At 42.4% G+C, this 144,179-nt stretch overlaps 2 protein-coding genes across 3 annotated transcripts; both read left to right on the top strand.

Annotated features, from left to right (window-relative positions):
* Positions 1-841: 841 nt before the first annotated feature.
* Positions 842-20,748, top strand: ZFAND4 (zinc finger AN1-type containing 4; the record flags this gene model as incomplete). Its single annotated transcript, XM_082002592.1, has 9 exons — positions 842-1,025; positions 8,367-8,442; positions 8,535-8,602; positions 9,142-9,328; positions 13,729-13,876; positions 14,675-15,856; positions 16,480-16,534; positions 18,399-18,516; positions 20,613-20,748. The coding sequence occupies 9 exons, from the start codon at positions 842-844 to the stop codon at positions 20,746-20,748; spliced, it is 2,154 nt and encodes a 717-aa protein (XP_081858718.1).
* A 39,917-nt stretch (positions 20,749-60,665) lies between these two features.
* On the top strand, positions 60,666-135,401 carry MARCHF8 (membrane associated ring-CH-type finger 8; the record flags this gene model as incomplete). 2 transcript variants are annotated; one of them, XM_082002058.1, is made up of 7 exons in its annotated part: positions 60,666-60,761; positions 113,367-113,417; positions 124,479-124,558; positions 124,860-125,705; positions 127,662-127,842; positions 131,662-131,809; positions 134,275-135,401. In XM_082002058.1, 7 exons carry the CDS (start codon positions 60,666-60,668, stop codon positions 134,577-134,579), a joined length of 1,707 nt encoding a protein of 568 aa, XP_081858184.1. In that variant the 3' UTR covers positions 134,580-135,401. The 2 variants fall into 2 exon arrangements, with proteins under 2 accessions (XP_081858184.1, XP_081858185.1); XM_082002059.1 differs by lacking the exon at positions 124,860-125,705.
* Positions 135,402-144,179: the final 8,778 nt, after the last annotated feature.

The following is a 144,179-nucleotide window of genomic DNA, read 5'->3' as shown; positions in this document are numbered from 1 at the left end:
GGGCCCACGGGGGTGCTGCTCCCTCAGGGGCCCTGCGTCGGGAGCGCCGACCGGGGTGGGGAGAGAGGGGCACTGCTGTAACCCCTTCCTTCACCCGGCGCCGCTGGCGCGCGGTGCGTCCCTGGCTGGAAGGGGGGAGGCTTTCCCCGAGAGTGGGCTGGGGGCACGGCCGGCGAGGCCCCGCGTCCTACCCGGGGTGCGAGGCCGCCCCGAGGCGCGGTGGCGGCGGGGGGGTGGGCAGCTGCTCTCGCTCCTTTGTTTGCGGACGCTCCGCTCTGCTGGCCTGGGTCCGGCCTGCCGCCCCGGGGCGGGGGCTGGGCCGGGCCGGCGGGAGCGCGGTGCTGCCGGGGCAAAGCTGCCGCCGCCTCCCCTGCCTGCCCCGAGCCTGGACGAGTCCGTGTTCTTGCGTCTTTCTGGAATTCTTCTCCGGCTGAGGGCTCTGCCCTTGTCAGGAGCCTTGGGGCGTTAATATAGCAGATCGGGTTGTCATGTCGTTCGTGAAAACAAGAACAAGAAGGTAGGTGGTAGGACCTGGAATGTTGACTGAAGCTAGAGTCCTGAAACTACAATGTTACTAATATCGTTTGTGGTTATCTATTGCGCGACCTAGATACTATTTTACTGCTTCTTAAAGCTGTTTTATTGTTAATCAAGAATAAATTCAAACTGTCTTTAACAGCTATGTTCAAATGCCGTTAGAATGGTGCTTGTTTGCTTTACAGGTGAAAAACCCCAAACATGAACAGCAATGCCCCACACCTGTCCTCAAAGCTGACTTGGCTGGAAGTGGAATATAGTCTCCTGACAGATCTTCTTACAAAGAAGTTGTAAATCCTTTGTAATGGCCAACAAGAAAGAGCCTCCTTTTTTCAATGAAGATAATATGGGACCATTTCACTACAAGCTTCCTTTTTATGAAACTATGGAGCTCTTCATTGAGACGCTCACAGGAACATGCTTTGAACTGCGAGTTTCCCCATTTGAAACAGTTATTTCTGTGAAAGCTAAAATTCAAAGACTGGAAGGTACTATTCTCTCTTATTTCAGCATAATCTTTATTGCTTTAGAGGAAGTCTTGTTTTACAAATTATAATTGCTAAAACCAAACCAGTTAATTCAAATTACTTGTTCAGTAATATGTATAAGCAAGATGCTTGGTTTATGGCTTAGGTTTAATAGGAATTGGGTTGGTTTTCTGTTCTTTCCTTTTCCGATCAGTTTGTGGCTTAGCCTTCACCGGAATTGGTATTTTTACTCTTTTTTTCATATCATTATTAAAATAAATCTTGGAAAGCCTATGGTAAATCATTTTGATATTGTATGGGATGTAGTATTTTTGTTGTTGAAAGGCTTCTCTGACATGAGTTATTTGTTAACTAGCAGGTTATAAACTTGAGTCTTGCAGTATGTCTATACTGCAACTGTCTGAGCATACTTTAAACTAGGTGGTATGGCTGTTGTTTCTCATTAGTCAGTTTATGGTTTGTTTATGATACTGCAGTCACAAGAGTAACTGCAGTGCAGGCAGACCCCAAAAGCAGCGTGAAATTACTGATTTAAATTTTGTTTAGGTGAGTGATCTTTTGTTGGTAGAGGTCTGTCTGAGCAATGCTTTGTCTTAGAGGTGAACTTGGCATGTCGTGCAAAGTGAAAGCCTCCCTTAAATTATGAGGCCAGTCCTGGTGCTAATGCAAGAAAAGATGTAGGTTAGTCGTCTCTTACCCCTTTCCCTCTACGATGAGAATGATCCTGCGTGAAAGAATGCGATGTGAAATATATATGTATACATACTTTAGCTACTTTGCAGTATTGCATCTTCTTTCTCACTTTAGAGGAGTTAAAGAACTGTGTAGCTGCATAAGCTGAGAGTACTGGAGCTGCTGACTGTAAAAGGGATCCTCTCATTCCTCAGTATTCCTGTATGTGTTTTTCATGCTTCTGTGTGTGTGGAACCAACCCTCTGGGAGATGTAATATGATGCTTTAGACTTAAATCTAAGATAGTCTCCTCCTCTTATGGAAATCTGCGCTAATGGGTGGAAAAAAAGTAGCTGACACAATTCTTAAAACACAGAAGCACTGCAACAATAGGGGTGACTTTTTGCTAGTGAGGTCGCATAGTAGAAGCTCCACCATGCAGATAACTGGAGTTTACATCAGTGTAGCTACATTAGTGCAGCTATGTGGACATGCTTTTGTTTCCTGTGGACAGGACCGTAATTAATCACGAGTCAGAGAATGTGTTGAGATGCTCCTGGAGGCTAGAGGTGAAACAAGAAAAGGAAAGCGTTTTTCTTCTCTATGACTGAATATAGGTGTAGGGGAGAGAGAAACAGCTACGTGATAGAATGCTAACTAAGAGTGAATTAAAAGGGAGCATAGACTATAGAGTACAGGAGAAGGCAGGCTATCTGGACAGTATAGGTGGAGTGAGCTTTAAAGGATGCATGAAGAAACCAGTGGGAGATGTGAGGAAGAAGAATTTGGATTTCTTGTAGTCCAAAACAGAAGAATGTGAATAGACATATTGAATTATACCTACAGCTTATTATTGTAGGCTGGGTCTTACGATAGGCCTAGCTTAAAAAAGTATTATAACTTCTTATTAGAAGAACAGCTCAGTAATAAAAGTTATGATACATTGCTTATTCAAAATTTTGCCCGAATGTTGCAGCTCGTAGGATGATAAGGTAACTAATGGCTTAGGTGCCTGCTGTGTAGACTTAATTATTAATAAATAAATTTCATTAGAACATGAAAGATAAGAGTTCACTGGTGCTTATCATTGATTTGTAAGAAGTCAGTTGAAATACCTTGATACTCCAGAACAGAGTTAAAATATCTGTAATGTCCTGATTAATATGATTTATGGGAGACAGAGTGAAAACAGATTGATCGGCTATGTGTGAAGGGGACAGGCACACAATGACAAATTAATTTCATGTTGCATTTGGGGTTGCTGTTGCATGTAGAAAGGTAATTAACAACTTGTCAGTGACAAAGTTCCTATTACAGTGTACAAGTTCAAGCAATAAATCACCCAAGTGGAGTGAAAAACTACAGTAATTTTGCTGTTGTGATTTAGCATGGGAAGCAGAAAGCTTACATCTGTTCCTGTTTCTGCTGTGGTTTTTCACTTTTTGTATTGTATTGTATTGTTCATGGGGTGTGAACCTCTCACTTAAGCTGCACTTCTGGCTGGCGAACGCCTCCTACACTGCTGGGAGACTATATAGGGTGCCTAGTCTGCGTATTGTTTCAGTGGACTCATTTCGGTGTTGAGGATGATGGTATGCAAGCATACAAAAAGGCAAGTTTTGGGAAAATGATCTGAGACCTGAGATTTCAAAGAACAAAATCTAGATTCATAGCAGAAGTTAACATTTGAACAAATGTTAACCAATGCTTCTAATTGTAAGAAGCTAGTAATAAAACTAAATCAAGATGAACTGATCGACATCAGCAACTGGAATATCAATAGCTGTAGACTGTCTGGACTGTAATAAGAAAGGATAATATGGATGGCATGTTAGGAATTTTGTATACTTCTGATACTGTTTGTCATTCATGGTGCCTGTTTAATGATGTGATGTAGAAAGGGTTTGTTTAGACAGCTGTAGTAGACATTGATACCCAAGTAAGAAAGAGCTCCAGATCTCGAGCTTTCTGTTTCCACTTGGTTTTAGTTAGTAAAGAATATGGGTAAAAATTTATTAATGGTTTGTAATGCATCTGAAATTTCAGTGCAAGTCTACTTGTAAATTGAAGTTAAAGCAGATCTGATGTGTGTTTGGATCAGATCCTGGCATTTGTCCTCAAATATGTTCCACGTGAAGTAAGCACTTGTTATGCAAAAATTAAGATTTGTTATAATGTTGACTTTGGAGCCACCCAGGGTAAATTGCTCTTAGTCTGAGATTCACTGAATGAACTTCTTAAAATGGTACACTGGAGAAGAAATAGCTCCTTTTGTCTCTACTGGTGGCATAAAAGCTAGAATATCCACAGCCAGCAGCATAGCATAGTCTTGCCAGCAGCGCTACCTACTCCATTGATTTTACTTGTTGTTGATTATTTGTCTTTGAAAGCAGGATCATGCATTGATGGACATGGGTAGGATGGTAGCTGAGTTTCAAGGTGATACGAAAGACTGAGCTTTAACATTTGAATGGTAGTTAAAAAATATCAGGATTTCATTGAAAGAGGAAATAGCTGCTGCTTTTTTTTGACTGAGAAGATCTCTTCTTGCTTCCTCCATTGCACAAGTATTTGTAGCTGCTGGGATGGACAAAGTTTAGTATTCTTCATTTGGAAACACCAATTATTATATTGAATTTTATAGAAGGAACATTCATATAGTGTATAAACATGTTTGTTCAGTAAGATAGCATTGAGTCTCAAGGGAGGAGATGGGGTTTGGGATTTGATGGTGGTATTATTATTATTAACTTGAGGGAATTAATTTGCGTTCTACAGTATAGAGTGTTAAGGCCTTCATTTTCATAGCTAGCTTTAAAATAAGAAAAACCAACTCAGTCATGTTTTTTTTCAGTGACTGCAACTGAATTTTACGATCTCTGTGTGTGGAAACGTCTACCTTTTTAGATGAAAATTTAGGTGTTCTTTTGTTTGTGTATTATTGTAAAGGGGAAAAACAGAACTAGCTTTCAGAGTACATCTTAATTTGTAATGCTTGTGTTCAGCAGGGAATGACAGATGCAACAATTTTGTTGTATGTGTGTGTACTCTCATTTCATCATGAGAGTTGTTATTTTTCCGTGGTCTTTTTGCTGTTGTTATTTTGCTGCTTATGTACAGCAGCTTCACCTTAAGTGAAAGAAACTGGGAATATCAAGCAGACTTCTTCTGGATATTGTATTTCTTTCAATATTCTGTGAATTCAGAAAGTGTCATAATGATGTTTTTTACTACTTGGGTTAGAGAAAATAGCTATGCTTCTGTCAGGACTGGAGTAAGTAGATTGCACAAGTGTAAAGAGTTTTTAACAGAACCAATCTTGCTTTTCTTCTGTCTACTACTTTATGTCGCCTGTTTGCTTTGTCATTTGCCTCTTTTACTGTGTTGATAGAGACTAGGAAGTTCATGCAGCTTTTTTTAAGCTTATGCCTTGTCTAAGCTGGGAAAACATTCCTGCAAATGCAAGCCTGTCCCCAGATCAGATGGTTAGAGCAGCATCTGGAAGGTGTAAATAAGGTCACCTTTGTCAGGTAATTTTGTGGGCTTGTAGTCAGTTACTGGTGACTTGGTTGTTGTTGCAGTCTCCTCTTTGTTAGTCCCTAGGATAACGAGTAGGTCAGTACTGACCAGCATTTACACTAACGTAGCTTACTATCATGCAGATGAAAGCTGGGGGGGGTTGACAGTTATGAAAATGGCCCTGCTGCTGTAAGTTGTGCACCTTTGCACCTCTTCCCTAGCCTAGCTAGTTTGTGGGGGAAAGTAAGACTGTCAGCCCAGCCTCTCTGTAAGCAGGAACAAAAAGTAAATGTTTAAGAAACCATCCAGCAATTTCAACACTGGATGAAAAATAAGTACGCTGTTTGAACTTTGACTCTGAAATGTTTGTGGTGGCTTTAAACATGGTAACCTCCTACCCACAACATAAAGTCAAATTTGTTCTGAAATCTACAGGGGAGTGTTTCTGTGTCACAGAAACCACATCAGTCTCTCTGGTGAGCCTACTTGGCATGCTAGAAAGAAGAGTAACCGAGTAAAGGTTAAGGGTGTATCTGATATGCCAATTCAGAGACAGGATAGAGTACCTACTTGTCTCCTCTCCTCCCCCCATTTCAGTAGGTCAGATTGTCAGTACATCTGCAGCCATTTCAGTAGGCAATCTGCAGACTCTCTGGTCCTCTTAAAGCCTCACCTGGCTAGCCCTCTTCCATTTGAGTGTTGAGATGTAGCTTACTGCCCTGCTTTCTTCTTTTCTCAGTAGCAATTTAGATACCCACCCACTTCCTAAGCAGCACGTGACTGTATCTTGCAGTTCTCATTATTGTTGTCAATTTTACATGCTGATCTCACGTGCAAATGTCTCCTCAAGAAAGCCTTACTATAATCCAGAAAAGGAACAGCTGATGCATGTTTTCCTGCACCTGAACCTATAAAACACATACCATTTCCTCCATGTGTAAATACAGGATTCTTAGAAAGCAACATAAAAGGGAATTAGTAATACAGACTTATCTGTTTCCTGTTACAGCAGAGTATAGTTTTTTCATCTGTTTCATCAAAAATACATTGTCATTGTTAAATGAACAAAAACATGTTTCATTGCAGTACTGCCAGTTGCAAGCCAGCCTTTTTAACATATACTCTCTCAGTTTATCAAAATAATTGAAAATTGCTTTTTGGAGGTTGCCGAAACCATAACAAATGCAGGCAGTAATGACTGTAATTAGAAGACTGCAAAACAACACAGAAAAGAACTTTACTGTGGACTTTCTAGCTGTTGCCAGCTTGTTCTTGTTTGCCTGCATGCAGACTTGAAACATAACCAATAACAGCTATTAAATAGCTGGCAGTGTAGTAGCAATTATGTTAGTCTACTATATGAATATATTCCCCTCATAAATGTCTTGTGGACTTCAGAGGATACAAGATTCACGTTAAATGCCATCCAGGTGAAGTAAAGTTGTGTTGGTCGTTCACAAAAGAGAAGATCTGGATGTGAGTTGTGGTAAGAAAAGGAAATTGTCATCTTCTCTAAAACTTAAATAGATTAATTAACAGCCATTAGGTTTTTTCCAATGACTGTTCATCCAAAGCGCGCTTCCTTTTCTGCATTTAGCACGTCTCCTACTTGCCTGTTGAATCTGCTTGGTCTTTCACCAGAATGTGGTCCCCTTTGGTTCCTTGCTAGGGATGGGTGTTGGTAGCTTTGTGCCCTTCCTCCAGCTAGGAAGGGGCTACTTAACTGGCATTTTGCCACAGCTTGGTAAACACTTTTGCAAGCCTTGGGAAGCTGAGATGTTTTTGGAAGCCACCGGGAAGACTCTGATCTTTGTGTTCCCCTCTTGCATGATGTATTTTGGGAAATCTTACTGTGTAGCGTTGTTACTTGCATCTCCTTTTATGTATCTGAGCATGCAATGAACAGAAGTATAAGATAAGGTTACTTTAATGTAACTTTTTGGAAAATATATTTATGGCATTTGCTGCTTAATCTGAAGAGTAGTGATTAGATCTTTTTGACAAAGTAGTTCTTGGCCTCTGTAGATTTTCATTTTAATTATAATTTGTCAGGAATGCCAGTGATATCTTAATTACCTGGATTTCACTAGACATATTGAACAACAGTACTTCTTTTTGGTGTTGAAGGGAAGATTTTTTTTTTCCAAAGGCCAAACAAGACAGCTATTCGTCATCTTATTAGCCTTAATTTTTTTTTTTTTTTTTTTTTGGTGATCTGAGATGTCTCATCCTTTCATAACTGTCCTGGTTTGTACTCTATCCAAAATTTGCAAAGTGGCAGTGTTCTAGTAAAAATGTGTGAAGATCTCAGGTTGTATCAGCTTATGCTGATTATCTTTAATGCATATTACATCTGTATCTACATGAATTGACTGTGCAGGCAAAAAGAAACAAAGTTAATCATTGTGTTGAGAATAGATTTTTAGTAAGGAACAAGTATGCTTACTTTCTTTTAACAAAAGCTATTTAGCCAAATCTGTCCCAGAACTTGAGTTGAAAATGAGTATTACTGGATGTAGGTACTAAAATGTTCTGCTGGACTAAAAGAACACCCACAACAAAAGTGCTTGCAGTATGAAGTTTGACTAACTGCTATGGTACTATATTGTACACGTGAACTTCCAGGTTCCAAACCAAGCAGTGATTAAAAACATATATACAACTGTCACCACTGTAATAGAGCTGCCACCAGTTACCTTAATGCAACCTTGTCTTTACTGCGAGTAATAAAGAATATCAGTCTGTGATAAAATTATTCAGCAGTTTTGTAGTTAGAAGTTTTATCCTGTTTTTTCTGTCAGTAGACATAAAACTCTGAGGTACAGATAACAGGAAAAAACCTCTTTCATCTGATGACTGGAAAAGGACAAGTATTCAATAAGTCTGAACCAGTTGATAACTTCTGCAGACCCTTTGTTGAACTCTGAGTGTGATCACAAGCCTGCTGAAAACTTTATATTTGGGAGATTGGATTTCATGACTTGAAGGTTTCTCAAGTGCCTGTCCTTGTCTTGCTTCCTTTCTTCTTTTCCCTGTGACCCTCTTTCACCTGTCCTCCATTACCCCCCATTCTTCAAAAAGCAAAACTCCCCAGAAGCCCTCCCACCAAGCTCCAATTTTAATACTTTTTGTTTGTTTGTTTTTGTTTAGGTATTCCTGTCTCTCAGCAGCACTTAATTTGGAATAATACGGAGCTGAAGGATGACTATTGTTTGAATGATTACAAGTAAGGATAGAATAAAATTGCAATAATTGCTTCTAAATTATTGTTAGCATAAACAATAGAGAATGCTACAAAATATTTATTGTTACTTACAGCATTTCAGAAGGCTGCACTCTGAAGTTAGTTCTGGCTATGCGAGGTGGACCTATTAACACTAGAAGAGGTAGGTGTTTAGTCAGTTAAATAATGGTTTTCTTGCAACATCTTGTAACTGTAAACAGCTTCTCTTATCTAAGCATTTTAGATGAGCAGACTTCAGTTCCAAATTAATTGGAAAAATACTTAACAAAAATTGAGGGATTTTTTTTCCATCTTTTCTTCCTTAGGATATTAAGTGCACCATCCTTTTCCTTTCATTTACCCTTAGTTTAACAAGCATCTTTGTATGCATAGAATCATCAAGTCTTAAAAGGAGTAATTCTTCACCTGCAAGAAAAATTACATTGCAATGTCATTATACAAATAGTTTTTTAAATTTAGTTAGTAAGAATCAGGCATTGGTTCAGTCTGATGATAGTCTTGGTTACGTGGATCATCTATAGTGGAATGAAAAGGGAGAAATCCTCCTTAATTTTCACTTGGAAAACACTCGGCATATCTTCTAGGTTGGGAATTCCCATTGTAAACTGAGCTGAGCTCTCAAAGGTGATAATAATAATAATAATAATTACTTGGTTTTATTCTGTTTTTTTCTCTTTGTAGTTCCTGTGGAAGACCCTATCAGGGAAATGGCTGAGTACATGGATCCCAGTAGAGATGAGATCTGGGAGAAAGGGCCATCCAACAAACAAGTTACCTTCTTAGTGTATCGAGAAGGAGATCAGCTGAATTTCTTCCGTGTGGTAGATCGGGGAGATGGCACTTTAACGCCATTATCTGAATCTTTGAGGTAAAGTTGGTTTTAATATTTATATTAATCTTCAAAAGGGGAGTGCCATGCAATTTTCAGCTTTATTTGTTGAGTTTGTCAAAATAGTATCTGGAATATTGTAAGAATTGTGCCCTAAGGGCTACTAAAATGCTCTAACTGGGTGGCCTAGCAAGACAATAGTACTTTGTGGTCGGTGGTCATGCTGACAGTTGTCTGTCACTCTGTGTGTGTCGGTAGTGTGAGATAAAGCTGATCTCATGCTTGAGGCAATTCTCAACATTCCAGCCCTTTCTAAAAGTGTACATTTCACAGGAGGGTCAATTTGGCAGTAAAGATATGAAAATCTTTTTGTTAAGTACTTTCTTTTCCATCTTAAGCCATTTGTTTAGTTTTATAAACATTTCTCTGTTCACAGCATAAACTTTCTTTTTTGTATGGATATGACTTGACCAAATGATTAGTCAGGAAGATGATAGACTGGCAGTGGAAAATCCTGAAAGGGTTTGTCTGTGGTTTCAGAAAAACTGGGGGGGTTTTGTGGTGGTTGGTTTCTTTGTTTGTTTTAGCTTGGTTGTTTTTGTTTTGTTTTGGGGTGGGTTTTTTGTTTGTTTTTTAAATATACTGAAATAATTAACAATAGAGCTAGCCTTTGGACATAATTAGGCCTCAGATTAGCTACTGTTGAGGTACCAAGCTTGTCTCAATCACTGTCACAGAATCAAAGTATTGTTATCAGAAGAGCAAGTATGTCACTTAATCTATTTACTACAGTGTAGTAGCTTACTAGTCTTTTTCCTAAAGCTACCAAAATTGGTAATATCTATTAAAAATTATTAGATTTTGTATTTATACTGCAGCTTTTGGATAGGTATTTTATCCCCTGAAGAACTTAATATTTGTAAAACTGTAAGGAAAGGAGTCCCTATTCTGGGGACTAGCTGCATTTTCCCTGAGGCTAAGGTTTGCGCTGTTTTAAGTAACTATTCTTGTTCCTGTTTGCAAAGCGAAAGCAAGAGGTTTGTACTGGGTTTATATTCAGTTTGATTCGATGGGTTCAGAGTGATATCATTCTTAGAAACTTTTATAAGAGATCTGTACTTAAAAGCTACAGGATGAATGAAATATCAAGGTTGAATTCCCACATAGTTACACAAAGTAGAAAGAGCTGGTGTTTGATATCCAATTACTGGAGGGAAAGAAGAAAGATACAAATATTTTTAGATATGTGATCTTATATTTCAGCCCCTACACTCTTTTTCAGTAAATGGCCACATACAGTATTGTGTGTAGATTTGAAATAGGGAAAACCCAACATCATTAGTAAGAACTGAGAACCTTGCTGCTGCATTGGCCTAGATACACTTCTGGAAAGAGGAGCGGACAGATGTAATTCCTGTTCTCACTGATACCTTGCCTATTACCAAATTGCTTCCTTTTACATTTTAAATCCAAAGAACATCCAAACCAATCCAAACAGCTAGGACTGTGCATGCTATACTGTGAGTTGATGCAAGAAGTTGTCAGGAGGAGCTTGAACTTCATTTTCTCAGTGTAATGGGATCCCTCGTATCTGCCTACATGTTCAAATTCTTCTGTGTGTGGTGATTATTCCCCCCCACCCAGTTTAAAACTAGCATGGACAGTTGTCTGAAATTCTTAGTACCTCTCAGTTAGGTAATGCTGGTGTATAGATTAAATAGTAATTTACTTGAGATTGGCTAAATGTAGCAAACGAGGAATAAACCACACTTTTGGCTCTTGCAAGGCATCTTTCAAACCATACCTGAAAGGGGGGTGTTGGCCTCTTCTCCCAAGTAACTAGTGATAGGACAAGAGGAAATGGCCTCAAGTTGTGCCAGGGGAGGTTTAGATTGGATATTAGGAAAAATTTCTTCACTGAGAGGGTGGTCAGGCATTGGAACAGGCTGCCCAGGGAGGTGGTGGAGTCGCCATCTCTGGAAGTGTTCAAAAAATGTGTGGATGTGGCGCTTCAGGACATGGTTTAGGGGACATGGTGGCGCTGGATTAATGGTTAGACTTGATGATCTTGAAGGTCCTTTCCAACCTTGTGATTCTGTATAAAAAATGAAATACATTATGCTTCAGAAATGTGCTGTCACTGGGCAAATGATCCAGTTAGGTTGGAGGCCATCTGTGTTGAAAACGTGCAACTCAAGCTGTTCGTCTTCCTCTGTGCTTTCTATGAGAGAGTATTTATTAGCTTTTCTACTAAGGCAGGTAGTAATTTGGTGGGGGTGGAGGAATCTTAATTTTTTAATTTGTTGTTATGGCCCGGTCAGACTTTGTGGGAAATGGAAAAAGTAGCAAAGGGAAGAGAGAATGGAAACAAAGACTTCTTCATTTGATCTTTATAGAGAAAGTCTATGCATCACTCTGAATACTAGTGTTTTCCACACTAACAGTTAAATGCATTTATTTGTGTGGGTGTACTGGCGACTGGGCATTTTGAGGCACTTACCAGCTTTTCTCACATTGCTTATGTGTGGAGTAAAATTTAGTGACTGCAATTTAGAAATGAGACATTGGTTTGGGTTTTGTTTTATAGTTCTCCAGATCATTTTATTTTATGGTTAAGTTAATGGTTAAAACTTTACAAGGTGTGAATACATACAATAATTACTGTCTCTGGATTAAAAGAAGGTTGTTGAAATTGTAGTACAGGACTGGCAGGTGTCAAAAGTGTTTGAACAAGCTAATGATCATTTTTGGGGCACGCATTTTACAAGCAAGATCTTGGGAATGTTGACACGTGTGGAAAAAGTAAATTTGAAATTTACTCATTGAAAAAGAGGCTGAGCGTATCATCAAGAACTCCCTGTCCAACTTTTATAATTTTACAATCACATTAAAGTAAAAAATCTTTTTGTTACTGGGGTTTTTTTTTAGTGTTTTGGTTCCTATTTAGCCAGAAAATGCAAGAAAAAGGATAACAGGTTTTTTGCATTGAAAAAAAAACCAAAAACAAAACCCCAACCAAATATGTGAGACATTTCTTTCTATCTTTACCTTGAAGGAAGGGAAGTTCAAAGAATTGTTTTGAATTGATGACTTAAGTCTTTGCAGAGTTAAAATTCTGAAATTATTCTTTAGTGGTGAATCTTTACCAGGAGAGGTGTGTAATATGCACGCTGACTGTCCCCACATGGAGCTGTTCAGTTGCTGGTGAGAAATAACTGGACTATTTTGCTGACTTTTGCTTTTTATTTGCTGCCATGTTGCTCTTAAAGATCTGTCTCCCAGCTGTGCTGCCTTTGGAATTTTGCTACATTTTAGGAAATGGATTTTTGAGAGTCAGTGCAAAAACATTGGCTCTTGACTAAGGGCAGCAGAATATTTCCAAGAATCAGGTAAGATGCCAGCTCTGTTAAGTGGAAAAAAAAAAAAAAAATTTTTTTTGGTACTGACTTTCTCATGACCTTTAGTTCTTCCTTGGTCTCTTTTGGAAAGTAGAAACTGTAGTTAAATCTACTAAGACATTTGTATGAACACAATGGAATTACCCGATTGTCATAATTTCTAGATGCTGACAGCCTAATGGAAGAATTAAAACATTCTTTAAAATGTACTATATGCAGTGTTGAAAATGCATCAGTTTGTAATGAATTGGATATTCCTAATGGTTCTTTCATTTCACTGTCAAATGTTGGATGTATGCTAGTGATTAATGCTTCATGAGAAAAACAAGTCAGATACTGACTTTAAAACATTGAGTTTTTGCATTCTATTAGAATACAGAATGGAAAAAGGCAATGTAATGCTATAAATTTCCAATGACTACTGAGTTAAAATATTTTGACTTGGATCTAGCAATTTTAATCTGTTTGTTTTTTTCCAAATGTGAGACTCTTTGGAAAGAGAAACTGATCTCCTTTAATTTTTGTTTGTTTTTGTTGTTTTTTTGTTTTTGAAAAGGAGAAATAGAATATCACATCCACATGGGTGACCCCTCCATTTCCATTTATGGTGAGAACACCCCTCATGATGGATAGAAATTTGGACTTTCCTTCCATGCCAGTGTCTGGTTAATTGGACAGCTTGTTGTCTGAGTCACACAGTTAACAGCTTTGGCCATACCTTCAGGAGACATTTGTGGAACTGGATAACCCCTCTGTGGGGAAAATATATAGTGAGTGTGAACCAACTGTATATGGTATAACAACTTCCCAGAAGCGTGGCTATGTTACGATTTCAGCAGCATCACTTTGCGTGAGCATCTAATAAGGAATGCTTATGTGCTAAAATAAATGTATTTGAAATATCTTTGCATACAGTTTTACATAATGCTTTGTCAACAGATCAGCTACGGATATGACTTTCTAGTTGTGAGAATACTCTACATTGAAAACATAATGAATTACTTTATTAGAGGGTGAATGTAGACTTTCTTTTATTTTCAGTGGTGGTTCAGTTTATAACTTATATGCTGATGATGAAGATGAGACAGAGGCATCACCCTCTGGACAACAGATTATTGAGAATTCAATTACTATGAATAAAATGAAACTACTCAAGGCAAAGATGGAGAACATGAATCTGAGTAAAAAGGTGAAGTTGTGATTTCAATTTTTCTATTGTAAAATGGCTTGCACTTTCCTCGTGCTGGCTTTTCTAAAAAGCAGGTAGATACTTTGCTGTCTTAGGAAGTGAATGATCAAGGGTAGATGATTTCTTATATGTTGTTTAAGTAAATGCTATTGTAGAAATGTTCTGCTGTGGGGCATTGGATTTACTTGGATGTACCTGTCCACACTTAAGAATTACTACTGGTCCTGGATTTATTTGCATGGGTGTTATTTTGGGCATGTGGAGTTTTTGTATTTTTGTTTGTTTTTTCTTCAGATGCTTTAAGTAGTGTTGGTTTGCAGTACTGCTCTGGTAAAAATCAACGTTTCTCTTAAATGAAACTTCATTAGAAATACTGTAACTGAAAAACCTATAAAGTTAAATATGAGCGTGAGTTTACCTAGAAGATAAAACATAATGTTGGTGTTCATGTCTGTGTAGGGTACCTAGACGTAAAATGAAGATGATATACTTTCTTTTATTGTTCATCTTGTTTGAGACCTTAAGCTTTTCTGGATAACTTTGATGGGATTCTGGCTTCCCTTTTCTATTCCTCTGAAAATCCTTTTCTGGTTATAATCTTTGATTTTATTATTCAGATGTTGGGATGAAGTCTTGATGGCTAGTAACAGATGAGGGAGTAGAAAAAAATAATTGGCCCTTTCTGGCCTTACACTGTCTGAATTTCTGGGCATATGATCTCAGTTAGGTCTTTGAATGCAACCATAATTCAAATACTAATTGTTGTTCTGTGTGTTTTTTGGTGGGTTTTTTTAATAGCCTAAGAAAACTGTCAAGGTGAAACCTCGTCCTCCAATGGCTCCTCGACCATCTAGTGGCTCAGTGGCTGCTGCTCGTCACCGCTTTTTAAGAGTGCTTCCCCACATCGGACAGTCCTGTCTACCTCCTCCTGGGAATTCATATCCCTCAGAGTCTTCCCAAAATGCACTTTCAGCATTGGCTACCTTGGCCACTGCTGGTAGAACAATGCCATCCACAACTAATGACTTTCTTAAGGAAGATGACACTTGGCAGAGCAACTCTTGGTCTCAGTCAGTTAGTAGCATCAGGTTACCACCGAAAATATCTCGTGTCGAACTAGAAAATGCAAAACTACCTACAAATAGTATTCTGACTCCTGTTTCGTCTCTGCCTGCAAATTCAGAAAAAGTATCTGAAAATGTGACCTCAACAAGTGAGGAGGATGCTGTTTTGTTTCCAAATCTAACAAATGTAGAACTATGTGGAACAGAAGAAAAACTTCTACCTGAAACAGATGCTTTTGCTTTGTTAACAGAAGCAAGCACCACTGAACAGTGTAGTGAGATATATGACATAGGAAAGGTGAACCCAGAACTTGAACTGTCTGATAGAGATGAAGAATCTAAGGTTGTAGAGCAGCATAGAGAACCTGTTAGCAAAGTGCTGAGCAGTGCAGCAATGGGGGCTGGTCTTCTCAGTACTCGTGAATTAAGTCCGCAGAAAAATCTGCTTTTGTCACCTCTTCGGTATTCAGCGCAAGTGGCACATCACAATTCTCTGAAACCACAAACACAACCCAAATGCTTTGAGACTGGTAACTTGAGATCTACAGCCTCCCCAAACGTGCTTCGGTCATTGGAAGTCCGTAGTATAGCAGACTCCTCTTTTTCTAGGACTACTAGATTTCGTAGCGTGAAAGTAGAGTCACTTGGCAAAAGACCTGATGTAATTTCTAAAGCAGAGGCTAGAGACATCACGGAAGTGGCTAACAAGGCATCCAAAGAACCTGTGAGTTCTGTAAATAACTTAGGATTTCTGGCTTCGCTGGCCCGAAGTGCAAACAGGGAAAGTTTACAGAGTTCCTGTGGGACAGGCAGGTTTCGGACTTCTGGTATTGCACTACCTACAAACCTTCAGCATTTTCAGGAAGAAAGCTTTAGGAAAACTGCTGCTCCAAGTGAAGCTGCTGAATATATTCTAGTGAGTACTAATGCTTCCAAAGGAACTTACGTTTTCCTGTCTTTCCTGGTACTGGCATTATGAAAACTCTACTTTCATGTGTGTGTCTGTCTTTTCAGGGAAAGCACATGGGGAGGGGAGATGTACTTAAATCCCCAATAGCCTTGAACTGTTTTCGGAATTCCTGTTGGTATCTTAGCTGCCTGTTTATCTGAACAGGTCCTAGAAGTAATTTTTCATAAATTAAAGTGGTTGTTCAGTTCACAACTAACATTATTAGTTATTGTAATGATAGAATTATGAGTGTCTGTGTTTGAAATGTCATCTGACTTCTCCTGCTGCTCACTAATTGTCATTTATTGCAAAGTTTGCCCTGTGAGTGGCACCATATGTGCCTAGCTTCAGATTGCTAATACACTCTGTTGTTTTGGTGTGTTGTGAATTATGAGGAGACTATAAAATAGTCGTTTTGAGTAGGACTTTATATTGCAGAATTTTAGTTTTTTGTACAGAAATCTTCTTGGACTCTTTGTAGGTATGTTGATTGATACAACATTGATTTCAAGTAAGTTGATACCAGACTGCCTAACTTTTCATTCAATTTCCATCTGCTAGTAATTTCCTTGTGGAAATTTTTTTTTTAGTCTGCGCATGGGCTTGGAATGAATGGAAGTATTGCAGCTGTAGGGAAAAGAGTAGGTAAGTAATGTGACTTAATAATTGCAGATGACTCTTTAATCTTTCCTGATAAATCACATATATAGAGGACAAGAATCATTTTCTTTGTAAGGCATATGTCTTTTAAAGTCATTACTATATTACACTTCTATAGCATGGTATAACTTTTAGTATTTTAAGCAATGCTTTAACATACAGATGTCATCCAGATCTTAGGCAGACATAACCGTGACTCTTTCCTAGCTTTTTTTAATACTTAATGAATCCTGCATGTCATCTATAGACATAAACATGACTTTCTGCTCTGAAGTTTCCAAAAGGTCAGTTCCCAAGTGTACTAAACTCAGAGCAAAATTTATCAGTTGTGTTGTCTTTAGGACTACAGCCTGAGCCAAAAGGATTTGGCAAAAGAAAAGTGGGGAGGAAGCAATAAGGGCATGGATGCTGAAGATTATTGATATTGTGCAGATTTTTCTCTGTTTTCTGTGATGGGTGTCATTCTTTCTACTCTAGTCTTGGTAACTGTGGAGTGCTTAATGTTTGACATCTACTGAAAATGGATGTGTTGTACCCAAATACTGATTTCTTATGTGATTAATTCTCTTGGGAGCAATGGAATTGTCTAGATTAGCACTTCTAAAACTCTTAAGATGGTGAGCTAAAGATTCTCAGTGCAATCAGCTCTTCTTCTCCACATCTTTGACTTGCAGTTTGCAGGTGTTCTTTTCTTTCTGTATGACCTTAGGAAAAGAGAGGCAGGCGTGTATTCCAGGATTTTAAGATCTAGGTATAGAGAATAAGTTAGAAGATAGATCTTCAAATAGCAGCTGCAACAGGAAAAATGGTGTAATTGCAATGATATGGGAGCAAAAGCTGCTAAAATAGTGGACTGTGCCTTCATTTCAGAACTGGGAGTACAGCTTTGAATTGGCAGTCAAATAATAAACAGGTCTGTCCATACCTACTCCATGGTAAAAGAGGTAATACCCTAATAGCCACATCTGCATGATGGGGAAGCCTGCTATCATCTGCATCATTTTGGACAGAACTATGAAGACACTCCTCTGGTGTATCTTAGACAAAAGTGTATTTTCCAAAAGGTTCCAGACATGAGAAAGGCAAAGTTGGTGTCATCATATCATGCCAGTTCTTGAGAGAGGTGGCTGATAATGATTTATTGTGTATCTGGCCAAAGGACAGATTCAGTTTGTTATCCAATGCCTCCGTTTACATGCAATTGCTGTATGGACCATAAATGTGAGAACAGGTGTATTGTTTTTTCTGTTTAAATATGGTCCTCAGCGGGGGATGACTTCAAGCTCTGTCTCTTTCACAAACTGGGCTAGCCTTATGAAACCATATAGCTAAATAGAGGCCTGTAGTCTAGTAATGTACTTTTCTTGCAGTTAGGAATACTAGCAAGTCTTTAAAATGTTGCAGCGATTATTTGGCAAACTTGAATTTTAACTGCTGAATATACTAGGTGCTAGGTACTTGAATGCCCAATTGATTCTTGGGAAAGCCATTGTGTGTAGTGCGTTCCCAATCACATGAAGATTTCATTTTGCATTTGGGAAGACCATTAGGAGATTTGTTTCTTGATTTCTTCTGTAACTTCTTGCTTATATGAACTTTTAACAGATGTTTAAAAAAAAAAAAAAAAGTCTAAATCCCGCACTGTGCTGCCCCTTCCAAAGGTGTTCATAGGCTTGAGGTGTGTTTTCTATTTGGGCTTTTGTCCTCTCTGTTTAGGCTCTGGGGTTCCCACCTGAAGTATCCTCAGAAATGCAAAATGAATCTGGGTTTCAGAAGATAACATTTAACTAGTTTGTGATCAGGAATAAGTAAGAATAAAATGTCTTTGCTGTCTTTCTACTTCTGAAAGCAGGTGAAGCAACCCATCTTCCACCTGTGAATGGCTCAATTCAAGCAAAAAAGAAAATTACAAAGCATTGCTTTCTTTGTGGCAAGAAAACTGGATTGGCAACCAGCTATGAGTGCAGGTAGGCTGAGCGTATAAGCAGCTGTTCTTTAAAATTGATAGCTGAGTTAACCAAAAGGTTTTCTATGCTGCATGGTGTTCCTTAAGCGTAGCAAATCAAAAGACAACCTTCAGAAACGTTGCAGTTCTCAGTTCAGCAAAACTCCAGGGATCAAAATTCAGGAATGCTGTACCTGTTCTGCTGTTGAGGTGTATGTTCTTCCAGGAAAATCAAGAAATGTAAGGTATCAGAATGCAAGATATTAGGAAATAAGAAAGATGATTACAAAAGGAGAACGATGACATTTTATACTAGTGTGGGGGGAACTCACTACAGATTTATGTTCTGCAAAGTTTCTCGGCAGTAATTATGTTGTTAACAACTTGAGGAAAAACTGGGTTTATTACAATTTTTCAGAAGAATCTCCCTCAACTTTGGCCCTATTACAACACATCTGCATAGTTTGTGAATTTATACAAATCTATATTTGACAACTTTTTGATTTTATGTGTTTTCTGTTTCTTGTGAGAGAGACTTCAGTCACCTTTGAGCACCTAGAGCATCTCAAAAGCAGAATGCCAGAGTACTGGTCCCCCAGATCATGACTTGCAGACAACACAATGAGACCTGGCCCTTGGTGGTGATTACGGCAAACATTAAAAAACACACTTTCTCTGTTGATTTTGGTTCTCAAAGTATTGTTTCCCACAAGATACTCTTTTCTCTGTATCATTTCCCATGAGCTAGTCGAGGTTGGGAACTGCTGTACTGGTAGGGCTACATTTAAAGCTGATCTTAGTTCATGCCAGTCAACAGCAAAATGAACAAGACTTCTGCCATTGAGGAATTGTGTTTGAGAGTTTCAGGGTGAGGAACTGCCTCCTTACTGACTCTTCAGTCTTTTATTTTTTTGAAACAGTTTTGGACACTGCACACTTTCTCTGCTGAGCAAATAGGTGCAATCTCTTCTAGAAGTAACTAAGCAGCTTGCTTAAGGTTAAAAATGAAACACAGAAAAAGGGGTGAAATTGCACATCTCCAAGAATATCACTCGTTCTAGTTTCAAAAGGAGCGACCATATGACCTTTTACTAGAATGGAACATGAACCAAATAGAGAATACAGTCATGTGAAAGAACTGGTGACTATGGGACCAAAAACGAAAGAAAAGCAAATATATTATCAGGCAAACAAAGCCTCAGGAACAGCTGCAGAGTTTATTACACATCTAGATAGATAGATAGATGGATAGGTATAATAGAGGATTATAGTCCAATAGACAGTAAGTTGGATGAGTAATGTTTAATCCATTTCAAGAGAATTCTGATTTTGAATGATGTCATTGTTTTACTGTCAGGAAGCAACTTTAACAAATAATCAGGCAACAGGACAGTAATATCAATGTCCTCTTAAAGCACTTGTTCAGATCAGATAAAACATCCAGAGTATGCTTTTCTCCTGTTAGGAGTCTTAGCTGCCTAGCTATCAAGTTTGAAGGCAAAAATCATAATCTTAGCTCATTGAAACTGTGACTGATGTAGGAAAGACGCACCCTTATCCAGTCATGTAGAAAGTCATGTTCCTTAGTGTGATGTATTTGCAGCTGACTAAGTCTGTATTTATTAATCTCAAATTACTAATTTGAGTTTATGACAGGCATAAGTTGTGCTGAACTAAACTATTTTAGTAGTCTGAATGATGTATTGGTTTTGAATTGAAATGTGTTATGTGGATTTCACTTGATGCTGTTATTTTAGTTCCATGGTTTTATCCTCTGAATTCTACCAACTGATGTTGTGTGAGGTCTTTAAAAAGAAATAAAATAAATCAAAGCCCATCATTCTTAATTTTAAGTGTGTTTGATCCTTCCTAGTTGTTCCCAGGAGTACTGATCTTGCTTAACTTCCCAGCTGAAGAGACTTTTGGGTCAAAACTGCAACATTCAGTTGACAAAAATGTCATTTTGATTACCCTGCCAGTTAATGTTATCAGTCAAGGATGGTTATCTAAGCAGTTATGTCAAATAAACAAGACATGATTAAGCCAAAGGGCTCCCAGGATGTCAGAGAGTTAAAAGCTTCTAAAAGCTTGTAACTTCTAATATTCTTAATTCTTCAGATGTGGAAACAACTTCTGTGCAACGCACCGCTATGCAGAGACTCACACCTGCACCTACGACTATAAGAGTGCAGGGCGAAGGTATTTGCAGGAGACCAATCCCGTCGTTAGTGCACCAAAGCTTCCCAAAATCTAACACAGTTGTGCTGCATGTGGCTGTTCTGCCATTGAAGAATTGCATTACATTGAGAGAAGCACTTGCTTCAACTGCATAATTTTGCCATGCTCTGTATTTATAGATTTGCCAAGTAACAAAAGCACATGAGGATGCATCCTGTTGAAGAATAATGTGAACACTACTGCAGTTAAAACTTTTCTTCTTTAGTGAATGAAAAGTTTAAAATTAGTTTTTAAAAACACTATGATTTAACTGTTACTGCACGTCTTGTGTTGTGTTTTATATTTGGAAAAGCTATCTCACTAGACAAGTCTTTAAAAGATGCACTTTACTAACTTTATTTACTGTATAACCAGACTTGAGGGGGGTGTTGTAATGAGGGTGTCCTGTATTATCTTCTGTAGTCTTGCATTTTTTGTCCATTGCGTGGTATCTTCTAAGTTATTTCACTATAAAGATCCTCCTCCCCCACTTTCTTCAAACAGCCTATTTTGAGATTTTTAAGGGGGTATTGTGTTCTGCCCCTCTGTTCCATTCAGATTGGTATTCATACACTGTGTATCCATTCTGAAAATTACATATCATGTTAATCACATTTTCTTAAAATAATACTGTTTATATGATAAGTTTGTTTTTAAATAGAAAATTCCCCCTTTGTTGCCATTAAATACAAGGAACGACTTATTTCAACTTTTTTTGTAATCCCAGATTTTTTTAAGACTTCACAACTTGGTTTGTTAAGATGTTGAATGCTGTTACTGGAAGAAATTCTAATAAATATTAAATTTTATTCTGGTTTATGCTCTTATAAATGCACAAAATAACTTTTCCTATCTTACAACATACTCCTAAATTAGAAGTTGGGCTTTGTTGAAGAGGGGGAGGGTTGGTTGGTTTCTTCGTTTTTTTTCAGAAGCACTGTTCCTACTGAAGTCGTTGGGAAAATTCCCACCAACCTCATTAGGAGTAGTGTTACCAGCACTGTGTGCTTTAAATAAACCTCCTGAAGTCTTACAGATGTACTAGCAAAGGCAAAAAATGAGTGTTACAACAAATGGCATCTTACTAACCTGCAGCCTTTCTCCCCTCCAGCTGATACTGTACAAAGGCACTTCAGTAACTGCATGAGACGCCTCCAGTGGGCGTGCAGCTACTGCAGAAGGTGATGCTGGAGGAATATACCTACTTGAAAGCCTTTTCACTTTCATTCCCTTAATGTGTCCGAAATCTTTTTATAAGCTTATGGCTGCTTGAGGTGTTCTGGTGTAAACAGATTAATAAAAAAACCCTACAACTACCATAACAAAAGATACTCATCCACATTGTATCTAGACAATTGAATGTCATGGTCCCTTTCTTGCCAGGATCCTCAGCTTCTTACTTGGTTGTGGTATTAAAATGATCTCTGCTGCATTCCAGTTGAACAGTAGCAGCTGATGAGCATGGCAATCAAAAGTTGGGACAAAAAAAAGAAAGAGGACCACTGAAAGGGAGAGAAGTAACTTGAAGAATTCTCATCCTTGGAGGAAATTCATTTCATGTAGTCCACCTGCAACTTAAACTTTCTGGAGTTTTCTGAGATTGATGACCTCAGAAAAAAAATTTCAAAATCATTCTTCTGGGCAGTGATAAGGTAAAACGGTAGTTCTGTGTGTGTGATCTCTAGGCTTATTCTTACTGGACAAAGTTGCACCTAGTACGAAGAATATGTTGTTACGGAGCAGTGCTAGGTACTGTGATCATGCCTGTAGATTTTATTTCATCTCCAGCATGGGACAATATTTGATGCCAAAGGAAAAGAATACAGAACAGGGCCAATGTACTAGTGTTTTCCCAGCAATTCTTTATTTGCGGCTCAGCAACTTTCTTAAGACAGAGGTATGGGTCTTTCTGTAGGTAAGAAGTGGAATTAAAATAAGATTGGCTGTCATCACTTAATCTGATTTTGTATAAGTGTAATTGTCAGGAAATTATTTTGCAGTGCATTAGAATGGCTGTGCTCAAATTCTAGTAAGACGACATAACTGAGATGTGTGGCGGGAAAGTCTCTTGAGTCAAATCTCGATTGTGGCTCTCCCTTTCTGCATATGCTTAATGAAGTACACAGCAATACTTTGCTGAAAATGCAGTGTAGTAATCTAATTTCCACGTGTGGTGTTTCTCGTAATTTTTATTGTACCTCATTTTGATTATACCCAAGACAGACATTTCTTGTGCAGAACTCTTCTGATTTTGTTCTCCAATACTGTATTACAGGCACTCTTATTTTCAACCAGTAGTACAGCCCTAAGAGCACTTAAATTTGTAATTAACTGGTTTAGTTGCTAATTTATGTGCTATCAGGTTTTATCAAATCCTGTGTTAGACTGTGCTATGGATTAATTACTGTTTACTGTGTAAACTTGCCTAAATGGTTTGGTTTTCTGAGTATTGGTGGACTGTGGTGCTATGCATCTGCTGCAGACAAATGTTTAGCTTTTGTGTATTTATTCATATAATTAGATTGTATCATAAAGCATTTACATGATGGAAGTTTAACAGTGACTTTGGTGTGTGCTTCTCTACCTTTCTGTCAAATATTTTTTGCATGCTGCTTTTATGCTTGAAGACCTGTGAGGCATAACCAGGCTGGTCTTGTGTTGAATAACGTCTAGGATTCATGTGTCAAATTGGTAAGCACCACAGAGGTGCCAGAAATGTTTCTGAATCTTGAACAAAGTGTTTCCTTTCTCTGACATCTCTAGAAGGTCATGGAGATAAAAATCTGTCTGCTTGCAATTCCCATGCCTGTTCAGTTTGCAGTCCCCTGGGATGTAATTGCCCTGGTGCCTTCTGCTAACAATCTTAATTGTAGACAAGACTAGAATTATTAATGCTTTATATTACAAAAAAATAAGTCTTTCTAGCTTTTTTACATATCATAAATTAGACATTTTGGTTTCAAGTACTTCCAGCTTTCATAATGGGGCACCATCTCCTGGGTGTAAATTGTGGGTTTGGAGTTGCTTGTCCCTGCAAGGAGTTGCTTCCACCTGTGGCTTTTGTGTTGGGTCATGTTTTTCCAATTTTTATGTAAATAAGGTTCATCTTGAAATGCATTTGATGCTTTCTCTAGTATCTATGTTAACCACTGAGCCACAATTGCTCACATGAGGACATTCATGTAACGAAGAAGGCCATGTGAAGTTATGGGACAGTTGCATGAGCCTGCGCTGCTTCTGATTACTGTAGTTCTTACCCTGATTTTAGTTTGGGGTGGTTTTGCAATGTTTGCAGTGGTTGGAGTGTTGGATGGAAAACAATGAAAAAAGGTGATTTCCTTTCTGTAGTTCTTGTTTAAAGATTATTGTCTAAAATTGGAAGATGTGCTCAATAGAAAGTTGAACTTAGGCTCTTTCTTGTGAAGCAGGTGTGATTAGAGCCATTGGGATATCATGGGCCGAAATTACTTAGTAATTACATAATAACTTAATTCCATGAATAAAAAATCCAATTGTAACCAGTTTCTCTCAGAACTACTAGCCTACATCTTACTAGAAAGACTCAAAGGTGGTTGTTTCAAAGCCACTAAATATGTCAAAACGAATGCACTATTTAAATAACCTGCAGAATCCAGCGTGCGTCTTGCCTTACCAATATGTGGATCTCTATCTATAGTTTAGGTTCTGCTTATTGCAGCCAGTTTTTCTCCCTGCCACACACACACATTCAGTGGCTGGAAGACATTGCATTTTCAGCTCTTTTGTGTGTCAGTCTTGGTCTCCCTCACGTTTGTCAGTGAGTCCATGAATAAACCAGTTTGGGTTTCTTGTCAATGCAACCATTTAATTTTTTGCTCTATGTTCTTTTATGGCCGTTGTGTGCATATTTCTTGGAAAGTATTTTAGCTCAAGTCATTGTTTCACTTTTCCCATTATCAGTTCTTTCTTTAGAAAAAAAGAAAAAGGAAAAAAAAAGTCTTGCATAAGCAGCAATTCCATAGCATATCTACAGAAGTTTGCATAAAAGAGGAAGACCGCTATTTCCTAACTTACTGTAAGTCTTCAGTGCAGTTTATTGGTGCTCTGGCTAATTTGGCAATGTTCAGCGTAAGAGACAGGTTTTGTCTGTTCGGCTGTATCTTACTGGAATGAGGGTTGCCTAGTAATTACATCTTTTTCAGAAATTACTGTAAGCGTCAGTCTGCAAAAGAACTGCACCTAACAGTGTGGTCTACTAGTTTGTGCCTAACTTTTTCTCTTCCGTAGGGACTTTGTGGCAGAGAACTGGAGGTTCGCTTTCTGAAGCTGCGGAGAGGCAACACCAGGGGGCAGCGGAGGCATTTAAGAAAGGGAAAAGTTTTGGTTTCGTCCAATCATGACGTTTACAAATAAAACCACAGATAAGGAAAACTGTAATTATTTCTTTATGACCCTTATTCAGCCTACTCTGAACAGATCTGAGGAGGTCAGCAATAGGGTACGTGCCTTCCCTTTTCCTAATTCCAGAGTTTTTCAAAAAACATTGAAAAGAATGGACGACTGCCTCAAAAACATGATTGTATGCTGGTTTTTATGATGTAAACTGTTAGGTAATCTTAATGTATTGCAGAATAGAGAGCCCTCCTCTATTCCTCCCCACTAACCCTGCAAGTATGAATTTCAGAGGTGTCTGCTAGCTAAGATATGTTGGATGCTATGTATGCAGTAAAAATATTACCTGTCCCTATGATTTCATACTGTAGAATGACAAGTATTGCTTTCTTACGGCTACAGGGTGAGGACATGAAAGAATAAATTCAGTGGTATGTGAGGACACCAGTAACTGTTCAACCAAACTGACCACTCCTCACTACTCATTGTTTCTGGCCTTGCAATCCAAGAAGCTTTACAGGTTGTCTTCAACAGAAATTTATTCCTAAACCATACTTTAGGGCTGTTTTCAATCCTTTTTAATCCAAACTTCAGTAGGGCTGATTACTATATATGAGAGATATATATATAGTGTGTGTATATATAGCTACATAAGGATTATGTATTCTAATCACATCTGGATGGTGAATTATTGCTGAAATTAGATGTTCTGCCCAGCACCAGATACTCAAAACAGTACCTAATCACGAAAATAGTATGATTTACATGGTATGTGATTAAGAGGGTTAATGAATTGGAAATAAAAACACTAAAGTTTTCCAAAAGGAAAAATCAGGTGGTTTGAAACACCTTCTTCTCTTTCTCTGTGGTGGTGGTGTTTAACAAATGAGTATGATTTTTTTTAAAAAAACCTTGAACAATTACGGTTTTTCTCTCCCTTCTATCTATAAACTTAATGTGTAGACAATCTCTTTATTTTACTTGAACTGATGTTGTTTGAACAGCAGACTTGGATTTATTTTGCATGAATCTAATTTGTACTTAATGTCAGGTGCTGTAACTGTTGCCCGTAATGGGCCATATTTGGAATAGCGTAGTGGTTTGCTAAAAACCTGTGCTGGCTGGTGCAAAGTTACAAAACAGAGATGTATAATGAAATATCTTTGGTTTTAAAAGTGGTCTTGAGACTGAGAGTTGAGTGACCAGATTTCTTCTTACCATTGTCTGTCTTGCCAACGATCATGGGGAAACAGGACTCTCAAAAATAGATGGGATTAGCTTGAGATCTGTCTAGTCCAGCATCTGTCTCTGAGAAGAGAGGGTAACTGACACTTCAGAAGAAGGTGCAAGAATTCTGTAACTGAGTGTGCAGGAACCTGTTTTCAACACTGCATTTTGCCTCCTATACTGATGACTGGTCTGAATGGTGAAGAACTTGCTGTCTCTGTGTACAGTATGATATTAATTTGGAGGCCCATAAATGTCTAGAACTATTTTTGAATCTTAACAAATTCACAGTCTCACTTATTTCTGTTTATGTGTAATTTGAAAAGCATTTTCTTTCACTGTCATTTTGAATTTCCTAACATTTTTTAATTGAAATTCATTTGGTCTAGTGTTATGAGAAAGGGGGAACAGTGTCTCCTGAATATTCAGTATGTTCTGTGTTTGTATCGCATCTCCTCTTACTCATCTCTTTTATGGTAGCGATTCACAGTCTTTGCTATTCCAGAGCCTTAATTATGCTTGCAGTCCTCTGAATCTCCTCTAATTTTGCAGTATACCTCTGTTTGTCTTCAGTTCCCTCATTCCCATTTTCCTGTCTCATATATTTAACTTTCAGCTGCTCAAGGCACTCTTACAATGGAAGCCTCTAAAATTGTGATTAAAATAATATCTGGTAAAATATGGCCAGCATTCTTCTGAGGGAGGTCCTGTAGAAATGCTTAGTATAATTAAAAGGTCTGTACTCTGGACAGGATATAAGCAGCACAAGTTAAGCGTATGAGGAGAAAATGTAGGCAAGCTCTGTAAGGGGAACATCTGGCTGAGTTCAGCACAATAGCTGTGCTTATGAGGATGATGATGATGTCTGGGTTTTGGTACACAGAAACAGGCTGCCTATTTTTACAACTTCACCACATCTGCATGTTGGATGCATGCAACCTACTTATTGCAGCGGGGAGAGCCAAAGCTGAAATAGTGACTGCTAAGAGGTAGGCGCAGAAAATGTCTTTCCTCCTCTGCGTATTTGGGTTTGGGGGGAGTAAGCAAAAGCTTATCTGCTCTGAGACAGATTCAAAGCTGTATCCAGTCTTGTGAGTCCTCAAAGGCACCCTCACATGACTGAGAAGAGTTGCTGAAGTCTGCTGGGGTTTGTAGTCGTATGCCTGTTCATCACGCGCCATGCCAGATTAAACCTGCTGCATGCCGCGCTGGCTGCGGTCCTTGCTGAATCCACGATGTACAAGGGTCTTACAGTGCTGTACTGGAAGAAAGGTTACAGTTTGGTTTGCAGGCAGGAATGCTTTTTTCTCCTGTCGCTTTCCAAGTGAGACTTTAATGGCTGATGCCACTCTGGTCTCAGGGATGAGTTTCAAATTATCTCATCCTAGTGATTTTCCAAGGCCAGGTTTTAGTAAAATGTGTTACCGCGATGCTAATGTACATCCTGCATCTGAGACTGAAGAAAATTTCAAGCACTTGGAAATGCACTTGTTAAGATACCTGCAAATCACCTACTTGGAGCTCTGGCAGTATTTTTATTAAAGGTGATGTAAGCTTTGAAATCTGGTGCTTTTCTGGCTAAAGCTGCATAGCAGCTTTCCATAAACAGACTTTGAACGGTGCATTCCGCTGGGTTACTGCAAGTCACCAAAAATGGGGCTCACAAAGACAAATAACCCGAGAAAGAAAAATGGTTTATTTTACAGTGACTGCCTGGATGTTGCCTGTATATATTTGATGAGTAGCCTCACTTCCGGACTTCCTTCCTTCTCCCCTGTCTCACAAAGAGAGGGTACGTGCTTCAACACTGTACGGTGCTTGTTCGGTGTGTCACATCTTTCGGGTGCCTGCCATGCAGTTCTCATACATCGTCTAATTCCTTCTTTCATTCAGTTCTAAGCTGCTGACGTTTACTGGAGCAGAATGCAGTTTTCAGAACGAGAGCATCTTTCAGTAATTCCATGTCTGAACATTCCTGGTTATAACATTGACATTCTGGGCTGGTAAAGAGAGTGGTAGTTGCTCCTTTCCTATACTTGAGGGAATCAGGAAAACGCTTAACTTTCTGTATTCCTGAAACAATCTCAGCAAACAATTTTCCTCTTTGGCAAGAAAGATACATCTAGTTTATCCTGATGTTCTAGGGGAGAGAATGGCAAAAAGTACTCCCACCTATCCGATAGGGCAGACTTAAAAACGATGCTGTATGAAGCACTTTGATAAGTTTTAAGAAATTCCAGATCTTATAGAGGTAAGTAAGGTTTTTTTGTTGTTTTGTTTTTCCTTTTCCTTTCAGAACCTGAAATCATCTTTGTATGAATGAAAAACAGGAAAGACATAAACTTTATTTGTACTTCCTTCCATGTTTCCATTTGGATTCACGTCAGTTCCCTTCACCTTCCTCTAATGCTCCTCTCTTTTCTTCTCTTACCAGCATCTATTTTATTCACCTAGCACAGGCAGAAGACAGTAGAGCAACAGTACAGGAAGGACTGAACCCTGGGCGCACCTCCGGTAAGACTAGGGACCATCAGAGAGCTGCTGGAGAAATTCCGCTGTTCTCTGCCAGTGGTGTGCATAGGAGAGAGCGAACAGACGGGGGAACACGCAGCTCAGGATATGCAGATGGAAGGAAGTAAAGAAACTGAGCTGACTTGGAGAAAAAATACCAAAGAAAAAGCCTTAGGAGCACACCCTGCTGCCTGCATGCGTGCCATGTTTGAGCATGTGAGCACATATGCAGAGGAAGGCTTGCGTGTTCCCTGCAGCCTGGTTGGGCATTGTCTGGATTTAAAGCTTCCTAGTCATCAGGCTTACATTCTGTTCTTTTAGTTGATGTTATCCAGTCTAATAGATCCTGTTTCTGTAAATTTTAAATTAATAGCCACAGATTCACACACATGCTTGTGAGACGAATGAGTGTGTATGTACTTGAGTACATGAAGGCGCACATGCCTGCCTATTCTTTGCAAGGGCTGTTTTGGGGATGTGGATTTTTGGGATTTACAGTCTCTGATCAGCCCTCACATTAGTGTGATCCTCTGCAAGATGTTTGGGGCTGCTTCCAGCCCGGAGTCTGTAATGGCTGTTCTAATTAGAGGGATATAATATTGCATGGTTTTGTACAAAAATTAGTGGTGAATCCAGTTAAATCCGGCTGGCGGCCGGTCACAAGCGGTGTTCCCCTGGGCTCGGTTCTGGGGCCGGTCTTGTTCAGTATCTTTATTGATGATCTGGATGAGGGATCGAGTGCTCCCTCAGTAAGTTTGCAGATGACGCCAAGCTGGGTGGGAGTGTTGATCTGCTGGAGGGTAGGAGGGCTCTGCAGAGGGATCTGGACAGGCTGGATCGATGGGCAGAGGTCAACTGTATGAGGTTTAATAAGGCCAAGTGCCGGCTCCTGCACTTGGGTCATAACAACCCCATGCAACGCTACAGGCTTGGGGAGGAGTGGCTGGAGAGCAGCCTGGCAGAAAGGGACCTGGGGGTGCTGGTTGACAGCCGGCTGAACATGAGCCGGCAGTGTGCCCAGGTGGCCAAGAAGGCCAACAGCGTCCTGACCTGTATCAGAAATGGTGTGGCCAGCAGGAGAAGTGATCGTGCCCCTGTACTCGGCACTGGTAAGGCCGCACCTCGAATCCTGTGTTCAGTTTTGGGCCCCTCACTACAAGAAGGACATTGAGGTGCTGGAGCCTGTCCAGAGAAGGGCAATGAAGCTGGTGAGGGGTCTGGAGCACAAGTCTTATGAGGAGCAGCTGAGGGAACTGGGGTTGTTTAGTCTGGAGAAGAGGAGGCTGAGGGGAGACCTTATCGCTCTCTACAACTACCTGAAAAGGGGCTGTGGTGAGGTGGGTGTTGGTCCCTTCTCCCAAGTAACCAGCGATAGGATGAGAGGAAATGGCCTCAAGTTGCGCCAGGGGAGGTTTAGATTGGATATTAGCAAAAATTTCTTCACCAAGAGAGTGGTCAATCATTGGAACAGGCTGCCCAGGGAGGTGGTGGAGTCACCATCGCTGGAAGCGTTCAAAAAACGTGTGGATGTGGCAATTCATGGTTTAGTGGGCATGATGGTGGTGGGTTGATGGTTGGACTTGATAGTCTTAAAGGTCTTTTTCAACCTTAATGATTCAGTGATTCTGTGAAAAAGCTGCAAGGAAGTGTTGCAGTTTCTTAAGATTGTAACATAGGAGACTGGTATAGCAATAATAGTAGCAATAATTTTAATTTATACTTGGAAACAGATTTTCCCCAGAAAATTTAAATCACTGTGGATACCTAAACCACAGTGGAATTCTAAAGTAATCCCCTAATGTATTGTGGAGTTGCTATGGAAACATGCAGGTGCTCAGACCGATATTGTAGAATAAAAAGGTCCTTTATAATTATCTGAGAAAAATGAATTATGCTTTTCCACATAATAACTACTGTATGTATTGTCATAACTAAAGACAAAAAAGAGACCACAGTTGTAAATGCATATTTTATTTTTTTACCATTTGGGATTTCTGCCCCACAAAACTTTTCACATCTTCCTGCTAAAAGGAGTAAAAATATTTCCGAAAAGCATAGTCTCAATAACTGTACGCTGGATCTGTGCTGCTTCTAGGGAGAGTCGGTGTCTCCAAGGCATGGGGTACTTCTCCTATGGTGACCTTTAACAAACTGAATTTATTGTTGATGGCAAGTATTTACAAAGGCCACATGTGTATGCTCACAGTCCAGATCCTGTGTGCAGACCCATCGGTATCTTCAGCTAAGCGTGACATGCATTTCTAGGCAAATATTCCCCAACTGTGTTTTTCCCTTAACTTGGAGCCAGAGATACCCAATTAGCAAAGCAGAGATATTCTGTTCCTGTGATTTTTTTTTTTTAAAACCTTGTATCTCCTACTGGGGTTGTGAACAGCAATGCTAGCTGGAATAATTTAAGATTTCCATTTGACTAATAGCCTTTAGCTTAAGTTAATTCTTTCTTCCCTGTTTTTTAAATTAGTTGCAAATTTGAGACAGGGGAACATTTGCAAAGGCTTAGGTTTGCATTTTCTGCTGAGGGCGATGAGGCATGCAGGGAGTGTGTTCCACAGTACTGCTCTTCAGCATTGAGGCTTTAGTCCTGTGTTCAGGAGTTTGTTGCTGAGACTTTTAGCTTGGCACGTGTTGCTTTTTAACAGCAACGTGTTAAAATACTAGACAAGTTTTCTGGGGAAACATAAAGACTGTGGAGTAATAATTGTGAAACACAGGGAAGGCTTAGATTTGCGAGGAACTTAGGCACTTTGCTCCCCTTGAGAATTAAGGGTGTTGTACTGGTGGCTTATTGTGGCTTCTTTCATTTCAGGCCTAATCATTAGTTACTCTGGTTTGCCTGGAAAATCCGCTCTCTGTGCGTCTGTATTTCTGTATAATTTCTACTTCTATTCCAGTTGTGTTTACAGGCCCCTTTCCTAGTCTGGCACACAGTACGGGCTGGTGAGCTATGCTGTACCCACAGTGGGATACAATCCTAGCCTGAAAGATAATCTAAAAAACACACAACAAAATGGACTGAGAGTATGATGGAGAAAAACAGCCTGCTCTGAGATATCCCGGTGGCCTCAAGGGAAGCCAGCAGTGCAGTTTAAGATGGAAACTGATTCTCTTTACAAGCTAGTGTTACAATACACTGCCTCTGAAGAGGACATTATTATCACATATGCACATTACCATCCCCTTTCTTATAAGGGGATATAATATAAGTACCTTCAGTCTGCATAGGATTAAATAGGAGATGTAGACACGCTCTCCTCTTCCCAGGAAGATGCACTGTGTACTCTGTGGGTGTTCCTTCCCACCTTTGCTGCAAGGGTGTGCAGGGTCCTAATGTAGTGACAGAATTTCAGACCAGCTTCTCTGTGCTCCGAAAACCTATTGTAACATGTTTTGCTGTAGGCGGTGGTTCTACTCTGCGTCAAAAGGGGTAACTTTACTCATTTTATGCTTTTCTTACTGTGAATATAATCTCCCTGGGGTCCTGTAAATTATTGATGTGAAAAGATGCAGGCTCAGGAGATTAAAAACTTTGACTAGGTTTAGTGAATTAACTTGTATGTCAAGTCAGGAGCTTTCCCTCTTTTCTGTCTGGTTTCTCTCTTAATAGTATCTGCTTTCTTGTCTGTGCTGCACTGACAGAAACAGCTCAGCGAGGCTGCCTGTCTTCCTGTTCTTTATTCCCAAGTGGGATAGACACCATGTCTGGACAGAGGAAATCTCTCCCTCGGCATTTGCTCATACAACTCTCACTTTGTTTTTTTCCCCTGTATAATTCACCTTGATAGATACATCACCTATTCCAGCATACGTCGGGAGATCTTTTTTATTACCAATTTTCCTCATCGGGAAGAAATGACTAAACTATGCTACTGGCAAAATGGACTTGTAAAATAGCTACAGAAGAGTATGGCACCCAGATACAGCTATGGGGCAAACTGATTAGCATCCTTCTAGTACTGGAACCTTCTTGTTTATGTAAACTTCTGCTAATAAATCAACACATGCAGGTGAATAACTAATACAAAACGCCTTATAAAGGTGGCTATAAGCAATCTTAAGGCCTATAGCATACGTACATTTTTAAAAAGTTCAGTGGCACTTCATATATGAAGTTATTTCAGCTATTCTAATTCTGCTGAAGAGCAACCCGTTTTCCCCTCGGACATGACAGGAGCAGCACTATCCGTGGCACGAGGAGGTCAGCGCGAGAGCAAAGCTCCGGACAGATACAGAACACTCGCTTCGCCGCCGATTTTCACCTTACGGTTCCCGTAAGTCACCCTCACGCCTGGCCCCGGCCCCCCGACTCGGGCAGGTGCCAGAAGCCCTCCCGGCTCCGCGGCGGCCGCTGCGAACACGCGTGGTGTGTTTCTGGTGGAACGTGCGGTAGCGCAGCCTCGCACCGGGCTGCGTCTCCGCGCCCGCGTGTCCTAAGCGCGGCAGGCCCGCCCGTGGAGGGAAGTTTAACCGGGAGGCGACCGGGCCGGGCCCTACCCCGCCCCGCCGGGGGAAGCCGCGTCCCCGGCGCGGTGCGGCGGCCTCGCCTCCCCGTCCTCCTCCGGGCAATGGCGGCGGGGGCGGGCCGGGGCGGGGCGGCGTGCTGACAGGCAGCCCGGCCGGCCGGGAAGCCGCGGTAAACAGGAGCCGGGCGAGAGAGCCGGGGGTGCCCCGGCCTCGCAGGAGCTTGCCAGCCCCCAGCCCGTCGACGCCACGGCCCGCCGCCCCCCGGCATGGGCAGCAGCAGCAGCCGCCGCAGCCGGAGGAGAGCCGCCGGCCCGGGCCCTGTACGGGGCACCAAGGTAAGCTCGGCCGCCGCCCTGGCCGTAGGGAGACGCCGCCGCCGCCGCTTCCTCCGCGGGGGCCGAGCGGAGTCCGCAGCCCCTCCGGCTTGGGGAGGCCGGGTCCGGCGCCACCGCCGCCGGGAGCGAGGCAGGGCCGCGGGGGTGGCCCAGGGGCGGGCTGCCTGCCGTGCCGCTCGGCCGGCGCGGGGGCCGCCTGCCCCGGGGGGCGCTGCCCTGCGGTCGCCGCTCGTCCCGCCCCGGCCGGCACCACCTCGCGCCTCCGGGTGCGGCGGCGGGACCGCCCGCCCGCAGGTGAAGCGCCTCTTGGAAGCCGGTCGGTGCTGACGGCGAGCAACAGGCAGCTGTGCGGGGGCGGTGTGTCCCGGCCCGCGGCTGTCCCCCGCGGGACCGGTCGCCGTGGCGTGGCGTAGCGGCCGGGGCAGGAGGGAGCGCGGCGCGGCCGCGGGGGTCGTCTCTGCCGGCCCGTGGGGTGGGGGGCTGCGGCGGAGCCTCCTGTCGTTGGCCGGTGCGGAGGCTCCGCTCGGAGAGCTCGGGGCTGAAGAGACGGCACCTAATGCACTGGTAAGAGGCTTTTCCCACCTCCGTCGTCTTTGTCCGCTCAGCCTTAGCTCGTCCGGGTGCGCGCTGGCGCCGGGAGCGTTAGTGCTGCTTAGCAGGAACCGGGAGCGGATCAGCGGGGTCTCCGATGTGGAGGAGGACCCGAATTGCATTCAGTTAGCCATGTGGAACGAAGGTACAGTGGAGATGAAACTGCACGCAAGATTTACTGGTCACAACGTGTTCGTAGCGAATCGTGAAGTTTCACGGCAGACTGAGAAATAGTCAGAATTCCTTCATGCTTCCTGGAGCTAGCTGGCAAGACGGAGTAATGCTCAAGTTGTTCTGAACTGTAACGCTGTAACTTTTCCTCTTTTTGGTACACTGGAAGTGCAAGTAAAGCTAGAGTTATAACGTGCCAACGTCAAATCAGTTTGTTTCAAACTGCGGTGCGAGGGGGCATGCGGCTCAGGCTCTGCGGTTGGCAAAGGACTTGTATACTTCTGAACACAGCGAATTTGTGAAATAACCCAGCAGCATAAACGCAGAAGGGGCAATTTAGGTAGAGCTTGAGTGGGGGTGGAAAGAGATCTTGGAAGGCAGATGGGGTGGAAGAGGAAAGCTGGTCTGACAATAACACTTCAGCTGAAGCAGCAGCACTCTTCAGGAACTTTTGCTGCTGAACTTAGTTCTGGAGTAGCGTCAGATGAGTTCGATGTTGATCCAGGAATAGCCCTAGTAAAAAATGTTCAGAGGAAAGAAGTTTTCTTTGAAAAATCTTCTTTATCAAACCTAAGATATTTTCTTTGAAACGTATCAGTGCTGGTGAGTTTCTGCTGATGCAGAGGTCTGCTAATTCTGCCTCTGGACCACGATTGCTGGAAACATTGAGGGCCCTGGTTCAAGGGTATGGCCCAGTGCCCAGGATAATACGTGCTGAGGGGTGTTGGATGCTGCTCAGCTGTGGCCCAAACCGTTTGGTGCCAGACACCCCCAAAGCAACCCTGTAGCTGCTCAGAGAAAGTGAGGCATTCCCCAGGATTCGATTCTGCTACGGTTGCTGAAACTGATGGACTACTGAAGTCTGAACAACTGACCCTTTGCTGGGGGCTTCATGTGATTTTGCAGTCTGGTGTGCACTTAAAAAAATTCACAATTCACTGAATATTTGTTGTTATATCGTTGGGGTTTTTTGTTGCTGCTTTGGTTTTTTAACTTTGCTTTCAGCTAGGCCTAGTCAGCAGTTTTGCTTATAGAGGTAAACCAGTTGAAGAGAGGTGATTTTTCTCTCTTGGCATGTCAGATCGGAATAAAAGCTCCAACCCTTTTCATGCCTCAGTGTATGGATATGTGGCCAGAATTGGTGGAGGTGTCCAGATGAGGCAGTTGTGATTCCAGTGCTAGAAAATTCACATGTTCCCTGGCTGCTTTTGCCTGGTCTTAAGTGTTACGAGGATAGATTAATTCAGCATGCCAGGTGAGCTTGATGTGTTTTCAGACTGAGATTTTTTTTTTTAAAAAACACTTCTGTTATGCAACTCTCCCATGTTCAAGAGTGAAAGGACTCAATCTTCCCAGCTGCTGAGGCTGTCACATGTACTTTGGGCAATGTACCAAAGTCTGTTCTCTGCCAGCCTTCTCTTTCCTTATTGTTCTTCCAAACACTGGTGTTAGTGGGGGAGGCAGATCCCTGCAGGAGTGTGGCAGCTCCCAGTGGTGATGCTGCTCAAGGAAGGAGCAGTAGGTGGTTCTTACAAGTCATGAATTGATTCTGCTGCCTAAGAAAAAGGAGTCCCCTGCTATGAGTCTTTCCGGCTGTACACCTCAGAAGCAAGTCAGCCCAAACGTGACTGACTGATAGCCGGCTTCAGAAATGAAGAAGAATAGAGTGAGCATGGCCGTTTGCCTGGAAAAATGAAAACAGGAATTAAGTGCCCTCTTCTTTTCTTTGTTTTTTATTTACTTTAGGTTTTGTTTTGCACCTGTCTTGCCCTTCCTCCTTATGTTAAAAAGATAAGGAACTCTCGATCCTGTAGAAGTGCCTAACTAATATTCTGTAAGAGGCTGTAGCTGGGCTGCTTTAGAAGATGAACAGGCTTTGAAGGAAGGAGCTTGCAGGGAGCCGGGACATCATTTTGTGTGTGACTGGGTCTGCATGTGGCAGACAAATAGTGAATAGCAGAGCTGTAGAAGACTGTAAAGAATAGAAAACTTCAAGTCTGGGAAGAGCTTTGCTTTTATATCTTTGGGGTATAAGATATTAGAAGGGAAATTTTCTTTCTCAGTTCTTTCTCTGGAGCATCTAATGCTGGCTGCTGCAGGAACGGAGTGAACCATGTAAACCACACATGTAATTCACTGTATTAGTTTCCCTAGTGAGAACTCGTGCAGGGTTTACTGTGACTTCTGTTTTGCTGACTTGTGCGTTGACTGCAAAGATCTAATGGCAGCTTGCTTTGGCATAGCAGAGCTGGCATTAAACTGTCTGGGTGGGCTTTGTTCATTGAAATTTCACCGCTCCAGGTCCTTGAAACCCTCTTTGCTAAATTAGGGCCAGTTTTACTAGTTCTGTTGTCTGGCTGTTACTGAAAACACCACTTCTCCAAAGAACTCATCATTTCCAAAAAAGATTCTTTTTCACTGCTTCACACAATATTTTTGTGGGTCTTTTATCAAGGTATCTAACCACATTCATGTGAAGCATTAAAAAAACTCAAATAACAGATTACATTGTGTTTTATTGATTTTGGGGGTAGGTAAATGGACAAGAGCCCGTGGAAGCACGGTCTTTTTGCAATTAAAAATACGCTTTAAGAGCTGTGTTATTCTTAAATGTAGCTCATTGCCAGACAGTTCACAAACAGCAAGACATATATCAACCATCAGCAGTTTCTAGTGCTTTCAGTTTCTTTCCCCGGGGAGCTGGGGGAAGGCTGGCTTTATTATGTGCCCAGCTGGTAATCGAATTTGGGCTGGTTTAGATCAAAGATGTATATAAATGAGTGTTACATTTCTCTGTCTTTTAAAATAGGTGCCTCTCTGGAGTTCACCTCTGATACCTGCAGGAAAGGGAGAGGGGAGCTTGGTAGCACGTCTTGAATTTAACCAGAGACCTGGCAGAATGTCACAGTTGATTGAACTCTACTGAAAACAGTGTTGGAAATTTTGATGCCAGATATATATCTAACAGGTGGAAAATACTGAAAGGTTCTAGAAATTGTGGCTGAGATTTTCCATAGTTTGATGAACTAGTAGATGAGCACTTTATCCCTGGAGATATATTTAAGGATCCCAGTTGTAAACCTTGCAAAATATGTGGCCAGAATCAATATAGAATATAAATATTGTGTATTTTGGGGTAGGTAAATCCTATGTATCAGGTAGGTATGCCTTGATATCTGCCCCTTAAAGTTTCTGTGTGTTCTTCAAAAAGCATCAGGAGGACAGAATACATGTCACAAGTCCAATCTGCGGATGAGGCTTGTCATGAAGAACTATGCCAGAGATTTTCCTTGGGAAAACAGTCATTGGATTTAAGCATGTCATTTAACAGGTGACTGAAAATCACTAAGGGTGGGTTTGTCTCCCAGTTTGGCAGTGGCTTCAGTAAGATCATGTGTTTGCACATCATCAAGGATAAGAGGTTCATTACAAGGAATAAAAACATTCCCAGCTGTTCTTCCCTGAGCAGGTAGCTCGACTTCTGTGATGTCCTGGACACAGGACAAGAAACATTTCTCTTTGAATCAAAGGGTCAGTTGGATAAGACAGGGTAAGGAAAGGAGGATAGAAGGATCTGGAGTGACAAACCAAAAAGGAAGAGGAAAAAAAAAAAATGGGTGCAAGGTTACACACAAAGTTGCTAATTTTTAAAAAAGCATACAAATCTTTGGTGCTTCCCTTCCTCTCCAATGTACTTTATTTTTAAAAAGCCTTTCAGTTCCTCCTTATTGTGTGTGCTGAGCCTGCAAAGAAGAGTATCTGTAGTAAAAAACAACACTTCTTAATAAACAGATAGGCTTCCCCTGGGTCTGATCTGCTGATTCTAATGACCAAAATAATTTGTCACTCAGGGTTACTTACTGCTGATAACTCTGTGCTATCGGTGCAGCTTGAGGAGGGGGAACATGCTTCTGTTCTTGTCACCAGAGTTGGGTTTTAAGTTCTACTTTCTTGTCACACAAGAATTTGTGCAGGGAGAGCTTTGGGGGTTCCACGTATTGCCGTGACTCCTAGCACTGAAGGTTACTGACTTCTAGCCATGGCTTTTGGGTGAATTTTGCCCATAGACCATCATTTGAGTAGTATTAACTGAGCAGGAAGCAACAGACTCACTGTGTACACCCTGCCGTATAGCACCAATTGAATATTGAGGAAGTATTCAGCCAAATCTTGCTACCGTAAGTGCTTCTCTTGGCAGCAGGGCTGAACCTGGCCTTCACCTTCCTGGGCCAGGGAAGGTGGTGTCACGGGGATTATTAGTGGGAGCTCCTCGTCTGCCAATTACTGCAGGGCTTACAAACGGGATGTGTTTGTTTAATTTCATTCATAACGACCTTTTAAGGCATCTCTTGGTGGAAGAGCCTCCTTTGAAACCAAAGGGGGCTGTAGCAAGACAAAGAGGCTTCTCTGCCTATTTATATTTGCTTTCACTGTCACTGGCTCCTCATGTCATCCAGGACAGAGGATTAATCTCTTTTGATCCCTCTATTTCTAGTTGTAAAAGAACAGTGTGCTATTGAGGGTGATTCACTACTAGGCCAATCCTTGTTATAAACTCTTGTAACTATGAAGGCATCAGTCAGAAGAGGAAGGCTAATGGAAAAATGTGGCATATTTCCGTGTGTGTATATTTTTCTTCTGTGTATATATATATTTATGGGAAGGTTGATGGATTGAAATACAGGGAGAGATGCAATACAGAGCTCTGCTATGCTTTCATAACATGGGCCACATTATAGCAAGAAATTCTTGCAAATGCCTCCTCTTCCCCTATCTGAGTGTGTTTTTTGTCCCCTTCTTGTCTGTTTCCCATGGCCTCCTTCAGCAAACCACTCTTAAGGGACTTGCACTTAACAGCATTATGAACTCTGCTACAATAGATAGAAAGTGAAAGTTGGCAGTGGCTTTTCTTAATAAGCCTGGTGAAGTCTGACATACCAGAGCAATGTGAAGAGCACTAGGTAATGGTTTACTGTAGGTGATGACAGAGAGGGAAATACACAGGGGAGCAGTCTGCCTCTTTCTGAAGTTAACAGCAGGCTTTGGTTTTTCCTTCCTTTCTGGTGAATGAAGTGAGTTTCCCGTGTAGTTCTGCATGTAACATGTTGTCTGTTCAAATGTGAATACTGTCACGATAGCTTTCAGGGTCTTTTTCATCTAGAGTTTGCCTGCCAAATCTGAACTGGAGGTGCCAGAACTAGAAAGGACAGTTGTTGTCAGTGTTTTTTCTCTAGCACAATCTGTGACCAATCATTTACATTGAAGCTGCTTCTATAATGTGTGTATATATGTGTGTGTATGTGCATCCATATAATACATAAAAAACAAGTAGACTGAAGACTTGCAGAGGAGCTGCTGCTCTTTGACATTGAAAATGATATTTAGATGAGAGGGTTTTCTTCTACCGAAGAGCATAAATGCATACTGAACTAAATGCTGTCTTGTTGCAAGGAGAAAAAAACCTGCTTAGCTCTAAAAAGAAGAGGAAGTTCACTTGTAGCTAAAGGTTTGTTGTGAGAGACAGGAAATCTCGGTCTTGTTCGTGCTTCTGGCCTCTATTTTCTGCTTTAAGCTGCTTCACCTATGAGTACCTTAGTTTCCTGCAACTCAGTTGTCATCTTTATCATGTTTTTTTGTAAGGTTCTTGGATTGTTTAAAAATACTTTTTTAGCCTGCTTTCCAAGAGGAAGTGGGCTTATGCAATCACACTGCAAGTGTGGCTAATGTTGGCTAAATGTCAAACACTTGCTGGCACTTTAAATGTAGCAGGAAGAAGGGAATGTAAATTGCAATGTCACAACCTGGAGCTGCAGCCTCACCCTTGCCCCAAAGCCCGTGGAGATAGCACTTTTTTAGACACAAGATAGTTCATGTGGGTAAGTGGCCCTTATGGAGCCTGCAACCACAGGATACCAAAGTGTAGGACAGCCGACTCTGCTAATCCTGCTCATGGGATGGCCTTCTTCCATTGCAAGGCATTCTGACAGCCCTGGGCAAAAGGTTAAGTATTGTTACTAAATTAGAGCTGGCACAGTGCAGCAGACTCTTCCCAAAATTAATGTTTGATAACATAAGGGGGTGGAGGGAGGAGAGTTTCCCTTGTAAAATTACAGGAGTCTTGTCAGGCTGGCTTGATCTTGGGAGTTAACAAAAAAAAGTAGCATGTTTGATTAAAAGACGTAAGGGGGTTTTAACTTTGCTCTTACATAACAAAGCAGAAGCCAATAAACATGAGATCAAATTTCATCCTTCTAAACGCATCAGTGTTCTTATGCAGTGTGTAAACACTGTAGCCTTGAACTACCTGGTTGCTTTTGGGCATGAAAACTATCTATTGCCTTTTAGCAGTTCCTTTGCGTGAGATGTGTGTATTGTTTCTGTGATTCTCGTGACAGTGATGTTCAGCTATTTTGTACCCTTTGTCCTAGGGTCAGGCCTGACGGGAGGATAACTTCTGGCTGAGACCGCTGGAGTTAAGTCTTTCAAATGTTGCAGAAATATTCACCAAGTTGCTTTCATCACAAAATTGCAAGGCTTGAAAGGTCTCTGTGTTGTTCTGTACAAGCTGCTACGTGCTTTGGCAGGTGTGTGAGAAAGAGTCCTGCTCTGGTACACCTGCAGAGCTCTGCAGCTCCCAAGGCCTTTTAGAGATGAGATTCTTTTTATGTGCCTTCCTGGGAGTGTAGGGAAACTGCGCTGTGATGTTTTCCAGGCAAATTGCTGAGAAGGCGAACCCCCAAGGGGTTCACAACTCTGTTGTATTTTCCAAATGGCAAGAAGTTCAAAATTATTCCTCTTTGACCTTTCCTGATCCATCTGATCACTTTCTTAAATGAAATGTGTGGCTTTGTTTCTACCGAGGCAATGTGCAAGAGAGAGATTAGAACTGCAGCTTCAAACCTGTGTGTTCAAAGCAGCAGGAGATGGCCATGCCAGAGCCTGGTGCCTCGTACCAGGGTTCCCTAAGTGCTCCTTGCTTTTTAGCCCTGCATCTGAGATGCACGTAGAAGCATCTTCTCTACATACCTACATGCCAAATGCAACGGGGTAAGTCTGATGTGTGCTTTGTAGTCTTGTGGTGGTTTTCTTCTTCGCAGGATCAGAGTCTCCCTTGATCAGCATTTGGTGTTTTGGGGACCCTGAGGCACTTGTATCTGCACCAGGTCTAGGCTTTTATTCACTAGTGGTGATTATCAACTTCTCTAACCACAAGGCAAGGATCCCAGCTCAGTTGCTGTTGAACTTGTTTGATTCAAGATAAGATTTCTCCCTCACTTTCCTTTGTTAGTGATACCTTGGCAAGAAGCAAGCATAGCATTGTGTGGTCCAGCTGCCTGAGAGCAAGGAAGCTGAGTCAGGATCAGTTCCTTACATAGAAAGGGAATTAGATACATCATGTGTTTTATTCTTGGCTGTGATCTTCCATTGTGTCTGTTAGACATTTGTTGTGGTTGTTTGCTTTCTCTGTGTACTTGAGCTCTACTTGTCAGCTGGGACGCGTGTTCAGTCTGTCTTATCCGTCGTTGAATGCCTGCTGGGAAGTTTTTCAGTCAGCATGTTCTCACGGTGCAGTACTACAGGTGCTCTGCACAGACTTGGTGGGGCTGTGATGTCCTGCAGGCATCCTGCTGGTTAGGCTGCCGGTTGGCTTCTTGTCAGCTGCCTTTTCACATCCACCATAGCTGCTGTAGTTAGGCTTCCCAGTTTGTAAGACCTGCATGGGTTTGGCTTAGCTTGTCTTTACTGGCTGTGTCTGGTGCAGGGGTTGTGGGAGGAAGCTGCAGGGATGTTTCTGCTCCAGGGTGGATGCACTGCTCAGGGAAGCTATGTTTGCCGGTTGCATCTTGGTGCTTTGGTATTATCTCCCTTTCCACCTGACCCCACAAAGCGTGTCCTCATCCCTTGTCACACAGCTTGCATCACTGCTTCTGTGAACAAGGGAGGAGAAACTCATACAGCTGATGATGCAATCTCTGACTGGCCTGCTTTGAGCTGTATCCTGTGTGGCTCATGGACAGATCTTCATGGTTGATGTAATCTAGCTAATGCATACGAGAGACATCTGAGCCAGGAACAGGGAATTTAATAAGATGATGAAACTGTTGGATTTCAAGTCTGAAAGTAATTCTTGTCAGCAGGGGATGGGAGTGGAAAGCAGCTTGACTGTACACAGTGCATCCCGCCGAGGCCGGTAACATGGACGTACTGCAGCACAGACCTGCTTTTCTGAGATGCTCTTTATCCTCAGTCTCCAGCAACCCCTGTGAGTCAAGGAGAGTTGGCAAGTTTCTGAGCTGAGCCTTTCTTCTGTGGGCTTTTTCTTCTTCCTTTACTGCAATGTGCCAAAATAAGAATAAAATCACTGGCAGGCTAAATCATGCTTTAATCTGGTGACACTATGCTGTCACTGGGCCTTCTATGGCCCCTTCTATAAAAGATGCCACTCCAACATGACAGCTTTCAGAGGGATGGGTTACTCAAGCTTGTAAGTGTCTTCACCCCTGGTGTATGAATGCAACTGTGCCTTTCCAGACCTCTTCATCTCCCCTTTGGGGGAGATCTCCCAAGACATCACCAAGATCTCCCCATCTTTCTAGACTTTGAGCAAGAAACCTGAAGATCTTAAGAAGCCTCTGCTGTATGATAGCTGCTTCCTTTTTTCTCCCTTCCCTGCAACGATGGCTGATAAATTATGGCTTTTGAAGAGATACTAAATGTTGCATTGGAAGTTGGTGTGTAAAATGTAGTCTTAGAAAAAGCAGTGACTAATTTACAACTGACTGCGGCTCCAGCTCAATCAGATGATTCCTAAAAATAATCCACCTTCTAATTCCACAGTTGATCTCTAATTAGAAAAGTATTCTAATTCATAACCTGCAGATAGGACAAGATCAGAGACTGAAGTGATATCTCTGTTTTGACAGTTGGGAAAGTCTGGGCAGAATCAGTGTTTGGGAAGGGAATTTCAGGGGGACACCAGGTGTTGCAAGGGCGATGGTACTGGCTTTGCGCTGGATTCATGCTCAGTCTTTGCCACGGCTAAATGCTATGGGGTGCAGTTTTGCCAGCAGTGTCTTTTTTTCAGGCAGAGAAGATGCCCTCCTTGGTGGGCGTCTTCCTAGAGAATTGGTTTTTTTCTTTAAAAAAACCACACCCACCCCAAAAAAAACAATCCATGAGTACACAAATGAACGTTTTTCTGTGTGTTGTGTTGTTGTTTCCTGCTTGAAGCTGTTAGATAGCATTGGTTGAGCATTGTAAGACAGCTGCCTGGCTTTGCTGCAGGAGCAGCACAACGAGGAAGCGGGAGCCTTTTCAGCTGAGGTATTTAACATTTCCAAAGATTGGGGTCTGAATACTTTTTAGCCTTTTTTTGGCTTCGTTTCTATGTTAGATGGTTACTGTTTTCTGTAGTGGGGCAGCGAGAGATCAGCTGGCCTTGCTGAGCTGTGAAACTTCTAACTCTGCAGGAAATGCAGGTGATGTGAGATTGTAACAAATTACTGCTTCGACAGATGACGGTAACGGCAGCTTCTGCCATCGCAAGGTAATACCATTCACTGAATAGTACGTGTCCCTGTGAAGCAAAAAGTGTAAATTCCTTCAGGATCAAGGCTTTATGCCTCATTCAGAAAGAGCACGGCTAATGGAGGACGACTGTGTCAGGCACGAGGCCACTTGTGACGCAGAGGGGACTGTGACTGTTCCTAAGCACAGTGCTGCTTCCTCTGGCACCCAGACACTGAAGGGAACAATTGAATCCTCCAAGGAGAAAGCAGCAGTGTTTTGGTCACTTGTGGCTGGCAGTGGAAGTGATTGTACCCCTGTACCTGGCACTGGTGAGGCCTCAGCTCAAATCCTGTGTCCAGTTTTGGGCCCCTCACTACCAGAAGGATGCTGAGGTGCTTGCGCGTGTCCAGAGAAGGGCAACGAAGCTGGTGAGGGGTCTGGAGCACAAGTCTTATGGGGAGCGGCTGAGGGAACTGGGGTGGTTTAGTCTGGAGAAGAGGAGGCTGAGGGGAAACCTTATCGCTCTCTACAACTACCTGAAAGGGGGTTGTGGCGACGTGGGTGTTGGTCCCTTCTCCCAAGTAATTAGCGATAGGATGAGAGGAAATGGCCTCAAGTTGCGCCAGGGTAGGTTTAGATTGGATATTAGGAAAAATTTCTTCACGGAGAGAGTGGTCAAGTGTTGGAACAGGCTACCAGGGAAGTGGTGGAGTCACCATCACTGGAAGCACTCAAAAAATATGTGGATGTGGCCCTTTAGGACATGGTTTAGTGGGCATGGTGGTGTTGGGTTGATGGTTGGACTTGATGATCTTAAAGGTCTTTTCTAAGCTTAATGATCCTGTGATTCTGTGGATTCCTGTCACTTCAAAAATAGCAGAATTCATATCCTTCGTCTTTAAATACTTTATGACCATCTTGATGCTGCTGTATAGCCCATGTGTGGGTGCCTGTGCCAAAGATGGGACTGTCTCTGGAGTGGAATATGCCAACTGTTTTTAAGTAAGCAGAAAACTGAGGAGATATTGTCTTGGTTTCTAACATCTGTTTCATTTGGAAGAGGGAGTAGTTTTGGTTTTTTTCAATTAAAAAAAAATTGCATTTGCCATTTAAAAATGGTTAATTAAGAAAAATGTCCTTATCTCTCCATTAGCCTAATTCAGCAGACATTCAAATTATTTGTCTGTAGTAATTTCTTAATCTGCTCTTTGGGAGAGCAAATGTCCCTCAATATTATTGTAATTGTAACTACTTAGAGAAGAAAACCACATGGTTAAGCAGTAGGGCAACACAGAACTGCAAGTCAGCCTCTTGTCCAGCAGCAAGAAACAGACCTGTGCAATTCTTGGGGTCTCTCATGAATAGGCACAATTTCTCTGTACTTGGATGCTTCACTCTTAGCGGCCTTCTTCAGCTGGCTGTGGTTGACTGGCAATGAGCAGCTAGTGGATGACAGGCAGAATTCAGAAATGCTGCTTTAGTTCTGGCAACAGAAAGCTGTGATGGGTTTGATTTAATAGGATTGTATACAGATCTTGCAAGTAAGTAGGAATGGATTGGTGGAGTTTTGTGCAGTTTCTCTAAACTTCTTATCAAAATCTCTAAACTTCTAAATATTTGTAGAAACAAAGGGACTAATACCGGATGGGACAGAAAGGGTCAACACTTGATCACTGAACTGAGGACGAGGACAACGGGTGAGGATGCAACTGCTGGACACTGGTTTCTTGTCCATGTAAGAAGGCAGTGATTTAAAGGAATCCACAGTTGTGTATTCATCTCATGACGCAGCCAGTGGCTATTTTAGGTACGGTGGGGATGAATGGCCCTTTTATAGATGGTGGTAAGGAATGCCTTGTCTGTGGGGTTCCGTAATGCCAGTCCCTTCTTTCTGCGTGGCACAGAGCACTGTTGTGGGGAGAGGACTTTCAGAACAGACATATGCATGCCAGCATGCTTGCATGAAATAACACCCTAATAAAGGTAGCTTAAAGGAAAGCAGTGAATGGAGGCAAATCTATGCTCGGGGTGGCAGGCAAAACCCTCCTTGCCCATCTTGCCTTCCCAGGTGCCTCTGTACAACAGGTATGAGGATCTGAATGTGGAAGGCCAGTCAATGGATGATGTGGATGGCAGTCCATCTACACCAGAGGTGTTGCCAAGGTCAGAAGGGCCTACTCCTGTATCACGACCACCTCCTTAGGAAGAAAAGACTGGTTATAGTTGTAGATGACTCCCTTCTGAGGGTAACAGAGGGTCCAATATGCCAGACAGACCCTTCTCTTACAGAGTCTGTTGCCTTCCTGGGGCCTGGGTTAAGAACATCACTAGGAAACTTCCTAGCCTGGTATGGCCCTCAGATTATTACCCATTACTGTTCTTCCATGTGGGTGACGCAACGTATAGTCCAGGGGCAATCAAAAGAGAGTTCAGGGCCTTGGGACAGTTGGTTAGGGAATCTGGAACACAAGTTATTTTTTCCTCTCTTTCCAGTTGCAGGCAGCGACATTAGAATAAACAGACAGGCCCAGTCTATTAATACATGGTTCCATGGCTGGTGTCACCACACAATTTTCATTTTTTGATAATGGGATGGCCTACACAGCACCAGGCTTGCTGGCATCAGATGGGATTAACATTCCTCAAAGGGTCTTTGCGTACAAGCTAGCAGGCCTCATTGACAGTGTTTTAAACTAGACTTGAGGCGGGAGGAGGATAATATCAGGCTTGCCTGTGACAAGCTGTGGAATAACACACCAAGGTTAGAGGGACGAGGTGCTAGTGAGGGCTATCAGCCTGTTGCTCTGAGGTGTGCTGGGTACACTGCAGCACACCTTGAAGTCTTATCAGTATGAGCCAGGGGCTTCTGAGGTAATAGGAGCCAACAGGGAAACGCCAGTGAAATACCTCAAAGGAATTAAAGGGCATTCTCCTAAGAACATGACATGGCTGACAGCCCAGCTGAAGTGCCTCTACACCAATGCACGCAGTGTGGTCAATAAACAGGAGGAGTTGGAAGCCACCATGCTGCTAGAAAGCTACAACCTAGTTGCCATTACTGAACCTTGGTGGGATGAATCCCATGACTGGAGTGCAGCTATCAATGGCTACAGGCTGTTCAGAAGGGACAGGCAAAGAAGGAGGGGTGGAGGCATTGCCGTCTACATCAAGAAATGGATCGAGTGTGAAGAGTGGTCTCTGAAGAATAGCCACAAGCAGGTTGAAAACTTATGGGTAAGAATCGGAGACCGTGGCAACAAAGGAACCTTGTGCTTGGTGTCTACTACAGGCTGCCTGATCAAAGGGAGCCTACTGACAAAGCCTTCTTACTCCAGCTACAGGAGGCATCACACTCGCAGGCTCTCATCCTGCTGGGGGACTTCAACCACCCTGACATCTGCTGGAAAAGTAGCATGGAGAGCTGTAGGCAATCCAGGAAACTCCTGCAATGCATTGAGGATAAATTCTTAAGCCAGGTAACAGACAGCTCTACCAGAGGGGATGTGATACTGGACCTATTTGTCACCAGTGCAAGTGAGCTAATTGGTGATATCAACATTGGAGGCAGCCTTGGCTGCAGTGATCATGCGCTGGTGGAGCTCGTAGTCCTGAGGGATATGGAGCAGACAAACAGTAAAATCAGGACCCTGAATTTTAGGAAAGCAAACTTCCAGCTCTCCAGGGAGTTAGTCAATAGGACCCCCTGAGAAACTGCCCTCAGGGACAAGGGAGCACAGAACAGAGCTGGCAGATCTTTAAGGATGCTTTCCATAGAGTGCAAGAGCTCTCAGTCCCCAGGTGTAAGGAATCAGGAAGGGAAGGCAAGAGACCCGCATGTCTGAGTCAAGACCTGCTGGTCAAACTAAACGGCAAGAAGAAAATGCACAGGCAGTGGAAGCAGGGACAGGTAACCTGGGAAGAGTATAGGGACACTGCCTGATTGTGTAGGGATGGGGTCAGGAAGGTCAAGGCATGGCTGGAGCTGAACTTGGCAAGGGATGCAAAGAATAATAATAAGGGCTTCTACAGGTATGTCAGCCAGAAAAGGAAGGTCAAAGACATTGTACCCCCCTGGATGAGCAACGCTGGCAAACTGGTAACAACAGACAAGGAGAAGGCTGAGGTACTCAACTTCTTTGCCTCAGTCTTCACTGGCAATCTCCCTTCCCATACCTCTCAAGTGAATGGACTGCAAGATGGGGATTGGAGGAGGAAAGTCCCTCCCACTGTAAGAGAAGATCAGGCTCATGACTACCTGAGGAACCTGAACATATGTAAGTCTATAGGACCTGATGAGATGCATCCCAGGGTCCTGAGGGAATTGGCTGATGTAGTTGCCAAGCCACTCTTAATGATATAAGAAAAGTCATGGCAGTCAGGTGAAGTCCCTGATGACTGTAAAAAGGGAAACATTGCACCCATTTTTAAAAAGAGTGGCAAGGAGGATCCTGGGAACACGCAGCCTGTCAGCCTCACCTCTGTGCCTGGGAAGATCATGGAACCGATCGTCCTAGAAGCTATGCTAAGGCACATGGGGGACAGGGAGGTGATTCGAGACAGCCAGCATGGCTTCACCAAGGGCAAGTCCTGCCTGACCAATCTAGTGGTGCCCTATGGTGGCGTGACTACATCAGTGGGCAAGGGAAGAGCTACCAATGTTGTCTGTCTGGACTTCTTTAAGGCCCTTGACATGGACCTGTTCGAGCAAGTCCAGAGGAGGGCCACAAAAGTGATCAGAGGGATGGAATGCCTTTCCTATGCAGAAAGGCGGAGAGAGTTGGGGTTGTTGAGCCTGGAGAAGAGAAGGCTTCAGGGAGACCTTTTACAAATACATTAAAAACAGAAAGAGAGCCAAGGAGAATCTCCATCCCCTACTGGATATGGCAGGGAACATTGTCTCCAAGGATAAGCATAAGGCTGAGGTACTTAATGCTTTCTTTGCCTCAGTCTTTAATAGCCAGTCCAGGTATCCGCAGGGTATTCAGCCCCCTGAGCTGGAAGACAGGGATGGAGAGCACAGTAAACTCATAATCCAGCAGGAGACAGTTAAGGACCTGCTAAGCCACCTGGATACCCACAAGTCAATGGGCCTGATGGGATCCACCCAAGAGTACTGAGAGAGCTGATGGAAGAGCTTGCCAAGCCACTCTCCCACATTTATCAGCAGTCGTGGTTAACAGGGGAGGTCCCAGATGACTGGAGGCTTGCCAGTGTGACGCCCATCTACAAGAAAGGCTGGAAGGAGGATCCTGGAAACTACAGGCCTGTCAGCCTGACCTTTGTACCGGGGAAGATGATGGAGCGGTTCATCTTGAGAGTGCTCACAGGGCATGTGCAGGACAACCAGGGGATCAGACCCAGCCAGCATGGGTTCATGAAAGGCAGCTCCTGCTTGACCAACCTGATCTCCTTCTATGACCAGGTGACCCACCTAGTGGATGAGAGAAGGACTGTGGATGTTGTCTACCTGGACTTTAGTAAAGCCTTTGACAGCGTCTCCCACAGCATTCTCCTCGAGAAACTGGTGGCTCGTGTCTTAGGTATACTCTTCACTGGGTGAAGAACTGGCTGGATGGCTGAGCCCAGAGAGTTGTGGTGAACGGCGTTAAATCCAACTGGCGGCCGGTCACAAGCGGTGTTCCCCAGGGCTCGGTTCTAGGGCCAGTCTTATTCAATCTCTTTATTGATGATCTGGATGAGGGATCGAGTCCTCCCTCGGTAAGTTTGCAGATGACACCAAGTTGGGTGGGAGTGTTGATCTGCTGGAGGGTCGGAGGGTTCTGCAGAGGGATCTGGACAGGCTGGATCGATGGGCAGAGGTCAACTGTATGAGGTTTAATAAGGCCAAGTGCCGGGTCCTGCACTTTGATCACAACAGCCCCATGCAACGCTACAGGCTTGGGGAGGAGTGGCTGGAGAGCTGCCTGGCGGAAAGGGACCTGGGGGTGCTGGTTGAAAGCTGGCTAAACATGAGCCGGCAGTGTGCCCAGGTGGCCAAGAAGGCCAACAGCGTCCTGACCTGTATCAGAAATGATGTGGCCAGCAGGAGTAGGGAAGTGATTGTAGCCCTGTACTCGGCACTGGTGAGGCCGCACCTTGAATCCTGTGTTCAGTTTTGGTCCCCTCACTACAAGAAGGATGTTGAGGTGCTGGAGCCTGTCCAGAGAAGGGCAACGAAGCTGGTGAGGGGTCTGGTGCACAAGTGTTATGAGGAGCGGCTGAGGGAACTGGGGTTGTTCAGTCTGGAGAAGAGGAGGCTGAGGGGAAACCTTATCGCTCTCTACAACTACTTGAAAGGGGGTTGTGGCGACGTGGATGTTGGTCCCTTCTCCCAAGTAATTAGCGATAGGATGAGAGGAAATGGCCTCAAGTTGCGCCAGGGTAGGTTTAGACTAGATATTAGGAAAAATTGCTTTACGGAGAGCGTGGTTAAGCATTGGAACAGGCTGCCCAGGGAGGTGGTGGAGTCACCATCACTGGAAGCATTCAAAAAACGTGTGGATGTGGCACTTAAGGACATGGTTTAGTGGGCATGGTGGTGTTGGGTTGATGGTTGGACTTGATGATCTTAAAGGTCTTTTCCAACCTTAATGATTCTGTGATTCTGTGACCTTATTGCAGCCTGCCAGTACTTAAAGGGGATTGATAAGAAGGATGGGAACAGGCTTTTTATCAGGGCCTGTTGCGACAGGACAAAGGGTAATGGTTTTAAACTAAAAGACGGTAGATTTAAACTAGGTAAAAAGATAGAAATTTTTCACAGTGAGGGTGGTAAAACACTGACACAGGTTGCCCAGAGAGGTGGTAGATGCCCCATCCCTGGAAGCATTCAAGGTCAGGCTGGACGGGGCTCTGAGCAACCTAATCTAGTTGAAGATGTCCCTGCTTATTGCAGGGGGGTTGGACTAGGTGACCTTTGAAAGTCCCTTCCAACCCAAACCGTTCTATGATGGGAAAATGTGCTGATGCTTCTCCTCTGCCAATGTGTGTTGCTCCCCATGCCAGCGCTGGCACCTGGGATTAGGGAAGCCAAGCTGTGTGGTGGTCCTCTGAAATAGGTTGCCTGGCCTTTAAACTGCACCAGGGACACTTGCGGTAAGAAAAGCACATGCAGCCTTTTTAACCGCGCAACATATCCCATGGCAAGGTTGCGGCTGGAAGAGGCCATCTTGTTCTGGCACTGGAGGGGAGTTAATTCTCTTCACAGACCTGGGTGCTGTCTATAGGCTTTATACAGCTTTATTTTTTAATGATAATGCTGTGACACAGACGTTCTTAAACTCTTCATAGCATAATTTTCATGTTGAAATTTGTGAGAAATACCATGCTTGGTTAGCAACTGTCTAAAAACAAGATTTTTGGTGAGGATGCAGGTGTGAAACTGAAGGAGTTACTCAGATGTATACTGCTCTTACTGCTTGCCTTACTGTAGCACTTGTGTCTGTGCTCTTGTACCAGGTACCGTACATTGCTGTGGTATGGAACAATACCACCCCCACAGAAGCTGTCTATGTGGCTGAAACAGCCTGGAGGGAGGAAGTGGAAGTACTGTTATCCTTCCATTGCACAGAAGTGGCTAAACCGAAGAACTTAAATTATTTGCTTTCCTGAACCTCACCCAGTGAGCACACCCTGTATTGGTGATATTTGAAATCAAGTTAAAGGTAGGCATTTGTGTCTGTGGGGCTGTGGTCCCCCCCAGCTGGTTATTCTGCCTGGAGCACCAGTTCTTGTGCAGCTCGCAGTACTGGTCCTTCCCATGTTTCCCTCTGGAGGGAGAGTTCTTGTTGGACGTTGGCAAATGTGTGGAGAAGGTATCGGCATGGAAAAGATGGAAACAAAAAACCATAAAGTAGATGTGCTGTGCATGAATATACTTCCTAATAAAAAGCTCTTGCCAAAATCTGTTATGCTGTATTCCACTGTATTTAAAATTAATTTACAATTTTTAATTTGGGGGATAGCAAATGACCTCTAGTAGCTAGTTTTGCATCAGAAGTTCAGGTTGCTTTAAAATGTGAGGAAATTATGGTTGAAAACATAACTTACCGATGTTGTGCAAGTTTGTGGAAGAATGGAGTACAGGATGCTTGGTACATTGCCCTTTTTACTCTGCGCTTGAACTTTTGAAGACATGGGGTTTGGGCTCTCCAGCTGCATCGTGCAAGTCCTAAAGAATGTGGTCTATAGCTGTTTCCTCAGAAAGAGTTTAAAGGTTTGTCATAATGATCCAGAAATCTAGATTTTATTAAGACTTCCTGAGCAAAGATATGTTGTAACTTAAGCCTGTAAATAAAGAGTTACCTCACATTTAACTCATAAATCATTTAAAAGAAATTAATTCTTATGTGCACCACTTTGGAAATTTCTTATTCACTCAGAGACAAAGCAGCAATGATTTTGTACTTCTTCAAAACACAGAATCAATTAGTCAATAGTTAAGAGGAATGTTTTGCCTGGTAGCAGTTAAACAATAGTGAAGAATATTGCTTAGGCGCCTGTTGTTCATAAATTGCTTTTACAACTGTTAGCCTCTGATGTAATGGAAAGTAAGTGATGCAGCACAGGATTTTCCTAAAAATGTATCATTGTTGTCTGTGTACAATACAGAATGTGAGCAGTGTCCTCACTGAACAATGATGAGATTGTTTTGTTTCATCACTGTCTTGTGTTGTAAATATTTACACTGTTTGAGAAACACAGGCTTTCATTGTCTTCGATGTAAATTTATGCATTTGTTTTTAATAGTCTTTATTAATTTTTAAGATGAAAATGCAGAGCAATTTTTCGCTGGATTTCAGAACTGATTTAGAGTTTTGTGACCCACAAAAGGATTGTAGTAGAGAATGGAAAGTGATCATAAATTATCCCTAGGTGTTCCATTATATCATGCAGACACGGACCAGAAATTTGCCTGCAAATATATGGTCATGCAGATTTCTCTCACTGGTCTATACATGTATTAGTATGTCCCTCTTTCCATTTGATCATAAACTTCATTAACATTTGCTTTTACAAACCATTGATCATCGTATGCAGTGCTTTGCCAAATCATGACGGTCATGTGGGCGTTTTTCCCAATAGATTTGCTATTATTCTGGACGTCAGGGGTGTTGCTTTGTCCTTGACATCACTTGCAGTCTTTCCCTGGTGTGTCATAGTTTTGTGGGTTCTGGCTTTTGTCCATGAGGGGGGAAGGGAGTGTTTTTTGTATGCAGTGGATGTACTGTGGACCCTTCTGTGCTGATTGCAGGGTGATCTACAATTGCAGTGGTCCAACTGCGTCAGTCTTAGTGGGCCATGCCCAAACCTGTGTTCAGAGTAATCTGACCTTTTTTTTTTCCCCCTTTAATTTAAGAATTTCAAATTGTACGAAACCTCACCACCTCTCTCTAACCATTTCTGTGGATTACTAAGGGAAAGAGGCATTGACCATTGCATCACCAGTGTGCACACTGTGATGGAATCCGTGTAGATAGTGCTGTGCAATGCTTTTGGACACATAATGAAGAAACAACAGCTCTTCTCAAAAACCATAGCAATAGGCATGGTGATGTGGCATGTTGTTATTTGACAATCAATATTGTAAAGAAGCAAGTCATCATTGACATCTGTAAGAAGAATTTAATTTCAGCCTTACTGTTAAGACAGCTTAATTTTTGCTCTGCAAAATAGGAGGGAAAATATGCCTCTTCTGGAGGGGGCCATTAATTTCTTAGGAAGCCAGTCTCTACTCATTGTGGGAGTTGATGGGATCATGGCCAAGAGTGATAACAAGGCAAGTCCTGCACATGCTGTGGTATTACATCCTGCTTGCAGCAAAGCTGTAAAGACTCGCAGCTTGCAGTGTGATTCATGTGCTAGATCTGCTTTGTTCAGAAGCACCTCAGGGCAGGAAGATGTGTTTAATGTGAAGGGGTGAGGTGAAATGGTGATTATCTAGGTGAAAGAATTGAGTGGCACCCCCTTTTGCAAATGGGTTTGGAAACTCAGTGGAGCAGGTAGAGCACCTTGCTGGCTGAGCCACTGTTAGGGCTTCCCAGTGTAGAGAATGAAACTGCTGCTTTATCTCTTGTTTTGTTTTGCTTGTTATAGTTAGAGACTGTCCCAGGGATTATTGCTGTTGCTATTATGGACTGCGTAATCAACAAATATACAAGGAGAGTACTTAAAAACATGTATCGCTTACCTAGAAGACCACTGGATGTAGTTAAAGAAGTTTTGCCTCAAAGAAGTTTTGCCTCTGTAGCAGGACCTTACTGCCTGTGTGTGTGTGGAGGGCGCCTGGTGCTTTGTTCTTTCCACAGGGCATCAGGAATGATCACTGATGCTTCTGATGCAGGTAAGTTGCTATTAGTAGTATATGCAGACAGAAGTAATTTCTTTTTTTTCAAGCGACTGTAATGACTGTATTATTTTGTTATTGGAACAGAGGGAAGTGACATTTGTTTTCTTTTGAATGCTACCAAGCTGGTTCATAATAGCACTTGGCAGATGATTTGATTTGAAGGGGACAGATTTTAAGGAATCTGTTTTTCAGAGGTGCAGATCCTACTCAGCTTCCATTGAAATCAAGGGAGGGGGTTGCTGAGAGCTCTGGGACCATTATTTATTGATGCTGTAGTTAGTAACAGCTTGCTCATCGAGTTGTATTATGTTTGTAAAAATAATCATATCCTTATTTTGTGGATCAGCTAGAGCTGGCAGATACCTCTATTTCTCTATGCGTTGTGTGTAGTCTACAACTATATATTCCTGTACATTGAGAAGCTTTCAAAGGGAACATGGGTAACATGCAGAAGGATCTCGTGTCCCCTTTCTAAGCCTTTCTTTTGATTTCAGCTACATAATAACATGATTTTATTTTTTTTATTATTAGAAGAAAAATCTTTTTAAGTCTTGAAGCTGATTATTTTTAGGACACTAGCAGGTGGAGGAAAGGAAGAACTGAGATCATAAAGGGAGAAGTTGCGCTGAGCTAGTAAACAATGCAAGATACATGGGCAGAGGCATAACTGCAAATAGCAATAATCCAGAATTATATCTGCCTGGTCCGAGTACAAGGGTTCTTCTCACTTCTAACGTTGTACTAGACCTGGAGTTTGAAAGTACTGCAGGGAAAGAAGTGTTAGTTCCCCCTCACTTAAGCTCCCTTGATTAGACTTGTTTGTCAAGTTAACAAATGCAATGTGAACTGCATGAGGCTTGATAACATCTCCTAAATAATGCTAAATAATAATAACAAAGTACTGATTAAGCTACAGTAAAACAAAAGGAAATGCAGATGCAGGATCCTCTTTCTGAAAATGCACATCTGTCTTCTCTAGAAAAGGATTACGTAAGCTACGTAGGGGATTACGTAAGATTACGTAGGGGAGGAGCCTGGACAAGCTCAAAATAAAATAAATAAAAGCTTCGAACTGGAGCCAACGCAAGCTAATAGGATTGGAAATATTTGCAAATATGGAAAATGTAGTCTACAGAAAGTAGGCATAAGCTGTATCCAGCTGAAATGTCAGGGGAGGTAAGGAAAGTTACAATGCACACAGGAATTTACTAAGGTCACTGAGTGAAGGCTTCTGGTACCTTCAAAACAGCAAAAACTAAAAGCAAAGGATTTTTTTTTTTTATGAGGCTTTGAGATTTCACATCAAGACCTCCAGCAGAAATACAGATTCCGAATCTGCATTAATTGATTATTTCAACTCTCAGTAGGAGAAAGTAAGCCAGCTGATGAAGATGTTAGACTATCTAGCAGCAGTCAGAGGTTTTTTTCAGCAGGTTTCCATTCCTGTTTGGGTTGGTCAGGTTTCATTCTGTGTAGAGGGGAAGTTTCAGAGGGCCAGAGCTCTCAGCAGTGATCCACAAAGCCTTGGGGCAGCACTTTCCAGCCTGCAGCTGGTAGGTCCCCTGAAGTCCACAGACTGCATCCATTCCATGGCAGGATTGTCACGGCAATGCACAAGTGCTGTAGCGTCTGGATTATCTGGACAGCAGTGATCTGTTGCTTTATTTTTAACTTTCCCACCCTGCAGCAGATTATCAGACCATTGACCTATGTGATACAGCTCGCTGTCATTAATGGGGACTAGGGGAGTTGAAGAAAAGCGTAAGAAGTCTTGGGGCAGACCAGAATGATTCACAGGTGAAATTCCTTCCGATTCCCTTCTGTTAGTGACTATCATCTTGCTTCTGCCACAGGTTCCAGGGTGTATCTTTTACTCATATAAAAACAGATTCTTTTATAATCCAGAATACCTACTGTACTTTCAAACAGGAAAACAACTGACATATTTGCTATTTTTTTTCACCCTCCTATGACTAATGCAAAGCATGTGTACACACCTACATACATCCTCAGGATGCTTTTCTTTTGGTAAGGCCTGTCTACAGCTGCAGCCAGTGCCACTACAGCTGCAGAGCTTCTGCTGAAGCTCTCCAGCATATGCCATGTAGGAAGGGAATACGGTGGACTTTCTGAAGTATAAATGACCTGATAAAATCTGCAGTTCATACTGTATGTTTTTAGATTCCAGTAGATACCAAACCACAGACAGGAAACCATGATTTGTGCTTACTTGGCCCAGTCTATCGGTAATCTTTGGCAAAGAGCAGTTTAGCCTTTATTTTGGAATGTGTAATGAGCAGGGAAGTTGCAGTGAGTGGCAGGTGAGGGACAATAGAATAGCCTCCTCCACGTGGGTTCTTCCAATGGCACTTCTCATTGCTGTAGTAATGCAGCAATTTACAGACTGTTACGTTCATTTTATGGCTGATTTATGTTCTTGTTTTGTCACTTGGGAAACTGAGGTCCTGATGGGGTGGAGGGTGGAAGTGAGGTTTCAGGTGGTCTCCCACCTGCTTCTGCTATGGTGAGGTTACCTGTTGTTGTCAGTTGTCCCCTCTCATGTACTTAATGCTGATAACCCAGGGGAACCTTATTTTCTGCTTCTGTTGCTGTCAGGAGATGTACTGCTCAGGGGAATGCCCCAGCCACAAGGCCCAAGTCACGTGCATGCTTTTCCTTCCTTTTTTTTTCTTCTCAACTACTTTCAGAGACTCTTCGGCCTCTGAATTTCCCCAGAATCTGTTCTTGCTGCAGCTTCATGGCTCTAGCAATGTAATGCAGACCCAGCTGATGTTGTTCCAGGTGGCTGCTGGCATTTTTAGTTACTGGTTTGCCTGCCCTGCAGAAAGCAAAACTGGACTGTCTGGGTGGGTGGAAGCTTAGCTCCATTGAGCTAAGACCTCCTGTGGGCTCTGAGGCCAGGATTTTGAGCTTTTTTGTCTTTTGAAATGGTATTGGTTTCTGAAGGCTCTCTGCAATGGCATTATGGCTGGAATCCATTTTGTAGGAACCAATGTGGCTATAGATAAGGGGAACAGTAGAGCTGCAGGCTGTCCTCTGTCCTGGCATTCCCATGTGCCCCAGCCAGGTTTGCAGGAAACCTCCCTGGACAAGAGCAGGAGTCTGTATTTGTGCCTTATTGGCTGTTGGCAGCATCAGTAGAGAAATCTCTAAAGGGTACAGCTGTGAAAACAGACTTAACTTCTATTATAGTTTGCTGAATGTCCGAACTCCTAAGAGAGGTTTTCTTTAAGTATTTTACTCCAGTGAAAGATACGTGAACGGCCGTGGGGGCAGGAGGAGAATAGAATCCCCTCCTCCTTCACAGGCAGATGACCACCCTGCCTATGGGACCTGGCTGGTGTACGTACCCTCTCCCTCCCTATCCTGCCATCCCATGATTACTTCAACTTTCCAAGCAAAAAGGAGCTGGAAAGTCCTTCCTCAGTGAACAGAACAGCATCTATACTGGTGGTCGTGGGACTTCCCTTGCACGTGTGGTTTATGAACCAAATACCACGCGAGGGAGGAGGAAGCTGAGCCCTTATTTGCCACCGCCTGGGCGAGTGTTCTCAGCTGTTGGGTGGAGGTGCTGTAGCAGTGAGGAATCCTCACTTTGTGTGAGGGGTGGCCTGAACATCTAACTGGAATCTTGACGAGAAGGGAGTTCTAGGAGCAGTCCCCTTGCCTTAATATTTCTTCCCTGGGGGCCTTTTTGGCAGGCCCCCAGTTTGGTGTTCTTGAAGCTTGGATCCCTCTTTGCAGGTGCCCAACTCCTCACCCCTGGATCAAGGAGCACATGGTGTTAATTTAGCTGTGTAAAACATCCTGTGGAGCTTGTCATAACTTGCTTTGTGTTGAGTGGCATTGCTTTTCTGGCATCCTTGTCTGTTTGTATTTGGTACTGCAGATGGTCTGTTCATTCATGTAACTTTATCCTTTAATTAGTGCTGTGGAGTTAACGTGCATCAGGTTGATGTGGACAGGCTTTGAGTGTGTGAGTTGTTAGGGACCTTCCAGATTGGGATGCTGCAGTGTGGCGTCTGGCTTAAGTTTAGAGCTTTTTCTAAGCCACCGTTGAACAAAGGCAGGCTGTATTAGAGCGTCTGCCAGGCTTCTTTACCAGAGGAGGGCTGTTTCACATCATCTTTGAGTATCTAATTGGATTATATCTGCTGCTTGAGCTCTTTCAAAGAATTCTAACACATGCTGTCCTCGAAGTACCTGCAGAAAAACTGGTTTGACTTGTTTGTCATCATCAGGGGGGTTTAACTGTGTTTTCTAATAATTTTCTTTGTGCTCCTCATGGTAATAACATGTCCTTGCCTGCAAGCCCAGAACCCTTTTTGAGGGGGACACAGAACAGGGTCTGTCTCCTTCCCCTTGGCTCGGCTATCGCTGGCAGTAGCACAGAACATAGTACCTGGCATATTTTTATTGGAGCTTAACATTCTCTGGATTTCATTTCCTTATGTTTTCTTGGGAAAATATCTTCCCTTCCTGCTTTGTTTATCGCAGGTTGATATTCCCGTCTCAGCCCACATTTATCTCTCCTCTGGCTTGGCTCCTTTAGAGGATGCAGCTAAACAGGTGTGTGGAGGATCCAGGGAAGGTTCTGTGTTATCTCTTTATGCTGAGAGTCAGTAGTGCTGTTAAGTCCCATGTTTCCCTCTGTCCTCCAATTAGGAAGTGTCCTTGTTGTTGCTTGTTTATGCATATAGATGTGTTTTATGTTTAAAAATCAGTGATGCCTAGAAGTTATGGAGGCATTGCCTTCAAAGCTTTCATGCACGCTTTACGAGGCACTGTCTTGGCATCTATGGAATATAAATCCTGACCATGTGTCAGTAAGGCTTCTGAATTTGGCTGAGTGCTCTAATGGGCAGATAGCATCATCCAGCCAATGGAGTGTGTGACTGGGAAGCAGCAGGCATTGCCTACGTTTTTGTTTTCACTCATGATTTGCTCTATGACCTTTGAGAACTGTTTTGCCCTCAGTGCAAAGAGGATACTGAACTGTCATTCCCTGTATAAAGTGCCTTGGGATATGGTTGGGTTGGGGTTTTTTCTGCCTTTTAATCAAAAGCAGTGAAAAGATTTGATTCTGTTTTCGTTTTACACAACTTCAGTACTCCTGTGGAGTCTAATAGAAATAGAACCAGACTGGTATATTTTGCAGAATCAAAAACCTAGGAAGCTTGGCCTGTCTTTAAAACTTCCAATTAATTAAATATTCAATTAAAAATGTGTGCAATATAAGTTAAGGGTATGCACTAAGTGCTAAGCTATACTACTTCCAAATTGTTAAGCAACATAGTACGCAGGGCATCTATCTATTCTGTTTTCACAGATTCAAAAACAAACAAAAGTCTACATATTATGAAAATAGAAGAACCGTGCATCATTCAGTTGCCCTAGTTAGTGTAGTCCCTGCTGTGTTAATTCCCCTCTAATCCTTTCTTTAAACACAATTGATTGTGTCTCATTTGCAGCAGGTTACGTTCCAAATAAACACTCCATGATCCTACAGGTTTCAAAAAGCTTTTTATTTGATGTAACTTTGCTAATCTAATAAAAGGTATGGCTAATTATGCTTCCCTTTCAGATTAGTGTTGCCAATTTTGGCTAATTTACGTCTGTCGCTGTCTTTCCTATGTGTAATGCTTCCCTGTTGTATTAGTACAAGGAGGATAAAGTGTGTGGATTCCCGATTCCTAGCTAGGGATTTTGGTTGTATTATTCTCTAATAGCCTTAAGAAAGGAACAGCTCACGTGATGCATCTTATTGCCAGCTGGTACATGTTTATATGAATGACAGGAACCAGATACAGGCCACTGACTGTTTTTAACCAAAGCTATGGCATTCAGCCTGATTCAGGATGATTCCTGAGGTAGTTCGATCCAGTGTGGTGGGGCTGGCAGTTTAGGAAACTACCTGCAGGAGCTTTGCTCTCTGCACCTCCAGGCAGCATGTTCCCGCTGCTCAGCTTGGAGAGCTGCTTCCTCCTCCTCCTCCTCCTCCTCCCTATCCATGCAGGCTCAAGTGTGATCCCTGCCCTCTGGCTCTGCTCTCAGACCACTTTCAGAACTGGTTGATAGTTTATTTATTCATTCATTTGCATAAATTGTGCTCTCATCTGTCTAGTTCTAGCTTTTTAAAACTCCTGTGTCTTTTCTCACCCAGCCAGCGCACCAAACTGTCTCCTGCTCAGAATCCAGAGGGAGAATAAGAGGTGCATCTTGGTCCAATTGATGGCTTAGCTTTGGTTTAGAAATAATTGCATTTCAAGCTATTTTAACATCATCTAATATTTTTATTTTTTAGGTGCAAGGCCTGGGAATGGCACCAAATGAGCACTGCCTTCAAGCTTCCTTCCTGTAAATGATAGGACCAAACAGGGCGGTGTGATGAACATGCCACTGCATCAAATCTCTGTCATTCCAGCTCAGGATGTTACCTCTTCCAGAGTCTCTAGGAGCAAGACCAAAGAAAAAGAGGAGCAGGTACTGTAAGATATGCTTGATTTTTCACAGGAAGTTGTCTAAGTGTAAAATGATAGGCATTATCAAATCAGGCCTGATTCTGTTCCAGCACCCCAACTCCTTGCATGACTGCTGCTTTTAGTGAAGATGCATGTTAGCAAATTGTCTCTTTATTCTTATATTTGCTATTTTAAAGCAGCTGGCTGCAAAATTCTAGAAATTATTGTTGCGTAACTTCTGCAGAATGCAAGCTATGGCCTTCTATTTTGCATAGGAATTCAAGGCAGATAGGAATTTTGCATGATGGCTTTAGTACCATTGTCACAGAAGCTGTTACAGGTGTATTTTACCTTTCTGAAAGAAAAATAGTATGGGGTGTGAACCCTTATTTGCAGCCATGCATCCTGTTTTCCTTTGCTCTTGGCAGCATTTGGTAGCTGTGTTGTGGTTTGTATTGACTGGAATATCACAAGGAAGGAAATATACACCCATATGTATACTTACTGTGCTGTTTTCTGGAGATATAATTTGTATTCTTAACTTGGGAGCATGTGTGTGAATGGAATCATTTTGAGGTCTTGTTGTGGTGCTAATAAGAACCGGAATGCAAAAATATCTGAAATATCTTCATGATTGTAAGTCTAATAGAATCTAATTAATAGGCTACTTAAGAATTTTTAATAGCACACTGTGTCTAGTCTTCGTGTGTCAACCTTATTTACCCTCTGATCCAGCCCAAAGACCTTAGTGTGCGTCATGCTTTAGTGTACATTGTACTGCATTGAATTTTACGTTATCTGTCAGTTCCACAGAAATCTTTCTGTGGTTTTTTTAGCTTTACTCTAACGTAAAATCAGGTCAACAGAACATTCACATTATCATACAACTGCAAGGGCTTGTTTTGTGAATGGCTCAGCAGTGGTGAATTCTGAGGACATCTAGGGTGATACTGATTACAGATAGGGCACAGCTTAAGTAATAAGGGACCAGGAAGGCACTGTCATGTTACAGAAGGGGATTCAGTAAGACCACCTTTGGGTAGGATAAAAGAAGTCGCTTGTGATATGTTAGGATTGTTGACCCTGACCACCCTTCTCACCTGTCAGCTGTCCAAATTGCACCTACCAAAGTCACCAGTGAGTCAGTAAAAATAAATTATCCCATTGTTTTTTGGAGCCTTCTCCATAGTAACATCTTAAAACGGATTCTAGCCCTTCAGATTCTTAAATCAGTAATTAATTAGGCTGGCACGCTGCTGCTTTTGGTTGCCAGGACTAGGCAAGAAGTTATCTTCACAGATGAGGTGCTCTGAATCCGTAAAGCATCTTGTCTCAGGAGTCTGCTGGAACCTCTCACTTCCCACCTGTCGCATGTAGTTGCCGTCTGGGCAGCTCTCTAATTAAGAGGGCTCTGCTATTTCTTCCCTTTGGTCCCCTCCCATAGAGAAACTGTATGTACCGAGAGAGTGAAACAGCCCCTCTGCTAAATGCAGGGCAGTGCTGTGCATTAACTGCCTTCCCCTGGGGTGGTGGGGATTAGGAGGCCAATCAGATCAGAACAACTTGTGGTATCTCTGACCATGCAATGAGCCCAGAAGTGGGAGTCCCAAGTCTCCTTCTAAACCTGCTCTTCATTTCTGACACAGCGACTTCAGTGTTAACAAATCTTCCCTGTGTTTCCTTCATGATAACTACTTGAAATGTTGATTATTGTTTCCCTTGCCAGGCTGCTGTTGTATTTCCATGCCTTGGGACATTTGAAACAGAACAGAATATTTGTATAAATATGTGCAATATTGCAGAGGAAGTAATGGGGACTGTGACTAGGCAAGCAATAGATCAGACTAACCTGGAAACACTTCATGTTTCCCAAGTCTTGTCCTTCCTGTCTCTGTCAGCATATTCATTCATCCCCCAAGTGTCCTGTATTCTGCCAAAACCACAACTGGAACATCCAGAGCACCAGGTGAACTGCCTGCCGTCCTTGATGCACAGCTGTACGGGCACTGCGGCTGCTCCTGAGCCTGTGAGCCACAGCCTGGCCCCTGTACGCTCTTCTCCGCTCCTGCAAACTGCATTGCCTCTGGTGTTAACCTTTAATGCTGGATCTAACAAATGAGCTGGAGGGCAGTCAACTTGTTGATGTGCTGACTTTGACTTTTAACAATCCAGTTAAATTTTCCCATTGCACCAGTTAGGACATTCAAGGCTACTTGCTAGTCAGAGTCCCTGTCAAGTGTTCAGTGCAATCAGGACCCTCTGTCCATGACTGTTGTTTTGCTTATATTTGAAGTACACAGTGAAGGGGAGATAGGGTGCAAGAGAAAGAAATTGTAGATTATCACTGCCATATTTTTAATCACTTCAAAATGCCTGTTTTCTGTTTGAGAGAGAAACCACTGCAAGGTAAAGAACAGCATGTGGAGTGAGTATGATCCTCTGCTGAGCAAATCTGCTGAGCAGTTGTAGATGATTTTTGTGCCCTAGGTAACATCTGCTACAGAAGAGAAGGACACTAAGTAAAACCGAGAAGGCAGGCATTTGCCACTTCAGTTTTGTAACTTCAGTACAAAGTCAGTGTAACTTCAGTACTTTCACATTTCAGTTGCGTAACTTTCTCTTACGCAACACAGTGCGCAGTTATTTCTTCATGTTTGTGGATGGCCTAGACACAGTTCTCATGGATTTTTGCAAAAACACATAATAGTTTTTCAGGACCAAGTGCAACATTTCACAGTTTGATTCAAGCGCCATGATTTTCCTACCTTACCTTTACTGTGTAGTAGAAACACTCGTTACCTTTTCTGTGTAGGAACAACAGCAAGCACCTAAAACAAATGCGTACACTGTGGTCTAAAAATGTTTTGAGTTTTACAAAGCCACTTGCCAATCTGAACAAAATCAAACAAACCCCAAACCACAATCAAAACCAGTATTACTACTTCAAAGATAAATATGTAGGTTTGCTTTGTAATACCAGGCTATGTTCTTAGACCAAGTACATTACCAGGTGTGTGCTTTGTAGATTGAGCAGACTCATGTACGTATCTCCTTTGTTTATTACCAAGCTCTGGCTAAAGCCAAGGTGAATAAAGGTAGAATGTCAACTAGCAAATGAAATTTTGTCTTGCTCTTGTTCTTGCTATTTCAAACTAGACCTTTGGCTTGTCTGTACCTGCATCCTGCATTGTAAGAATTTCTTCAGAGGAGGGGCTCAGGAAGCACAGCAACAGAAAATGAAGTACCAATGCACTTAGAGAACTTCATCGGTCTGTGAAAAACTAGTGTTTGTCCTATTCCCCAGAAGGAAGATGCTTTATATCCTGTTCTGTTATCTTTTGTGATTATGGATGTGTACAATTACCCACATTTGTGGTAGAGGTGCAGAGGAAAAATTCTCAGGCTGAACAATTCAGATCTCTTACTATTATTTTCTTTCATGCTTCTGGTCAAGATGTAGCTCTTGCATTTCAGGTTAAGGCTTGACTAGTTTTAGTAATAGTTTTCCTTGCTACCAGAGTAGCAGTGTCCAGAGAAGGGCAACGAAGCTGGTGAGGGGTCTGGAGCACAAGTCTTATGAGGAGCGGCTGAGGGAACTGGGGTTGTTCAGTCTGGAGAAGAGGAGGCTGAGAGGAGACCTTATCGCTCTCTACAACTACCTGAAAGGGGGTTGTGGCGATGAGGGTGTTGGTCTCTTCTCCCAAGTAACTAGTGATAGGACGAGAGGAAATGGCCTCAAGTTGCGCCAGGGGAGGTTTAGATTGGATATTAGGAAAAATTTCTTCACTGAGAGGGTGGTCAGGCATTGGAACAGGCTGCCCAGGGAGGTGGTGGAGTCGCCATCTCTGGAAGTGTTCAAAAAACGTGTGGATGTGGCGCTTCAGGACATGGTTTAGGGGACATGGTGGTGCTGGATTAATGGTTGGACTTGATGATCTTAAAGGTCCTTTCCAACCTTAGTGATTCTGTGATTCTGTGATTCAGAGCAAGTTTTCTGGGCTAATGATTTGTGACTAACACTGAAGAACAGCAGTAAATCCTTACCACCTTTATATTATAATCCAGTTTCTTAAACTGAGTGATCGATAGTTGCTAAGCATCACTCATGGCAGATTAACATGTAGATTCAATACCTGTGGAAGTCTGGGGCAAAAATCCTACTGAATTTGAAGAGGTGGTAAAAGGCAAAGCTGCTGCCCACCATTTCTGTTTTAAGTCCTCAGTGATAGGTGTAAAAAGCAGAGCCTGGTAGATTTTGATCCAGGTTAGTGTAATTTTCGAAATTTAAAACAGTTGAAGACTGTACTTAGCAGTCTTTCATGAAACTTTGTCTGCTTCCCCAGTAAAAATGGGGAAGGTCAGAAAGGGATTATTACTCTTGCATTTAACTCGGATGAACTGTTAGCTTTAAGGGCTATTAATAACCATCATTAGCTTCTTACTTAATCTGTCACTTGGAGTAGCTTCAGGCTTAGCTGATTTAAGGGAGAGTCACTCTATTGCTTGTGAGATGCTACAACTCCCCCACCTGTTTGGTGAGTAACACACTGGCAGCAATGTTTCCCAACATATCCAAAAGCTAACAGCAGGGTTTGGACTGGAAATGAGGAACGGACACTGGCATGTAGTTGAGGTGTTGCTCTGGTTTTGTTTCAGCATTGCCTATTTGAGGGCTTTGTGCCTCACTTGCTGAAGCAGACTGCTGTGTACCATAAGTTCTTAGTGAATGTTACTGCGGTCAGTGAAGCTCCCTGCGCAATAGCTTTTACACTGCTCTTCTAAAAATGTGTGAGCAACTTCCCAACTGTGGCCTCCTGTGATACCATCTCTGCAGATCTCATAAGCAGATCAGGGATGGATGGGATCAGTGTTTGAATGAGAGATCATGAGATGTTGGTGCAAGTCATTTTGAGTATGCAAGCACTCTTTCTTCTCAATGGACTGGACCTGGCAAGGAATACTGAATCGTCATCTAAGATCACGTAGCATTTATCACAGAAGCAGATGAATGTTCTAGTCAAATTTAAACTTGCTAATTCCGCTTGATAGACCGAAACTCCCTTCTGTCCTCTGCTCTAGAGGAACTATCTTCTTGTCTTCCAAGTGCTGTGTAGTATTACTGGCTGCCACGTGCTCAGCAGAAATGCTATGATCATCTCAAACATCTCCAGGTGCTTCTCAAAGCTCTCATCTTGGAGATACTATGGCTACCTAATTTCTCTGGATGAAATTATGAAGTACATTGTGCTGCATATTCCTAAATTTCTTCTGCCTTCTTAATGATCTCTTGCATCCTATAACAAGAAAGGCGCTATGGCCTGTTCATTAGAATAAGCCATGTCTTACCAGAAAAGCAAGGCTGACTTGACGAAGAAAAAAAGCAATAAATGCATTTGCAAGATTTTTTAGTCATAGATCAGTAGTGCAATATAAAGGTGGATGCTTTACATTGTTGAATCCAGCATGGCACTTTGAGAGCTGTTATATTGTTTTTAAGGTGCAGAAGCACTCTGTGACCTTTCCATTCATGTTTTGGACATTGAGTTGTGAATGTAGGTTCTGACTGGCTGAACTTGATACAAATATTTGGGCATGTATAAGACTCTGTGTGTGTGTTTGGTTTTGCTTGCCCATTGAACCAAATCATTCAGTAATCAGCGAGGCTGCAAATCCTTTGAGAATTTCACCCCTTATTATTTTTGTACTGAAATTTCTGTGTTTATGTGTAGCTATGTTGTGTATTAACACTGGACCTGACATTTTTCCTTTATTAAATTTGATTTATATAGAAACTGGTTAACTATGGAAGAATTTTTGTGTGAGTATCCTTTAACTCTTCCAGAGGAAGCAGAATGTGTCTCCTGCTGTACTGCTTAGAGGATTAGCCTCAAAGTGAGAATTGTGAAGTCCTTTCCTGACAATTCAAACCTTGGCTTTTACTTAGCGTGTTTTTCAATGGATCATAAAGCATTTCTCAGCAAAAGCTGATGTCACACTTCCCACTTTTTAAAAAGTGGCAATTAAACAATTTTTTGACAGAGCAGACACCCTGTGACAGAAGCACCCCTGAAAAGCTGCAGTGAAAATGGTTTAATTTCTGCAGTCTGGGAGCAGGTATGAATATTTCCCAGATCTCGTCATTTGAGATGACTGAGATGGTTGTAACATCCTTCCGAATTGTATCCCTGCAGCGATGCTGTCATGCTGAGAGCGTGGTATTTCCATGGCTGACTTCTGTGCTAAAACAGACATTTTAGTATATGTCTGTGTAGGAGCAGGAGCCTGAACATACTCCCACCCTGATCACCTTTAGCAGGTAAACAGTTTAGTGAGGAGCACTAAGTAGGAAAATTGCTTGAGAAACTGCTTCACGCCAAATGCCTCTCTTTTCTCCACAGGTGCATTTGTACACGCTTGAACACCACTCTGCTTGGTTTATTGGGAGAGTTGTCCTTGTGCTTGTCAAGACAACTTAACTGTTACTTGCATCAAACCATTCCTGGGCATAGCACTTTGCAGTTGCTGTCGGGTGCCTCTGCGAATGTGCTGTCATGGGGCATTGCCTATTTTTTTAATCCTATACATGTCTTGGCATCCGGTGGTGGTGTGAGTGCCTGAGGTGCTTCTTCTGTACTTGCCTGCCTGCCTTCTGCCCACGGGCAGTTGCCACCGTTCCTGCACGTGCTAGCTTCAGGGCTTCTCTCCCATGTGTTCCTGGCAAGAGCACCACTAACCTCCCCTTCTGTGTGGTACCTGGAAAACTGGCAAGAAGCACACAGAGTGCAGTCAGGCCTGGATTAAACCAGTGGTCTGGAATTCGGGATTTGTTTCTCTCCTACTGCCCTGCTAGACAGTGTTGGACAAGTCTTTTGGGTGCTTGTGCTGTCCTCCCTCCCATCTGTGAAAGAGGGCTAGCGCTGCTGACTAGCCTTATAGAGGGCTTGAGGTGTATGGATAAAAGCTGAGCAGCTGGAAGCGTTTGTCAGTAGATCCTTGGAGATGACAGCTTTGCCAGAGTCCCACTCTGCAGCCGGTTCTGCTGAGCTGGCCCAAAGCTCTGCTGCAGAACATGGTGGGCACAGGGTGCGGGGAGAGCAGATGGGCCTTCCTCCTGCAGGTAGGCATCGCTTGATCTCGGTCATGGTGAACGTGCAAAATGCTGTGACCTCCCTGAATCTGTTCTGCTCTTTTTCTGCTTGAGTGCAGGGTGGGCAGCTGGTCCTCTCAAGCCCTGCTCTTGGAAGCTAGAGCATGCTGCTTCCCAGCAAACCCCGGTGAAGGGGGAAGAGAGGAGGCAGGAAGCGTCAGGGAGGGGATGGGATGGGAGGGAGCTGCTCCTGCTTGAGCAGCCCTAACAAAAAAAAGTCAGATCACGCTGTTTGATGCTGCATTGTGTTTGTCTTGGAGTGTGTACAGCATGTGTGTGTGAGGGAAGGAGCAGATGGCTTCTGAGTGGAGATGAATTATGAAAGGCAAACTGCGGGAAGTGGTTTCTGAAAGGGACTTGAAGGAGAAGAGGAGAAAACCCTTTCTTTTAGAAATTCAGTAAACATTATAAAAACTAACAGCAGTTGATACAGCAGCAGAATTATATGTAGTGGTGCTTTAGAGAAGAAACTTTGGAAGTTTCAGGTTTTGCTGTTTGCTTGTAATCAGACTCATTTATAATACTATCTCTGTTTTGATTTTGTCTGCTTATTGCATGTGAACTCCTTGCTTTGGTGTCTCAAGATCAGAAACTTAGAGTTAATTATTATGATCTGTAGCTGTTGCATTAACCTGAATTTTTAAACCGCCTCTCTGATATTAACACAATCTCTGTCTGCCTTCCGCTAGCAGTTCACTTGAACAAGCGGAGAGTCATTCTTTGAAAAACATGATTTTTCTAAAAGAAGTGCTGGTGCTGTTGAATTATGTGATAGCTAAGTATGTTTTGGTGATGGTGTTTTGCAGGTCTGTTGATGTTTCTGGTGTATGTTAATGTGCAACAGCTTTCCATAAAGGGAGCCCTGGACCTGAGCTCGTGATTTTAGAGTTTATACTTTTTCTTCCCTGGCAAAAGCATGCTTGCTTGATTGCTTTCTAACAAGAAGTGTGTGTCAGCCATAATCCCACAGTGAGCTGTAGGGGCGTGTAAATATCTGTGTGGGTCCAGAGTGCCGTTGAAATCATCGCAGCTCTACAAAGACACGAGTCAAGGCCCTGATCATACTTTGCAGTGATTTTCATCATCCAGTGGCTGTACTGTTTCTTTAAAGTGATGCAGTCAGGCTCCTGCAAACTGATGTTTAAAGTTCTTTGTTTATTAAAGGTAATTTCTGTAAATGAGAGACAACAGAAGAACAGGGTTTTTTGTTCCTGGAGGGTTTTTGCCTCATGCATTGATGCATAGTGTGTGACTCTGTTGGTCTGCTCTTTCAGACAGGTGTGTTTCTTCACCTGGTGAAATACTTAAAGTAGGTTGGGGTTGTTTGGGACTTTTTTTGATTTTGTTTAGAGTTTTTTTGAGACACGAACAAAGACTAACAATTCTACCAGGGAGGCATGCTGTGGCGTGGTACCCTTAAAGTACTTGAACGTCAAGAGATTCTAAAAGTGTGTCTAGCTTTCCAGTTGCTGATTTCCATTTAAACCCTGCTCCCCAGCAGTTTAAACATTTAACTTCTGAGAAGTTATATATAGGCTTAGATTTGCACCCCAGAATTTAGGTAATTCTGCTTGGCCTTTATGCCACTTACAAAGAATTCTTGATGGGGCAGGGGAAAGTTATTCTCCAGAAATTGCTCCTCCATGCTTTGCTGAAATCTAAGCTCTTAGGATTACAGCCTTCTGAGTCAATAGTCCTCACACCTAGAAACAAAATCCACCTTTGGGATCCATTCAGCTTCTCTTCGTCCCAGAAGAGATGGTCTCTCATCTGGTACTAAACATGTTTCTCTTTGGTAGCAGACATTGCTCCTGCTTTAGGAAGTTGCTTATGGAGGTTTTTCGTGACAGCCCCAACTCAAAGCATGCTTTTATTACTGAGCAAGCCCAAATGTATATTCCATGAGGTCAGTGGCTGAAATTCAGAATTTCATTTTCTAGGAGTCAAAAAATGAATTTTCTTGTCTTTAAAGACAAAAGGAAGAATGGGATCACGTATTTGTGGAGGCTTAAGTTTATTTACAAGGCAATTTTCTCTTTCTGTAAATAAGCACTACTTTGATGTTAATGCAAATGTAGCCCGTTTATAATTTTTTCATATGCTTGAATGTAGACTGCATCTGATTCCTTGTGGACCTAACAACACGTGGCTGTGTGGGTCAGGGAGAGGATTGTCCTCACGTCTGCAGCATTTGGCTTCACCCCTGTGCTGAGTGAATGCTGTGTGTTTCCACCATGTTCTTTAAGGGTGCAGCATCTATGGTGTTACTGGAGGCAAGAGTCTGGGACCATGTCACTAAATGCTCTGCACACACTTTTGCATCTGTCAGTGTAACTGCAAGTGTGCGTGTTTAGCACAGATATTCATATAGTCACGTTCTTTGACCGTGCAAACAGTTTTTGGTATAGTTTTAACATTAGAACATTTTCAGTAATAAGTTTTTATCTTATACTTAGTTTTTTCAGGGACCTTGTAGTAAAGAAATGGGATGTAAATCTAAATATTTTGTGTAATCTACTTGAAATCTATATCACAGCTGGATTTGGAGACACAGATTTCCAGTGTGCCTTGCTGCCTTGAAGGATAATTGCATTTCCTGCTCTTAAGTACTTCTGCCTTGGAAAATCACTACTCTACATCTCAGACATAGAAGTATTTATGGCTATTTATCTCTAAAAAGTAAATCGGATTTTTTTTTTCTAACTCTCAAGTCAAATTCACTTTCTGTTGACTGGAACTAGTGTGTGGTTGTGTTCATTTAGTTAAGTATATTGTACTTAATATCTCAATAAACTTGTGGGGTTTTTGGAGGAATTTTTGGCTCCATTTTTATTTTTAAAGTACACTCTAAATTGCTTTAGGTGTTAAAAATTACTTGCTGTTTGATGTTCTTGAATTAGCTTATAAACAGACATTTGTACTTGTTACCTGTTCTTGACTCACGTGCTTCCAATATGAGATGAAACCTTAGAGATATACAATATCGTCATCTAAAAGCCAAAAGACTTCTTTTGCCTTTGCTTTCATCTTCAAGCATATTCTTCAAGGAAAAAAAGAAAAAAAAAGTGTACATCTTCTGTTCCTTATTTAATGGCTCTTCAGCACATTGTTTGTGCCAAATGTTTTTCCTTCAGATAATATGCTGTAACATTGGAGAGTATATCGTCCAGTCTACAGAGCATCGGACCGAGAGTTGTCTTTTGGTTGTGATTCTGTTGTGGTTTTGTAACCCCTCCATACCGCATTCTTATTGCAAATTAACACTGAGATTTTGTCAATGACGAGGAAAGTATCAGAACCATGTGTTTCTTACTAGTCTTTCAATTCATTCATTCTTCTGATTGCAGGTTTAACTTTTACTGCAGAGGTCATATTCTAGGTTTATACATTACTAGCAACTATCTTCATGCAGGATTGTGCAAGATATCCACAGCTTTAACAGACATTTTGATCTTTCCATAAAGGAAGCAGGTTTATGTGGCATGTCAGCTAATTTCAGTCATCATCACTCTATTTATGTAGGGTTGTTTGTAACAGTACTGTGTTTACACTTCCTCCCAACCTTCTGGACAAGCTTCGGTATGCCCAGGAAGTGAGGCAATAGTATATAACCACACAGTTAAATGCTATCACCCACACAAACACACTTAATTTATCCCAGAGGTTGTCTACTGCTCCAGGATGTACCAAATTTCTTTCCCAACCTGGAGGTTAAGACTGCCAGTAGAAATTTTGAGTTAAGAGGCACGTGATGCCTCCCTGCGAGCCAGGATTATCCCATTACTGCGTAAGGCAGTACTTCAAAGCACCCTTGATGTTGACACTGGGTGGGAGCCCCTGTTGGGAGTCCCTGCCTTCCTCTGCCACCAGCGTCCAGCCATGTGTGTGCCACTCAACATCTTCCAGCTCTGCCCCTCCAGCTTGCATGCTGGCAGTCACCACTTTAACTAGTTCACGCTTCAGTTCCTTTTTCTACACGGTTGTATCAGGAGGATCATTCATGTTAGCTAGTATGTGTAACAGGCTTGAGATTCACAGACGAAGATATAAAAAGCAGTGGGTGATATTAGTAGACAGGAAACTTGCAGAACAGATGAGGTGGAAGAAATCCTTGAGATGCAATTCTTAGTTCAGGTGCATTTTTAAATGTATGGTCTTGCAGTTACAGTGGTGAACTAGTAGATGTTGAGGGCTGAGTTGTGAATGCTGCACACCCATGATGGCAGATCAAAAGAGAGGTGACCTCAACCAGCAGGGCCAGGCTAGGTGCAATTTCAGTAATAGATGTAGTAGGCTTGAGTGTACACGGAAGTGAGAACCCAGAATAAATATTAGAAACACCCCAGCGCACCTGAGATCATGGCTACTTGAGGATGCTGATGAGTTGGCTGTAATTCCTGTAAGTGTGATTAAAGCGGACCTGATTCATGAGGCTGGTGAAGAAATGAATGCAGAAAGGAGAGGTGTGCAGCAGAAGCATGTACACTGATAGTTAGGTATGGACTTTTTTCTTTGAACTTATGTTAGTCATGGAAGTCTTTTGCAACCAAGTAATTGATCTTTCTTCTGCTAGTGTAGCTTTGTATTAACCATTTAATTAATTGATTAGTTTCTATAGAGTTGTCAGAAATGGACATTAAAAGCTTGCTCATGTTATACTGCAAATCTGTGTGGAGGCAGGTTATTCTTTGAACAAGGATTTTCTTCTGTACTTTGTTACTAGGAAGACTATAAATGAGTTAGAAAAATGGTATCCCATTGCTATCCTTTCTTGTGCTATTTCAGGACAGCTCTTCAGCCAGTACCAGGACTCACTTCAGAGGTGGCTATCAAGTTTGAGTTATTGTGAAGCATCTCCCATGCTAGACTTGTGCTTCCCTGTGTGGGGGATGTTAATCTCTCTTAAACAGAGAAAAAGATGCATGCTAGAAACAAGAGGCAGATCTCTGGGTATCTTCTAGTGTTTGGGGAGTGGTTGTATACAATGGAAGGTTGTAGTTCCATGGTTCCATACTGGCTTTCCAGGGCAGATACAAGCAGGCATGTCTGTAACTCCTCTGAGGACCTACAGGGATAGATGTCACATAAGAGAAGTTGTGTCCCATCACTTTTGCAGTGTATGTTGATGCCAGACTTTACCATACAGCCCCTGGAAGTGACTAGTATACAATCTTTTTTTTTTCTTTTTTTTTTTCCCCCAGCATTTCTTTTCTCTTCCTCTACTATATTTTAAATCCTACAACCACATGTTGATCAGAACTATGCATTGGCATCAGATTCTTAAAAGCAGTATGAGATTATCCTTTTCCTAGGATTTAGAGAGAAAAGCCTACAAAAGATGGTTTAAAAGTTGTAGGGGCTGCTTCTGGATTTTTGAATACCAACTAATCAATTGATTTTTATTTTTCCTTTGAAGTGGTCAAGGATCAGCCTTGTAACACGTATTGGTAGCTTTTCCTGAATGGAAAGTTTCAGAACAGGAAATGTTTTAGTCAGCTCTGACTGGATGCACAAACCCCACAGTTGTAAAGTTTTTTCTGGCAATCATCTGCCTGCCTGTTTCCAGTGACTATTTCCAAGCAGTAGATGCCAGAGGAGGTGGTTTATGAGTTGTTCAGTTTGAAACATCACAGTACGTTTCCCTCAGCAAGTGGCTTACGTGGTATTTTTTGGCTTCAGTTTTTCTGCGTAACAGTGAAAGCATTTGGTTGATCCTAGAGAATAGGAAGAGAGTTGTTTGTTGGGGGTTTTTTCCCCCCCGCAGTCCTCTTTAGTTTACTGTAATGCAAATGGCTGAAAGCACATTACTTGGGTAAAGATTGCAAGGCAGTCTTGTATGCAACCAAGTGAAACATTCACTAGTTTTTGCATCTTAGTATCTCTGAGCTGGTTAATGTAACAGCAGTTAAACAGCTTCTTTCCACATGAAATGCTGCAGTGTGAGTTGCCCTTTGGCTGCCGACAGCATCAGGTACTCCAGAAACACCAGAGTTACTGAAACATCCACAGGCAGAAATGTGGAAGTGACTCCTAAATAGGATATTTCTGTTTTCAGACACCAAGGTTGGGAGATTTGGGAAAAGGGAAGTACAGCTACTGTGCACCTGTGAACTTTAAACCATAGCTATTTTAAGATAAGCGCTTAAAAGGGAAGCACTAGGATACTTAATGGAAACATTTGCAAACTAGGGCCACTGGTTACTGCCAGTGTTAATTTGTGCTTAAACTAATGTAAGATACCCTCTCCCCTTGCAGCTGGGAATAGAACTGAACTGGTTCTCTTCCGTTACTAATACGAAAACCTTGACTGTTCGGCTTACATTGCTTTAAACCACCAAATAAAAAATCTGTATCATCATACAACGATGAAGTTCATGTGGAAGAGGGAAAGGTATGTTGGAGTACAGGTTAAATGGAAAAAAAAAAAACAAACAATGTATTTTGTATGTAATTTTTTAATATGCAAAGCCAAGCATTAGTCAATCCTGGACCATAGCTATCTAAAACAAATACATATTCAAGTATTTCTAGGCACTGGTAATGAAGGGCTGATTGTCCTGGTTCCTAACTGAAGTCAGCAGCATAAAAGCAGCACCTCCCACCCCCAAACCCTTTCCCATTAGTCTGGTTGAGAATGGCTTGTTTTATTTTAATGAGTCCTTTGAAATTTGTGATGTTGAAGGCCAGCAAGGATGGCCACATCTGACTTGTAATGACCTGTGGTACAGGAGTAACTAGATGCAATGTACATTGAACCCATAACTCACGGTATTTGGAAGAGGCACTTCAGCCTCCAGCCTTGACTTGAAGATGAAGGGTAAATCTTCTGTCTTTCTCCATAATTTGTTTCCATGCCAACCACCATCATGGTTTACAGAAACCACGCCCAACTTTTATTTTTTGTTTTTTAATTCTGAGTTTTTCTGGCTTCAGCTCCCAGCTGCTGCTGTTGATGACTCTTCATTAATTGAAACAGGCTCTTAAATTGTGCTTTTGGACCTACCTGTGTGCTACAAACAAGTTAGGTCATCCACTTTTTAGATAAAATTACAGATAAAATTCCTGAATCTCTCCCAGTAGGGTGTTTCCTTCAGCCTTGAAAATGTTTGGGGGGAGTGAGGAGTGAAAAGAGATCCTTTTCAGCACCCCCTCCTTCTGTTTGAAAGGAAAGATTGGGATGCTGGAGGTGCAGGTGTCTTAATTACAAGGCAAGCTGTGCTGGTCTTGCTTTTAGGGTTTTGGTGGTGTTCCACTTGTTGTCCTCCCTCAGTTCTCCAGCACCTACCTTGGCAGTGCTGGACTTCGGAGGGAAAACTGATCTCTATTTGCTGTAATGCAGGGGTGAATGGCATTGATCCTGTCCTCAAACAGCACTCAGATTCTCATCTGCAGTTGTCACTTCACTGCAACTTCCTAAATCCTTTACTGTACTCCTGCGTTATAGACTGAAGCCTGAGTGACTTGCAGTTACAGCCTGTGTCACTTTGATTTGGTGAAAATAAAATGCAGTTTGAGTACACGTTTTTTTTTTTTACCCCAAAATCAATTTCAATGGTCAGTGTCTGTGAAGTGGCTATAAGCCTCATCATTTTTACCATGCTGCTAAGCTTTGTGTCACCTGTAAATGTAACCGGCAGCAACTTCCCTATGTTTGTTTTTATTTTTTTTAAATTCATTTCCAGATGATTGTTGAAAATACTGACTAATGCCTGGCTTAGCACCGATCTTGCAGAACCAGCAGGAACATCTTTATTTGATTCTCTGTTGACAAGGGCAACTTCAGATCTGTCAGGAGTCAGATCTTCACCATTTAACATGATTTCTATCAGTATCATTTGTTCCATTTTCAGATGTAAACAGTTGGAAAAAGTAATAAAAGGGAACACTCCACCATGTCATAATTCTGATCAACTCCCATAAAGGTGAGAGTTTTGGTGAGCTAGAACAGACTACTAGGGAAATGTTAAGAGGAGACAATAGGCTGCCAAAAAAAAAAAAAGAATTAAACAGATGGGGCGAGCATGTCAGCAGTAAGACGGCACTTTCTCCAGTCACATCCTGAGCTAGTGCGAGGAATGTTTCTGATTCAGGAGTTAGGGGGGAGAATTTCGGGAGTGGGTAACGTGCCCGGGTATTAGGGCCTTCTGTTACACCATTTGTTCTGTGTGTTTTGGAGCCTGAATAAATAGTGCTGTTTTGAAAGATGCTTTCTAATGGTTACTAGAATGAACTGACTGAAGTATAGGAGCTTGCAGTTTCCATGGGAAACTGGGCCTTTCCCATGAATGCAGCTAGGGAGAGAGAGAGACAACCTGTGTGGCTGGACTGCGTTGTCCCTCTCAGCTTTGTTTCCCGCTGTATCGTGTCCATGCCACACTGTGTTGGTTTTTTTTTCCCCCTCCTTATCATCTATAAACCTCTGTTTCCTTTTGAATGTAGATCAGCAGAGAGCGTTGCTGTTGCTCCTAGGTTTATGAGCATTTTGAACCACCCTCAGTCCATCCAGTCTCACACCACATAGGACTGGTGGCAGCTGCTTATCTCCTGAAAGCATCCCCAGTTTTAGCCTCTGCCTGGCCCTGCTGCTCTATCGTCCCGCTGCCCCCGGGAGAGATGGGAATATGTATTGAATGTGCTAGACATCCTCTCCAGATCCAAATATTTGGTTTCAGGAGTTCTGATACCTGGGTCTAAATGTTTTAGCAACTTGGTTGGTGTCAGTCTGACCTTAGCAACACGAGCCCCCCTGTAAAACAGCTAGCAGGTTTTTTTTACAAAAGCCCTGCAGTTCCTTAAAGACTTCTCTTTGACCTCTCCCTGCCTCTGATGCTAGAGCTGCTCATTTAAAGGAACTGCTTTAAAAGTGCCATTCCCAGTACATCATCCAGCAAAACCCAGATAGCTTTCTTCTGGCCCCCTGTGAACTGCACTCTCACGATTTACCCTATTCCAGAAAAGGTCTGCTGTGGTCTCTCTGCTCACAGGTCCACCACTGGCAATTTGGCAGTGGTGCACCCATGCCATCTGTCCCCAAGGATGATTTGGGGGTAACCAACTGGAACACAAGAAGTAGATTGTTGAAGTCCTTCTTCAAGACTGACTTCTGTCTGGCTACCTGTAGCAAACCTACTCGAGGTACAGAAAAGTCTCAGTGGATGACAGGGTGAAGGAAGGCAGATGAGATCAACCCATTTTTATGACCCTGCTGGTTTCCAGTTCAGTCATTAAGACTGAAATAACTGTAAAGTCTGAGGTTCTGGTTTATAACCAGAATTTTGGGGGGTGTTTATAATGCACAGCCCTGACCCCCATGTCTGTTGCATCCTTTCTGGTGAATTCTTCTTGTGCAATATTTAGGTAGGTTTTAGCTGTCATGAGTTTTGAATCTGATGAGGGGGGTTGGTTTTTTGTGGGTTTTTTTGAGGAACTTCTGAGGAAGCTTTTGCTGTTCCTCTTTATAACAAAGTTCTGGGTTTTACTTTTTTCCTTAGATTTCTCAAATGTTTGTGAAAGTGTCTTAACTAGTTCCTGCATGTGCAGTTTTGTTGGGGAGAACTTGTGTGCAATCCACTGTTCTGAACTCAGCTATATTTTCTGAGGCCAAAAAGCAGAACAAAGAGCCAAAACTGTAGATGTGAGAGGAAATAAAACCATTTGGGAAGCTCAATATGCCCCTTAGTTGCTTGGCCTTTTCATTTCATGTTCAATCACCCAATCTTCTGTAGTCTGAAGTGCTTTTTGTGGATTTAGTTTTTTGGGGGCGTTTTCTGCAATCAATCTTTTAATGCTTTTTGGAAAAATTCTTCAGGCCATATTGTTATATCCCACTCTTGTTTTGTAGGTGCATTAGTGACACCCACAGTACTTGGGTAAGCACCATTATATTGCTTTGCAGCATTGTGAATTTATTGTTGCAGTGACAAGTATTTGAATTAGGCACAGGCAGCAGCCAAAAGTCAGCTCCTACTTGCAGGTACTGCTGTCTTTCTGCCTATTCCATGGAAGCATTGGATGTTAACGTGGTATTTGTTAATGCTTGGTACAGAGTTTGGATACTGGTGCTAATTCCATTAAAAATAGATGTAAAATCCTCACTTCTTTTTTCCACTGTGAAATTTGCACAGGCACAGAGAAACATCTGCTGGATTAAAGTCTGTTAGCTCCCTCAATGTGTTCCTGATTGCTGAAACTCCCTCCAGCCTTGTTTGTTTGGGGAAAAAGTCTGGTGTAACATTGGACCTGCACAGCCCACAGCGTTGGGAGGGAGGAGCAGTGCAGCGCTTGCACAAGCATGGTTATGTGAATTCACAGACAGGAAGAAGCACTGCTTGGTATTTAACATCTTCTTACCTCATCCTCCCCCCATTATGCTTTTGCCATCCAAATTGGTTCTTCCTTCCCTCCACCCTCCTTCGAGGTTAGACTTGGGAAACGTCCATCAGCTGTTCCCTGGCAGCACCAACTGAGACGGTTGCAAACGAGGTGCTTGGGCATATAGAAACTTGAGAGAGAATATAACAAGCTAAAAATGTGAGATAAATTGTCCCTGGATCGTGGCTGTTCTTTCCTAACCTGTGGCCAGGGAGGCCTGTAAGTGCTCATCCCACTGAGGGTGTTTCTGCTGCTTGAGATCATAGAATCATAGAATAGTTTGGTTTGGAAGGGAACTTTAAAGGCCATCTAGTCCAACCCCCCTGCAATGAGCAGGGACATCTTCAACTAGATCAGGTTGCTCAGAGCCCCGTCCAGCCTGACCTGGAATGTTTCCAGGGATGGGGCATCTACCACCTCTCTGGGCAACCTGTGCCAGTGTTTTACCACCCTCATTGTGAAAAATTTCTTCCTTGTACCTAGCCTAAATCTACCATCTTTTAGTTTAAAACCATTACCCTTTGTCCTGTCGCAACAGGCCCTGCTACAGAGTCTGTCCCCGTCTTTCTTATAAGCCCCCTTTAAGTACTGGCAGGCTGCAATAAGGTCTCCCCAGAGCCGTCTCTTCTCCAGGCTGAACAACCCCAACTCTCTCAGCCTGTCCTCCCAGGAGAGCTGCTCCATGCCTCTGAGCATTTTTGTGGCCTCCTCTGGACCCTCTCCAACAGGTCCATGTCTTTCCTTGCTGATGCGTCCAGAGCTGGACACAGTACTGCAGATTGGGTCTCACCAAAACAGAGTAGACATGTGCTGCAGAGAAATGACCTGCTTTGCTGTCGTTATTTTACTGATCAGAGGATAACTAATCTTTTTGTACTGCAGGTTTCAGTTCAGAATAGTTGGGTTTTTTTTTCATTCAGACATCAAAGAAGTTCTGATTGGCAGCTCGGAAATTTGCGTAAGGTCTGAAAGGAGGATTTATAGGAAACGAGCAGATGGTCTACTAGATAATTTCCCCAGGAGGTTGCAGTTATTTAAAAATGGGAGAAACTAAATAGACTGTACAAAATTTGACTGTAAAATTAACTGGCCAGCCAGTAGCTAAATACTGAACCAAAATGATTCAGCTTGGCCCCTACCATAAACACGTAATGAAATGATGTGTCTGTGAGCTGACGCCACACACATTATTTCAAGTTTCACCTCATAAGTGCGCATGAATGAAAGATGATTTTGCTATGCACAGTGCTTGCTGTGGTGATGCCTCTCCTGCATCTCTGCCTTTTACAGTGGCAACAGGATTGTTCAGGCATGCAGCAGAATGCTACAAAATGCTGTTCATTTTAAATGAAATACAAAGCTGTTCAGCAGAATGCCGTTAATTTTTAAATTGTTCTTTTTAGCCTCATAAACATAACAATTAACATATTGGTTAAATTCCAATATTTGATTAAATAATCAAATATTTGATATTTGAGGGGAAAAAACACAAATTGCTTTATTTTGGGGATGCAAGACTCGAGCATGTTAACCCTAAGTAGTCAGATATCATGTCACTTTAAAATCCATGAACTCATGTCACTTTGGAGTTGTTTGCCACATGGCTTTAGACTGTCAATAGCCATGTTTCCAATGTTGTTTTTTCTGAAGCTGTGATACATAAAGTTGGGGGATTTGTGTATGGCTGGATGTTTTTAAATGGCTAATCAGATTTTTAGTGCAAATGCCATCATTTCAGATGCTAAGGTTTTAAGAAACATGAACTTTGTGTGCTAGGTTATGAAGGGATGGATTCAGAAACCAATTGAGTTCGTTATTCTTTAAAAAGCTAGGAATACACTATTTTTTAATTTAAATTCCTATGAAGGAACCTTTTCAGAAGCAGATAGGCTTTAATTCTCTCGTGTTATATTTTAAATTGATTACCCAGTGGAGAGAACTGTCTGAAATAATAAACAGCATTTAATTACTCTCGCGCTCATCTGTTTGTGTTCTGGTTTGCTTCTCCCAGAAACTTACTCATAACACCTGGTGTCATGGGAGTAGTCTCGTGGGTTATGTGCAGACATAGGTCTGCTGAGAGTCCACTGGCGTAATGCTGGTGCAGAATGTAATTAAACTGGATTTCTCTTCCAGCTGCTGTGTTTGCATAATTCTTTGTAACGGTGGTAATACACCTATTGAATTTAGAAACCAACCTTCATAACCTTTGACCTAACCTCCTGAAGTACTAAGAGGAAGAGGGTAAATGTTCAAAGGGCTATGTGAAATTCTTAAGTGAGCCTAGATACATACTTCCCTGTATATAAAGCCTTACAAACATGTTTATGGCAGATTGTCCCCCTCCAGCAATTCATTTCCATTAGCCTCAGAGTTAGAGCCTCTGGAAAAAAAAAAAAATCTCAAAATTCAACACTATCTTCCAGATATTAAAGAAAACATCTGCAGGAGGAAGACATTAAGGCCCCAATTTTTAAAAGTTAAGAACCTTTGCCTCCTTGAGGTTTATCCATAGCATATTGATAAGTGAAGTATTCCCATAGCCTTTGTTATGGATCTGATAATGTTTGTGTGGATTTGATTTTTGTATTGGACTTTTCCTTTTTAAGAAGGCATATTCGGTCTGGGAGGAGGGAGAAAGAGCGAGTTATGCAGAGTGCTCAGGGTATGGGACCAGCTGTGGTGGATGAGACAAAAGGTCCATCTAGCTCAGGGTGTTGTCCTTGACCATGAGTGAGAGAGCGAATATGAGAAACAAAGTATGTACAGAGTGGTCTTGGCCACAAGATTTGTACAATGTAATTTTGTGGTAAAACTGAATTTTGAATGGGGTGCAGTAATCTGAAAACATCAGTTTAAAAGTGGATGTAGCAGGGAACTGATGAAGGTGAGAAGATAGAGTTTGTCTGAAAAAAGTGCAATTGCAGGGGAGGGAAGTACTCTCCTCTGCCTTGTGGTGTGTCTAGCATTCCCAGGGTCAGAGAGTGTCCCAGGGAAAGCATGAAAATAACTGCAGCTGTGTGGATAATGCCATCTGGAGAGTCCTAAGGTTAGCTTTGATCCTTGCAGGAGCATCACCCCTAGCAGAGGTGAAAGAGGAGTCAATACTAGTCACTGCTGAGGAGTCAATACTAGTCACTGCTGAGCACTAAGTGACTCTAATGTGTTGAATATGCCTTTCTCTTTGGTCCCTCTCAGTTGTCTTAACGTTTTATCTCTCATTTTCTGCATGAGTCACCTGAGCGGGGCGGGGGGGGGAAGCAGAGACTGTCTCTGAGTTTTGATGTGACCTGAGAAATCTGACTTCAGAGAAGTCTAGAGGCTTATATTAGGCCCAAACTGAAGAGCCATGGTTCAGGATTTAGGAAGCTGCACACACCCTCTCACTGTAAATGATGCATTAAAGCCACGTTTCCTTTCCTGGAAACAAACAGCTTGCGAGTACCTTGTCAGTTGTATTTGGACAGCAATGTCACTTGGATTGCAGCAGGTATCTGATAGAGAGATGCCAAATAATTTGTTGTGTATCTAACAACGAAATCAAAGCAAAACAATTCTGAGAAATGGAACAGGCTCCCCAAGTGGCGTGTATTGACATTTGTCTATTGCAATAATTGCACTTGCAAATGAAGTACTTGCAAATCAGTCCTGTGTTTGTTCACTCTTTAGAAGACTATCTGAAAATAAGTGATTTTTGTAGTTAGCTTGCAAAGTTGTACTGACATAGCAGAGTTTATTACTCAAGAGAAGAGTCATGTGAATTTATCCCCCATATTCTTCCACCCACTGAGTTCTCCTAAGCAGTCTCTTTTCTCTGTAAACAATCAACTGAACTTGCCAGCTACAGCAAGCGTGTGGGGTTTTTTTTTTTTTCCACCTTCTTGTGCCATATTATTTTCTGGTCTGTCACATTCTCTGTCTTCGGTGTTCATCTTTATATGGCTTCTCTTGCATCACAGCCCCTAAGAATAAGAAAAATTAATTACTACGCAACTGAATTTACTAGTATTGTGTAGTCCAGAGATATGGCTCTGTGTTTATCATGCTTTCTTTGCCTTCTAGCTGCATGGATTTTTATCTAAAAAAAAAAAAAAAAAAAAAAAAAAAAATCACCAGATCTTTTAGTTTGACTAACAAGTAGAGGAAAGAAAACGGATCTGGGAGGGCTGCCGTCCTCGCTCATTGGACATTGGGAGAATTTTTATGCTTCATAGCACAAAAATTGCTAGGGATGCTTTTGGGAAGGGGAAAGAGGTGGACATGAGCTGCTGCAAGGAACGGAGCGTGTTCATAGGAGCTCTCATGCATTATTCATCACAAGCTCTTTTCAGTGGGATCAGCTGGAGGAAGTAGTTAATCTAGTTTGAGCTACACTAGTATAGTATTTAGGGGGCTTAAACAAGCCCAGGCAAGTACAGTACCAACTCTTTCTCTTCATCTGCAGGCAAATGTAGGGCAGTCAGCAGTTCTGCTTACATAGCTCCGTCTCTTTAGTCTGGATAACAGGAGTCATGCAACCAGGGGAAGCTACACTGAGGATACACACATGCATTCGTGTTGGAAAATGAAGCTTCAGGTAGGAGAATGCCTTGTCAGCAGAGTATCTTAGCTTACAGTTCCTTGTAGGGATGCTGTTAAGCCCTGCAAAGTAAATACGTACGTTAGGGCAGCCTGTTAGGAGAGGCTGCTGTAGAGGCTCCTCACTGGAGTGCTACATGGAGGATCTCTTTTAGTGTGATACTTTGTTCAGCTCTAATTGTGAAGCTGCTTTTTATTTTTTTAAGCACCTTTCCTTTATTCATGCTAACATCCTTCTGAAGATGCTGGGGATTAAAAGCAGAGAGGCAACTTGCTGGTTTTGGAAATTTTTTTCGTTGTTTTTATTTAAGCTAGTTCTTTAATTGTATTGGTATTAGCACTTCTATTTGGGGGGAGGTAGCCAGAAGAGATCTGTTAAAACACAGCTGGGTGTGATAAGCCTTAAGCTCCAATTGTGTCCTTTCAGAGTGCATGCATTTGAATGGCTGCAGTATTTACTACTTTTTTTTTATTTTCTGAATAAAGATGCTTTTAAATTGAGGCTTCTGCTCTCAAAAGCTTGTCTGTATTTTCTAATGTTATCAGTCGTTCTAAAAGAAATCTATATTCCTTCTCTGTACAGGCTTTGTATATTTAGATCATCAGGGCTTGAGCAACACTGTCAGTTCAGTTTTACACAAAGAAGGGGATTTTGCAAAACCTTATGGAACAATAACAAAGGGTCTTTGTTCTGTGAACATAATTTGCTCTGTAACGTGTGGGTTTGTGCATGTGTGAGAAAGGGAGGAATTCAAACATGTAATCTCATTTGGCAAGAATGTTCAAATGTTATTTGCTTTGTGTGTCTTAAGTGTGTATGATGCTTCTGGCTGTTAACCGCACTGGTGTGTGTGTATGTCCTGCCTTCCCTGGTTGGGGGGTTTGTTTTGGGTTGGGGTGGTGGTGATATTCAGTCATTTATTTATTTATTTATGTGGGCTGCCAAAAACCCCAAACTTGAAAGTGCAAAAATCAAGAGTCCCTGCTAGATAACTAGGATGAAATGGTGCTTTGCTGTGCAGACAAGTTGGGGTTTTTTTTCTTTTTTCAAAACGGTAGCTTTAAGTTCAATTCAGGGTTTAGTAAATAAGCATTACTGGTGGAAGCAGAAATTGTCAGCTTTATCTGAAATCCCGCAGGAAGAGATTAATGATCACATGCTTTTGGTGAAGCTTAAATGTATGCTCCTGACAGTATGTTGTCTTCCAAGATGACTTGGTCACCTAAATAGAATGTGCATGTACATAAGAATATGATCTTTAGTGACATTTCTTTTTTCCTTTTGTTTACAATTGGGAGTGACAATATTTTGTCATGCAGATTATCAGCCTGTGGCTTTGGGCGTGGTTGGGGGGCACATCAGTACTTTTGGGAGTCCTAAATAACTTGAAATGCTGACTTAAAAACTTAAAAAGCTCCTTTTGACTTCATATGTTAAAGTTCTTGAAACGTATATGCTGCATGTACAGCGAGAATTGATCTGCTACTTGAATTTTGCAGGTGCTTCAATATTTGTTGTGAGATAGAGAGGTGACAGTCATACTCTTTTTACAATAGATTGTGTGACCTTTCAATGCATAATTGGTTCATGGACGCTCGCTAGCAGGATTCTTTATCTGATTTTATTAGACTTGTGAGGTCCCATGCATTCAGTTACTTGATTGAAGTCAGAGAAATTAAGAGATGAATTTGGGATTATGTGATTTAAGATTTTTTTTCCTTTTTTTCTTTTCTCTTCTTTCTCTTTTTAACATTAAAGTGTATTTTACTGCCTCACTATTCAGTTACACCTTGAGTCCAGAGTTGTGTTGTCTAGTCATCAGGATATAGGGAAGGAAGAGTTATTTCTGCATTTGCATGTTTAATCATAGTATTATAGAATAGTTTGGGTTGGAAGGGACCTTTAAAGGTCCTCTGGTGCAACCCACCTGCGATAAGCAGGGACATTGTACTGGACTAATGTGTTGACAGTTTAAAATGAAGCTTTCTAAATGCACCTCTGTGTTGTTCTTTTTCAACTGTCCACATTCAGATTTTGTCTGTACTCAGCCCCCCTGCCACCCACTCAGCTGATTATTTTTTCTTGATAATCAAATAAGATTTAATACTGTCACTGTAGCACAAAACAGCAGTTACAGCCTTATTGGCACAGAGAGGACTCAAGCGCTTATGTTCACCTCTGGCTTAAACCAATTTGGATCCAGGTAAGAGTGTCATCTTTGACATGCCATCTGAAAGTGCTCAGGCACTTCAGAAGGCACTTTATGCCTTCAGAAATGCCTCAAAATCCTCGTGCACCTGAGAGTGAGGTCCTGGGTGGACTATGATGCTGTAGATTACAAAATCTCACCCTTATGGAGAAGAGTTTTATTCAAATGTTTACCTTTTTTTTAAATTAAGATAATGATAATAGGAACTTCCACATGTCTGGGAAATGTTCTGGGTCAAAATATCTACAAAGTTTCCAAAGATTTGCTCCATCAGCTAAGAGTATGAGGAATATGTTTGGACTGATCAGAGCACTTCAGGTATTACTTACAAATGCAGGAAGGTGACAGTTGGCACTGAACAAAAAAATCCAGCTAATTAATAACAGGAAAAAAGGGCACAAATTCAATTTTTAGTTATTTTTCTGTTGATCACTGTGAAGAGCTGGAATCAGACCAGAACAGGAAACATGGTACTCTTTGTTCAGCCTGTGGCAGGGAGCAGGACTGAGACTTACTTGATAAAACTCCTTACCAGTTTTATCTCCTATCTCCGTGTCTCTTTGTAATGGAATATGAAGGTTCCTAATGGTAGAGTCAGAAATACAATTAAAATATTCAGTATTTGGCAGCAGCAAGAAATGACACAAACTGAAATGAAGAGTATGCTTATGGTTGGTATTAAAGAAGTGAATGGAAGAGGAGTTATTAGCTAGTTCTGTGATATAAAGGGCAGTATCATATTGTAACATTTAAATGAAATGGTTGCAGCTGTGATGTCCTTGGGAAAAGTAAAAAACAGGGAAGGCTAAGCAGGTCCTCTTTGTAGGACTTATCAAGCAGTGGAGAAATTTCAGGGTTTTTTATTTCTCACTGACAAGGAATTTTAAGGGTAGGTCTATGGTGAGAACAGCTTTAAATTTGTATTTGTGGGTTCTTTTTATTTAAAAAAATAACTGAAGAAGAATTTAGATTGAAAATCAATTTTTCATTAGCGCAAAATTAACATATTTTCAGTCCATGGGCTTCTGCCACTCAGCTGTCTCCCAGAAAGCTTCATGATGCCATGGTGGGGCTGCAATCAAATTGCTTGTGATGACAAATGATGTAAAATTGATTTGGAGCGTATATTGCTGTGCATTCATGATGTCAGTTTTGGAGCCTGCCCTATGCCATCCAGCCTTTTCTCAGTGTCAGCCGGCTTCCTGAGGGTTCTGCCACTGTCCTGTCCCCCACAGCAGGGTGGCCCTCTGCCTCCCTCCATTGCCAGCAGTGGGGAGGGACAGTGTCTGGCTCCCTCCCATGGATGTTTGGGGATGGATTTGGCTACTTCTTCATGGGCATGTCTTGGTGAAAAACAAGGGTCAATAAGAGGAGGGACAGAGACTGTTTCCCCACAACCACGCTTCTCCAAACCTCTGCATCTCATTGTCTAAAAGACACAGGACGCACAAATGCCATGATAACAGAGCAGGAAGGGCCAGAACCATGTTGCCCATCCTTTCCTTCGTCCTGGGAATGACTGAGGGGCAGGCAGAAATACAAAGCTTCCAGTAGGGAAATGACCCATTGTAAGATTTGGTGGAGACAGGGATATCGGGCAACCACATGCATCTCCAGGATTGACTGCAAATCAAGTAAGTCAGGACTTGACTGCCAATACAGTCAAGACCAGTCAAAAAGCTGTGTGAGCATGTTAGTGCGGAGGTGTGCCAACCCGCACGCCGCCCCTCTCTGCCCAAGTCTTGGGCACAGGGCTCGGCGATGTGCTATCTTGGCTGAACAGCTCTGGCTTGATCTAGTTTATTTGTGCATTTGTATTAAAGTAACAGCAAATTAACAGGTTGGAGGTAAAGTAGTGTTTTGATGTTTTGCAAGGTTTTGCATACAAAAAATGGTAGTGTGTCATTGCAGTTGTGCTTTGGAGCTCCTCAGTTCTGTATTTGCATTTCAGCAAATGTTTAGAGAACAATCTTGAAGTGAGATGACTGTAGACTCATACAACATCCGAGCTAAAAGCTAACAGACATTTCAACACAGTTTGTAAATGTTGGCATACAGATGCTCATGACCTTGGGCTTAGATACAAAATCATGAATACAGATAGGCCAGTTCGGGACCGTAGACCTCTCCAAGTCAGACCACCTGTGTGTTGAACTCTGTAGAGAGCTTTAGCCATTGTGCCTTTCCTATCCTTCTGGAGGAGTCTGTGTGAAGCTAGTGAAGGCTGGCAGCTTGAAAGCACTGAGAAAATGGAGGTCAGGAAGGAACTGACAGCAACTATTGCAGTCTGGGATTTGGGGAATCCATTTTTGTTTTGTTGTCTTGCAGGGGGGAGCACAGCCCTCTTTATAGGGTCATCCTAGGATGTTTTCATCTGACCTGGATCCCTGCACTACAGGTATTTGAGGTGCTGGTGGCTTCCCCCCCCCCTTCTGTCATGTATTGTTGTTTCCCTGATTTGACTATTTTTCACTAAGGTCTAAATTCAATTTCTGGAAAGAGTTGTCCCCTACAATGTTTTCTTGAACCCTTCAGGACTAAATGCATATCTCATGAATGATGATTATTCAAGAGAACTCAAAGACCCAAACAGTCCCTTATGCTCATGATAACAGGAATGCTGAAGTTGTCAAAGTCAAGATCATAGGTAGAACTGAGAACACGAGAACTGCTATACCAAGTTGGACCAAAGCACTTTGTGGCAGCCTACAACAGGAGATGCTTGGGGACTAGCGTAAAACCAGGCCGGTACTTTTGTAGTATGTCTAAATTAGGCATATCATCAGCCATGTAACAATGCCCCTCCATAAAGCTCTTCCAGCTTTCACTGATTTCTAGCTTAAGACTTTAGAGGAAGGCACTGAAGGCCCCTCATGTTACGTCCTGTTTTACTAGTGTTGTGGCTTAGCCCCAGCCAGCAACTAAGCACCACGCAGTCGCTCACTCACCTCCCTCCACCTAGGTAGGATGGGGGAGAGAATCAGGGAAATAACACTTGTGGATTGAGAAAAAGACAGTTAATAGGACAGCAAAGGAAGAGGAAATAATGACACTACTGATAAAGGAATATACAAAAACAAGTGATGCAATGCAACAATTGCTCACCACCTGGTGACTGATAGCCCGTCCTCAAGCAGCAATTCCCACCACCCAGCCAACTCCAGTTTATATACTGAGCATGATGTTATATGGTAGGTAATATCCTTTTGGCCAGGCTGGGCCAGCTGTCCTGGCTGTGCCCCCTCCCAGCTTCATGTGCACCTCCCCTCTGGCAGAGCATGGGAAGCTGAAAAGTCCTTGACTGAGTATAAGCACTACAACTACTTAGCAATAACTAAAAAGATCAGTGTGTTATCAACATTATTCTTGTACTAAATCCAAAACACAGCACTATACCAGCTATTAGGAAGGAAATTAACTCTATTCCAGCCCAAACCAGGACAGCTCGGTATTAGGTATTGTAGATATGTGGGAAAAGACCACCTTTCATCTCTCAAGACTTTAAGTCTAAAAAAGTGAGCATGCATGGAAAGAAAAAGTTTTTCTTGTTCTGTTTTACCCCTAAGGAACTGAAGTATAAATTGAAGTGGCTTGCCCAAGGAGCATGCAGAAACAATGATGACACCATGGACGCATATCTCCGTGACTCTGATAGTGAATGAGTGATCCTTGACCACTTCCTTCGCTAGAACTGGTATTGGGCTGTTCCCTGCTGAGGCCTAAATTCTCTTTCAGCAGAAGTACTAGGAGTACCTGGGAACGCAGAGAAAAGGCTTGTCTCCTGGTTTGCCCGTTTTCCTCTTGTTTAAGCTTCCTGTTAAATAATCACATGTGATTACTGTAATTCTCAAAGCTTTGATGTGTTGATTTCTGAGTGGTGTCTGTGGATTTTAACTGCAACTGTTAAAGGCAGCCTGGCCCTAACTAGCATTGGTGATTCTGATCAGCACAATTTGTCATCTCTTCATGAAAATTACTCAACTGTACTGCTGTCTGGACACACTTTTCTTCTTTCAAGAGATAAATATGCTCCCATGGCTTTCAGTAAGGGTGTCTGGTAGTAACTTCTTAGAAGACGATGCAGATTGCTAAAGCTTTTGCAATAAGAGTGGTTTGGCAGAGAATTGTCTCTCTATCATATGCAGTGTGGGCACAAGCGTTACAGCTACCAAGCCATACCTTCTGTATTTCTTAATAATGCTTAGCATGCCACATAGACTGCCGCACAGACTCCTTCACTTTGAGCCACGTCAAAGGACTACAAAGGTTTTGGAAGAGCAGGAGTCAGCTACTATAGAAATGAGTCAGCTTCAATGGGGAAACCCTACCACTGCGTAACAATGTTAGAAGAGCATTTGGAGAAGGGCAAAAATAGGCAACTGTCAATAGACAATTCAGTCAGAGCTATAGAGCAGAGCTAAATTTTGCAAGTTACTATTACACTGAGTTGCTGAGAAAAACAAGACACACACAAAAAAAGAAAAAGAAAAAAGAGAAACATTTTCTATCTGGATCCTTAATAATCATAAATCTGTAAAGAACAGAGAGGATTTCTGATTATGCTATTCTTCCCACCTCCTCTCCTTTTTGATGTCTTTGTGGCTTGCTCTCCTTCCCTTTCATGTCTCTTCTTGATGTGTTTTTGACATCGGGATTTAATTTTTGTTAAACATCACTTCTTCTGGGTATATTGTTTTTGCTTACAGATTCTTTCCACTTGTTACTAAAGCTATGTATTTCTTCCTTAGGGTTGCAGTTGCTAAAAATACTCTTTTGTAATGTGTCTTGGAATCCATGCCTTTGTTAGCAACATCCCTTTCTCATCTATCTGCTATACATAGATGAAAGACAAAGACCACAGTTAGGGACCTTCCTGGTGCTACTTTATTACCTTGACTTCATGCTCATCAAATAACTAGTGCTGCTAAATGTATTTGCTTGGTGGCTGTTATAGGTGTATGGGAATCTTTCACGGCTTAAACTGAGATGATAGAGAACAGCCAAGCAATCAATGCTTTTGTCAGTCATCTCAGAAACTAGGCTTTAATGAGTCAGATTGGCTGAAGTAGGTCTCTGAAGACCTTTGTGGTAAAGTTCCTCTACCTCTCTTAGGAGCAAAACCTGTGAAGTTCATGTCACCTTTTACTCTCGCTGAAGTGATTTAGCTTCTCGCAAGAGCAGTTCCACAATGGGTTTGAAGGAGGTAGCGGTTGTCTCTCCCGGTATGGCTTCACAGGCTCTGTAAAGTCTGTTTGGGAGCTGCCCTTCTTAAAATGAGTTAAAATACCCTTGCCTGAGCTTTGTCTCCTGCTTGGTGCTGAATAATTTTTCATTCATTTGAATTAATTAAATTAATGTGCTTTCTTTAGGAGGCTAGCCATGAGGAAATTGGAAGGGCCCAACTCAAGCCTTTCATCGTACGGCTGGACAGAGCATATCCATAGATGCTGCTTCTTCCAAGTTCTCTTATTTTGTTGTTATCTATAGACACCAGAAGGCTACTGTAAAGCTGTCCAGAAGTGCCTAAAGACATAGGATATGCTCCAAAGAGCTTATTGTCTCAGGGAAGGTGAGGTAATGTAGAAAAGCATTGCAAGAGGGTGATTTTTCCATTCCTTCAGTTAAGCAGTTCAGGACTGAAAGACTACACAGACTATTATGCCCCCCGCCCCCGCCTTGTCTATTCCCTTGTTCTCCATTTTGCCTTGTGGCAAGGGACAGAATCTGCCATCCCCACATCCCAGCCAAAAAAAAATAGCATGCTGTTGCTTCTTCCTGACATGTAATGCTTTCAAAAGCAAAATCTAAACAGTAGTACTGAAATATTGAGATGATTATGTTGAAAGAAATGGTAATTTTATGCTCTCTGGATTGAGTGTGGAAGCACCATATGCATCCATCTGTCCTGCATATAACTGAAAGATTATGAAGATAAAGGTTCCTTTTGTTTTTTTTAATCTTATTCAAATCTTTTTTTTTTTTACCTAAGGCTCGAAACATGTATTTTTAAGATTTCCTTCCTGTCTCTTGCAGTTTCTATGCAGTGTTGCTGGCTTATTTTTATCACGTGTTTTGATGTACTCAGTCTCTGTGATTGGGGATGTGTGCCCTCATTTTATGAATTTTAAGTTTTGTGTATCAGAGGTTGACAAAACTGAGTTGTAGTTGTTTAAAAGGTGGTGAACAGTTTGGCTTCTGAGTACTAGAGCCAGTAGTGCTTCAGTGGCAATTTGGTGACTTGAATTGGCATATTCATAGACAAACCTTATACTAGGTCCTAGTGTGGACTGTGGAGACACGTGAATCTTTTTTTCTTCCTTAGTAAAAGTGAATCTGAAGCTCTTCACTGATAGAAATTAGCAGTTCAAAAGAGAAGGTGGCACTGAGGTAGCAAGAGAGTGCTGGGAAGAGGAAGAAAGGTCTTTAAAATGTTCTTCCAGGGCCTGGTTTCTGTACCTTCTGTTGGGCAGATGGGCTATTTTCAACATGGGTTTTTGTGTTTCTCTTGTTTGGGGATCTTTTTTTCCTTTCTTCCTAATTTAACATCAAGCTCCCAGCTTAGTCAAGTGTAACAGGAAGCAATCTCAAAACCAACTAATTTAAGCTCTCTTATGTTGACCTTGATGGTTGGTCGGTCTCCATATTGAGACGTTTTGTGGTTACTACACGCTGTTATTTCGTTCTCTTGATATTAAGTTAATAGTTTTCTTTGAATAGTTTTTGCCATTCCATCTGGTTTCTGTTAACGGCTAATTTTGTTGTTGTTTCTTGTCATCAGTTTCTGTCTTGCTGTCTAATGGAAAATTAGTGTTTTATGACCCATTGGGGTGCTTGTTTTATCTCGATTGACAGATAGTGGTTAACATTAGGACTTTGAAATGTAACAATGCTCTTCCCCAAGGAAGTATTTGTCTCAAAAGGGTCAGATTAGTTTGAAGAACCAGATGTTATACCTTAGGCTATTTGAGGCACCAGCTCTCCTTTCAAATCCAGGCTGGGCCATTGTGGTTAGAGTAATAATCCCTGTGTTTTCTCTGCCTGCTTTATTCAGGAACTTCTGCTATTTTTAATTTTTTTTAATACTACCCTCCCCCATAATTGTGGCCCTGCACCCACTCTGGTCTTCACGAGACCACTAACTGTGCATAGCTCTCCCTAAAAATATCCCTTGTTTCGCATAAAATTAGTCTTCTGACTTCTGTTGGATTCCCATTTCCCAGGTTGTGATTAGGGGTCAGAGTAGGAGTTGACTTAGTGATCGTCTGTCCTGCATTCTGTTGTAGTTATTACAGTTGGACAGAAGCTCTTAAATTAAGAAACGATGAGCCTAGCTGCAGTCCACGTCCCTGAAATGGCTTGGTGTATGGGAAAGCTTGGGAGCTGCTGGTTTCAAAGGGTCAGTGGTTTGTAACTGCCTCTGTTGTTTTTTATCAACCTTAAAGTAATGAACTTTGGTGACAAGTTACTGTTATTATACTCCATCATTGCCACATCAGCATTTTAGCTGAATGGCTTGCCCTGACTTGACTACCTGTTTCAGGCTGCCTCTGTATTTCAACTGGAAGCATTTCAAAAAGAAAAGACTTTTTATAAATTTTTTTTCTAGTCACAGAATCTTTGGGTTGGAAGGGACCTTTAAAGGTCATCGAGCCAACCCCCTTGCAATGAGCGTGGACATCTTCAACTGGATCAGGTTGCTCAGAGCCCCATCCAACCTGACCTTGAATATTTCCAGGGGTGGGGCATCTACCGCCTCTCTGGGCAACCTGTGCCAGTGTTTTACCACCTTCGTTGTGAAAAACTTCTTCCTTATATCTAGTCTAAATCTACCCTCTTTTAGTTTAAAACCATTACCACTTGTCCTATTGCTACAGGCCCTGCTAAAAAGTCTGTCCTAATCTTTCTTATAAGCCCCCTTTAAGTACTGGAAGGCTGCAATAAGGTCTCCCTCGAGCCTTCTCTTCTCCAGGCTGAACAACTCCAGCTCTCTCAGCCTTTCTTCATCGGAGAGGTGTTCTATGCCTCTGAGCATTTTTGCGGTCCTCCTCTGGACCCTCTCCAGCAGGTCCATGTCTTTCCTGTGCTGAGGGCTCCAGAGCTGGATGCAGTACCCAGGTAGGATCTCATCAGAGCAGAACAGAGGGGCCTCCCTCAACGTGCTGGACACGCTTCTTTTGATGCAGCCCAGGATACAGTTGGCTGCCTGGCTGCGAGCACACATTGCTGGCTCACATCCAGCTTTTCGTGCACCAGTACCCCCAAGCCCTTCTCAGCAGGGCTGCTCTCAATCCCTTCATCCCCCAGCCTGTATTGGTACCCAGGGTTGCCCTGACCCAGGTGCAGGACCCTGTACTTGGCCTTATTGAACCTCATGAGGTTCACATGGGCCCATTCCTCAAGCTTGTCCAGATCCCTCTGGATGGCATCCCATCCTTCAGGCATGTCAACTGCACCACTCAAATTGGTGTCGTCTCCAAGCTTGCTGAGGGTACACTTGATGCCACTGTTCATGTCATTGATGAAGATATTGAAGAACACTGTTCCCAGTACTCATTTTGGCTCATTATTATTTTACTCACTGTGGATGTAAGGGTAATGAACTGTACTTTGAAGGCTCATGATTTACCACAATACCTGTACTTAAATGGCAAACACATTGTAGACAGTCAAAAGAAAAACTAAAAAAGATCTCTCTGTCCATAAAGCTTATTTTGATTGGAAAACTAATACTGTCTGTGCAGGCAGCTTTACATGGGTATAAGTTGCTTTTGCACCATGATTTTTCATGAAGTACCTGTGACATTTAAACACATGACAACCCTATCCAAGCTCTTAGTAATGCATTGGCCACTTCTGTCAAAAAATGCTATGTTAAATACAAAGGGGAGATAAAGAGTGGTGCCAGGACCAAGCCAATTCCTAAGTAAGGTAGCCTTAACCAACACAGTGTGGTTTAAAAATAAGATGTCATCAGTCCTCCTAATAAACTGTAAGCACCAGTGTTATGGATAATGAGAATTCTAGCTCATTACAAGCTGAATAAACCATTTCTATAAACTATTCTACTCCTTCTGTTTCCCTCAGCTATACTGGGGTAAAGCCCTTTTAGAGTAAGATTGAGACCATCTCCAGGTTATCTGGCATACAATGTCACTAGCTGTCCTGGGTGGAGAGGAACAGGCATAAAGCAATATATGTGATAATTCAAGAAATAAAACAAAGGTAGCCTTTTTAAAATACAAATAGAATAGAGGCCAAATTCATGTAATGCCATAGAAAAATCAAGCAATGATAAGCTGACCCAAAGGAAGATTTTCGTCTCTTGTTTCTTAAAGAAATTTTACTGTCTTTTAATAAAGAAACTCTGTGTATTCTACAAACTCACTATAGTATTATGGCAGATGACAACTGGAAGAGACCTAGTGGTGGGAGCCAAAGTTTTTTTGTCAAAGGATTTTTGAGATGCAGCAGCTGTAGGATGGATGTTAACAGTGTCATCTCTGTAGCCCACTAGCTTGAAAGCGGTCAAGGTACGACAGGGACAAGGGCATTCCTTGGGTGGGCACAGTTGGAAAGGGAATTCCTCATTCTCCTTTGCCATTAAATATTCTCCCCCGGTCCATGAAGAAGCATGTGAAGCAAGCCCTTCAGTCCACTTTTTCTTGATGTTTCAAACTGTTCCTTGGTTTCTGCAAGTTGTCTCTTGTCAGACGACCTGCATTTCTTATCCCAAATTCAAAAAAGAAATGTAAGAGTCGGTTTGCCCTTAAAAAAAAAAACAAAAAACAAAAACCAAAAACAAGCAACCCCCCCCCCCAAACCAAATAAAGAAAATAGGGGGAGAGAAGGATTGTTTCTTTTGGTTTTCTCTTCCTCAGTTGTGTTGCGGGTTATATTGCTTATTAATTGCTGTGTCATCCTTTCCCTTTTTTGCTTTTCTGGGTTTTATTTTTAAAAGTTTTCACTTCTGCCATGCCATGCCATGTAGCAGCTGCTTTTGATTTGTGGAAGCAGAAGTAGAAACCTTCTCATATGTCTGACTCCAGGAAGGTTGTTAACATTCTTTTCACTGAATGGAAAGGAAAGGTGAACACAGATATATTTGAAATGAGAACAGAACATCTGCAATATCAAGAAGTGTGAATTTAACCAGGAGGAAACATGAGCTCCTGAACAGCAGTGGGAAGGGGAATTTAAGTAAGCTCAGTGTAATGCGAGCATTTTTGCAAGTTGTCCTCTTCTGTAGCATTTATAGATATGAACCAGTTTTACCTGTCAGCGCTTTTCAGAGGTGATTTCTGACTCTCTGTCCCGTTCTTTTCAGTCGAGCTCTGGGAAGGTTTAGTATCCAAGGTGATAAAGGTCTGACTACAGATAGTGAACCTCCTGGTTCCCAGGCCTTGGCTCAGTGGTCATCTTAACTTTTGCTCTTCTTCTTTGATGCTGCCTGTGATACAAATTAAATCAACTACCTTGCCATTAAAATTCAGATGACTTGCAGGACTTCTCTTTTGAGAGGGGTTGGGGTTTTTTTTTGCTTAGTTTACTGTAGCCCTGGGGATTCGTCCCAGTCTAGTGCTGATTCTTTCCATTAAATGAACCCAAAATTTAGTTTGTAGGGGTTTTTTTAATATATATGTATATATGTCTGTGTGTGTTTTAATGCCTTTGACATAAATATGCCTGGCAGCTTTTACTCAATACACCAGTATCCATCCCTCTTAATGTCTGTTGTCAGGTTCCTGTAGTCATCTCTAAATTTTGTTGCATTGGGTTATAAGCTTTCTGAAGCCATTCCAGTCTTTTGCCATGTGTTATAACGCTTAGCACCACACAGCCCTGCTCCTGAATTCTCTCCTTTCTTGAAAGCATCAGTTGAACTTGGCAGTTTTCTGATTTCTAAATTACATCCAGATAGGACGTTCCAGGTGTGCTAGGCCCTCCGGCATTTGTAACTCTTGTTAGTGAGTTTAACTCCATATCTTTTGGGGAATAAATCTACTGCTTCTTTAAGTATTTGTTAGAAGGGCATATTTATCTGGAATCCAAATATAGTGCTCCACCTTTGAGGAGTGTTAGCTAGCTGAAAAATAAAATCCTCCTGGATTTAAAAATTATTGCAGTCCTTTTATCTAAGGCTTACAGGAGTTCCCCTTTATACCCAGGATTATTAGATCTTATGAAGACGGCTATATTTCTATCCATTCCAGTTTCTTGATACGGAAGTCACCATTCTTTATATAGCATCCTGACATCCTTTTCTTTCATTGAATTCGCAAGTCTTCCCAAATTGTTTTCCAGTGGTGGCGGGGAACGATACAGAGAAAGACAAGGTAGGTAACAATCGACTGACAGGAGAAAAGGGATGGTTCATGTGGGAAGAGCAGCAGCTAAGAGGAAACAAGGGTGATAAAAGGCACGAGGAGACAGAAAATACAAGTGTGATGTGAGTTAAGATGGTGTCGGAGACAAGTGGAGGTGGCTGAAGATGCAGTTGATGAGGTCACTGGTTCATTTGCTGTTGTGCTCCTATCTCTCTACTGCTGAAGGATACGAAGCAATGCTTACTTATAGGCAATGTTTATGCGTGGGCTTTGCTGTTTTTCACCCTGTCACTCTGGGAAGCAGCTCTGATCTTGTAATCCCCTTAAGCCTCTAGTCTCGCACCAAAACATGTCCCTCCTGAAATGTAATCCTCTTGCTTCATTTCCACTGCTATGCTCCAGTTATGCTCGTGTGCTTGGGAGCAAGGGCAGCAGGGTTTCTGCACATGCCAAAGGCTGGAAGAATTTACATATCAAAGTACCTAGATGAGGAGTCCCCACACAACTATTGTCCAAAGTAGTGTTTCTTCATCTTGAATCCCAAGATCCCAAATCCCAGCTTTTTTGGAAGAGCCTGTAGATTCCTTATACTGTGGTGCTTCACCTGTAACAAAACAAAACAAACAAAAAAAAGGCATCTTTGAATGTTAATTTATTGCTTGTATTACCCTCAGTTTGCTTGCCTCCGTGAATGAGAATGAGAACGTTGTGGACCACCTTCTGCATTCCCATGGACCACCATGCATTGACATCTATAGGCCATTGTACAGCCAGGGACATGCAAGGAGAATTTGGGATCACATTTACAGGCGGTGGGGACAAATAAGAAAGTTTCAAGGAGGACGATTGGTGGGGTGAATGAGACCGTTCTGACTGGAAGGAAGCATTTACTAAGGTGTAGTTAGTGCTTTGCCAGGGGATGGGCTCCAGGAGGCAGCTCTTTAAGCTGATCCCAAAGTTTGATACTCCATGGAAAAATCAATGACCTGACAAGATTGAGCTTGGAGATTTACTTTCTGCTACCGTGAAGAAAGGAGAGAACTCGGTCATGGACTCTTTGCTTTGGCACAGTTTCACTGTATGTGAAACTCATCCTGTGCAAACCACGTGTACTGTTCATCCATGTGCCTGTACTGGGACACAGCTGCTGGCTGTGGCAGTGAGCAGCGCCGCGGGCAAGAGCAGGGCCAGTAGGGGTGGATTTCGCTCAGGGCAGCGTAATTTCCCTGTGCCTCAGGTTTCTCTTGCCAAGTGATCAGCACATTTGCCTACTTCAGGATACTGATGTTGAACTCCAGGAATGTTACTTTGCAAGAGGCTGTAAATGGCAAACTGGCCTCATCATGTCCCTCTTAAAGTTTATCTTAGATACTGTCTTGTTCAGCTTTTATTTTGAGCTGTTCCCTAGTGCTGTTAAGCACTGAACAACTGCACTATTTCCCGTTGGAGGGGGAACGGTGTTTTGGAGGAAAGGTGCTATACGAGCAGCACGTTCATTGTGTGCTAAAGTTCCAACCCTGTGATACAGCCTTATTTTCAGTGATGATTTGGGTGTTAACTAAATGCATGCTTGTATTAAGAAAGGTTCTTCCAGTTTTACATCCTCTTTTTGGTGTCATCCATTCTGTCCTCCAGGGTACTAGCAGCAGGTGGTTTTAAGGAACCTCCCAAGAAAAGTATTTGTTTTTCTGAGTGTGTTTGTAGAGAATTGGCCACTTGTCCCTTTGAACTCTTGGTTTTGTAATTTACCTGTCTGTGGTGATGCTGGGTTCTTAGCTGCAGGATAAGATTGCCTATTGCACTATTTTGAGTTATTAGAGCTTAGAGTTTTGTCCAGCTGTTTTTCAGTAGAGAGGAGATGTTTTCTTCCCTTCCACGTGTTGAACAAGAGTTTGCAAGGGAAGCTGATTTAGAGCCTACAGGGAGTATATCCAAGGAGTGACAGGCTCTTTCCAGAGCTGTTATATGAATGTCCCCATCTCCCTATTTTGAGGATTATTAAAAATTAACCTGTCAGATTAATAGATAGCTGTCATAACTACAGGGTGAACTGTACCTTTTGATCAGTTTTTAAGTGGTTAACCTTTCCAAGTGCCAGTCCTTCCTGCATTTTCCTCTGAGTTGGTTCCCATTGTTCATGATGCTTGTTTTGTTCCAGGCATCCCTGCTTACCAGCCTCAGGACTTGCCTGACCTAACAAATTTTTTAATCCCATTGATGAATTTCCTCTGGGATGCCTGTGAAAAACACAGTGACATTTGTCAACTGTGTCCTCATTGTCCTCAAAGCAAAGGACTTATGTATGGAAAGGTGACAGGGAAGCAAAGGGTTAAAATGCAAAAGACACGATGTAGACCATTATCTAACCCTTAGCTTTTCCTTGCACATTTACATCAGTCTTGCTCATCTTTTGTAAATGTCTTTATTGAACCCAAAATTGGGAACCTCCGGTATGGGGGAGTTTGGATACAGACCAGGATGTTCTGGTTTGAGTCTTTGTGCTTTGAAGTGTCTGTATTTCAGAGCACGGTGCAGTTGTTCTTGCAGGTTGCATCCTTATCCCATTCTACTGTTTCATCAGCCCCGCTGGCTGCGCTGCGCGATGCAGCCCAGCAGCATGTAATCCTTCCCCCAGGCTGCTTATCTGGCCACATCATCTATTTCGTCTTTTAGAGAATGCCTGCACATTATCTGATACGTCTTTTTTTCACTGGATGCCTTCTGAAATGTCCCTTTAAAACTAAAATCTCAGGGAGAATTTTGACATTTTGTAATGTCCAGATAGGCAATATTGCTTGTCTGGTGTTTGGCCTTTAAGAAAAATGGATTTCCAAAGCAGCAGTTATTTATGCTTTAACCTCCTAGAAAATACTTCAGTGGTCATTGCAAACTGTAAGGATAGTAATTATATTTAGGGATAATTTTGGCTTTTGTATTTTCACAACTACGAGGAATCAGAAATAGATGTTTGGGGGGGAGGTGTGGACTGGGAAGTTCCGGTTATGGATCAGAACCTTGTTGTAGTGAGTTCAGCAAACATTTTGTCAATGTGATGCCCCAGACATAAAAGATGATAATCTGAGGATCCTACTTTATAAGTGAATCCTCTCTGCTGGATTCTAGAGCCCATAGTGAAGACCCTATTTACTGCTTCAGCTTCTTCCTCTATTCCAAGAGTACAGCCCAAGAGAAAACAGCCTCCCTAGAGATCTGACTCTATGTATTTTCAGAAGGTATACAGAAATGCCTTTAACCATTTAGCTGTTCTTTGTGGGTTTTTAAAAGTTACTTTAAAAAAATACAAAATGTATTTTAATAAAATCTACTGTCTTCTAAAACAGCTGCAGATTTTCTATATGTCCAGATTTCTGCTGATAATGAATGTAGAGAGCTGTGAATATGGAGAAGACTGAAACTGCAAATTTTTAAAATCTAGCTTCGTCGGGGGTCAAGTTAAAGGCAGTTTGACAAAAGCAAATTGTATAAGCTAATACACTTTTTCTGAAAACTTTGATGCAATTTCCTGTGACAAAAAACCGCCCACGCTCAAAGCTCTAGGGAATAAAGGGCAGGAGATTTACTGTGAATGTGAGACTTATTTATAACTCTTTCCCCTTGGGAAATAAACTTCATAAAATGCTATGTCAGCATGTGTGCAGGAATGCAGTACAGTCCGCAGTAGGTCAGACAGCGCTCTGGCAGCTGCGGCTCATTTTCTGTTTCATAGGAATAAATGCGAGAGGCAGAGGAACCAAGTGAATTGTTTAATATTACTTGCATAATATCGGTACTCTTGAACTGATGCATGTGTGTTTCCATGAAAAACTCTCAAACCAGGCAAGATTTTACTGGAACTGGAGCATGAGAGATGCAGAAAGAGAATGAGTACATGTCTTCAGTTAAGTGGAAAAGCTTCTATTCCAGTAGGCTAATGGCCCAGAGATTTTATTTTAGCAGAAAATGCAGGCATCCCTGGGATTGTGGTGGTAAATTTAGTTCTTACGCAGCTGCTGGCATTCAGCTCATTCAGACACACAAAAACCTCAACCCTCCTTTATCAGACAGTGACTGCGCTGAAATTTCCCAACTGGGGGAAGAGCAGTGCTCTTCTGGAAGGATTCTCTTCAGCCGGTACGTTTTGTTAGTCACCCGTCTGATTGCCTTAGACAGTCTTCTGCTGTAATCTGATGATTTTAGGATTACAGTGATGGGGAACGAGGCTGCCAACACAGAGTGTCCCTCTTTCAGCTACAGCTGCCCTGACCAGGAGTCATAGGGGTGCTGAGCACCATATTCACATGACCTGCTGAAAAAAAACTTTTTTCTTTTTTTTTTTTCTTTCTTTTTTTCTTTTTCTGTTTGTTGGCCTTCAGGATGACTGCCCTACTGTGCTGCGTCACTGGGTTTATCCCTGCTTTATTTAGCCAACACAGCTCCATGGGTTTCCGTGTTGTTCCGTGTTAGCACACTGTCCCTTCCTGCACAGAGGTTCTCTTAGAAGGGCTCCTGTTTCTCCCTGCTGAATGTGAAGCAAATGCAGGTTTCTATGTGCAAAGGCAAACACGTGTTTTTCTAGCTGATTCTCATTGCAATTTCTTCTTCTCTGGTTCTCATGCTTTAAGGCAAGTCAGTATTTTTAAAACTCCTTTAGGTCCCGATCTGCTGAAGTGTGCCTACTACCAGTTACAGTTAAAATACTTTTCTTCAGATCAGGATGCTGGTAGTGACTCAGTCTGAGTCTTCCTGAGACCACAGGCATTTCTTGTTGGTTTTGGTGGGACCATTGTGTCCACATGGAGTGCTGGTTTATTGCTTCCTCCAGGAAATAGTTCATCCAAGTGTTTGTGTCTTAGCCTGCAATAGCTGGCTTGAATCACCTGCTTCCTGGTGTTCTTCTGAAGGTGTGGGACACAACCGTGAAGTCTTGTTACTTAGCTATATGTCTTTTCTTCACTTTATTTACATTCTCTTTCAATAATCTGTTGCTTCAGTTGTCTTCATATAACAACTCGTCTTATTGTTGACCACCCCAGTTGTTTGTTGCTGAAGTCTTTGCATTTCTACAGTGTCTCTTACTAACAGAGGCCACATTTCTGACATGAGTGGTGTTAGTGGTGGAATTCCCCCTGACTTTCATGAAGCCAGGATTTAGTTTCTAGTGACCATATTCAAAAGCTATTGACCTGCCATTGATTTTTATACTGTTTCAGTATTCCTTTCCACCTGTTCCTTCCCTGTGTTGGCATTTTGTTTGCTTTGTTGACTGCTGCTACATTTTGAAGAGAGAAAGATCTGAAACAGTCTCCTTTTCAAGAAGTACTGCTGCTGAATACAGAAATGAAAAAGATGTCCCTGACATCACCCCTGCCCCTGGCAGAATGGGGCTCACCATTTTTCTTTCCATGCTTTTGTGGAAGAGTTCCCCTTATTCTGTATGGTCATACCACCTTTTTTCCTTCAATAACTTCTTTAAATAAAAAAGTTGAAATGACCCTCCTAAACAAAGGTAAATCTCCTGTTGGATTTAGTTTTCATCATGTTGGCCTCCTGAACTGTGCTTATCTTCTCTGAGAGTAGGAAAAGTATCTAAAATTTAGAGAATCTAAATCTTCTGAGCACTTGTCTTCCACCAGAAAGATTTTTTTAATCGATTTTCATTTGTGGGCATAAGCTATTGTGACAGACATAACAGAGAAGGTGGGAACATGATGCAGACATATACCAATGATCAAGGTCAGTAAACTGGATAGCATCAGCTGTTAGACATGGATTTAGGTGGTGTTAACTGACTTGCAGATAGATGCTGAATTCTTATCCTGCTCCTTTATGTGACCCACTTAATGAGTGATATACAGGAAAGGCCAATGGAGCACATTAAAATTCTGTTTCTGTCCTTTACTTTCCCTGCATATTCATTCTTCTTCCCTTGATATCTGTGACCTATGGTGCTGTACTTTCCCAGCTCCCACTGTATGGTGGGAAGGTAACCAGAATCAGCAGGACTTCCTCCTATGAGGAGCAGGCCCTAAACATCCTCTGAGTGAGAGACTGCCAGAGTATCTGCTTGTGACTGAAGAATCCAGTATTTCTCAGCACACCCCTTGTTTGCTGGTTTCTCAAACTTATTTATCTGTGACTCTTGGGAACCTAAACCCTCAGCTGCTTTAATGTTACTGAATATGTTGGTATTTCAAGTGAGGCAGCCCAAATGTGGATATAAAGTTAATGACTACAGATTTTTAGGCTAAAAAAGAAGTACATTTAGAGTGTTAAATCCTCTGTGTTTAAGAGAAAGGCTATTGCAGCTTTCAGCACTATGCAATTCATAGAATTGCTCTGTCAGTGAAACGGCCATCTTGTCACTGTTATTCGCTCAGGGCTCATAGCAAAGGGAATCGTCCTGAAAGACAGACTTGTGAAAGCAAAAGACATGCATTGGTTACTTCAGGTCTGAGTTTTGCAGAAAGCCCTGAAATATGCAATTGCAAAAAATGCCCTGGCTGTGCTGTGCGAGGGAGTGGCTAGTGATGGCATAGGAGGCTGGGGACGTAGCCAGGTGTTTGGAAGCACTGCCTTACCAAGTTCTTGCCATATGCTGGTGCTTTTAATAGTATGATGACTTTAAACGTTCACAATACCAAACAGTGCAGAAGGCTGATAGTACCAGTAGAATGATGGTGTCCCCAGTACTGGTGTTCTGCCTGGTCCCATGTAGCCTTCTCCAGACATGGTGGTCTTGGCTGCATCCCAAAGCATCAGGTGAAGCACCATGTGAGACCAGCTGTGCTTCCCTGACAAAATGATATAAAATGCTCTTGGTTTACTGGCTGAAGTAGCTGTCTACACCTAGAGAGGGTTTTTTTTGCCTTTGTTTCTGGGGAAAGAGAGGGTAGTTGGCTGTGTGTGTCTGCTTTCTGTAGGTATTTTTATTATGTTTTAACCTAAAAAGGGTATGTAAGTGTGTGCATTCACACATGTGTGTTCTTAAAATGACTTGGCTAAATAGTCAGTTGACCCCAGAACTTCCTGCATAATTAGCCAGGAACTCTGAACGGTCACTTAATTTTTTTTATTAGCAGAAATATGCTTTAAAAGATTCTTGTTATGCAGTTTTAAATGCACTACCCTTTAAACGAAGAGTATACCTTTTCTCTTAGCTGTGCATCATCTTTCCTCCTAGAGTAGTGTTTTCCGTAAGTAGTTTTGCCTTACTTCTGTAAAGATGGTTGAATGTGTTGTTTTTCTTAGAGGATATTGTTTGGGTATTCTCTGACTTTACAAACAATTGTTATAAGAAAGATACTATGCTTAAAGTTTTTCAGAACATCACAGGTTAGTTTTTTACAAGCATCTCACTTTAACCAGTGTTTGCCTGAGTAACTTTAATGGGACCTGTAGGGCCCAGTTCCTCATTTACTTGAATTGGTTTGATCATTTAACACTAAGTGAGTTTGAAATGCTGCTGGTCAGAATACTTGACAAACTGCACTCATAAAAATGGGCAGATGAAATTTCAGGCAAAACCAAGCTGGTCTGTACTGAGTAGGTATTACTAAACAGGTCTGATATCTACAAGTGCTCTTTTGAGAGCTCTTTTGTCATGTGCTTTTGGCCATATCATATTCAATGTTACCAAAAATATCCTGAAGGATTTCCCAGCATCATTTGGGAAGTGATTTCTCTAGTTGCTATAGGGAATATCGTTTGCCTTTATGGTCCATGCAGTCAGAAATAGCTTAATAAGCAATCTTAAGTTATTAAGGTGGAAAGGGAAGAAAAGAAGAGAAAATCCTTGAGGAAACATAGAAGCAACTTTAAGTACCCAGTTTGCTTTGGGAAGTACCCAATTTTCTAGTATTGTTCTGAATCTGTTTTTAGATTCAGGAGGCCTTTGTAACATTGGCTAAGAGATGATTCTGTGATTCACTGTTTTAATGGTTTACTTCGATGGTATAATGTGAGTTGAAAACCAGAGAGGCTTTATGGACCTTTTTAGCTGAGCAGAGGCAGTGATCCAGGCACGTGTGTCGCCTCCAGGTTGCACATGATGTGCAGACTGCACGGCCGTCTGCCACCCTGCCCAAGGGGCATGAGCTAGCACATAGCCTGGTCCTGCAGCAAGCGACTGAACCTGCAAAGTCATGTAGACACCAAGACAGGCCAGCTCTTTGGAGACTTCATCTAGGCTGCAGGCTTCCTATGTCTGTTGGCAGCTTGAGAAATTCCAAATTGCCAGTCGCCTAGAGGGTTTTTTAATCTGTGAATGTTTAAAATAGTCAATTGCTTTGGCATATTGACATGTGTAGTGTACCATGAGTATTCCAGCAGTTGCATTAAATGCAATTACTTCACAAAAGATAGAATGTTATTCCTTTTAATCTGTTTATAATTGCTGGCTTCCTCAGTGTTTGTATCTCTCTTTCTGCTGTTAAATACATGAAATTGTTTGAAATGGCATTTTCACTGTCACACAGGTAAGCTTAATGGATACCGCTTCCATTATCAAGAAAAGTGTATGGTTTTGGATCATGTCTTTTGTAGTTCATATAATCTGTTCCCTGAGGGAAGGATTCATTTTTATGTGTTGTATCACATAAAGGCATGCATCCATTTTAGGCAGGTTGTCTGGCAACGGCAAGATAAGAACATCCATAAAACAGGTTGGATGCCAAACCTTGCGTTTACTTTCTTTGTTAGGACTTAGGCGCGTGGCATGTGAATATAGTAAGTGTGCAAATGAATGTAATTTTAGCAAAATGGTCTTGTGCAGACTGTTAGTCTTGTGCAGAAATTAAAATTTGCTCTTTCAGGTGAGGCAGCCTCAGCTTAGCAAGAGGAAGGCTTTTATGTCATCTTCTAGCTCAAACAATTAAAGAGGGGAGATGGAGATCAGATCTCTGTTTTTGAAATGGCAGCTGGAGGTGCAGGTTATCCATAATCAGATGCACTTTGTGGAGCCTTTGGAAGTAAAGCAAAGCAATGCAAAAACCAGAAAAATGTTATGTTGAAAAAAGTCTGGAGAACAAAACCATGGAGAAAAGGGCCTTTCTGAAGAGAATGCTCTCCTAACCTTATCCAGTGTATGGTTGGACTCAAGAATGGATGCAAGCATTGCATCCCACGTATTCCTAAGACCAAACTGGCGAGGCTGAGCACACAACAATACACAATGATTCAGGACTTACACACAGGTGGATCGTATCTGGAACATGTAGGGACCTGCATACCTGTCAGGTTTGCATAGTATCAGGCACATCCATGCAAGCTCTAATTGCTATTCACAAGGCAAACTGGAGATAAATGCATTGTGCTTCTGACCACAATGTAGTGCAGATGTAGGCAAGAGATTCTTATTTAACTTCAACATTCTGCTCTGTTTGCCTTGTTCTTTGAATTTCCTCTCATTTGTATTTCTTGTTTGTGATCTGTTAGCCTCCTTGACTCTCCTTCCCAAACCACCAAGAGACCTGTTCTTTGAATTCCTTGAACTCTGCCGTTAAAGCCATGCAGTCTGTCGTCTTTTCCTTTCATTAGTTTTTCTTTTCTGTTAAAGCCATATTATCTTGTGATTTTATTTCTGTTGCTGATGTTCTCAGGCACAGCTGTAAGTTCAGCACCTGGAATAAAGCTTTTTAATTCTCCTATGTTTTACTTCCAGACTTGTTTTTTTGCCTTCAGGCTGTTTTTCCAAGTTTGTCTCCCTGTATGTGAGGTGGCTTGATGTGGACATGAATAAGCAATTTAGTGAGCTGAGTAATCCACAGTAAACTTGCTACAGATTTTCCACTGTGATGGATAATCCAAAATCTTATATTGGGTTTCTGCACTCATTTGTGAATTGCTTGTCTGAGAGAATCAAGTGGGACCATCCAAGAATAGAAGATACTAGACTGTATGGATGGGACATTGTTTGGGTTCCTTTTTTCAGAGGGATGGAACATGTCTCCGATGAAGAAAGGTTGGGAGAGCTGGAGTTGTTCAGCCTGGAGAAGAGAAGGCTCTGGGGAGACCTTATTGCAGCCTGCCAGTAATTAAAGGGGGCTTGTAAGAAAGATCGGGTCAGACTTTTTAGCAGGGCTTGTAGTGATAGGACAAGGGGTAATGGTTTTAAACTAAAAGAGGGTAGATTTAGACTAGATCTAAGGAAGAAATTTTTCACCATGAGGGTGGTAAAACACTGGCACAGGTTGCCCAGAGAGGTAGTATACGCCCCATCCCTGGAAACATTCAAGGTGAGGCTGGACGGTGCTCTGAGCAACCTGACCTAGTTCATTGCAGGGGGGTTGGACTAGATGGCCTTAAAAGGTTCCTTCCAACCCAAACTATTCTGTGATTCTATGATTCCTTTTCAGTATTTATACTGGGTCTCCAGGAAGGCAAAAAAAGGAAATAAGTGGTGTGATTTCCAAACCACCCTCAATTTCCAATGTCTGGGGGTAAGTACTGCATAAGAGTGGAGATACAAGGCATAGATGCCATTACTGTTCTTCGATTAGATGCCATTATTCTTCTAGCTACATGCAAAAATCATTGACAAACCTTGATGATCTTTTATCGTATTTTATGGACAAAAATTTGAAATGAGCAAGGTTTAAGAAGCTTGCCAAGCACTGGCTTTATAAACTGTTAGTAAATTTATTGCTCTTCCATGATGACCTGGTGACTGCCTAAGAAATAAAGGGCATATTCAGTTGATACGATGCAAAATACCATTTCCTGCGGAAGTAATTAAGTGTTGGGTTCTGTCAGTCACAAGGTCTAGTGTTGACAAAGCATTTGTAATTTAACAATCCATTGGTTTTGACAGATGAAAAAAAAAATTCACAAAGCCTTCTCCCATTTCTTTCCTCTCATTCAATCCACTTCAGACAATTAAGTGCACATGCCAATATTGTCAACAACAACCCCTCTCCTCAAACTAAAAGCGTATGTTCTTTATAGTTTCTACTGTTCAGGTATAGGGTTGCAGTGTAAGATATGCATAAATTCTGGGAAGATCTTGTTAGGAAATCTGGCACAGTTATGAAACCTGAAACAATACCTGGGTGTGTATGGCTGCATGATTGTAGAACAACTGTGCATTCGTGCTTCGGTCATGGGACTTGATGGAAGACCTGGGTTTCACTTGCCATGCAAAGGTCATTTAGCTACTCAGCACTTCAGCACCTCACCATTTCAAGCTATGCCATTCTGTGTCCCATTCTGTAATTCTCATAAGATCTCAGAACGAGAATTGCTGTATGAATAGGAGCAATTATTACTTATTCTCTTCTGCGAAGTTTTTTATTAAGGAAAGCAACCATTTACCCAGAAGACTTTGTTGAAATGATGCCTGTGGCACTCATTGATAACAGTAAGTGATTTTACTTGATATCAATCTTGTGCTTAAACTACCATTGTAAATGCAATTGTAATGCACAAAATGAGATGAAAATGGCTTTCACATTCCAGGTAGAAAACCACAAGTAGGCAGTGCCCTAGCCAGCCTGCCCTGGGTTGTTTAACTATGTCTCTATTGGGCTGAGGCATTAGTGTTTACCTTGCAGGGATTTGCAGCTGGGGCACCACAGTAAGAACGTCATCAAAACAAAGGGATCTGCTCTTCATTACTGAGATTTTAGCTGGAGAACTTTTACCATTAGATGAGGATCTTAACCCATTTTATCAGGTAAGATAATGTAGCATAAAAGCTGTATTGCAAAATGGGGAATATAGTGCCCTATCAGGTCACTGGTGTGTTAAAGAATTAAGACTTCAGGAAGCAGGCATGTGCTAGGTTCATGCATAGCCATCAGTGGCTTGAGGAGGAAGAAGGACCCTCCTCTGGTGCCTTCTGCCCTCCTTTCCCAGAGCAAAAGAAAATAAAAATCTCCTTGCTAAACCATTGGGATCTGGCTTGCAGTTTCTTCTCCAGGTCTATGAGCAGAGGTAAAGATGGGTTTAGCACTAGCCATGCTTAGGACTGAACATAGGTGTGTAGTCAGAGATGTAGCCAGAAGGCGGCTACAAAAGCTGTGAGGGTGCATCCTTTGTTGTCTTCTGTTTACCTGCCTTAATGACTGAAAACCAAAATGTTGGAGAAACAAAATCCAAACCATTTTACCAAAATATTTTTCTCCTTCCACCCTGGCAAGGACATCCAAGTTGTATTTCTTCAGGGTGCCGACTTGCTGAGGCTGCATTAAGTCTACATCTGAGTTTGGAGAAAGGTCAGCATAAGACAAGTGCTCAAGAGCAGCTATGGCTGCCTGATTTGTTAACAGTGGGTAGGGACCCTCCTTCTGGCTCAGATGATAGGAGCTGGTGTTTTAGGGTTCACGAGGCTTCTGGGTTTGTCTGTGTAAGTCACGTAACTGTTGTGCTTAGTGGAAAATGGATATATTATGGTAAGGAAGCAAGGGTAAAATAACTTGAAGCGGTGAATATGGAAAACTGAGGTAAAAGGCTGGATGGAAGGGAGGTGTTAGCTTCTAGATACCTGAACTGAGAAGGGAAGGGTGTCACGCAAGAGTAACCAAGGAGTGGTGGCAGAAGGGAAAATGAGACAGTAAGATGGAGAAGGCAAGATGAAGAGCCCTGCAGGAAAGCAGATGTGAGCTGAAGCAACTGCTGAAAGGAGGAGGCAGCTCTGTGACTCACAGTAGGGAACAAATTTAAGGGGAAGATAGAAAAAGAAAGGAAAGTTGGGAGGGGTATTCAGGCAATTGCGAGCATTGAAAGTTTAGAGAAACATGTCACTGTAGGAATGGGTAGCAGTTTTACTATTTTTCAGTCATTTCCGTGCTTCTGCCTTCCTGTTTGTTTCCCTGGAGCCAGGCACTGATGGGGACCTGAGAGCAGCAGCTAGTACTGAGTGGCTCAGGAGAAGTTACAAGTTGCACTTGTAATTTTTTCTCATCTAGATTGTGGGGTTTTTTTTTAAGTGCCTGCCAGGTGGTTCTAGTTGAGTAGGATGATTTTGAAAGGCAGGATTCCCATTATCCCATACAGAAAGACTGATCTGATAGAGTGACACTTGCTTTGACTGGTGATAATTATATGGTCCATGCTGGCAGATGTTGCATTTGTCTTGACCTTTCATTCAAGTGCAAAGACTAATGCTTTTGCAAGAGGGAAGAAGAGCTTGTTTGGAGCTGTAATTACCAGACTAGAATATGGCTTACTGTGCAATGGGAATGTATTAGAAAAAGTCCCTGAAGACCTTTATTTCTTGGGTAATGATAGTACCATAAAAGAAGCTTAGCCTTTCCGCTCCCATGTCAGTGTTAATTTGTGAATAATTGGTAAAAGATCCCAGGATGAATGTACTGGTGATGGATATAGTGTGAAAAGCGAGCTTTTGTTTGTTTGCCTTTAAAATAATTTTTATCTATTTAATGTTTCTATTCCTCACTTAGTAATTGTGCCTGCCATTAAAATCTATCTATTCCAGGAGCCCCTTCCATGGCTTTACAACTCTTTGCTATCTTAATGACTGGAAAACATACGGCATCCTTAATGTATCGCAGCATGGGAAACACCAGCCAGCACTGGCTCTATTTAATGGCTTCCACAGTGCTTTTTCTTGAAGGATTGATGTTTATTATCTTACTTGCAAAAGAGAATTAAACAGCACAGCTAGACTTAATGAACTGTATTACTTAGCAGTGTTTCTGTTGCTGTTTAACAATTTAAAAATAAATAAATAAATTTCTTGGTCCTTTGCAGAAGCTGGCAAGAAAGCACTGTATGTTCCTTCAGCAGGGTGCTACTTGAGTGGTCATAGTGAACTGGAGATTGCTGTTGCACAGCAGAACTCAATTGTTTATCTGTTTTCAGCCCAACACGTTTCAAAGTCTGTGAGCATGTAAACTGTGAAACTTGGAGCAGCTGTTTCAAAAAATGTCCCTGATTAGGAGACAGGCTAAGACAGGGTCAGCTGGTGTCCAAGGGCCAAAGCAATTTTTCTGGGTGATGGGGCTGCTTGATAGTTGAGAGGACCACCAGACTGGAAAATGTGTGTATATTTGCAAGTCTGTGTTGGATTTGATAGTGGCTATTGGGTCAGTTGTCACTCCTTGAAAATATGGCTGAGTTGGAACTTCTCCTGCTAGTCGGTGTTAAGTAGTCCGTAAGAGAACAGATCTTGGCCAACCTGGGTTCAGGCTGTAGTGAATTTTCTGTTGACTTTATGGATGTACCAGCTTTACATGGTAAAGCACTGAGATGTGAAAGAACGCTTAGGTGTCTAGGAGTCCTCTAGAAATGTCACTGATAGTTACGTATATGTGTGCATGCACTCTGTAACCCTTAAGGGACTATTTTTCAAGACCGCTTTCTTGTTTAAAAACGATCACTCTTTCAGTAACAAAACCAACTGTTCTCAGTCATCTACTGACTGAAACCTCTGATAGGTATGTTTCCAACAGTAGATCAATAAAGATGTTATGAGATTTGTCTCTTAGAGGCTGCTGGCATCCATCAGATAAAATCAGTTCCGGGAGCAGTTTTCTGTGATGCGGCTAAGAGTATGTTTGCTCTGCATCATTTACCATCTCGTGCAGATATAGGTCTTGTCCTCCAGCCTCTTCGTGCTTATTGAATTTTGGCACATCCTTTTCATCACAGGTGCCTGTGTAAGTTCGGCCGTACTCCCTTGCAGGCATCTTCTTCAGTTAGACAGCAGTATTTGGGGAGCACTGAGGTAACGTGAAGAAACCTCTGCTCTGTTTAATTTTGTCTTCAGGAATTTCACCCAGAAGTCTTTGACATCCAGGGCTGGATGTGAGACTGTCACCTGTGTGTGTAGACCTATGTGTTGCTTGAGGCAGACTTCTTGGCCACGGGTCCCACTCTTTTGGGGATTTTTCCTTATCTCACATAGCCTTGCTTTGCTTACCTCCCCCCGTCCCTAGAAGGTCAAGCATAGCCTGCTTCCCCCCCATACCTCACATATATGCAATAACAAGTCTTTGTGCTTGCCAGCTTGTGTTGGTCTCTTTACATCACAGCTTGAGAACATGTCCCTGCCCCCTTTTTTCTTCCTCCTGTCTTCTATAGCTTCAATGAACTTTTTCCCCCCCCGTTGCTGTAGTTACACTGCCTTTGATGAAATCAGCTAGGTCCTTCCCTTCCAGTTTGAGTCAATTCTTAGCTATACTGGTTCTGGCAGTAGTCCTGTCCAATGTTAGTCTTCACATAACCATTATGTCCATGTTTTTGGGGGTCTTTACATGTTTGTTTCTGTTCCAGGCATATTGTTATCTATGTAACAAAAGCTCATAGTCATCTTAAAAATCAAACTCAGCCTTGCAGTATGCGGATCTGGCATTCAAGTCAATGGTAATCTAGGCCAAAACTATTCCAGACCTTAAACTGATCTTTGCTGATTTTTAATTTGGCCATCTGTCAAAATTGAGGGGGGTTCCCTGGTAACTTCTCCTATCTTCTTCTGAAAGACTATTTTACTGTCTTCTAGGTACTCAAATGCCTATGTACAGAGGATTTCAGAACACTATTTGCTTCCTCACATTTTGAAGGGAGGAAGTGCAATTTATAGCCATCAACTGAGGCAGTGCCCGGGGCTGTGTTGAGAGGCAACTGGTGGTGTAAGGAAGGGACTGCCTGCTTTTCTAAACACATGCTGAAGTTTTTGCCTTGCCTTCTCTTTTCTCAGCACAAAGCTTTGAAGTAGTTCTGGGGATGTGCTGTAGGAAGAAGTGTCTGGGAGCCGCATGGGTCTCAAAGTGTGAGTGTAGCATCTGGGTGTCCAGCCACCTGGGCTGACTTGGCGTGGGCTTTAGTCATTGAAGGTTGCTTGAATTGTAACAAACCACAGGGAGAAGGTCTGAAACCAGTGTGTTATATCCAAGCTAATCTAGGAGTAACTGCAGTTGACTGGGTTTTTTATGTCCCCATTTGTTATCTGTGCAGGACTTCTGACCTTAAGCTCTGTCTGATCAGTCAGTGCCAATGAGAACTGAAAGAGAGGGTTGTTGAAGTGTCTCGTTAGGTTAAATTATCGTCAGGAATAAACATGAAGGAGTTTGGTTTCTAAAATCCCATATGAAAGGATGCAATTCTAGACACTCTAATCCAGCATAGAGTCCATAGGAGACAGTAGTAAATTTGCTCTGTTTTTCAGCGTGTTTAAATCTCAAACCAATTTGCATCCCAACTTCACAGACTTAGAGGAACATAGATACTGTTCTGTAACCAACTGTTATGACTTGCTCTGTCTGTAATACTTGTTTAGAAGAAAGTATTTCTTGTTGGATTTTATTCAGAAAAGCTTTTGCAGTGCAATTTCTAGGCTCTTGCCAGTGGAACAATCATGTCTGGTTATACTTACGGTAAACTGACGTTCAGAAACCAGGAACCCTTAAAGGATGAAATATCTTCGTGAAACCCACAGTTTATTTTGGTAGGAGATAAGATTGTCATCCTTACCAGTCAGGGTCTGTGCACTGAAAAGTAAGAGATATATTTGTCACTGATTTCAGTTTGGACAATTGCAGCTTCTTTATTTCCATCTTGTATGAGATTTCCAGTTTAATTCTCAGTTCTGTGGTAAATAGGAAGTTCCTCAGTAATTCTGCTTTGTCTCCTGAAATGACATGCATGTGGTTATTCACAATTGGTTCCGGACGTCACTGTGATACTTTTTCTTTAAGCAGAAGCTTTCAGTTTTAATGGCTGGATGTTTGCCTCTGGGTGTAAATGAGGCAGGGCTGAGAAATATTCTTTCCAAAGTAGATGCCAGCTGAGGAAAGGACTTTGCAATATTCATAGAGAGAAGAAATCATTGTTCTAGTATTTCTCAGTTTGTACTTGTCTTGCCTATGTGATTTTCTGCAAGGTAATACCTTGTTAAGCAAACAAAGCAATTTAGCGATTGTGGTAAATCAGGCTGATGTCAATAGAAGCAACATCCTTAAAAGCCACAGCTGTAAGACTTTCTCCATGGAATCCTCATAACTGTGATTCTTGCTGCAGTGATCCTGTTCTTCCTTTTTCAGAATGAGAAGGCTTTGGGGCATTCAGTGAGCCGCTCTAGTAACATCTCAAAGGTATGTTCTTCTATATAACTCAGTCTTTGATAAACTGGGGGATACTGGGATTTCTTTCATTTCAAAACTGGGGTGATAGATGTAACAACGTGACCGGTAGAAAATGCTTTTTATGCCTGTCTGTCATTGATAGTCACTCCTGAAACATTAGAACTCTCTGGTGTTTTGCAGACTCTCTTTACAGGCCAAGTGAAATGCAAGCTACAGCAGGTTTTCTCTTTCACGCTATCAGTCTCCTTAGCTTGATCGGAGCAAGATAGATGGCAGATGCTTGAGATCTTACCTTGAGGGGAAAAATCACTCCAAAAACATCACTCAAATATGTTCTTTTATACCATAAGCTATCTGAGGTAATGTTCTCTGTAAGATACATATAGCCATGCATCCTGTAATATGTATTGGATATGTGGTTAGACATTATTTTATTGTCACTTCAACACTGAATTATTGTTAGTGCCATGAAATGCATTGTTATCAGGGCATGGCTATGTAAGTATTTTAAAACGTTTGCTGTTACAGGGCCGGATCTTGTAAGGGAAGCATGATGCTCTACCCATTCTAGTCATAGTTCAGTATAGCTGATGGACACATCAAAAGCACAATTGCTTTGTTATGCTATTAGGAAAAAAGTAATGTTATCTTGGACAGAAGATACAATACATACCCTGCTCCTACTTCTGCATTCCAAATAAGATTTTTAATTACCTGGAAGCCTGACACCTTTTTGCTTACACAAGTACAATTGCTTAAAGCCTTCATGCAAGCAAGGCTGTGCTGGTTGACCAGTATTTTTCATGGGGTGCATAAGCCTCAAGCCTGTGTTGCCACAGTTGATGTTGCTGGTAATAGTGACTTTTAATGAGAGACTGAGTCATTATGGCTGTGAAAAGCTTAAGTCCCTTTTTTTCTGTTCTGGCTAATTCAAGCTATAGGAAGCTATTCATGCTTATCTCCAGCAGAGGAAACAGTGGCTGCACTTAATTTATAGTTTACATGGGCAGAGACAACTTTCACTTTGGAGCAGGAAGACAAGATTATTGGGTGTCTTAAATAATGAGCAGGGCAACTGTCCAGTGCACAAGGTATTGACCAAGCTGAAAGTGGTGTTATCATGGAGTGATGTGGAGTTGTGTTTTGCATTCAGCATCAGAAAGTATGCATTCCTAGAAAGGGTTTTGAAAGATATATTATGTGAGTATAACTTCTCATCTGTGCTTTTTAATATGGCACTGTGCCTGTTCCTTCTTACCTTGGCTCTTCTCTTTTTATGGATTCTTAATTGGATTTTCAGGCATTGTTCAGTAGAGATGGTAGTTTTATCATTAAGTGTCATTGTACTTTTCCCAGAGTGTCTGAAATTCAGCACAACAAACCTTTTGACAGCAGCCGTTTGGTACCATACAAAGCTGCACAGTTCATTCTTAATTTATCAAGAACCGTTGGTGTGGCAGTGCAGTGGGAAGGACCTTGCACTCTGCCAAAGCCCCCCTTGGGCGCACTGGCGAGTGAGACATCAATATTTGCATTCATCTTGAAACACTTAAATGTTCACCATGATTGCTGTGTGTTACAAAAGCTAAATTTCTCAAGGGGAGCAAAAGTCAGCTTTGCCAGTTCAATGGGTGAGACTTTTTGGTTGCAAACATGAGCCTCCCAGAGGTATTGATGTTGTTACTGCTCTTCTGTCGCCTCTGTGTCTGATCCATTCTGTGTGCTTACTCCACTCTGGAGATAGCTTCTAACAAGGGCAAGATGTCAAAGTCCCATCCGTGAAATCAGTCCCCTGATTTGCCTCATACATCCAAACATTGCCTTGCACATCCAGGCAGTTCAGTGCTAAGCTGCAACAATTTGTTTTTGCAGTCTACAGGTGGTTGGCTGTTGCAAGCAATTTGTAGCACAAAACAGGAAAGATTATAGTAGTGGGATGCTGCGTGGAACCTTAAGTACATGCAAAATTTTTCACTAGTTCTGAGGTTTAATAGGAAAGGGCCTTTTATTTTTGTTTAGAATAGTATAACAACCTGGCCAATAAGGCAGATTGAATATATGTATAGGAAAAAGTATAGAAATGCTTGGCTGCCTGTACAGCCCTTTCTGAAATCCTCAGTGCTTGTTGATACTACACCATTTTAAGAGGAGCTATTTAACTGAAGTTGAGTTTAATCAATTATATGCTGTGTTTCCAGGTATGTTGGGGGGTGCGTGTGTACAGAAATAATGATCACAATTCCTGCGAATGACTGTTTCAGCTATTATTTTTCCACCCAAATCTAGCTTACAGCCTAGCACTGTAGCAAATCTGCTACAAATGCTTGGCACTGACACTTGATTCAAAGCCGTTCTGGTGCTGATATGTCATTATGAACCCGCTGTGATTATTACTGTGTATCTTCGCACTCAGTTGCACAGTGCAGTATGAGTGGAAAGGATTGAGTCAGAACTCAGCCTCTAGCCAAGAGAGGATGCTGCGTTACTCGATGTGACCAAGGAAAGCAATGCCCTCGGGCCAAAAGTGATCAAGGAGGGAGGCAGACAGATGGTGCCACTGAAAATGAGATCAGCTGGTAGAGGTAGCAGGACCTCTCCAAACATAGACCCCAAGTGTTGGGGCCAGGTAGAGACGTCCATTGGGAGGAATGGGCAAAAAGGCTGTTCTCCAAGAAGCAGATGCTAAGAGAGGCTGAAGAGATGCTAGTACATGTGGCCAAGCCAAGAAAAAACAATCACCTGAATACTTGGCTAGGGATGGAGGCCAGAAACAGCAAAAAATAAGTAGGGAATAAGATGTAGGAGGATCTTCATATGGTGCCATTAGGTTTTGTGCAGTCTGTTGCACGCTGGGGGATATGGCATTCCTCCAGGAACTCCTTTGCTTTTTTGGTGTCCTTATTTCAAACAGTCCTTTTAAGTCTGCTCCACATGAAGTGTTTGAATTTCTGGAATCTTTTCTATGCTTGTTTTGAAATTAAAAAAATAGTGTTGAAGGCAGGTTGAATTGATTTAGTCATGGGACTTGGACATGGCCCGATTCCCAACTTGCCCTGTTCAAGCACAGTGGTGCTGATGGAAACACCCCCGATTGGCACAGGGGTATACAGCCCAGATCCACATCTCAACTGTTTACCCTAAGCCAGCATTTTTGCCAAGAAGCCACTGTTCACTGGTAAGTGCCTTCATCATACAAGCCACACAGAGAAATAATTAAGCTTTATAGAGACTTCATCCTCTAAATGTAGATGAAATTGACCCTAAAACACAGCTAGTCACTGAGAGTAGCTAAAAACGGGATTTTCACAGTGATGGTAATTCGTGCCCTCTGCTCTTAGATAAAGGAATTGTGCTTACAAGCAGACTAAATGAGGTCACTCACAAAGCTGGTCTGTAAACAGTTATCCTCAAATTAGCTTTAAAGTGTCTGATATGTCCTGAAACTGATGATGTGATGCATGGAAATATCTTCAGGTCATCTGTGTGCTATTCCTGTCATCTGATTGCTCTGCAGGGATGATTTTAGCATAGGGGGGAAGCACTTTGTAGTCTTATTTTCGTGGCCCTCTAAGGGGTAAACTTTGAAAATGCTAATACTGGGATCACAGCAAGGGAATCAAAAGTGCACTCCTTAAAGAATGTAAATGCTTTGTCTTTTCTGAAGGCCTGTACAGTTTTATCTTTTGAGCAGAAGCACACTGCAAAGTATTACATTATTTTTGGGCTGAATGGCAGCCAGTGCAGATGCAAAGTGGTAGCCTAAGCCTGCTATGAAATTTAAAATCCATTTAGGCTGTTCATCAGCTTGGAACAGATTTAGAAAAGCATATGAATACACACATCCACTGTTGCCTGAAGCTTTGATGGATTCAGTGAGCATTCGTCTGTAGAAAAGCAGTCCAGGTTTTTCAGCTGCAGAGCTTAGCTATCCTGTAGTCTATCAGATGACCAAGGCTTACTGAAAAGAACTGCAGCTCGGAGGTGTTCTGTTCAGGTACATGAGCCTCGGGGTACGGAAAGACAAGTTGCTTAAAAAAAATAATAATAAAAAAAAAAATCTTCTACTGAGCTAGTGGGGAAAGGAAAAGACAGGAAAAATTGTATAGTGTGAAGATGAAGGTACGTGGTTTTCCTCATTACTTGCTCATCCACAAGAGCAAGTAATCTCATGCTGGGGCACAGTGTGGTCATGTTCATAAGGAGTGTGATGGTCTCCCTGTGCTATGATAAATCCCCTCTCCTGGGGCTGGATTCTTACTTTGTATAGGTATGAGGGCACTCTGTGAAGGAGGAACCTTCAGGAGTTTTCTTTCCTCTTTTGTTTCCTCAGTGCATTCAAGGTACTTTGAGGAAGATTTTAAAGTCAAAGGGCTATTTCTTTTTTTCCCTTCTTCTCCCTGCAGAACCTGTGTAGTTGTTACTGGGTTTAGTCAACACTAATCCTGTGCTGTAGGCAGGCTGAATTAACGCTTGGGGGGATTTTGAAGGGGTAGATAGCCTCATTTCTCTAGTGTCTTTGGCTCTGGTATCTCTAGAGAAAGTTCCTGCCAGAACCTTCCTTTAGATTTCTTTAGGAAGAATGAGGGGAAGCTGACTTCATCTTTGCTCCTAGTTTCAAGGCATAATTTTAATTATGGTCATATACATTATAAAGTATGGAACAAAGTTCTTCCAGCCGCTGACTGCTGGTTCCTATCAAATTGTTGCCAAATTATATGGTGGAGTTGATCATCCTGAAAATTTCAGATGCCTCTTGCCCCCATCTTCCCCCCTCCCCCTTTTTTTTAACTAGTCTCCATTCTAATAATGCATCTTATACCAGCTAAAGACGCTTGATTTTAATATGCACTGGAAGTCAAAATGGCACAAGTCTGGTAGGGAGAATTTAATGGAGAAGACCAGAAGCCACTGATATTTGTTCCTGCCGTAGTGGTATTTAGGAAAAACTTTGAAACACAGCCTGTCAGCAGGGCTGTCTGCCCTTCGCAACATCCAGTCTGTCCACAGGTGATCTGTTCTGGCTCTGTCAAGTGTCAGGTTAGTACGCTCAGCATGACTGGTTGGTCTCCTTGCACTGCTGCCTGGGTGTGCTGGTTCCGCTGCAGCCCGCCCTTGGCATGCCTGCGCTGAAATGACCGTGTCTGTTCCACAGATGAGCGTTAGAGACCTCATAGCTGCAGCGCACTTCGGCAAGAGCCCCTCAGCCATCGTGTACATGGAATACAGCCCTTGCTGAAAGCATGAAAACACAAATATGTTGCATCCTGGTGGATGGCTGGAGCCAAGCAATTGTATTTGCTGTGCAGTGGCTCCAGAGAAATGATGGATGTGTCCCTTGGGTTTAATTGAGACCTCCCTGCCTGTGTTCAGCCCAGGCTCAGGACTTCTCAGCAGAACTGAACTTTGCCACTGTGGATGAGACGAGCCAGAGCTGCCCCATCAAAGGGAGGGGAGGTGATTCCCTGGGTATTTTCATCCTTTCCCTGTCTGAAGATTAGCCAGGTTAGCTATGGAGTGCCTTGCAGTAGCACTTGGTGCCTTTTTTCACAGGGCTTCCACCACTGTAGTTCTCTTTCCCAGATCACTGTCTGTATCTAGGTCCTGCCAGAGGAACAGGTATGGGGTGGTTGATCTTGGTTTCTGTGGTGTAAACTAAAGAGGGAGGAGAGCCTGGGGCTTTCGCTGCCTCTGGAGATGTACTATGCAAGATAAGCTGCCATGTCCACGTCTAGCAGTAGCCTTGCCTTCTTAATACACATTTAAATAGGATCTGTACGAGAGAGATAAAATAGCTCTTTGGCAATAAGTTTTTCCAAAACACAGGGTGTGATAACTGTCCCTCTGATTCTGTCTTTCTCGTGTGCTTCTGCCACATTCGTCATTGTGATGTGTTAATAGCAGGAGAGACAAATCTGATTCAAACAAAACTGCCCGTGGCCCATTGCAGATCGCAGCACTGTGATCTCAGTGCTGAAAAAGCATCACAGTGCAGGGGGATTGCTTGGGGCTGGGGGAGTGATTAAAGGTAGTGGGCCTTGATCACTGGTTGTGCCTGGGACAGGACAACTCTGGGGCAGTGGTGGGAGATGTCTCCACTTAGTCAACACCTACTATGATTAGCTGTGTCTCTTTAATCCCCAGAGGGACTGGTTGTAGTTGGAGTTGGCTCAGTGGAGAAGACGATCACTATGCTCCTGTTGTTCTATACGGGGAAGGGAGGCAGACAGAAACTGCTGCAGTGGTCTAGTGGTGCTTGAGACATCTTTTAGCATCAGTCTTTTTGACAGCAGGTGCAGCTACCTTTTAGGATTTTTATTGCTATTTTATTTTGTTTTGTTTTGTTTTATTTTTTAGCCCAGCAGAAGAGCATCATTTTGAGATGGGTTCATCACAATGTAAAATAAAGGCAAACCCATAATCAAAATGCCAGGTTGAAATTTGGGCTGTGGAGTGTTTGGCTCCTTGCTCTATTGCTAAATTTGTATTTATCTGAAGCTCCTTCTTTTCTCTAGCTCTTTGTCTGCCCAAAGGAGAGGTGTACTCCATTATTAAATGTGTATAGTGCTTAGTACGTTAGTTCCAGGTCCTTAGCTGAGACTTCGAAGTGTTTTTGTAGCACAAATAGTAGGGCCACAGTATTGGTCCTATTCACGTGGCACCTAGAAATTATGACATTTTCAGGTGTGGGGGAAAACCTTTCTTTGCTCTCTTCGGACTTCCAATCAGTGGAAGAATTCTTCTAGAGTTCAGTTGTTTCTAACTTTTTACCCTCAATGAATAATTTGATAAGATTTTTAGAATGTGACAGGCCCTGTTCTTTAAAATGAGGTATAATTGCTAGTACTGATGCACAACACCCAGAGTGCAAAGATAGCAACTATACCCAGAAGTGCCATCTCAGATAAGTGGATTATCTTGGCATATACCCATATACAATTGACATGTTCACTATGACTCACTTCAAAGATGACTTTATTTTCCGAAGCAGGGTGATTTTTTTTTTTTGTTTTCAGGTGTGCAGCATGTAGTCACAAGTAGGTAATCAGAAAAGGCCAAGTTTCTTCACCAATAGATCACACTGTTCATGGAGTGGGGGTAGAATGAGAACAACTAGCTATGGCATATACATTATGTATGTACACATATGTACATGTATATACATGCACATATATAAAGAGAGAGAGAGAGATATCTTCCTGATGGCAACCCTACAGAGTGCTGTAGGCTTCCAGAGATTGCTACCTTCAGAGTCACTGTGATTATCTAAACACCAGTGCAGAAGGCCGCACTGTGACCTCACTGAATTGCATTAGATGGGAATGTCAATACACACAATTAACTAACTATTGACCTTTAGTCCTGAGCTATTTTGGGCAACCAGTCTGGCTGTACAGGGTAACTTGCTAGCACATAGCTCCTAGGGCTTGTCGTAGGAGGTGATATTCCTCCATGCAAAGGACATGAAAGTCCACAGAGATTCAGCAGGTGATTCTGGAGTTAGCTGGCAAGGCTTAGGCTACTCATCGCATAATGAGCATGGCAGAAACTCCCTATGACAAGGAGTGCTTTAAAGCCTACTACTGCTGTCGTCACCATAAGTAGCCCATTCAATCGAAGGGACTGTTGCTGGGGCATTAAGAATGGTGTGTGTGCCAGAAGCTACAAAGTGGTGAAGGCTTTGACTGCTTATTTTCCAAGCCTCTTCAGAGCCGAGCCTTGCATGGGAGCAATGTCAGAGCTCCAAGTTAGCCGGATCCACCTCTCTGTTGCATTCACACATCATGTTGCCTCTTCTTTGCCCTGTGCTGGCCCAAGGCTGCCAGTGTTTCTTCTTTTCTGTGGCACGTCTCTGCCTGGTAGCTCTGTGTCTGAGTCAGTAAGCCCAGCTGAGCTGTGTGGACTGGCCAGGGTCAGCCGTGTGTATCTCCGCTTCTAGGACTGGCAGAACTTATTTCTCGGGCCCTTGGCAGCCGCTTGCATTTTACTATGCTCTTCTCTTGTCAGTGAGTTGTGCCTCACCGTTACAGGCTCATTGCTCTAACCAACTCTTGTTCCTCTGGCAGCTGAAGCTAGGGAAGTGACTGGCATTAAACAAGATCAGTAAAAGAAGAGGTTAGTTTTACCTCACCTCGCTATCCTAATCTGATTGGCAGTGCAGCAGTGTAAATAGTTTAATGAGCAAAAAGCATGGGCGGAAGGGAGGGTGGAGTGAGAGACCGGAGGGTCATTGAACCGTGGCTTTTTGTGGTAGCCACAGGTTACCTTAGCTTAAACCAAGGGTGAGGTGTAACTTCCTCCAGTGTTTTGTTGTTCCACTTGTAGTGCCTTTCCAAGTATGTTAACCTCTGTTCATAATTTGGTTGCATTTGCATTATGTCTGAAGGTGGAGGAAAGGACCTCCTGTATTGAAGCAGGAAGATAGGAAGAGAAGGAAATGTGCTTGAGATGTGGGGGTTTTGCAAGCTGTCCTAACAATGCTGGCATCTAGACACAGAACAGTGAGTTTGAAATGTAAACTAAATTCCACAATTTCTTGCTTGTCCCAGCCTTTTGCGTTCCCAAGCAGCGAGACTTTTGACACTGTCTTGGTGCCAGGCAATTGGATCAAGAAACCAGCAATCATGGTTTCAGAAGGGGAATTTTGGATCGTTGAATCTAGTCATCTGCTATTAGAGTATCACATCATATACACCACTGTCTTTTTTTGGAAAGCTTCGTTGCTAAAGTGAAGGAGTAGAGAGAGTGGTTTCATTATAATCAGGTTACCTTCTGTGATTTGCTCATAACATAAAGACAGATTTATTAATTGATTTATAACTTCAATTCCAACAATATATGACTCTGTTTCCATGGCAGAATGCAACACGCTGTTTTACTGGTTCAATATTTTGGTTTTAGAAGATTGCTAAATATGTCTTTTTAAATAATTCATTATTTAAGTCTTAGTAATTTTCATTTGCATAATTATATCAGCAGATTATTGTGTGTAAGGTCTTTCACTAACTTGTCAGTCTTTCTTTAAAAAAAGTTACTGCACACACTCTTTTTAAAAGACAGCATTTGAAGTTGGAGATGTACCTGCTTTTAGGGGAGGTTAAACATCAAATATAGAGCAAATTTCCAGGTAATACCTGAATTCACCTCACTGTATGATCAGCATCCTATATCATTAGCATGCGCAAGTGGTGTAAAATGTAGATAACCATAGTTTACAGGATAAAGCAAATAATTGATCTTCAAATCTTTAATTTGTTTTGTCACAGTCATAATGTAGTTCAGTTTGCTTTCTGGCCCAGGATTGTTCTCTTGGTTTTTACTCTGTACACATACCTAGCTGGGTAGGATGGAAGTAAGTTAGTGTCTTGCTACGGATCAAGAGGTGTTTGTTTGAGTCTTGCCCTCGACTCTTGCAGACCCGGCTGTAAATGGATACCTGTTTTTTCAGGCTTGGTGCACCTGGGACATCCCAATATGAGGCTAGGCACATTGCTCTTTTTAGTGCTGTTGGCTAGAGAAACAAAACCTTAACAGATGAGTCCTGTAACACGGAAGATGATAGTTGTATCTGTATTTAGAAAGTAGTGTGTGTGTCCTAGTACACCCATCTTCTCTCGCAAGGAGAGAAGAGTATGTTGTGTGACAAGGAACATTGCTATTTTTATGAGAGCCTGCGGTGGCTTTGTTTAAATATACCATGGCAACTTTTAATAAATTAAGTATAGAATTGAAGAGACCTGAGACAAGATACAGTGCGTGTGTGTTGCACCACAACCAGAGATTATCAAAGCAGTGATGACTGAGCTACCTCTGGCATCTCAAGCTGAAGTACAGGGCTGGGCACACCGTGCTTCTGCGGCAACACACCTTTCATAACCTGAGATCTCTCCTAGTCTGGCTTTGTGCACTTGCCTGGCCCAGGTCTGTGCTGGCTCTGCTGGTTTTTGTGCACCCAGCGTGGTGTTGACAGTTCTGTAGTTCTGCTGATTGCATTGTTCCTTCCTGGGTTTCAGGCTTCGCTTTGCAGATCAAAAAGAGCTGTAAACCTTTGTTTGAATTCTGAAACGCGAGCAGTGTTTTGAAGTGGTGGGTGAGCTGCACAGCCTGTCCGGCAGCTTGTAACATGGGAGGACCAGGTTCACAGATCCTCTGTTACGAGGTTGTCGGCACAGGTGTCCTCCTCACCAGAATGTCTAGGAAGGGTCGAGACGTTTCTGTCAGTGACCCACAGAACATAGCAGCAGAAAAGGCCTGTAATAATAGCCCATCGAGTCCCAACTCCAAGACAATGATCGTTCTTACCAGATTGATTTTAGAGGCTTGTCTATTAAGTGTTAAATATGCCAAGAGCTTAGCTTTATTTTTTTGAGTAAGTTCAGCTGAATTCTTCGGTTATTCTGTTTCTCACTGTGCTCTTGTTGGGTCTTACGAATGTGACTGCTGCCACAGCTCTTCGCCAAGTAGATGGAAGACCCTGTCAGAGTAAGAGCAGGATGAAAGGCCTCGCAAAGTACGAAGAGTACTTCATGGAATGGTCTGCTCTGGCAGATGGTGTTCATGTGCATATGCTAGTATGGAAAATAAGTCACCAAATAGTGTCTGAGTTACTGAATTACTGACGGTTCTGTCTTGTAGAGAAAAAAACCCCCAAGCCTCTAATCTCTTGTCATTGGTTATAAGTGGAAGGATTAGCTATTATGTGGTAGCAAAGTTCCAACTAGTCTATACACACACCTCCATCTAATTATTCTAATTACTGTAGCATTGCTCATTTCCTGAGCTATTGTTCTGTGCAATGTTTGACAGCTGGCAGGTTCCGCTCCAGAGATGGCTGCATTTGACCTTGGGGGGAAAATGTTTCTGTTCCGATTTTTCCAAGGATGAGGCTATGTGACCTCCCTTTTTAGAATTTGACAGTAAAGCCACTTTCTTGCAACTAGCCCTTAAATGTCTGATGTAGAATGATACCTGACTCCTTATGCTGTGTTTAACCCTGAAGGTGATTTGCTGTGCATACCAAACTCTTCCGACTTGTGACTTGCTGTTTGTTTGTTTGTTTTAATGTCACTGCAGGCTGGAAGTCCAACCTCTATCTCTGCCCCTCATAGCTTCTCTCGGAGTTCTGTTACACCATCCAACCAGGACATCTGCAGGTAAAGTGTGTTGTTTGCATGACTACAGTGAAGCTCGTGCGAGGTTCAAATTAAGAAAAAACTGAAAAACACGTACATGGGGAAGTAAGCGATGTGGGGTTCCCATCTGAAGTGTCCCATTTGTTTGACCCGACTGCTGTCTAACACTGCTTTGTTGAATCCCACTGACTGTTTGGCCCCCCGCTATGTTTGCCATTCCCACACTAGCCGTAATTCTCATTTCTTCACTTTTAATTATATGTGTTCTCTTATGTAATTGTTTTTTACTTTCTGTGCTTTTATTCCACTGTTCTGCATGCAGTTCCAGTGCAGTGTTTTCTGAGTGTTGTCACCACAGTCCAGTGCAGTCTGCTGTTGTCTTGAAAAATCCTCACTGCCAGAGCCCTCTGACACAAGGGGTCACTGTGACAGTAATCTGTCAGGACACGTTACATGCAGCAAAGAGAAACTCCCGTGGGCAGGATCGGGGCCAGGCACTCAGGTCTGCTAAGAGTGTAAAGCCCACCCGCACTCTGAAATTCTCCAAGTCCCTCAATGACGTGGACCAGAAGGCACAGAGCACCAGTGAGTGCTTTGACTATATGGAGCGAACACGCTCGGAAGGCAAATTGACCCCGACTCAAGAGCAGTGTTTAAGGATTAACAAATTTCATCTTAAAGAGAGGAAACCGCTGAATCTCAGGCCTCTTACTTTTAGCAATTCTAAGCACTCCTACATCCCTTCCCTTTCCAACTACTCAAGTGCATCGGGAGGAGCAGAGAACAACAGCGCTGTACATATCCCCTTGCTGGAGGACAAAGTGGACCGTGACACCTCAAGGAGCAAAAAACTGTTGCGTTACCTTTTTTCCTTCTCCCACACCTCCAGCACCAGCAGCCTGCATAAGTTCCACGAACTGGAGAATTATTCCAGTCACTTCCAAGCTGAGAAATCCTCCAGCGTGCTGGTGGAAAGCACAGACTTCTCCTCTGATGATATGGGAGATGATGACGTCTTTGAGGACAGCACCTCAGTGAAACTGAAAACAAAAGAGCAGCGGGCGCCGCTCTGTTCAGTTGAGAAGGACAGTGACCTTGACTGCCCTTCCCCCCTCTCAGAAAAATTCCCCCCTCTCTCCCCTGTGTCTACATCGGGGGATACCTGCAGGTTGGTTTACCAGAGAACCACCTACCTTTGAGCCCTCCCATGTGCGGTGGTGACCGTTCTGCTTTCCCCTGCCTTTGTGCTGTTTCTGTCTTTTCCTTCACCCCGTCACCTTGCTTTTTAAATATGTGCGATTTGAAGCATGCAGCCTTCTCTCTGCTGTCCTGCATCCCTCTGGTGCGCTTAACAAGGCTACTAAGCAAGAGAATTTCCTTTGGAGTCAAATAAATTCTCTTGCAATTTGTTTCAGGTTTGGGGTTCTGAGATGGTGTTTTTTTCTTATCAGTGCCCAAACTGGGAATATCATGAGAGAATCAGCTATGCATATTAAAGGCCAAGCTGAACATGTCTTAGCTTTTAATGAGCTGTGTTGTCCTGATAGTCACTGCTAGTTTGGGTCAGAGGGTGGGGAGTCAGGAGGCTGTTTGAACATTGCTTCTGAGATCAGGTCAATATAGCTTAAGATTCCCCCCCCCTCCCCCCCCCATTTTTTCCTCACAGTTTGTATCCCACCATACTCTTACTTGTAACGGGCTTTCTGGATGCCTTAGTCAAAAGGGGGATCTCAGTGCTGGGTGTTAGTGGTGGGCCTGTGTGATGTCCGCAGTGTGAGGTCCAAAAAGGATGGGTGTCCTTGTTCCAGCTACAGAGGATTAATCGTGCACAGGTGGTGGGAACAGCCAGCTCTGGACTGTCTTCTTGGTGACTTGTCTTCAGGACTGCCTCATCGCAGCTCCAAAATGTGGCTGGGGAGCAGGAGTCACAAAGTACAGGAGCAAATGTCCCATCCCTCTACCTAGCATTTTACTATCCTAATCTTTCTCCTCCTTGACAGCACTTTATGAAACTGGCTTTGTTACTACATGCCAGTATTATTTGATTTCCCCCCCATTACCAGCAAAATCTAGTTCTGTACTGGCTTGTCATCAATAAGACACTTTTGTAATCCACCCACTCCTTCATTTCCACTTGCCAGCTATCAGCAAGGTCGCAAGAGGCAAGATGCTACACATCAGTAAGAGATTTCAGTAATAGACAGGGATGGCGGCATGCCAGAGTGTACTTCACATGTGCTTAGTAACTTATATTCATTCCCTGAGCTCCTTACCATCCCGCTTTCAATTCATGACCTCTTCCACATGGTTAGGAGGACTTGGTGACATTTGACGCAGCCCAAGGCTTGTGTATAAATTGAAGCTGGAAATCAAATGCCAGCACCTGGTAGTAACACTATATTGGGTGTCCTTGCTGTCTGCACAGTTAGGCTGTGAGGGAAATGGGGAATTTTGCAGAGCTGATCCTTCCTTAGCAGCTCTTGCAAAGTAGGAACTGGATAGCAAAACCATTAGTCTGTTTAGAGTAGGTGTATTTTGGGGAGATTCAGTGCTGTAGCTTTGCAGTGTGGATCTGTCTTGTAGCAGTTGGCACTAGAAATAATCACTTCTCTTGTGCAAAATCTAGGCTGCCTAAATTAATTCTTCTTGATACTGGGGTGGGATGTTTCACCATTGGTTTGAGAATTCAGTTTTATCTTCTGTTTCAGATCTTAATCCATGAGTAGCTGTACCTCTCTGCATATTTTGTCTTGGGAAGCGCTGTCTGATCTGTTTAAATGCTATTTTCAGTTAAGTGCTATTGTCCTAGATGAAGCATTGTCATTTCTTACCCTGTTTTTTCTCTCGGATATTGCATTTCTGTCAGGCTCTGTGTGTCCGCCTCATCTGTTGGAAAGCAGCTGTCTAGTTAGCAGTGTGTGTGCTCAGTTATTTTGTGCCTGTGTATGTGCTTGCGCAGCAAGGGAGTTCTTTAGTTTTAGCTCCTTTGTAGAACACGTTCCTTTGATATTGTATGTCTCAGGATCCTCAGTGGATAACCGTGTGTGATCACAGATATTACAGGCCTCTTCCACATCCTTTCTGCTTCCTCTTCTCCTAATGAGCAGCTTTGCTTCTGATTCAGGATATGTCACTGTGAAGGAGATGATGAGAGCCCTTTGATTACCCCCTGTCACTGCACGGGAAGTCTTCATTTTGTGCACCAAGCCTGCCTGCAGCAATGGATCAAGAGCTCAGATACGCGATGCTGTGAACTGTGCAAGTATGAGTTCATCATGGAGACAAAACTGAAGCCTTTGCGAAAGGTAGGCACAAGACCTGCTTCCCCAGGAAAATGCTTTGTTAAACACAGGCCAACTCTGAAGAGAGGCAGTCCTGGCCCATGAGCCTGCAGCACCCCCCACATATTTATCATGTTTCTGTGGCTCCTTAGTAAGTCTGGTCGGTTTTGTATAGATACAAAAGGATTTAAATTAACGCTCAGCCTGCTAAATTCAGTATCAGTGGGATCCAGCTCTGAGAGTTAGCTATTGTAGCCCGGCAGCTCTCAGTGTGTAAATGTACATACATATGCACACACATACACGTATGTGCCTGCAGCAACCTGATGCTTTTTCTTCACAGTTACATTTTAGAGCTGATGCACAAGGGTATTGGCTCTGCAGTCACCACGTTTCTTTTAAATACGGAGTTTTGTATTACTGTTACCTGCTTTAGTTTGCTGCTTTGAGATCCGCATGGCTTTTTAATTCTCCTGAAAATAGGAGGATTTCAGGTTAAACTTCCTTTAAATCACACTTTCTGAGTGTAATTTGGTTAAAAATTACAGCTTTTTTTCTTTTTAAAGAACAAACCTATTTTAGTGAAAATGTTACACTGTAAGTAGAATAAGGTTCAGCAATAAACATGTTTTAATTTTTACCTTTTCTTAGACTGTGAATGAGTAGGTTTTAGTACTTCAGGTTGCTAGGACCTGTATTTTTGTTTTATAGAAAAGTTCTTTTCATGAATCTGGTGCTTAAAGTGTAGGTACTTAAATGCTACTTGTATTGTAAGGCCAGTTTTCTGCCTGTATCCCTTTTGTTCTCCCACATCCTCTGGGCTTTCAATTTCAGTTGGTCCGTACCCTCAGGATTTTGAGATGGAAGTCACTGGTATTCTTAGCACAGACAAACTTTGTCACATCTACCAAAGTGGAAGAGGTAATAACAATAACCTCAGTCTGGAACTAGAATAAATGAGAAATGTTGAATTCATTTATGATGAGCCTAAATCATGTAGGGTGTGAAGTCCGGACTGCAGCCATCTGAAAGCTGTTACAAGGAGTTATCTGATTCCTAAAAGTGACTCCTAGCAGAAAATAGAGCAGATTTCAAGCAACTCTGTTTTTTACAGACATGTACAGTCTACAAAGTATATAGCTTAGCATGTCCAGTTGATAGGATGACCTTTGCTTATGACTGCCGCAAATCATAGCCTTCTAAGAAGTGCAGATTTTTCCTTGGTAGCCCCTTGGCACAGAGCATAGTACTTCTGAGCTGCAATGTTGGCTGTCATGGGCTCTGTTATCTGCACAGACAACGCTTTGCACAGCCCAGTCATAGGACATTAAAGACATGAGACTAGAGAATCCCAGGTAAAAAGAGTTGCAATAGCTGGCAGTTGGCTGCTGTTTTTTCTGTGCTCATTCTGCCTGGAGTGGGTGGGAAGCATTTTCTGAATATTTGTGCCCTGTGAGAAAAAGCTGTTGGGCACCTTCAGAAGTGAGTCACTCATCATCATTAGTTATATCTGAACAGGTCATCTAGGGGAAAGAGACCAGATGCCAGAAGATAGGGGCAGAGCCATAAACAGAAGGAGGAGAAGGAATTTACCTCTCAAATATATCTAAAGAGTCTCTTCAAGGTTCAGCTGCAGCCTGAAGATGAGCTGCCTCTGCATCTTCAATTCAGCCTTTATGATATCCTGTCAGTCAGGAGAAAATAGTCTGGAACTGGTGATTATGAACAGAATGGGACAAATAATAGGGCTTGTGCTTGTCTGTAGGGTAGAAATGGAATTAAACATCTTCAGAATGTTAAGGTTGTATCGCAGCACAGTGTATTGGTCTGTTCAAACACTAAGTTACTAAGGGAAGAGGGTGAGCAAAAAAACATGTTAGGGTTTAAGTGAAGATGAGGGGAGACAAGAGAGGGATGCTCTGTTTTAAAATCTCAGTGTTAAAAAAGAAGATATTCAGTCTAATTTTTCTGCTGATTTATTTTAACAACATTTCAAAAACCCAGAAATGCTGACTATTTTAACTGGGAAATGCCACATGCTGTGTCATCAGAATAATGCATTAGGGACCTACAGATTCTAGTTTCCTCTCTGGAGTAGTGCACAGTTTGGAGAATATCTTCTCTTTTGCTGTGCAGTCGTATCTCTTGAAGAGATGAGATGGTGTGGGTTGGTTTGGTAGCTATGGAGCCAGCAGTTCACAGGAGTTACTGTCCAGCGGAGGTGCTCAAGCTGTGGAACAGAAGAGAGAAATGTAAATTAGTCAAAACACAAGTCTATGTGGCTCTGTAAGAGCATTCACAAATAGATTTCACAGGCTTACATTTTGACAAATTAATTAATTTATACATTCTATCAAAAGTAAACAACTTTGTTTACTTGCAAAAGCAATTTTCTGTTTAAAACACAACATCCAAAGGGAATGTTTTGTCCAATCTTTTTCTAATAAGATTGAAAGAATGTAGCTTTCTATGTCATTGCTGGAAGTCTTCAATTCTTGTGCCATGATGAGATTTCGATGCTCACAGAACTGGAGACGTGGCTTGGACTGGCCAAAGAGATTATTGGCAAGACAGAGAGTATCTCAAAGTCTTTGTTTCAGGGTTCAAGCATTCTTGCAGCAATGGAAACAATAATTTAACATAATGGGTGATCTCAATCATACCAGTCAGGTCATCCCTACTCTCTTCCACATTATTCCTCCTTTTCAAAGTCCTCTTTTTCTACAAATTGTTGTAGGAGACATCAAATGCACGTCTCTAGAAACACATAGGTATGTATGAGAAGCTTATGTGCCCCAGTATATATTTTGTGAAAGTGTGAGAAAAGCCCATCTTAACTCTCTGTTCCAAGCAGATACGTTGAGGGATGTGTAACCCACATGCAAAAACTTTCATATATACATAGGGGAAATTGCCAAAAAATAATTTGAAAAAAGCTTCCAGGTGTTTCAGGTAAAAAAAACAAAACCTGTTTTTGAACAATTCTTTGCATATTAGAAGCATCTGTTATAATTGTCTAGTTTCTTTGTATCTTTCCTAAGTGACAGCAACCGGACTTTGTGGTTTCTATTTGGGCTGTATAAACATTATTGATAGATGCAGGTCTGGGTATTTAATTTGCTGCGTCCTCTCGCTTACAAAAGCTGTCATCCCAGTTCCACTGTATATTCCTGGGGCACACGCGTTTAAGTGCACTTGAAACACTGAAAATAAAATACAGGTGTCACTGCTGTAAGTGGTGTTAAATATACATGAAGACAGAATGAAACCCCCAGGGGTAGGAGGTGAGAACTAAAAACAGCCTTGACTGCGCACCAAGGGACTGTGACAGAGCTCAGTGTGAGGCGTCTTGCACGCACCGGTCGCTCGGATCATGTTCCACTCTTACTGCAGTGTTTCACGGAATGCCTGCCTGAGCGAGGGTGCCCTTTGCCGCTCCGGACACTCCGCGGTGACTGTGGGTACCCGCTGTTGAGCGGGGAACACGGGAAGGAGCAGCCTTGCTTGTGCCGCACACGGCCGCGCGGCAGGGTCCCTCTGCACGGGAGCTGCAGCTGCCCGGGCAGGCAGGGTGCAGCGGCATCGCGCCGGGGCTCCGGGTCGGAGCTGAGCACCACAGGTCCCCTCCGGCGCCAGGTCCGCTCCCGTTGCAGCCGGGCGAGGTGCCCGCTGTCGCACACGTTCTGCACACAGAGCGATAGTGCTGTCTGACTTTTAAAATCCGTGTTAGGGGGAAACTGGTCTCCTGCCTGGATTTTGTTCCTATCAGCGTTCTCTTTTTATACTCTCTAGTAACTGCAATAAACACCTAATCTCTTCCTCTGCTTCTGGGTTTCTTGCCAGTGGGAGAAGCTGCAGATGACAGCCAGCGAGAGGAGGAAGATCATGTGCTCTGTAACATTCCATATCATTGCCATCACCTGTGTTGTATGGTCTCTCTATGTCCTGATAGACAGGACCGCTGAAGAGATTAAACAGGGACAGACTACTGGTATGTTACTTGCTTATCTTCCCACTTACTCTCTTCGAATAATTATTTATCCTGAATGCAGGGAGGATGCGGAGAATGAGTGTGCAGGTAATGTATATACTTAGCCTGAGGTTGGGTTGGTTTAAAAGCATAGTTCTAAAATCATTTAGTTAAATCCGTGTAAATTCATCTGCGGGTGCTTTTTAAGTGTATTTCAAGTCATTTTAATTTGTATTTGTGAAATGCACAAATATGAGAGTTAATCCACTGTAGCCAGACAGAATTGCACTGCCTTAGCTAATTTAGTTTTGATTTGGAACGCTTACTGTGCAGATAAGGACGTAAGTATTTGTTTGCTGCTATGGGTACCTTTTAACTGGGCAAAACCAGAAGACTATTTAAAAAGAGAATTAGTAAGAGGAACCTAAATCCAAATCTTTGAGGTAAATCAACAGGGTTTTCTTTCTATTCTGTCATCTGAGAGGTGGGTTAGAACTAGTTTCCTGTGAGAGCCATGTTAGCCTGGAGAAATTTTTATGAGTGGTTGTGCCTGAAGGCAGAAGAGATTCAGGTTGATTCTTAGGACTCCAATCACGCAACTGAGAGGAGGTGCACTGCAGTTCATGTAGTGGCTGCCACCCCACTGCAGGGATGTCTTAACTGCTTGAATAGTAGGTTTTCTTTAGTACGCCAGCTGTAAACTTATCGAACTGAAATCTGTTTAGCTGCAAATTTGCAGCTGTCAGAGAACTGTTTCTCAAGCAGCTGAGCTGTCCCTGAAGGCGGGGTAGAAGGGATGGGGTTATCTACCAAGGCTGGGAGCCATTAAAATGCAAGCTGTCCTTGCTCACAGAGTGTTGCATGCCAACTAGACATGCAGTTGGAAAATGTTTTGCTGGTGATTGAAGATTGTCACCTGGGGAGGTAGCTGAGCATCAGTAAGCCTGCAAATCCACAGAGCTGTTACAGTCTCTTTAGAGCAGAATCACACTTCAAACGGAACAGTTTTGCTGCTGTTTCTCATTTGGGCTGTAGTTTGATTGCTCATGACTTCAGCCAGGAAGTTGCTTTGCATGAAATCTTTTTGTTTCTGTTCCATCCAACCCCATCTCTTCCATGTATGCTGAAAATTGTTGGCCTTTCAGTGTAAGGTTTCCATATAATAATGAAAAGTATATGCTTTCAAAGATTTATAGTCTCCAGGTTATTTTAGTCAATAAATATATTAGATGAATGTGAATAGAAGGGTTAGTGTGAATATTTAGTACTTGTTACAGTGCTGCCTTTGCTCCCTTCATTTGGATTCTAAATCTGGGGAGTGCTGTAATGAGCTGGGGAGTGTGGGGAGCGCGTGTGGGTATACATGCATGTCTCCACAGGGGCAAGCATATGCCATCACTGCTACAGATGGCATCAGATAGCTCACCTGTGAATCAGAGGTTGGGGTATTAATCGTGGGTGGGATTTCATCTGTAGTCACATTGCAGTGCCCTTTGTATTTTAGGACTAAAATATTCTCATTCCTCCCATGCTACCATGTATTTCCAAAAAAACATTGGCCCGTATCTTGGTAAAAACTTTGAATACTTGGGAGGCCATGATTTTATTCTCTGAGAAACCTGATACTGGGTGATTCAGCATGGTTTCATATCCATCTTGTGATGCCACTTTTCTTTAAAGGGAGAGAAACTCTGAGTGGGTACAGGACCTATGTAAGCAGAAGATGTATAAAATTAATACTGTCATTTAAAAGTAGTTGATAGAGATGTAACAAGATACAATGTCTAGAAGTTCAAGCTAGATGAATTCAGGAAAAGTAATGATGGTCATTTTTAATACAGAGGGTATGCTTGCCAGAATGCTTCAGCATCTCCAACACTTGCAGTTTTGCATCAGAAGAGATGCTCTAGTTCAACTGTAAGTTAGTGAGTCTGATACAGATAAAATTGCCTGGTCTGCATAACAGGCATGTCAAGCTAGTTGGTAACAATTGTTCCCTTTTGAGTTTAAAGACTGACTCCATGTAGGGTGTGATCACAGAGTGGAACAGACGTCTTGGGTCACTGAGTTGAATCTCCTGCTATGAAAAGGAAACCATGCCATAGAATTCCTTTCATAATCTGATCCAATTTTCATTTAAAAACAGGTGTAAAAGGACCTAAACTTATTACTGGCTGTTGCCTTGACTCTGTTTGTGATTGTGCTGCCCAAGGGCTCAGACATAGAGGATCAGTTGTTTTGTTTTTCCTCTGGTGAGTGAGAATAAATATGGTATGTGAAGTAGAAGTCTGCATGTGTTTGACTTGCAGGCGGGGCAGAAAAGGCCAAACAAGAAAAATGGCAAAATAAGAACAGTTTGCATGGCCCAGACTCTGTGACAGTTTCCTTAAAGGATGTTTTTGAGAGATCCAGTGTAGTTCAGCCGATACTGACCTGGTCCTTTTTTTTTTTTTTTTTTCCTTCTTTTTTAATTTTCATTCTTACAGGGATTCTAGAGTGGCCATTTTGGACTAAGCTGGTGGTTGTGGCTATTGGTTTCACTGGAGGACTTCTGTTCATGTATGTACAATGCAAAGTGTACGTACAGCTGTGGAAGAGACTTAAAGCTTATAACCGAGTAATATATGTACAAAACTGTCCAGAAACTAGCAAAAAGAATATTTTTGAAAAACCTGCACTAATGGAGCCAAACTTCGAAAGTAAAGAAATGCTTGGGGTTCACCATTCAGACACAAACTCTTCACATTACACAGAGCCAGAAGACTGTGCTGCAGAAATCCTTCACGTCTGATTGCTGGGTGGGAGGGATGTTTCTGTATGTCCTTGAAGATTTAAAATATCATTGTTTACTGCAAACTGCTCTACCTTTTTAAAATGGGCTAACAGCTGAGGGCTGGCGGATGAATTTTTTTACATTTGTTTTTGTTGGAATTTTTTAAAATCCTTTTAGCATATCTGTCAATGTCATCATGGTTACATACCTCTCAACGCTTTGTCTCTCATACTGGCTGATCAAAGAGCCACAGGGTACTGGGTAGAATGAGCCTTGGGTTTGGTATCAAGCAAGCCACTAGTGAACTGTCATCAACTTCATGGAGTCTGTTACTTTAGAAGATGACTCTAAATGATTCTGGAATGTGTGTAGAGTGGGGTTTGTTTGTTTGTCTGTTCTTTAAGCATGATGAAGGAGGTTGTCCCAGCCGCTGAGGAAAAAGAGAGAGCGCAAAAGTCTAATCTACCGCTAACACTGCCACTAACATTTTGTCTTAGGCAGCAGGTGTAAAATTTTGCTTTACATATTGTGATGAGACTTACAAAGCATATAGCACTTTTTAAAATCTTTATTTTGTAATATGTATGTCAAATAAGAATGAAACTTGAAAGAATGTGTCATTTTCAAAACATTTCTTCATTCTTTACCCCATCTATTCTTCTGGAACATAAACCTCTTGCCTTATAAAAAAAAAAAAAAAATCCAACCTGTGCTTTCCAACACATGCCCACATTATCTTACTAAACATAACACTAAAAAACTCTGCCTCTTTGCGTTTCCTTTGAGGAGCAATTTTTTTCAAAGGATATTGCACTTGTGACTTGTGTGTGGGGAGTAATGGATGTGTACAGTGTTCATTTTCAATGCATAATGGTTTCAGTGCTCTGTTTTGAGGATTGGTTTTGCTTTTTATTTTTAACAGGTCAGACCATCAACACACCTGCACATATATACCTGATGTAACTCATTCCAAACCCTTTGCAAAGGGTTTGTTGCTGTATTGGTAAAAATGTGAGCTGTTACGGAAAAAAAGATACTTAGTCAATACAGCTGAAATTGGTTTTCCTTCTTCAGTGCTGTGTCATGTGTCAATTACCCAAGGATTTGATCCTGTCAGAAGCGATGCTGAGGTCAAAGTCTAGGAAGTAGATATTGCATTAAGTGGACGAGTTTAAAAATACCTGCCTGGTTTTAGTCCTGATGTGACGCATTATGTGATCAGAATAGTTTTGTCTGTGCTTTTGCATTTGGGACTGGCTTTTTAATTAGTCAGCCTCAATGAAAAGAGAAGGACAGCTTTAAAATGTGTTTGTAGTGCTTTAGGCAGAGTTGCCCAAAGCCTGGGGTGTCTGCTGTTAATTCGCTTGACCAATCTGCGTCACTGAACCCCTGCCCAGCTTCAAGCCTTCATTTAACCACAGTCCCAGTGCGACTGGAGCAGAAACGAAGCCCCACGAAAAGTCAACACAGAGGAGACCCCGGCATGTGGAAGCTGACTTTCTCTACCTGAACCCTATTTAAATCTCTGTAAAGTCAATGATCATCTTCTGGTTGGTCTTAGTAGGAGTTGTCTGGACTTCTCAGTTAGTTAAAAGCTGTTTACGTGTTGAGATACTGAACTAAATCCCCAGCTCTGTTCAGGTTTTACTTAGTCTTTTGCAAGTGCAAATTTCATTGAGCAAGTTCTTTTCGTAATAAAAGTAGTTGCTTTAAGACTTCCCAAAGAATGACAGTAAGAGATCAGTGATTTTTTTTTCTTAAAATACAGTATTAATTTATTTCTAAATTAATCTTTTGAAAAAAGGCAGAGAAGGGACTAAGGTAAGACAACACGCACCAGTGGTTTCTAAGAGCTGTTGGAGGAAAAGCGTGCATGTGCCTTTACATGATCTCATGCTTGAAGCCAGTAAGGCTGTGATCTTCATTAACAACCTGGTACCCTGTTCTTGAGAGGTTTTAAAACACCCAGACCTCTAGGCAGTCCTAGCAAAGCTGCACCGGCATGGGTTTGTGTACTGTGCGAGGTGTCAGGATGTCCCATGCTTACGTGATACTGGCAGACAAACCTTGCATACTCTGCAAGCATTGGGGCAGCAGTCTTCATGACCACACACATGTAGAGCTTGCCTGCGATAATTTAAAGTGCAATTACTCAAGTTCTTTCCCGAGCTCTGCTGTGGGTGATCCTCTTCTATTATGAGAACCCGGATAATACACTGTCTTGTTTTGTTTTCATTTTGTTCTGTGAAAAGATTTACTAGATAAACTCAGGTGGATTAAATATCAGGTCTTGCACACCTTCATTATGTTCTTCTGAAATGCCCAGGTGCACAAGGCTTACATGGCTACGAGGTGCTCACATTACAGCTGCAAGATGCACAGAATCAGCTGCTGACCGATGCTGTGCATGTTCTCATCTGATCTGTGGCCAGTAGGTGAAATGAAAACAGACAAGTTCTGGTATGAAACCTGCTTGTTCTCCAGCTCACACCTGAGAGGCACTGGTGTCTGACTGATGTTCTGACAAGTGCCAGTATGGCATACTGTAATGTGCTGGTTCTGTTTCAGCCACTGTCATATGTTAACCTTGGTGAAACATTGTGAATTCTCATTTGGTGTTTTGGAAGCTCCATGTGGCACGTGCTAGGTAGTGTTCAGTGTATTCAGGATGCTGAAGGTTTTTGCTATGCCTGTGTGTATTTTGGGAAGAAAAATAATCTCCAGCAAAATCATCTGAGGAAAAATATTTGCAGATGAAACTGTTTCAGCCAGCGTTGCTGCTAACCATTCCCTCTCCCAGGAGGTCTTTTCTGAATTAAAGTTAAGGCCTAATATTTAAACTCTTCATACTGTTTAGGAATGCTCATACCAGGAAGAGCTGCAGAAGAGATCTGTCTGTCAGGGGTTTTCATTTGTGCTGGTCACACTTCCCATGCTGGTTCTTGCTTGGTGTTAACAGTGGGCTTCTGGAGCTGCAGTTCTGTGCTTCTGCATGGTGCCATCAAATGGTGAGAAAGCTGGATGGTGCTTTTTCCTTCTTTCTCCTCAAGAAGATTCTGTTGACTTGTTTTCAGCTTCCAACTGCGAGGCACTGATACTAGCTTAGGTGAGCTAGCAGCAGTAAGGGGAACGACCACCCCCCATCAGATCAGGCTTTCCAACACTTCCTTCTGGCAGCTTTTGAAATGACTGAAAATAGAAGTCAGAATATTTTTAGTCCTTGTTCCTTGGCCAAAGTTAGTTTGGGTTACCTGGGACTTTGCTGAGACCAGAATTTAAGTAGGAGGGAATATAGGCTTAATACCATCTACCACGATCCCTTTCCTAGATTGCCAGAGCCTTTGCTGATATGCCCCATGCTCTAGACATCTGACCAGGCTCCCATTCTACTGATTTAAAACCTGTCCAAAAAAATGCTGTCTGTGCCAAGGGAATTTCCCTGCCGTAGTATATTTGGTATATCTGCCAGGTTGTGAACATGCATTATGTTAGAAATACAGGCATGTGCTGCAGAAGGTTAATCCCCTTTAAGAGATCAGGAGATGTTAAATTCCTATGAATTCTGTCTTCAGCTGTAACCCTGTATTTTGGGAGCAGGGGTGGTGTTTAAAATGCTGCCCTGTGTTCTGAAGAGATGGCCAGACCTAGGGACAGCTCCCTCTGGTTGAATGTCATTGAGATTGGCTTTGCTTCAGCAGGAGGGATTCAACACAGGTTACACTCAGCCTGCGAGGGGTTAGAGAAGTGCTGGGCCTCTGTGCTGTGTCTGGGAAATCCTGGGAAGCAATAGGAACTCCCTGCCCGAGCCTCCTCCTGCCAGTCCCCTGTACTGGTCAGGACATCAGTCCCACTGGTGGCGGTGCTGTAAGGAACGGGGGGTGCTTGGTGTCCACTCGCGGTGCATGGACACGGCCGTGCGCGGGAGCCGGTTGCTTCTGCCATGTGTTTGGCTGGGTAAGTATGTATGACAAAGTGGGACCCAGGTCCAAATTTCTGCTAAAGCTGAGGTATGTTAAGATACAGATTTCTGGTGTAGCCTGCTGTGGAGATTGTGGCCAGCAGTGAAAGGGAGGTTGATGATTCTGGGTTGGATTCATATCAAATATGGGTGAAACATGGCAAATAAAAAAGCAAGGATGTTGCTGGCTGGATTTTCACAACGTTACGTTAGATACGCAAAGAAGACTTCTAAGTGGGACCTTTTATTTTGTGATTATTTTTTAGTTTTGAGATGTTGCAGTGTCTGTATATTCCAATGAAGTACTGAAAGCACTTGTCTTTGTATAGAAGATAACTGTTCAAAGAATTGCAGCTGGTCTTGTATTTAGGTAAACATTTGTAGATAGGTAATTGTATAATGTTAAACAACTTTACACTGGCACGTGTTGTATAGTTTATACAAGACACTTCACACTTCTGCAGAATTTTTTAGTTAGTAAATTTCTAGTAACTTAAATGTATAGTTTTGTATCCTTTCATGTATGATCATTTTCTCAGTATTACCACTTGCAGAATTATTTTTAGTTTCTTAAACTGTAATTGGTTATTTGTGTGTGATACACAGGGTTATTGACTGCAGCAATAAAGTGTTTCTATAAAAAAAACCCAGAACAAACCAAAACTATTATAGTATCCATTTTGTTTGGAAAAGCATTAGAGGCTCATGCAAGAGAAAAATTGAGCTCTCCAATAGTAAGATGATTGAAGTGAATTACTTTCACTGGAGTAAACATGGAACTTGATGGGTCTTCGGTGTAGCAGGCCAACGTGGAGTAGCATCCCCTGACAACTGGATTTTAAAATGATTTATAGTGATAGAGGGATAGTTAACCATCAGAATAGGTGGGTGACTCCTTCGATGCAGTGTGAAGATAGCACTGTGCAGATGCTTTGGGCTCACATGCTGGAATCATGGGGAGAATTTTCTGGCTTGTGCCATGCAGGAGGTGGGGAGAGAGGATTCCTGTGGGCCTTAAAATCTGGAGCTTCTGGAATTGACACTAAGTGTTCCTACGAATGCTTCATGTCTGAACTCAAGCATTCTCACATGCATAGGTTTCTATGCAGAGGTGCAGAGCAGAAGATGCTCATTACTATGATTCTCCTCTAAGAAAAATAACTTTGTGTAAATGTGGAGTGGTGGATGGCTGCATTTATCTTTCACTGCTGATGGCATGAGCGTGACTGCAGTGCTGCGTGAGTTGTCATGCCAGGACCAAGCCTCAGAACAGGAAATCTTCAGCAGTTTCTCTTGAATGGGCTTCTAGCACCAGTAGGTCAAGGAAAGCAGCTGTCTGCGCTGCTGCGAGAAGGCTTGTAACAAAAGCGTAAGTGCCAAAGATCAAGAAAGATCTGGAAAGTTGTGTCTGGAACAGACACAAGGGCGCTTAAAGAGACTCTTCTAATTTATATTTCTTTTTAAGGAGTGAGTAGTTTTTAATTTTCTTTTAGGTAAGGAAGTGGAGGAAATCTTGTGAAACTGCAACCCTAGAGTGGTGTCTCCCGTGCAAGACAAAAGGCTCTGTCCTAAATTCCTTAGTGAAGCAACTCAGGTTGTAGTAAGTGAAGCTACTTACATGGAGTTTGCAAACCTACCAGCAAGACTTCTGTACAAAGATACCCTGCTGGAGAGATGGTAAGGTAATTTCCAGGGCCTGCTGTTTGACTGATGGTCTCTGGAATGAAAAGCTGATAGATGGTTTAAAGAACAGAGCCTGTAGAGCTATTTGGCTGCTGGTTAAAAAGTGCTCCTCATTCTGGGTTCAGGCACCTTGACTTAATTATAAAAAACTTCTTCCCTCTTGTAAACCTCATTTTCATCTGAAAGACTATTACTGTCACAGTGTGAAGTGTGTCCATCTCTGAGGTGGAGCAGAGCAGCGGCTCAGCAGCACATGGCTCAGCTGCGATGCCAGGAACAGGATTTTTCAGCTGGTCCCCAGGAGTTGGAGCTGTCTGGTGAGTAGTTACTGGCATCCGGCTGGCAGGACCAGCATGACCTGCCTCTCAGAGCAGGACAGAGGGAGGTTGTGGGGAGGCAGGATGGCAGCAGCAGGGGTTGGTAGGATCCACCTGAGTGCCCTCTGGAAGCCACGGAGGTGTCAAATGGTAAAACTCTGGCTGCTGACTCTGAAAACCAAGCCCCAAGAGTGTCAAGAGCCAGGCTTGTGCCTGCACTGCTGCTCAGCTCATCTTGCAGGGTCCGGACATCCTCCACTAATCCCCCTCTTCCCACGGCCACCCTGTGGACCACCCTGTCACCCAGCCCCCTCCATTTCAGATTTCACTATCCCCACCCTGTTCACCCACATCGTGGTGCGTTTGCCCCTTTCCATTCGTTCTACTTGTGCAACCCAAACTTCTTTCCTCTTCCCCCCCTTTGTCTTTCACCCATGTCATTATATCTCAGTCATGCAGCTTGCCTCTGGGCAAGGTTGGCCAAACTGGTTGGGCTCCAGTCTCTGATGTGTAGGGTGCTGCCTGACAATTTGGGATTGTATTGTGTTACAGTACAGGTAGTCTGAAGAGGATGATTTTTCACAGTCTTGGGATGGATGGATGACATCAGAAAATCAGGCAAGAATGCCTCATTATAGAACAAGAACAGAATAGGGGAAAAATTCATCTTGGCTAAACGGAGAGAGGGAAATAAAATTCAGAAGGGAGGCAGGGGAGGTTTTTGGAAAAAAGAAAAATCAAAAATCATTAGAGCCCTGGGCAAAGGAAATGGGGAGCAAGTTCAGTGTGTTACACAGGGTAGAATAACTGGAAATGTAATATTGCTCAGATAGGGTCCAGGGATGGCAAACTTTAAGAATACTCTTTTAAAGTGTATTTTAGGGAAAAGCAAGATTGGTGGTAGAGGAACTGAAAGCTGAAAACAGAGAGGAGACCTTGCCTGAGAGCGTTAAGGAGCTGAATGAAGTAGGCCTTAACATCAGAGGAGGGTTTGAAATAACTGAATAAAACAACCAGAAGGCTGCACGGAGCGGAGGGCGAGATCAGCACTCGGAGTATGCTCGTTAAATCCCCAAGCTTCAAGGAACCAGGCTTGCAGTTCCTAAGGTTTTAAGCCTCTGCTAAAATTAAGCTCCCGGTCATTTTTGCTGGGAGCCCCTTTGCTGTGCGGGTTCCCTCTGATACTCCCTGTCTCAAAGGCCACCTGCAAACAAAGCAGGCCACGCCGGCGCGGGAGAGTTCACCGCTGGTAGAGCTGTAGGGCCTGGTGCTGGGGACAGCAGGTTCCTTTGTCAAGGGAAACAGTCATCCTTGTGGTTGGGAGAGAATAGGAAATGGCTGAGGCTGATGACTTGATCCCAACTGAGAAAATGCAGCTGTTTTGGAGTGTGTGTAGTATTTCATGTGCGCTTTACCCCCGAGCATCCCAAATTAACTCACAAAGTACCATTGTTCCCTTCCTGTGCATGAACTGAGGTCTCTCTGGAGTCTGGCTTGTCACTTGTCTTTGCTCTCATGCTTAACTTCTTGCTCTTGAAAGTACTGTGTTAAAAGAGGACTGATTCTGATCATAGGATTAGCTAAGCCAGTGTTTCTCATGCCAGGAAGATGATGGTTCATTTTATCCCTAAACTGTGCTTTCAGGACCATGCTACATTCATGGTCATACCTAAGCAGTTGATGCACTCCAAAGAAATCAGATGGAAATTAAATCAAACCACTGAGCAGCATTCTTGCAGCCCTGGACAAATTAAGCTGTGGTAGAAGTTAAAGGTATTATTTCAGGGATGAATTTGGACCTGCCTGACTTCAGATTAGAGCTGATATTGCACAAGCCTCTATCAAGACTCTACTGCTGGGGCTTAGGACTTTTGCACCAGTCTTCAGTTTCCCACTGCTATTCTAGTTCTGCAGTTCTCAAACGTGTGCGGTACCAAATGATACCAAAAGAGCAGCTACTAATGCAGCTGTATTCCTTCTGCTTGCCTTGTCCATGGCTTACCTGTCCCATGCCTCTGCTCTCCTCTTCAGCAGTGTTACCTGTGCAGCCTTCCAGCACTGATTTGGGGCGAGGAAATCTGAAAGCAGGCTGCCTTCTCTCTGTCTCCATCCTCTTTTGTCTCTTCTTGCGAACTGCCAGAGTAGCACAGCTACATCCACAGAGGCAGAGACACACTCACGGACCCTTGCAGTCTGGATGATCCCCTGCACAAAAGGTATAAAGGTGTTGTAGTAAGTGTTGATATAGTAACTCTATTTGGGGTTTGTGAGAGATTCAACTGGTGTCAGAATTGCCACGGCCTACATGGCAGAGCAAAGACACTCTGTGCTGAGTTCTGCAATCCTAGAGTTAATTTCTGGACCCTCTGAGCTGGGACAGAGGCAGGTCTATGAACAAGGAGCTTTTTCTTCCCATTCTGGTGGAGCAATATACAATTAGCATCCATATGTTCTCAGCTATTAAGCCCATGCCCCTTAGATTATTTATGTAGCTTGGAAATTTCTGTAAGCTCTACCGATCCTCTCCATCATTTGTTAATTACTGTGTTGTGTCATTCCTCCCCGCTCCCAGTCCTTTATTAGCATATTTCAAGAGAGCCATCTGCCCACCCAAATTGCCTGTAACCTCGGGAGGGCTGTAAGATCTGTGACATCTTCACAGAACAACCTTGTTTTTCACTGGCACTGCAAGGAGATAAAGAGGGACAGCAGCTGACTTCTGCTGTGAATTTCTGTGTAGTAAATCTGAGTGATGCTTAGTAAATCTGATCTGAATGAGAGCTGTGAATAACAAGCAGCAAAATCCATGGCAGAGTAGATGTGGCCCTTGCAGGGGGCTGTCCTAGCCCCCCTGCTAACACACAATCAGCTCGGGAGTAGCAGCCGCTCATATTTTAAGGGCTCGGTCTCTCAGCTCCCTGCTTGTGAACGCACAGATTCCACCGCTGCCTTGTGAAACGGCCTTCGAGTGAGGAGTGAGGTGGGTGCGATGCGAAGGGGCTCGGGCGCAGGGGTGCTGCGGGGAGCAGTTCCCCGCTCCCCAGCAGAGTGGCTTGGGGAGAAATAAACCCGGGGCTCGCAGCCTGCCTCGGGCCCGGGACGGGACGGGACTGCCTGGTTTTGCCAGCAGGTGCCCGAAACCAGCACCGGGTCTCAGCAGCTGCGCACACAAGGGCTGCCAGGCACGAAGGTAGTCACCGATAGCAAGGAGAGATCCACTCCTCCGACGCCTCTTGCATTTTTCACTCTGGCAAAGGAGATACTGCACACCGCCTAGCAGCAGTCCCGTCTTAAAATAGAAGGAAAAATGGGAAGAGGGGGATTTTTTTTTTTCTGTGTTTATTCTATTTTTCTCACTGGCAAGGTTGCACTCCGCTCTTGCAGCAGCCGCCCCGCTCCCCGCCGCTCGGCCGCCGGGCTGCCGCTGGCGGGGCTGCGGGCGGGGAGGGGCCCCGCGGGCCGGCCGAGCCCAGCAGGGGGCGCCCCCGCTCCTCGCGTGTCCCGTTTCTGGGCGTTTTGCGTGAGCTCGCGACCCCGCCCTGCGGGAGCGGGGTTTCCAGGCACGTGCGGCGCGTCTGATGCCCGAGGCGAAGAGAAACCCGGCTCCCCCCGGGCTGGGCCGTGACCTACCCCAGGTCCAGTTCGGGTGGGAACACGGAC

This window comes from Phaethon aethereus (genome assembly GCF_964289735.1).
Source record: "Phaethon aethereus genome assembly, chromosome: 7".
Lineage (NCBI taxonomy): Eukaryota > Metazoa > Chordata > Aves > Phaethontiformes > Phaethontidae > Phaethon > Phaethon aethereus.
This window is presented reverse-complemented; position numbering and strand designations above follow the sequence as displayed.